We start from the raw sequence: 144179 nt of genomic DNA, 5'->3' as shown, positions 1-144179 counted from the left end.
ACACTCACACAGAACAGATGCATTCTCAGTGGAGATAAATTGGTAGTGATTAATTAACGTAACATGGTGTTGGATGGTAGCAACGTAACATGGTGTTGGGTGACAGCGTCGTAACATGGTGTAGGGTGGTAGCAACGTAACATGGTGTTGGGTGGTAGCAACGTAACATGGTGTTGGGTGGTAGCAACATAACATGGTGTTGGGTGGTAGCAACGTAACATGGTGTTGGGTGGTAGCAACGTAACATGGTGTTGGGTGACAGTGACGTAACATGGTGTTGGGTGACAGAGACGTAACATGGTGTTGGGTGACAGTGACGTAACATGGTGTTGGGTGACAGTGACGTAACATGGTGTTGGGTGGTAGCAACGTAACATGGTGTTGGGTGACAGTGACGTAACATGGTGTTGGGTGGTAGCAACGTAACATGGTGTTGGGTGGTAGCAACGTAACATGGTGTTGGGTGGTAGCAACGTAAAATGGTGTTGGGTGGTAGCAACGTAACATGGTGTTGGGTGGTAGCAATGTAACATGGTGTTGGGTGGTAGCAATGTAACATGGTGTTGGGTGACAGCAATGTAACATGGTGTTGGGTGGTAGCAACATAACATGGTGTTGGGTGGTAGCAACGTAACATGGTGTTGGGTGACAGTGATGTAACATGGTGTTGGGTGACAGCAACGTAACATGGTGTTGGGTGACAGTGACGTAACATGGTGTTGGGTGGTAGCAACATAACATGGTGTTGGGTGACAGTGACGTAACATGGTGTTGGGTGACAGCAACGTAACATGGTGTTGGGTGTTAGCAACGTAACATGGTGTTGGGTGACAGTGACGTAACATGGTGTTGGGTGACAGTGATGTAACATGGTGTTGGGTGGTAGCGACGTAACATGGTGTTGGGTGGTAGCGACGTAACATGGTGTTGGGTGACAGTGACGTAACATGGTGTTGGGTGGTAGCGACGTAACATGGTGTTGGGTGACAGTGACGTAACATGGTGTTGGGTGACAGTGACGTAACATGGTGTTGGGTGGTAGCAACGTAACATGGTGTTGGGTGACAGTGACGTAACATGGTGTTGGGTGGTAGCAACGTAACATGGTGTTGGGTGACAGTGACGTAACATGGTGTTGGGTGACAGAGACGTAACATGGTGTTGGGTGACAGTGACGTAACATGGTGTTGGGTGACAGTGACGTAACATGGTGTTGGGTGGTAGCAACGTAACATGGTGTTGGGTGACAGTGACGTAACATGGTGTTGGGTGACAGTGACGTAACATGGTGTTGGGTGGTAGCAACGTAACATGGTGTTGGGTGACAGTGACGTAACATGGTGTTGGGTGGTAGCAACGTAACATGGTGTTGGGTGACAGCGTCGTAACATGGTGTTGGGTGACAGTGACGTAACATGGTGTTGGGTGACAGTGACGTAACATGGTGTTGGGTGGTAGCAACGTAACATGGTGTTGGGTGACAGCGTCGTAACATGGTGTTGGGTGACAGCGACGTAACATGGTGTTGGGTGACAGTGACGTAACATGGTGTTGGGTGACAGTGATGTAACATGGTGTTGGGTGACAGTGACGTAACATGGTGTTGGGTGGTAGCAACGTAACATGGTGTTGGGTGACAGCGACGTGACATGGTGTTGGGTGACAGTGACGTGACATGGTGTTGGGTGACAGTGACGTGACATGGTGTTGGGTGACAGTGACGTAACATGGTGTTGGGTGGTAGCAACGTAACATGGTGTTGGGTGACAGTGACGTGACATGGTGTTGGGTGACAGCGACGTGACATGGTGTTGGGTGACAGTGACGTGACATGGTGTTGGGTGACAGTGACGTAACATGGTGTTGGGTGGTAGCAACGTAACATGGTGTTGGGTGACAGCGACGTAACATGGTGTTAGATGGTAGTGACGTGACATGGTGTTGGGTGACACCAACGTGACAGGGTGTTGGGTGACACCGACGTGACAGGGTTTTGTACCCAGTGAGTGTAACTTTGGTAGGAGCCAGAAAGCCCCTGTCTGAGCCCCTTGTCCTGTTTGATTGTAATTGAGCCCACTGCATATGTTACCGTAGTCTCGGGAGTGTGCTTCCCTTCCCATGCTGTCACAGCAAACGATTGAAATGGAGAATTGCTTTTCGTTTGAACAATGAGAAGCCCTCTTCAATTTACTCAGAAAGGTAAGGGGATAAGCAAGAGGAAGAACAAGAAAGAAAGAAAGAGGGAGCAGAGAGATTGAGTGAATGTGAGAGAGACAAAGGAAGATAGACAGGCAGACAAGCGGACATGCAGGAAGGCAGGCAGGCGGACAGGTGGACAGGCGGGCAGGCGGACAGGCGGACAGGCAGGCAGGCAGGCAGGACAGACAGACAGACAGACAGACAGACAGACAGACAGACAGACAGACAGACAGACAGACAGACAGACAGACAGGGTACTCTAATCTCTCTACTCGTGTTAACTTATCTGTGAACTCTAGCCAACAGCATGATGTGGAGTGGTATTCGTATGATATGTTACAAATTTGCAAAACAGATGATATGTTACAAATTCCAATTTGTTGTGGCTAACGTTAGCTAGGTGGTTAGGTGGCTATTGCTAACGCTAGCTAGGAGGCTAACATTAGCTAGGCTAGGGGTTAAGGTTAGGGTTAGCTAACATGCTAAGAAGTTGCAAAGTAGCTAAAAAGAAGTAAGTAGTTGAAATGTTGTTAATTAGCTAAAATGCTAAAGCTGCCCGAGATGTGATTCAAACATACAACCTTTGGGTTGTTAGACGTTTGCGATACTTTTGTTTTTGCCTTCAAAGCTGCAGCTAGTAGCGTGTAAAATTGTCTGTCCTCGGTTGCAACACTCACTACCAAGTTCCAAACTACCTCTGGAAGCAACGTCAGCACAATAACTGTTCATCGGGCGCTTCATGAAATGGGTTTCCATGGCCGAGCAGCAGCACACAAGCCTAAGATCACAATCTGGAGTGGTGTAAAGCTTGCCACCATTGGACTCTGGAGCAGTGGAAACACGTTCTCTGTAGTGATGAATCATGCTTCACCATCTGGTAGTCCGACTGATGAATCTTGGTTTGGCGGATGCCAGGAGAACGCTACCTGCCCGAATGCATAGTTTGGTGGAGGAGGAAAAATGTTCTGGGGCTGTTTACATAGTTCGGGCTAGGCCCCTTAGTTCAGTGAAGGGAAATCTCAACACTAAAGCATACAATGACATTCTAGATGATTCTGTGCTTCCAACTTTGTGGCAACAGTTAGGGGAAGGCCCTTTCCTGTTTCAGCATGACAATGCCTCCATGCAAAAGCGAGGTCCATACAGAAATAGTTTGTCGAGATCGGTGTGGAAGAACTTGACTGGCCTACACAGAGCCCTGACCTCAAACCCATCGAACACCTTTGGGATGAATTGAAATGCCGACTGCAAGACAGGCCTAATCACTCAATATCAGTTCCCGACATCACTAAGGCCCTTGTGACTGAATGGAAGCAAGTCCCACAGCAATGTTCCAACATTTAGTGGAAAGCCTTCCAAGAAGAGTGGAGGCTGTTATAGCAGCAAAGGGGGGACCAACTCCATATTAATGCTCAACATTTTGGAATGAGATGTTCGATGAGCAGGTGCCCACATACTTTTGGTCATGTGGTGTACGTTTATTTCATCACAAAACCCGTCAGCAACATATGTCCGGTGAAGTCCACAAAACAAATATTGCATGTAAAATTACCTACAGCATGGTCAAGTAAGATAATGTTTTCAACAGTTTACAAAAAAAATACTAATTTTGAACTACAGACTTACCCCAAATCAGCAGAAAGACAACAGCATTACGTCGTAAACAATATCCAAACCACAAGCTAGAATGAGCGCTTTTTCCATTTCACTGCTAGAATCAGAAGTTTTGACTTCCTGTTTATTGTCTGCTTATAGTGAACCACAAAGTCTGACATTTATAGTGAATGTCGATGCCACCCGCTAGGAACAGCTGGTGCTTTCATGCATGATTCAGTGTTGCTTGCCTCGAAGCGATCATAAAAGGCATTTAGCTCGTCTGGTAGGCTCACGTAACGAGGCAACTCACTGCTGGGTTTCTCTAAGTAGTCCGTAATAGTTTTCAGGCCCTGCCACATCCGACAAGCATCCGAGCCGGTGTAGTTGGATTTGATCTTAGTCCTGTATTGACACTTTGCCTGTTTGATGGTTCGTCTGAGGGCATAGCGGTATTTCTTATAAGCACCTGGATTAGTGTCCCGCTCCTGGATAGCGGCAGCTCTAGCCTTTGGCTTGGTGCGGATGTTGCCTGTAATCCATGGCTTCTGGTTGGGATATGTATGTATGGTCACTGTGGGCATGACATCATCAAAACACTTATTGATGAAGCCGGTGACTGAGGGGGTGTACTCCTCAGTGCCACTGGATGAATCCCGGAACATATTCCAATCTGTGCTAGCAAAACAGTCTTGTAGCGTAGCATCTGCGTTATCTGACCACTTCCGTATTGAGTGAGTCACTGGTACTTCCTGCTTTAGTTTTTGCTTGTAAGCATAAATCAGGAGGATAGAATCATGGTCAGATTTGCCAAATGGAGGGTAGGCTTTATATGCGTCTCTGTGTCTGGAGTAAAGGTGGTCTGGAGTGTTTTTTTCCTCTGGTTGCACATGTGACATGCTGGTAGAAATTAGATAAAATTGATTTAAGTTTGCCTGCATGAAAGTCCCCGGCCACTAGGAGTAATGCGTCTGGGTGAGCATTTTCCTGTTTGCTTTTGGCCTTATACAGGCGTTGAGTGTAGTTTTAGTGCCAACATCGGTTTTGGTGATAAATAGATGCCTACGAAAAATATAGATGAAAACTCTCTTAGTAGAGAGTGTAGTCTACAGTTTATCATGAGGTACTCTACCTCAGGCGAGCAATAGCTCGAGACCTCCTTAATATTAGACATTGCTCACCAGCTGTTATTGACAAATAGACACACACCTCCACCCCTCGTCTTAACAGATGTAGCTGTTCTGTCCTGCCGATGCACAGAAAACACAACTGAATATTATCTGTGTCGTCATTCAGCCAAGACTTGGTAGGATAGTCTCGAGCGAAGATCATCCAGTTTATTCTCCAGTGATTGCACGTTGGCCAATAGAATGGGTGATAGAGCCGGGTTACCCACTCGCCAACTAATTCTCAAAAGGCACCCCTATCTCCACCCCTTGTATATCTGTCTTTTCTTCAAGCGAATGATGGGGATTTGGGCCTGGTCTCGGTGAAGCAGTATATCCTTCTCGTCGGAATCCTTAAGGAAAAAATCTTCATCCAGTTTGAGGTGAGCGATCACTGTTCTGATGTCCAGAAGCTCTTTCCGGTCATAAGAGACGGTAGCAGCAACATTATGTACAAAACAAAATAGGACAGTTGGTTAGGAACCCGTAAAACGGCAGCCATCCTGGTATGTAGTCCTGGTATGTAGTCCTGGTATGCAGTCCTGGTATGCAGTCCTGGTATGTAGTCCTGGTATGCAGTCCTGGTATGTAGTCCTGGTATGCAGTCCTGGTATGCAGTCCTGGTATGTAGTTCTGGTATGTAGTTCTGGTATGTAGTCCTGGTATGTAGTTCTGGTATGTAGTTCTGGTATGTAGTTCTGGTAGCACACTGTTTTCTCCCATTAGATCAGGTCTGCGCACGCTGTACCAAGGACCCTATTCAGACTGGACAATAACATGGCCACACCAGATCCCCAAAATAACGCAAACACAAAATAGTCTGGTAACCATTTATTCCATCCTTGTCTGGAAAACACATAGTTACTAAAAATCTGTTTGTGTGTTGGTAGCAATGATGATCGTGTATAAATTGTCTATGGTAGGTTAGTTGGTTCTCAGCTGGCTAGCAATCTTGCTGGCAAATTTAATGACACTTTAATGACAATAATTAAATGTCCACGTTAGGTATGTTAAGCTACCCGGTCTAATATAGATCAATATATTTAGTGGGGTGATTAAATTGTGTGTTGTTGGGTGTTTTGTTGTAGGTGGTACATCATCTGATTCCACCAGCATGTGCTTCCAACACTTAAACCTTGCACAAGGTGAAGGTAAATTGGCAAAAATATTTACCAGCTGACAGCTAAAATAGCTACATTTAGCATTGCATAAACATGAATGTGGTAGTGTTTGTATGGGTTTGTGTTTGTGTTATGGGATTACATGTAGCCTGAGTACCACAGAGTATCTTCCTGACCATGTGATCGTTTTAGCCTATTAAATGTTTACCTTTCCTCTTTGTAAAACTCAGGTTATCTGGAGTCCTTCCACAGTTCCCTGCTGAAACATACCCCCAAGGCATTTTGGGTAAACAAGCGTGAGGAGCACAACAAGATTGCGGGACAAAAACCAGCAAGGGACACCGAAGGGTATAAAATCAATACTACAACAGTAATGACATAACCATCTCATTATTTTCTCTGCAGATTCTTAAAGCACAATACAAAGACATGTCTACAAAAAGCCCCTGCTACTATTGACACAAACGATCTGTCAAAGTCAATGGGCTGAGGGAGGTTTACAGACAGGTCTACAAAAAGCCCCTGCTACTATTGACACAAACGATCTGTCAAAGTCAATGGGCTGAGGGAGGTTTACAGACAGGTCTACAAAAAGCCCCTGCTACTATTGACACAAACGATCTGTCAAAGTCAATGGGCTGAGGGAGGTTTACAGACAGGTCTACAAAAAGCCCCTGCTACTATTGACACAAACGATTTGTCAAAGTCAATGGGCTGAGGGAGGTTTACAGACAGGTCTACAAAAAGCCCCTGCTACTATTGACACAAACGATCTGTCAAAGTCAATGGGCTGAGGGAGGTTTACAGACAGGTCTACAAAAAGCCCCTGCCAAGGGCCACTATTGACACAAACGATCTGTCAAAGTCAATGGGCTGAGGGAGGTTTACAGACAGGTCTACAAAAAGCCCCTGCCAAGGGCCACTATTGACACAAACGATCTGTCAAAGTCAATGGGCTGAGGGAGGTTTACAGACAGGTCTACAAAAAGCCCCTGCTACTATTGACACAAACGATCTGTCAAAGTCAATGGGCTGAGGGAGGTTTACAGACAGGTCTTTGAGATTAGGAAGGGGATTTGTCCAAGTCAATGGGCTGAGGGATGTTTACAGACAGGTCTTTGAGATTAGGAAGGGGATTTGTCCAAGTCAATGGGCTGAGGGAGGTTTACAGACAGGTCTTTGAGATTAGGAAGGGGATTTGTCCAAGTCAATGGGCTGAGGGAGGTTTACAGACAGGTCTTTGAGATTAGGAAGGGGATTTGTCCAAGTCAATGGGCTGAGGGAGGTTTACAGACAGGTCTTTGAGATTAGGAAGGGGATTTTGGTTGTGCTTAGAGACAATAAATGTACTGTTATGAATGAGAACGATTGAAAGGTGCCATTTCTCCTCAATCTTCCATACGCAACAATACATTCTGTTTAAGAACTGCCCTCCTATGACTTTCACACCTTCTGCAGCTCCCCCAGCCCATTCACTTTGTTGACTGATCTTTCCTCTCAAAAGCAGCTCCCAATGTCCTTCATTGTACCTAAACACTAAAGTCCCAATCAATTAGTCAATTTACCAACACAGGTGTGTTTCCCTACGTCCCTTCCACAACAAGTGTAAAATGGTAAAACACCATGACCACATCTTTCCAGGAGATGTGCAGTACCAGCAAATCAGCTGCAAGAGGTCGAACAAGTTGGTGGTGAAGGTCTACAAGCCTTACACTACTTCCGGCAGAGTCTTATCCAGCTGGCCGTACACCGAAGACAGGTCAATACCATTCACCACAAGCACAAAGAGTCTCAGCTTCCACAACCCAGGATGTCAAACACCATTGCCAGTTGTGTTTGACCAAACAGATCAGTTCTGAAAAAGATCAAATCAAATCAAATCTATTTGTCACATACACACGGTTAGCAGATGTGAATGCGAGTGTAGCGAAATGCTTGTGCTTCTAGTTCCGACAATGCAGTAATAACCAACGAGTAATCTAACCTAACAATTCCAAAACTACTACCTTATACACACAAGTGTAAAGGGATAAAGAATATGTACATACAGATATATGAATAGTGATGGTACAGAACGGCATAGGCAAGATGCAGTAGATGGTATCGAGTACAGTATATACATATGAGATGAGTAATGTGGGGTATGTAAACAAAGTGGCATAGTTTAAAGTGGCTAGTGATGCATGTATTACATAAAGATGCAGTAGATGGTATAGGGTACAGTATATACATATACATATGAGATGAGTAATGTAGGGTATGTAAACATTATATTAAGTGGCATTGTTTAGAGTAGCTAGTGATATATTTTCCATCAATTTCCATCAATTCCCATTATTAAAGTGGCTGGAGTTGAGTCAGTATGTTGGCAGGAGCCATTCTATATTAGTGATCGCTGTTTAACAGTCTGATGGCCTTGAGATAGAAGCTGTTTTTCAGTCTCTCGGCCCCTGCTTTGATGCACCTGTACTGACCTCGCCTTCTGGATGATAGCGGGGTGAACAGGCAGTGGCTCGGGTGGTTGTTGTCCTTGATGATCTTTATGGCCTTCCTGTGACATCGGGTGGTGTAGGTGTCCTGGAGGCAGGTAGTTTGCCCCCGGTGATGCGTTGTGCAGACCTCACTACCCTCTGGAGAGCCTTACGGTTGTGGGCGGAACAGTTGCCGTACCAGGCGGTGATACAGCCCGACAGGATGCTCTCGATTGTGCATCTGTAGAAGTTTGTGAGTGCTTTTGGTGACAAGCCGAATTTCTTCCGCCTCCTGAGGTTGAAGAGGCTGAAGAGGCTGATGTAATTAGTCAAAAGACCAATTAGTGGAAAAAATATCAGAATTGGGTTGTCTGTGTAAACGTAGCCATTGTGGCTCAGCATAAGACCACGTAGAACCACCATAAAACACTGTAAATATGGATATTTTATATCAATCTTCAAAAGTTGTCTGCCTTTATGTATTCACATAAAATATTTATAGAAGTTGTACAGGGCTCTGAAGCATCCAACATATGTTAGACATTCAGATATATCCGAAGAACGTTATTTGTCAAAATTTCAAATACAGGGGAGTGTACACTACTCAAAAAGAGAACAGGGTAGCCTAGTGGTTAGAGCATTGGACTAGTAACCAGAAGGTTGCAAGTTCAAACCCCCGAGCTGACAAGGTCTGTTGTTCTGCTCCTGAACAGGCAGTTAACCCACTGTTCCTAGGCCATCATTGAAAATAAGAATTTGTTCTTAACTGACTTGCCTGGTTAAATTAAGGTAAAATAAAAGAGAATGTTAAATGGTAAAAGCAACAAACCAAAAAATACAGTGTTGTTCAGTGTGTCTCAGGTGCAGAGAACTGCAGCTGCAGATTGTTATGCCAGATAATGTGATTTAACCAGTTTTTGGGTTTCAATTACTGGGAGTCACAGGATAGGTAGGTACTGTTTAGTCTACCACTGATCATTTTTTGACCAACCTTATCTTGACGATTATTGTCTTCATCCTCATGTTTCCTTGTGGAAACAGAAGTTTCATAAAATGTCTGTGTCTTGTAGCAGAGGGTCCGTTTGAATTTAGAAAATGCTTCGTGAAGTAATCCAACAATGTGTACGCTGCCATCTTGTTTATTTCAAGTCTTCTCTCATTGATCAAGACAGGTGGGTGTGGTGAGATTCTGCCACTTGCAAATTGAATAGAAATGATGAAAACAAAGAGAGACGAAAGACATACAGTGGGAAGAAACAGTATGTGAACCCTTTGGAATTACCTGGAGTTCTGCATAAATGGTCATCACATTTCATCTGATCTTCATCTAGGTCACAACAATAGACAAATACAGTCTGCTTCAACTGATAACACAAATTCTTGTATTTTTCTTGTCTATATTGAATACATCATTTAAACATTCACAGTGTAGGTTAGAAATGTGAACCCCCAAGGCTAATGACTTCTCCAAAAGCTTATTGGATTCAGGAGTCAGCTAACCTGGAGTCCAAATAATGAGACGAGATTGGAGATGGTGGTTAGAGCTGCATTGCCCTATAAAAAAACACTCGTAAAATTTGAGTTTGTTATTCACAAGAAGCATTGCCTGATGTGAACCATGCCTCGAGCAAAAGAGATCTCAGAAGACCTAAGATTAAGATTTGTTGACTTGCATAAAGCAGGAAATGGGTTACAAAAGTATCTCTAAAAGCCTTGATGTTCATTAGTCCACGGTAAGACAAATTGTCTATAAATTGAGATAGTTCAGCACTGTTGTTACTCTCCCTAGGAGTGGCCGTCCTACAAAGATGACTGTAAGAGCACAGTGCAGAATGCTCAATGAGGTTAAGAAGAATCCTAGAGTGTCAGCTAAAGACTTACAGAAATCTCTGGAACATGCTACCATCTCTGTTGACGAGTCTACGATACGTAAAGCACTAAACAAGAATAGTGTTCATGGGAGTACACCACGGAAGAAGCCACTGCTGTCCAAAAAAACCATTGCTGCACATCTGAAGTTTGCAAAAGTGCACCTGGATGTTCCACAGCGCTACTGGCAAAATATTCTGTGGACAGATGAAACTACAGTTGAGTTGTTTGGAAGGAACACTATGTGTGGAGAAAAAAAGGCACAGCACACCAACATCAAAACCTCATCTTAACTGGAAAGTACAGTGCAGGGAGCCTCATGGCTTTGCTGCCTCAGGGCCTGGACGGCTTGCTATCATCAACAGAAAAATGAATTCCCAAGTTTATCAAGACATTTTGCAGGAGAATGTTAGGCTGTATGTCGGAAAGATCGGAAAGATATCAGTTTGTCTCTGTGAATGGTTTGTCCTCTGACAAATCAACTGTAAATTTCGGTGTTCCTCAAAGTTCCGTTTTAGGACCACTATTGTTTTCACTATATATTTTACCTCTTGGTTAACTTTCACTGCTATGCGGATGACACACAGCTGTACATTTCAATGAAACATGGTGACGCCCCAAAATTGCCCTTGCTAGAAGCATGTGTTTCAGACATAAGGAAGTGGATGGCTGCAAACTTTCTACTTTTAAACTCGGACAAAACAGAGATGCTTGTTCTAGGTCCCAAGAAACAAAGAGATCTTCTGTTGAATATGACAATTACTCTTACAGTCGTCTCAAATAAAACTGTGAAAGACCTCGGCGTTACTCTGGACCCTGATCTCTCTTTTGAAGAACATATCAAGACCATTTCAAGGACAGCTTTTTTCCATCTACGTAACATTGCAAAAATCAGAAACTTTCTGTCCAAAAATGATGCAGAAAAATGTATCCATGCTTTTGTCACTTCTAGGTTAGACGACTGCAATGCTCTACTTTCCGGCTACCCGGATAAAGCACTAAATAAACTTCAGTTAGTGCTAAATGCGGCTGCTAGAATCCTGACTAGAACCCAACAATTTGATCATATTACTCCAGTGCTAGCCTCTCTACACTGGCTTCCTGTCAAAGCAAGGGCTGATTTCAAGGTTTTACTGCTAACCTACAAAGCATTACATGGGCTTGCTCCTACCTATCTCTCTGATTTGGTCCTGCCGTACATACCTACACGTACGCTACGGTCACAAGACGCAGGCCTCCTAATTGTCCCTAGAATGTCTTAGCAAACAGCTGGAGGCAGGGCTTTCTCCTATAGAGCTCCATTTTTATGGAACGGTCTGCCTACCCATGTCAGAGACGCAAACTCGGTCACAACCTTTAAGTCTTTACTGAAGACTCATCTCTTCAGTGGGTCATATGATTGAGTGTAGTCTGGCCCAGGAGTGGGAAGGTGAACGGAAAGGCTCTGGAGCAACGAACCGCCCTTGCTGTCTCTGCCTGGCCGGTTACCCTCTTTCCACTGGGATTCTCTGCCTCTAACCCTATTACAGGGGCTGAGTCACTGGCTTACTGGGGCTCTCTCATGCCGTCCCTGGAAGGGGTGCGTCACCTGAGTGGGTTGATTCACTGATGTGGTCATCCTGTCTGGGTTGGCGCCCCCCCTTGGGTTGTGCCATGGCGGAGATCTTTGTGGGCTATACTCAGCCTTGTCTCAGGATGGTAAGTTGGTGGTTGAAGATATCCCTCTAGTGGTGTGGGGGCTGTGCTTTGGCAAAGTGGGTGGGGTTATATCCTTTCTGTTTGGCCCTGTCCAGGGGTGTCGTTGGATGGGGCCACAGTGTCTTCTCCTGTCCTATTCGGTGTCCTGTGTGAATCTAAGTGTGCGTTCTCTAATTCTCTCCTTCTCTCTTTCTTTCTCTCTCTCTCTCTCGGAGGACCTGAGCCCTAGGACCATGCCCCAGGACTACCTGACATGATGACTCCTTGCTGTCCCCAGTCCACCTGGCCGTGCTGCTGCTCCAGTTTCAACTGTTCTGCCTTATTATTATTCGACCATGCTGGTCATTTATGAACATTTGAACATCTTGGCCATGTTCTGTTATAATCTCCACCCGGCACAGCCAGAAGAGGACTGGCCACCCCACATAGCCTGGTTCCTCCCTAGGTTTCTTCCTAGGTTATGGCCTTTCTAGGGAGTTTTTCATAGCCACCGTGCTTCTACACCTGCATTGCTTGTTGTTTGGGGTTTTAGGCTGGGTTTCTGTACAGCACTTTGAGATATCAGCTGATGTACGAAAGGCTATATAAATACATTTGATTTGATTTGATTTATGTCCGCCAATTGAAGTTGAGTGCTGCAACAGGATAATGAACCAAAACACAGAAGTAAATCAACAACAGAAGGGCTTGAACAGAAGAAAATACGCCTTCTGGAGTGACCCAATCAGAGTCCTGACCTTCTGGAGTGGCCCAGTCAGAGTCATGACCTTCTGGAGTGGCCCAGTCAGAGTCCTGACCTTCTGGAGTGGCCCAGTCAGAGTCCTGACCTTCTGGAGTGGCCCAGTCAGAGTCCTGACCTTCTGGAGTGGCCCAGTCAGAGTCCTGACCTCAACCTGAGTGGCCCAGTCAGTCCTGACCTTCTGGAGTGACCCAGTCAGAATCCTGACCTCAACCTGATTGAGATGCTGTGGCATGACCTCAAGAGAACAGTTCACACCAGACATCCCAAGAATATGGCTGAAATGAAACAGTTTTGTAAAGAGGAAAAGTCCAAAATTCCTCCTGAGCGTTGTGCAAGTCTGATCCGCAACTACAGAAAACGTTTGGTTGAGGTTATGGTTGCCAAAGGAAGGTCAACCAGTTACTAAATCCAAGGGTTCACATACTTTTCCCACCCTGCACGGTGAATATTTACACGGTGTGTTCAATAAAGACATGAAAACGTATAATTGTTTGTTTGTTATTGTTGTGACCTAGATGAAGATCAGATCAAATTTGATGACCAATTTATGCAGAAATACAGATATTCCTGAAGGGGGAAGCTTGGCTTCCATTGTCATCAATGAATGTAACATACTGATGTATCATACTGATTTGAGTGACTGGGATTTACATTTACTATGTTATATCTAGTCTATGAGACCAGGCTTTAGAAACCAGGATGCACTTTTCTTAACCCCTGCCATCTGTGTGCCGGCCGCGTCCAACCCTCCAGTATTGTGTGCCGGCCGCGTCCAACCCAGTTCACATAGTTCTGTGAGAGCAGCTTGAAATAAGAAATATATACATCATGATTTTTTTTAGCAGGTCATGTTGTTTCCACTGAAGGAGTGGGTGATAACAGATGAGAAACCAACATTAATGAGCCTCACATTGTGTTGTTGCTTGCTGAGCTAATTGGTTTAGTTGTGTGTTGTGTCCAAACACCAAACTGGATTCGTTTTGTCTGACCAGTGTAGGGGATGGGACACAAACATGGATTTGTGTTTCTATCTAGTAAAACTGTTACAACTTCTAACAATGGTGAGTGGAGGAGTCAAGCGCAGAGAGCAGGTATTTCTGTACGTGGAATTTTATTCCAAAGACTGTGGAGCCACGGACATGCGAAACACAAGGGCGCATGAAACAACCCGTCCAAAATACAAAGGACTAAAACTGTCCGGAAAAATATAGATAACACTCATATACCAGATAACAGAGAACAAGCCCGCACTAATACCCAGCGGGCCTAGTGCCCTTAAATAGCCTACAAACAAACTAACAAACTAACTCAAAACAGGTGTCCCCAATTAAACCCAATAAACAGACACAAATGGAAAGGGAATCGATGGCAGCTAATAGGCCGGTGACGAAGACCGCCCGAGCGCCGCCCGAACAGGAAGAGGCACCATCTTCGGCGAGATTCGTGACAAAAACCTGACACTGTTTGGATTTGTGTTTCTATCTAGTAAAACCTGACACTGTTTGGGATTTATTTAGCTGACATCATCAGTGAGTGACAATTACATGTCACACATAATCTCAATGAGTGCTGTGAGTTTTGGCTGGTGATCGAAGTATGTTCCTTAAAAGGTCACATATTCTCGTAGGGCAGCCTTTGGGGTAGCATGTTGAGCTCACACCAGGTATCTCTCTCTTTCTCTCTCTCTCTCTTACTGTTTGAGTCTCTGGCAACTCTCCATGACTCACAGAACTGCACTGATTACCATTCGACAAAGAGACAAGGAAAGAGTGATTGAGAGCAAGAGCAATAGATAAACAAAAGATAAACAAAAACAGAGAGAGAGAGAGAATGAGAGAGAGAGAGAAATAGGAGGCAATAAATAAACATGTCACTAGTGTCTGACTGGACATGTTGTGGTGAACACGGTGACTTCAGCAGCTGAAGAACTGAGTGTCCATCCTAATCATGGTGGATGTCGAGGAAAATGAAGCCTTCTGACAGAAACATCTATTACACCTCTCCATTCACATTACCGTAGGTGTTCAGGGTTTTAGGCATAGCCACTGCAGCACCACATTAAAAAAAGAGTGGTCCGATATAAATCAAATCAAATCAAATTTGATTTGTCGCATGTGCCAAATACAACAGTGAAATGCTTACTTACAAGCCCTTAACTTACAATGCTTGAAAAAGTTTTAAGAAATATAAGTGTTAAGTAAAAAATAGAAAATAAAAGTAACAAATAATTCAACAGCAGCAGTAAAATAACAATAGCGAGGTTATATACAGGGTATTACGGTACAGAGTCAATGTGGAGGTTATATACAGGGTATTACGGTACAGAGTCAATGTGGAGGTTATATACAGGGTATTACGGTACAGAGTCAATGTGGAGGCTATATACAGGGTATTACGGTACAGAGTCAATGTGGAGGTTATATACAGGGTATTACGGTACAGAGTCAATGTGGAGGTTATATACAGGGTATTACGGTACAGAGTCAATGTGGAGGCTATATACAGGGTATTACGGTACAGAGTCAATGTGGAGGTTATATACAGGGTATTACGGTACAGAGTCAATGTGGAGACTATATACAGGGTATTACGGTACAGAGTCAATGTGGAGGTTATATACAGGGTATTACGGTACAGAGTCAATGTGGAGGCTATATACAGGGTATTACGGTACAGAGTCAATGTGGAGGTTATATACAGGGTATTACGGTACAGAGTCAATGTGGAGGTTATATACAGGATATTACGGTACAGAGTCAATGTGGAGGTTATATACAGGGTATTACGGTACAGAGTCAATGTGGAGGTTATATACAGGGTATTACGGTACAGAGTCAATGTGGAGGTTATATACAGGGTATTACGGTACAGAGTCAATGTGGAGGTTATATACAGGGTATTACGGTACAGAGTCAATGTGGAGGTTATATACAGGATATTACGGTACAGAGTCAATGTGGAGGTTATATACAGGGTATTACGGTACAGAGTCAATGTGGAGGTTATATACAGGGTATTACGGTACAGAGTCAATGTGGAGGTTATATACAGGGTATTACGGTACAGAGTCAATGTGGAGGTTATATACAGGGTATTACGGTACATAGTCAATGTGGAGGTTATATACAGGGTATTACGGTACAGAGTCAATGTGGAGACTATATACAGGGTATTACGGTACAGAGTCAATGTGGAGACTATATACAGGGTATTACGGTACAGAGTCAATGTGGAGACTATATACAGGGTATTACGGTACAGAGTCAATGTGGAGGTTATATACAGGGTATTACGGTACAGAGTCAATGTGGAGACTATATACAGGGGGTACCTGTACAGAGTCAATGTGGAGGTTATATACAGGGGGCACCTGTACAGAGTCAATGTGGAGACTATATACAGGGGGTACCTGTACAGAGTCAATGTGGAGGTTATATACAGGGGGTACCTGTACAGAGTCAATGTGGAGGTTATATACAGGGGGTACCTGTACAGAGTCAATGTGGAGGTTATATACAGGGGGTACCTGTACAGAGTCAATGTGGAGACTATATACAGGGGGTACCTGTACAGAGTCAATGTGGAGACTATATACATGGGGTACCTGTACAGAGTCAATGTGGAGACTATATACAGGGGGTACCTGTACAGAGTCAATGTGGAGACTATATACATGGGGTACCTGTACAGAGTCAATGTGGAGACTATATACATGGGGTACCTGTACAGAGTCAATGTGGAGACTATATACAGGGGGTACCTGTACAGAGTCAATGTGGAGACTATATACAGGGGGTACCTGTACAGAGTCAATGTGGAGGTTATATACAGGGTATTACGGTACAGAGTCAATGTGGAGGTTATATACAGGGTATTACGGTACAGAGTCAATGTGGAGGTTATATACAGGGTATTATACAGAGTCAATGTGGAGGCTATATACAGGGTATTACGGTACAGAGTCAATGTGGAGACTATATACAGGGTATTACGGTACAGAGTCAATGTGGAGACTATATACAGGGTATTACGGTACAGAGTCAATGTGGAGACTATATACAGGGTATTACGGTACAGAGTCAATGTGGAGGTTATATACAGGGTATTACGGTACAGAGTCAATGTGGAGACTATATACAGGGTATTACGGTACAGAGTCAATGTGGAGACTATATACAGGGTATTACGGTACAGAGTCAATGTGGAGGTTATATACAGGGTATTACGGTACAGAGTCAATGTGGAGGTTATATACAGGGTATTACGGTACAGAGTCAATGTGGAGGTTATATACAGGGGGTACCGGTACAGAGTCAATGTGGAGGCTATATACAGGGGGTACCGGTACAGAGTCAATGTGGAGGTTATATACAGGGTATTACGGTACAGAGTCAATGTGGAGGTTATATACAGGGTATTACGGTACAGAGTCAATGTGGAGACTATATACAGGGTATTACGGTACAGAGTCAATGTGGAGGCTATATACAGGAGGTACCGGTACAGAGTCAATGTGGAGACTATATACAGGGTATTACGGTACAGAGTCAATGTGGAGGTTATATACAGGGTATTACGGTACAGAGTCAATGTGGAGACTATATACAGGGTATTACGGTACAGAGTCAATGTGGAGACTATATACAGGGTATTACGGTACAGAGTCAATGTGGAGGCTATATACAGGAGGTACCGGTACAGAGTCAATGTGGAGGCTATATACAGGGTATTACGGTACAGAGTCAATGTGGAGGTTATATACAGGGTATTACGGTACAGAGTCAATGTGGAGGTTATATACAGGGTATTACGGTACAGAGTCAATGTGGAGACTATATACAGGGTATTACGGTACAGAGTCAATGTGGAGACTATATACAGGGTATTACGGTACAGAGTCAATGTGGAGGCTATATACAGGAGGTACCGGTACAGAGTCAATGTGGAGGTTATATACAGGGTATTACGGTACAGAGTCAATGTGGAGGTTATATACAGGGTATTACGGTACAGAGTCAATGTGGAGGTTATATACAGGGTATTACGGTACAGAGTCAATGTGGAGGTTATATACAGGGTATTACGGTACAGAGTCAATGTGGAGGTTATATACAGGGTATTACGGTACAGAGTCAATGTGGAGGTTATATACAGGGTATTACGGTACAGAGTCAATGTGGAGGTTATATACAGGGTATTACGGTACAGAGTCAATGTGGAGGTTATATACAGGGTATTACGGTACAGAGTCAATGTGGAGGTTATATACAGGGTATTACGGTACAGAGTCAATGTGGAGGTTATATACAGGGTATTACGGTACAGAGTCAATGTGGAGGTTATATACAGGGTATTACGGTACAGAGTCAATGTGGAGGTTATATACAGGGTATTACGGTACAGAGTCAATGTGGAGGTTATATACAGGGTATTACGGTACAGAGTCAATGTGGAGGTTATATACAGGGTATTACGGTACAGAGTCAATGTGGAGGTTATATACAGGGTATTACGGTACAGAGTCAATGTGGAGGTTATATACAGGGTATTACGGTACAGAGTCAATGTGGAGGTTATATACAGGGTATTACGGTACAGAGTCAATGTGGAGGTTATATACAGGGTATTACGGTACAGAGTCAATGTGGAGGTTATATACAGGGTATTACGGTACAGAGTCAATGTGGAGGCTATATACAGGGTATTACGGTACAGAGTCAATGTGGAGGCTATATACAGGGTATTACGGTACAGAGTCAATGTGGAGGCTATATACAGGGTATTACGGTACAGAGTCAATGTGGAGGCTATATACAGGAGGTACCGGTACAGAGTCAATGTGTGGGGGTACCATTTAGTAATGAGGCTATATACAGGGGGTGCCGGTACAGAGTCAATGTGGAGGCTATATACAGGGGGTACCGGTACAGATTCAATGTGGAGGCTATATACAGGAGGCACCGGTACAGAGTCCATGTGTGGGGGTACCGGTTAGTAATGAGGCTATATACAGGGGGTGCCGGTACAGAGTACATGTGTGGGGGTACAGGTTAGTAATGAGGCTATATACAGGGGGTACCGATTAGTAATGAGGCTATATACAGGGGGTACCGGTTAGTAATGAGGCTATATACAGGGGGTACCGGTTAGTAATGAGGTTATATACAGGGGGTACCGGTACAGAGTCAATGTGGAGGCTATATACAGGGGGTGCCGGTTAGTAATGAGACTATATACAGGGGGTACAGGTTAGTAATGAGGCTATATACAGGGGGTGCCGGTTAGTAATGAGACTATATACAGGGGGTACCGGTTAGTAATGAGACTATATACAGGGGGTACCGGTTAGTAATGAGGCTATATACAGGGGTGCCGGTTAGTAATGAGTCTATATACAGGGGGTACCGGTTAGTAATGAGGCTATATACAGGGGGTACTGGTTAGTATTGAGGATATATACAGGGGGTACCGGTTAGTAATGAGGCTATATACAGGGGGTACCGGTTAGTAATGAGGCTATATACAGGGGGTACCGGTTAGTAATGAGGCTATATACAGGGGGTGCCGGTTAGTAATGAGGCTATATACAGGGGGTACCGGTTAGTAATGAGGCTATTTACAGGTGGTGCCGGTACAGAGTACATGTGGAGGCTATACACAGGTGGTGCCGGTTAGTAATGAGGCTATATACAGGTGGTGCCGGTTAGTAATGAGGCTAATTACAGGTGGTGCCGGTACAGAGTCAATGTGTGGGGGTACCAGTTAGTCGAGGTAATATAGGTAATATGTACATGTACAGTAGGTAGAGTTAAAGTGACTATGATATAGCCGTCTGCAGTGCGGGCAAAAATGTTTTTCCATTCTCCTCCAGTCTAAGAAAGACATCGCAGTAACCCCCACCCCCAAACTACTTCCTGCGGCTATGGCCTTAGGGTTTCAATTGCAGGATGATGGGAACTGGGTGGCACAGAAGGCTGGGGTTGTCATGGATACCTGTTGCCACCTAGTGGTTAAAACAGTCAGAAACATGTGAGGTCATAAAACAAACTGTAATTTTCCACTGAATTATCATATGAAAAGTAGTACACTCAATCGCATGACCTTTTACAACTTTTATTTGTTTAAACACAGCTCCATTCAAATTCTGCCCATAAAAACTATTTTCAGTCTTATAGTAAGATTGCATTGCTAAGCCATTTCTTCACAATGTGCTTGTTGTCCCCATCCAGAACCACTATCAGGAGGACCAAGGCAAGGTGCTTATGACAACAGATTCACATACACAGAAAATCCTCCACAACACCAACTATTAGAAGAAACAGAATACCCCCACACAGTAAGGGGTCACATTTGACTCAAATCCTATTAAAACGTACAGTTTTGTATGAAGGGGTTGTGTGCTCTGATATTTGTGTGGCTGAGTAATGGAGTTACTCACTGTTTTGATCTTGCTAGTGGTAAACAGGGGGGCCGGGGGTCAATTCCATTTAAATTTCAGTCACATAAGGATGTGCACTGAAATCCCAGTTATCTTCAATGTATTTCAATGAGGACCATTTGGAATTTGGTCTACTTTCTGAATTAACTGGAAATGAAATGGAATTGACCTCAAACCTGGTAATCGGGGGGGGGGGGGGGTCCTTCATATACGGCTACTGTTTTGTTAAATGGTATATTGATGCCGAAGGATTCTTAGGTATCAATCACACAGTAGACACATCATTCAGCGGTGTTGGTAAACTAGAGGGATAACAGCATGCCGTCATAATGGAGGATGCAATGGGGAAGGGTCAATGAATACTGTCTATTAAGGGGACGGGTCAATGAATACTGTCTATTAAGGGGACGGGTCAATGAATACTGTCTATTAAGGGGACGGGTCAATGAATACTGTCTATTAAGGGGAAGGGTCAATGAATACTGTCTTTAAAGGGGAAGGGTAGATTAATACTGTCTACTAAGGGGACGGGTCAATGAATACTGTCTATTAAGGGGACGGGTCAATGAATACTGTCTATTAAGGGGACGGGTCAATGAATACTGTCTATTCTATTAATGAATACTGTCTATTAAGGGGATGGGTCAATGAATACTGTCTTTAAAGGGGAAGGGTAGATTAATACTGTCTACTAAGGGGAAGGGTAGATTAATACTGTCTGTAAAGGGGAAGGGTCAATGAATACTGTCTTTAAAGGGGAAGGGTAGATTAATACTGTCTATTAAAGGGAAGGGTAGATTAATACTGTCTGTAAAGGGGAAGGGTCAATGAATACTGTCTATTAAGGGGAAGGGTAGATTAATACTGTCTACTAAGGGGAAGGGTAGATTAATACTGTCTGTAAAGGGGAAGGGTCAATGAATACTGTCTTTAAAAGGGAAGGGTAGATTAATGCTGTCTGTAAAGGGGAAGGGTCACTGAATACTGTCTATTAAGGGGAAGGGTAGATTAATACTGTCTATTAAGGGGAAGGGTCGATGACTACTGTCTTTAAAGGGGAAGGGTAGATGACTACTGTCTATTAAGGGGAAGGGTAGATTAATACTGTCTATTAAGGGGAAGGGTAGATTAATACTGTCTGTAAAGGGGAAGGGTCAATGAATACTGTCTATTAAGGGGAAGAGTAGATTAATACTGTCTATTAAGGGGAAGGGTCGATGACTACTGTCTTTAAAGGGGAAGGGTAGATGACTACTGTCTATTAAGGGGAAGGGTAGATTAATACTGTCTATTAAGGGGACGGGTCAATGAATACTGTCTATTAAGGGGACGGGTCAATGAATACTGTATATTAAGGGGAAGGGTCAATGAATACTGTCTTTAAAGGGGAAGGGTAGATTAATACTGTCTACTAAGGGGAAGGGTAGATTAATACTGTCTGTAAAGGGGAAGGGTCAATGAATACTGTCTTTAAAGGGGAAGGGTAGATTAATACTGTCTATTAAGGGGAAGGGTAGATTAATACTGTCTGTAAAGTGGAAGGGTCAATGAATACTGTCTATTAAGGGGAAGGGTAGATTAATACTGTCTACTAAGGGGAAGGGTAGATTAATACTGTCTGTAAAGGGGAAGGGTCAATGAATACTGTCTTTAAAGGGGAAGGGTAGATTAATACTGTCTGTAAAGGGGAATGGTCAATGAATACTGTCTATTAAGGGGAAGGGTAGATTAATACTGTCTATTAAGGGGAAGGGTCGATGACTACTGTCTTTAAAGGGGAAGGGTAGATGACTACTGTCTATTAAGGGGAAGGGTAGATTAATACTGTCTATTAAGGGGAAGGGTAGATTAATACTGTCTGTAAAGGGGAAGGGTCAATGAATACTGTCTATTAAGGGGAAGAGTAGATTAATACTGTCTATTAAGGGGAAGGGTCGATGACTACTGTCTTTAAAGGGGAAGGGTAGATGACTACTGTCTATTAAGGGGAAGGGTAGATTAATACTGTCTATTAAGGGGAAGGGTAGATTAATACTGTCTGTAATGGGGAAGGGTAGATGACTACTGTCTGTAAAGGGGAAGGGTCAATGACTACTGTCTATTAAGGGGAAGGGTAGATTAATACTGTCTGTAAAGGGGAAGGGTCAATGAATACTGTCTTTAAAGGGGAAGGGTAGATTAATACTGTCTATTAAGGGGAAGGGTAGATTAATACTGTCTGTATAGGGGAAGGGTCAATGAATACTATCTATTAAGGGGAAGGGTAGATTAATACTGTAGACTAAGAGGAAGGGTAGATTAATACTGTCTGTAAAGGGGAAGGGTCAATGAATACTGTCTTTAAAGGGGAAGGGTAGATTAATACTGTCTACTAAAGGGAAGGGTAGATTAATACTGTCTGTAAAGGGGAAGGGTCAATGAATACTGTCTTTAAAGGGGAAGGGTAGATGACTACTGTCTTTAAAGGGGAAGGGTAGATGACTACTGTCTGTTAAGGGGAAGGGTCAATGAATACTGTCTGTAAAGGGGAAGGGTATATTAATACTGTCTGCAATGGGGAAGGGTCAATGAATACTGTCTGTAAAGGGAAAGGGTAACTTACTACTGTCTTTAAAGGGGAAGGGTAGATTAATACTGTCTATAAAAGGGGAAGGGTAGATGACTACTGTCTTTAAAGGGGACAACACCAACTATTAGAAGAAACAGAATACCCCGACACAGTAACGGGTCACATTTGACTCAAATCCTATTAAAACGTACAGTTTTGTATGAAGGGGTTGTGTGCTCTGATGTTTGTGTGGCTGAGTAATGGAGTTACTCACTGTTTTGATCTTGCTAGTGGTAAACAGGGGGGCCGGGGGTCAATTCCATTTAAATTTCAGTCATATAAGGATGTGCACTGAAATCCCAGTTATCTTCAATGTATTTCAATGAGGACCATTTGGAATTTGGTCTACTTTCTGAATTAACTGGAAATGAAATGGAATTGACCTCAAACCTGGTAATCGGGGGGTCCTTCATATACGGCTACTGTTTTGTTAAATGGTATATTGATGCCGAAGGATTCTTAGGTATCAATCACATAGTAGACACATCATTCAGCGGTGTTGGTAAACTAGAGGGATAACAGCATACCGTCATAATGGAGGATGCAATGGGGAAGGGTCAATGAATACTGTCTATTAAGGGGACGGGTCAATGAATACTGTCTATTAAGGGGACGGGTCAATGAATACTGTCTATTAAGGGGAAGGGTCAATGAATACTGTCTTTAAAGGGGAAGGGTAGATGACTGCTGTCTGTAAAGGGGAAGGGTAGATGACTACTGTCTGTAAAGGGGAAGGGTCAATGAATACTGTCTATTAAGGGGAAGGGTAGATTAATACTGTCTGTAAAGGGGAAGGGTCAATGAATACTGTCTATTAAGGGGAAGGGTAGATTAATACTGTCTATTAAGGGGAAGGGTAGATTAATACTGTCTGTAAAGGGGAAGGGTCAATGAATACTGTCTATTAAGGGGAAGGGTAGATTAATATTGTCTATTAAGGGGAAGGGTAGATTAATACTGTCTATTAAGGGGAAGGGTATATTAATACTGTCTGTAAAGGGGAAGGGTCAATGAATACTGTCTATTAAGGGGAAGGGTAGATGAATACTGTCTGTAATGGGGAAGGGTAGATTACTACTGTCTATTAAGGGGAAGGGTAAATGACTACTGTCTATTAAGGGGAAGGGTAGATGACTACTGTCTGTAATGGGGAAGGGTAGATGACTAATGTCTTTAAAGGGGAAGGGTAAATGACTACTGTCTGTAATGGGGAAGGGTAGATGACTACTGTCTTTAAAGGGGAAGGGTAGATGACTACTGTCTTTAAAGGGGAAGGGTAGATGACTACTGTCTTTAAAGGGGAAGAGTAGATGACTACTGTCTTTTAAGGGGAAGGGTAGATGACTACTGTCTGTTAAGGGGAAGGGTCAAAGAATACTGTCTGTAAAGGGGAAGGGTCAATGAATACTGTCTTTAAAGGGGAAGGGTAGATGACTACTGTCTTTAAAGGGGAAGGGTAGATGACTACTGTCTGTTAAGGGGAAGGGTAGATGACTACTGTCTTTAAAGGGGAAGGGTCAATGAATACTGTCTGTAAAGGGGAAGGGTATATTAATACTGTCTGTTAAGGGGAAGGGTAGATTAATACTGTCTGTTAAGGGGAAGGGTCAATGAATACTGTCTTTAAAGGGGAAGGGTCAATGAATACTGTCTGTAAAGGGGAAGGGTCAATGAATACTGTCTTTAAAGGGGAAGGGTAGATGACTACTGTCTTTAAAGGGGAAGGGTAGATGACTACTGTCTGTTAAGGGGAAGGGTAGATGACTACTGTCTTTAAAGGGGAAGGGTCAATGACTACTGTCTTTAAAGGGGAAGGGTATATTAATACTGTCTGTTAAGGGGAAGGGTATATTAATACTGTCTGTTAAGGGGAAGGGTAGATTAATACTGTCTGTTAAGGGGAAGGGTCAATGAATACTGTCTATTAAGGGGAAGGGTAGATTAATACTGTCTGTAAAGGGGAAGGGTAGATTAATACTGTCTGAATAGGGGAAGGGTAGATGACTACTGTCTTTAAAGGGGAAGGGTAGATGACTACTGTCTTTAAAGGGGAAGGATAGATGACTACTGTCTTTAAAGGGGAAGGGTAGATGACTACTGTCTGTTAAGGGGAAGGGTAGATGACTACTGTCTGTAAAGGGGAAGGGTCAATGAATACTGTCTTTAAAGGGGAAGGGTAGATGACTACTGTCTTTAAAGGGGAAGGGTAGATGACTACTGTCTGTTAAGGGGAAGGGTAGATGACTACTGTCTGTTAAGGGGAAGGGTCAATGAATACTGTCTTTAAAGGGGAAGGGTCAATGAATACTGTCTGTAAATGGGAAGGGTCAATGAATACTGTCTTTAAAGGGGAAGGGTAGATGACTACTGTCTTTAAAGGGGAAGGGTAGATGACTACTGTCTGTTAAGGGGAAGGGTAGATGACTACTGTCTTTAAAGGGGAAGGGTCAATGAATACTGTCTGTAAAGGGGAAGGGTATATTAATACTGTCTGTTAAGGGGAAGGGTAGATTAATACTGTCTGTTAAGGGGAAGGGTAGATGACTACTGTCTTTAAAGGGGAAGGGTATATTAATACTGTCTGTTAAGGGGAAGGGTAGATTAATACTGTCTGTTAAGGGGAAGGGTCAATGAATACTGTCTATTAAGGGGAAGGGTAGATTAATACTGTCTGTAAAGGGGAAGGGTAGATTAATACTGTCTGTAAAGGGGAAGGGTCAATGAATACTGTCTGTTAAGGGGAAGGGTAGATTAATACTGTCTGTTAAGGGGAAGGGTCAATGAATACTGTCTATTAAGGGGAAGGGTAGATTAATACTGTCTGTAAAGGGGAAGGGTAGATTAATACTGTCTGTAAAGGGGAAGGGTAGATTAATACTGTCTGTTAAGGGGAAGGGTCAATGAATACTGTCTGTAAAGGGGAAGGGTAACTTACTACTGTCTTTAAAGGGGAAGGGTAGATTAATACTGTCTATAAAGGGGAAGGGTAGATGACTACTGTCTTTAAAGGGGAAGTGTAGATGACTACTGTCTGTGGAAAACCTTTAAAACTCAGTGTCTGGTCTCACAATAGTGCCACAATTATCTATCATTTAGGAAATGGTTGCCTTTGCTTTTGGGGTCAACTGTTGACCTAATGAATATTTTGTTATACGGGACATCTGTGTGTCTGGCTACTGTCAATAAGTACAGCTGAATGATGATTAAATACATTCCCTCTCAGCACTTAAAGGAAAATCACACCAAAATGCTTTTTGGAAATACAGACGTTGTGATGCATTTTGAATTACATGATGCAGCGTTTTGCAATATATAATTCAAATTGCATCATACCGGCTGTATTTCTGTATTTTGAAAGTTATATATCTTTAAAACTTGATTGCTGACGTGCAAAACATTTTGGGATTATATCAACAATGGACTAATTCAATAAATACCAAAATATGGTTTGTGTTTTTTGGAGTTTTACTTTAATGTCACTATGGGAAACAACTCACAACCATTGAGCCTGAGTTTGAAAAGTTTTCTTTCACATTGTCACAGGGTCTGCAAAATAATACTGACAGTTTTTCCCAATTGTTAACACACTAAAACTGGCCCATGAGGCACAATGACCCAAATATGTAACCCATTTAGCAGAACCAGACACCAAATCTGCAATACTACTGGCACAGATTGAAATTCTATAACAAACATTTGGCAAAACACAGCACACAATTCTCTACATTTTGGCAGAACCTTCACAACTAAAATCTCTTGTGTTCAAATAAAAAGCAACACTGTTCAACAAGCTAAGCTCAATTACCAATTGATCATTTTCACTCTCCACATATTCAAACACTATTTGCATAAATGTTCAACTTTGCACTCAAACCTTTGGTATGGACAACAATACCACAGGTGAGTCCTCCTGTGTTTGGAGAACAATGGAAACAAACTTAGCAGGGAGAGTTGGAGATAGAGGTGAGGAATAAGGAAGACCAAGAACAAGGAGAAGAGTCTCAGCGACTGTGGTGGACCATGTGGTCAACCATGGTTTGACCTTGAGAGAGGCTGGGCAGACCATGTGGTCAACCATGGTTTGACCTTGAGAGAGGCTGAGCAGACCATGTGGTCAACCATGGCTTGACCTTGAGAGAGGCTGGGCAGAGAGTGCAGCCCAATCTGAGCCACTTCACCGTAGCATCCATCATACGGACGTTCCAAAATGAGAAGAGGTTTGTACTGCAGACATCGGACCTCTGTACTACTTTTACTACTTGACAGTAGTACAACATAAAGCACAGTAAAGACTGTAGATTACAATACATACTGTAAAGGGAAACAAAGCAAATGGTTCATGTATTACTGTATGTATGAAATTGGGAGCTATACTACTTTGTAACATGTTTATCTTGTATACTGCATTACTGTAGTGTTTACTGTACTGTATGCTATTTAGTTGTTATAGAACTGAAAGACGACCACCACGTACGTACATGGTGGAAGAACATGTCAATTTACAGACAAACAGGAGCCCTGCCATCTTCCATAACATCAGAGTGAGTTTATCAACCACAGACCCCATCCTTAACAAACACCATCTCCGGATGAAGCACCACTAGGCAGGGTAGCCTAGTGGTTAGAGCGCTGGACTAGTAACCGGAAGGTTGCAAGTTCAAACCCCCGAGCCGACAAGGTACAAATCTGTCGTTCTACCCCAGAACAGGCAGTTAACCCTGTCATTGAAAATAAGAATTTGTTCTTAACTGACTTGCCTGGTTAAATAAAGGTACAGAAAAAAAAATCTACAGAGTCATATTGGAAAGGAATTCCCAAAGATTGAAGGATAAACAGTATGAATATGTGAGTAGTGTTCTAGTATTACACTCTAGAAACATTAGAGACTCATTGATGTTGCGAGTGAACTTTACTATACAGCAATTGTAGTATTTTCTGTCATTTTAGAGAATCATGGAGATGGACGCAAGTCCCATCCCTCAGGAACTCGTTCATAGATGAGGCTGGATGCCATTTAGTGAAGTCGGGGAGGAGAGGAAGGGACATCATTGGTCAACGCGCCATCATTAAGGTGCCTGGCCAGCACGGGGGAAATGTCACGACATGCCCAGCCATGAGCCATAATGGGGTCCTCCACCGCCATGCCACCCTTGAACCATACAACACTGCCCATCTCCTTCATTTCCTGAACACCTTACGTGACAATGTTTTTCAGCCAGAGCAGAGAGGGCCAGGTGATCCTGAGCAGAGAGGGCCAGGTGATCCTGAGCAGAGAGACACCAGGTGATCCTGAGCAGAGAGGGCCAGGTGATCCTGAGCAGAGAGACACCAGGTGATCCTGAACAGAGAGGGCCAGGTGATCCTGAGCAGAGAGACACCAGGTGATCCTGAGCAGAGAGACACCAGGTGATCCTGAGCAGAGAGACACCAGGTGATCCTGAGCAGCAAATGTATGTTCTGATTTGGGACAACGTGAGTTTCCATCGGGCTGCTCAGGTCCGCAACTGCTTCCATGACGATCCCAGGTTTACAATTCTCCCACCATATTCCCCATTTCTCAACCCCATTGATGAGTTGCTTTCAGCATGGCGGTGGAAGGTGTATGTTCACAAACCCCATGAACGTACGGCCCTTCTCCAGGCAATGGAGGTCTGTGGTGACATTCCATCAGAGTCTTGTCAGGGGTGGATGCGTCATGTCAGAAGATATTTCCTCCGCTGTCTGGCCAAGGAGAATATCCCCTGATGAAAATCTGTTGCTGGACCAAAACAACACACATTGTTTTTTGCAATGTGGTATTTGTTTCTTGACTTATGATTTTATACAGTTGATCTAATATATAGTAGATCTAATATATAGTAGAGTATAGACTTATTTTACACACACAGACAATATAAAATATAACATCTTAGTCTTTAAACTGAAATAGGTTCTGATACTGTCACCCCCCTGATCTGTTTCACCTGTCTCTGTGCTTGTCTCCACCCCCCCCCCCTGATCTGTTTCACCTGTCTCTGTGCTTGTCTCCACCCCCCTGATCTGTTTCACCTGTCTCTGTGCTTGTCTCCACCCCCTGATCTGTTTCACCTGTCTCTGTGCTTTTCTCCACCCCCCTGATCTGTTTCACCTGTCTCTGTGCTTGTCTCCACCCCCCTGATCTGTTTCACCTGTCTCTGTGCTTGTCTCCACCCCCTGATCTGTTTCACCTGTCTCTGTGCTTGTCTCCACCCCCCTGATCTGTTTCACCTGTCTCTGTGCTTGTCTCCACCCCCCCGCTGATCTGTTTCACCTGTCTCTGTGCTTGTCTCTACCCCCTGATCTGTTTCACCTGTCTCTGTGCTTGTCTCCACCCCCCTGATCTGTTTCACCTGTCTCTGTGCTTGTCTCCACCCCCCTGATCTGTTTCACCTGTCTCTGTGCTTGTCTCCACCCCCCTGATCTGTTTCACCTGTCTCTGTGCTTGTCTCCACCCCCTGATCTGTTTCACCTGTCTCTGTGCTTTTCTCCACCCCCTGATCTGTTTCACCTGTCTCTGTGCTTGTCTCCACCCCCCTGATCTGTTTCACCTGTCTCTGTGCTTGTCTCCACCCCCTGATCTGTTTCACCTGTCTCTGTGCTTGTCTCCACCCCCCTGATCTGTTTCACCTGTCTCTGTGCTTGTCTCCACCCCCCGCTGATCTGTTTCACCTGTCTCTGTGCTTGTCTCTACCCCCTGATCTGTTTCACCTGTCTCTGTGCTTGTCTCCACCCCCCTGATCTGTTTCACCTGTCTCTGTGCTTGTCTCCACCCCCCTGATCTGTTTCACCTGTCTCTGTGCTTGTCTCCACCCCCTGATCTGTTTCACCTGTCTCTGTGCTTGTCTCCACCCCCCTGATCTGTTTCACCTGTCTCTGTGCTTGTCTCCACCCCCCTGATCTGTTTCACCTGTCTCTGTGCTTGTCTCCACCCCCCTGATCTGTTTCACCTGTCTCTCTGCTTGTCTCCACCCCCCTGATCTGTTTCACCTGTCTCTGTGCTTGTCTCCACCCCCCTGATCTGTTTCACCTGTCTCTCTGCTTGTCTCCACCCCCTGATCTGTTTCACCTGTCTCTGTGCTTGTCTCCACCCCCTGATCTGTTTCACCTGTCTCTGTGCTTGTCTCCACCCCCCTCCAGGTGTCGCCCATCTTCCCCATTATCCCCTGTGTACTTAGAACTGTGTTTTCTGTTTGTCTGTTGCCAGTTCGTCTTGTTGGTCAAGCTTACTGTCCTGACCCTGAACCCACCTGATCACTCTGCCTGATCCTGAACCCACCTGATCACTCTGCCTGATCCTGAACCCACCTGATCACTCTGCCTGACCCTGAACCCACCTGATCACTCTGCCTGAGCCTGAAACCACCTGATCACTCTGCCTGACCCTGAACCCACCTGATCACTCTGCCTGACCCTGAACCCACCTGATCACTCTGCCTGATCCTGAACCCACCTGATCACTCTGCCTGACCCTGAACCCACCTGATCACTCTGCCTGAGCCTGAACCCACCTGATCACTCTGCCTGAGCCTGAACCCACCTGATCACTCTGCCTGATCCTGAACCCACCTGATCACTCTGCCTGACCCTGAACCCACCTGATCACTCTGCCTGAGCCTGAACCCACCTGATCACTCTGCCTGAGCCTGAACCCACCTGATCACTCTGCCTTAACCTGCCTGCCGTCCTGTACCTTTGCCTCCGTTGCTGTAATAAACATTGTTACTTCGACACGGTCTGCTTCTGGGTCTTACCTTTATCCCGATAGATAGTAGTGTATTGAACATGTCACTAAGTTAGATTCATTTGATGTATGTGTGTCTCCTTTTGTATTCAGCGTTTCGCTTTGAGCAGGGAGTACACGATCTTGATCGCTGTGTTTCATTTTGCAAGACGTCTGTGGGGTTTGGGGGAAATTGGCTGTTTTTGTGTTTATAATTTTGAGTACCTGGGTATCTGAGTACCTGAGTACCTAAGTACCTGAGTACCTGAGTACCTGAGATGTAGTTCCAGAGAACGTGTCTCAATAACAATTGGGAAAAACTGTAATACACGTGTGGTCGGAAAGTAATACATATCACAGTACACAGTACACGAGGACACACACAGTAAGCACGAAGCCGATTGAAGTTAACGTCCAACAAAATTGGATAAGGTAAATGGATTGGTAAATCACAAAGAAGGTGATGGTTGGTACATAATAGGTATTTACAGAAATGTACACGGTAATCTTGCAGTGAAAACTCAATCCATGTCAATGCAACAAAGCACCACTCTGCTGTTTAGCTTGTATGCTTCTTCTTCTTCATTCAACAGCAACAGTAGAGCGTAATATAACGGAGGCGCGTTAAAACACAGTCACATACCGAGCCTCCTCATGCATTCGTTTCATCTAAACACATCCACACTTACAACACACACACACACAGTAAACCTATCGGTCTTGACTCCCCCTCAGCTCTTGAAGGCACTGTGTTGTGGTCCGTCTCCATAGCAGCAGAGCAGCATATAGTCCACGGTGTTCAGATCAAAGTCTCCTTTGAAACCAATGAGAGGCATTGGCCAATGACTCTCACTGGCGCCTCGGCACACTTCAGCCCAACGACCTTCCTTCGCCATTAGGAGAGCGCTCCACGGTAATAACATTGTCAGACTGACGTTGGACAGTAGGCCTCACAGGCTGCAGGAGAAGAGGGCTACAGTTTGAACCATCCTTCCATCTCCTAGACCTGGAACTATTAAAAAAAAAAAAAAGTATCATTCTAACCGAACAGCAGACTCTGTGTGACAACTTAAGATGACAAGTTGTTAATTCCTGAGTCCAAGAAAGAGAGGAAAAAAGAGAGAGGAATACAAGTATCAAATGTATAGTTTGAATGTAGTGGGTAAAGTGATTTTCTTAATGTATCATTATGGTCACACCATCCATTGTTGTTTCTGTCTGGTCAATGATATTTATGTATGCAATCTCCACTCTGTCTATATGTGTGTATTTCATTTGCAAGGTCCTTGCCTCTGCTGTCTGTACAGTGTGATGGGTTTCCATACAGTACGTGTGAAATATCTATTGTTCCAATAAGTATGGTAATGTTTGAAATACTGTGTTTGATTCTCAGAACGTGTGTGTATTTGATCATCTAGGTGTATTTAATGTTCAGTAATGTGTCCCTGTGTGTATTTGATCATCTAGGTGTATTTAATGTTCACTAATCTGTCCCTGTGTGTATTTGATCATCTAGGTGTATTTAATGTTCATTAATGTGTCCCTGTGTGTATTTGCCAAGAGTCATAAATGTAATGTCTGCAAACAGACCCGACAAGAGAGCCATGACTCAACAGTATCCATGGAAACGGATCCTTTGTCCCACAATCCTATCTCCCACATAGTTTGTCTTTTACTTCCGTCTCTTCTTGCGTGACCTTGCTTTAGTACCGCTTGATGAAGAACGCGGTGGCTATAAAAATGCATCAATGTGTTTGGTCCAATGGTCTCTGTGTCAGTGTTTCTGTGATTTGAGTGAGTGAGGGAAAAATCCTTGTTTCAGTCACATGAATTCCATCCCCTGGAATTGAAAAAGCTTCAATATTTGATTTGAGGCTCTGAGTGAAGTGTCAGAAGGTTAATGGAGATAGTTATAGTATATTTGTTGTTTCTGCTGGGAGAGTAAGAGGATGAGAGTGTGTGTGTGTCTGTGTGTGTCTGTGTGTGTGTGTGTGTGTTTGTGTGTGTCTGTGTGTGTGTGTCTGTCTGTGTGTGTCTGTGTGTGTGTGTGTGTGTGTGTCTGTCTGTGTGTGTCTGTGTGTGTGTGTGTGTGTGTGTGTGCGCGTGTCTGTGTGTCTGTCTGTGTGTGTGTGTGTGTCTGTGTGTTTGAGGAAGAGAGAGATACAGGGAGTGAGAGAAGACATGTAATTTGCTTGGTTATGTGTGTGTACATGTGATACATGCAAGTGATTTTGAAGTGGGCAGACATGCAATGATTTTAAATGCTAATAAAAAAAATGAAACAAAACAAATGATAGCGTTGTTCACCTGTTGTTTAAAAAAAAACATCTTAAGAAACATTTCAATAAAAGTCATATACGTTTCTATTTCATTTACAAAAGTACCAAAACAAAACCCATAAGACTAGATTTACAGAAGGGCTAGTGAGTGAAGAGACACAACAGTAAGACTAGGAAGGTTTAAGGTTACACACACTATCACGTGGCGGTAAAGTCCATGGTGGGATCAGGTGGGAGAACGAAGGAGAGAAGATTTGGAGTTCATCAAAAATGAATACATATAAAACATAAAAAACATGAGGAATGTAAATTGCCAACACAAGTTCTAAAGTGTCATGTTATCAAAAAATATACTGTCAAGTGTTCTAGAACAGGGCAATTTGAGGGGGGATTGTTTGGTCAGGGAAAACTAATTCTGAATCATCAGCTACATCCTCTACTTCAGGGCTGTCCAACCCTCTTCCTGGAGATCTACTGTCCAGTAGGTTCAGTCCAACCCTCTTCCTGGAGATCTACTGTCCAGTAGGTTCAGTCCAACCCTCTTCCTGGAGATCTACTGTCCAGTAGGTTCAGTTCATCCCTCTTCCTGGAGATCTACTGTCCAGTAGGTTCAGTCCAACCCTCTTCCTGGAGATCTACTGTCCAGTAGGTTCAGTCCAACCCTCTTCCTGGAGATCTACTGTCCAGTAGGTTCAGTTCATCCCTCTTCCTGGAGATCTACTGTCCAGTAGGTTCAGTCCAACCCTCTTCCTGGAGATCTACTGTCCAGTAGGTTCAGTCCAACCCTCTTCCTGGAGATCTACTGTCCAGTAGGTTCAGTCCAACCCTCTTCCTGGAGATCTACTGTCCTGTAGGTTTTCAGTCCTACCCTAATTTAACATATCTGATTCAGCTAGTTAAGATCTTGTTGAGCAGCTAATAAGTAGAGATCTTGTTGAAAAGCAGCTCCAGGAAGAGGGATACAGGACAGAGATCTCCAGGAAGAGGGATGTTAAACCTACAGGACAGTAGTTGGACTGAAAACCCACAGGACGGTAGATCTCCAGGAAGAGGGATGAACTGAAAACCCACAGGACGGTAGATCTCCAGGAAGAGGGATGAACTGAAAACCTACAGGACAGTAGATCTCCAGGAAGAGGGTTGGACTGAAAACCCACAGGATGGTAGATCTCCAGGAAGAGGGTTGGGCAGCCCTGCTCTACTGCATATACAAAGATGTCTGGGACAATACCAAATCATGTGAAAACAATCAAATTAAATGAATACATGAACAAAAGTGCTGTTAATTTCTATCATAAATTATCTGGAAAAATAAGATCCCAAAACAGAAAACGGATTGGGGCAATGATACTTGGCACAGTTGGAGGTTTGGAGAAGAGGCCTGTTGTCTTATCTTTATACTACAACTCATTTATTTTGTGCATTATCCCTTGCTGTTAATTACAACCAGCATACACTGCCAGCATAACTCTTGTATAATACCATTGTCTACGTTATTGTGCTGATTAGGTCTTAAAGTGCAGTTATGTGTCTTGATATCGCTTTATGATATCTGACTAGTTGAAGGACACGTGAACAGGATGATATCACACCATGGATCTGTCTAGTCCAGGAGTGGACAACTCCAGTCCTCGAGGGCCTGATTGGCGTCACAATTATGCCCCAGCCCCAAGCTAACACACCTGACTCAATCACCTAATCACGATCTCCAGTTTAGAATGCGATGTGATTAATCAGCTGTGTTTGTTAGGGATGGAGAAGAAGTGTGACACCAATCAGGCCCTGGAGGACTGGAGTTGTCCACCCCTGGACATATATAGGTATAATAGGTATAAACCAGTAAGTACCTTTAAATACTTGTGGTCTATAGTGTATATTATGATATGAAAATGATGTGCTGTAACTGTGTTAGTGCAAGACAACAGGGTTGTTTTACGAGTGTTAAACGGCTCTTTCTTTCATCCCTCAATATAAGGAATGATTCATACTGATGGCATGACATTCACTATAGATACTGTCCCATACTATAGATAATGCTTCATACTGATGGCATGACATTCACTATAGATAATGCTTCATACTGATGGTATGACATTCACTATAGATACTGCTCCATGTCCCACACTATAGATACATGTCCCATACTATAAATACATGTCCCATACTATAGATACTGTCCCATACTATAGATACTGCTCCATGTCCCACACTATAGATACTGTCCCATACTATAGATACTGCTCCATGTCCCATACTATAGATACATGTCCCATGTCCCATACTATAGATACATGTCCCATACTATAGATACATGTCCCATACTATAGATACTGTCCCATACTATAAATACATGTCCCATACTATAGATACTGTCCCATACTATAGATACATGTCCCATACTATAAATACATGTCCCATACTATATATACTGTCCCATACTATAGATACTGTCCCATACTATAGATACATGTCCCATACTATAGATACATGTCCCATACTAAAGATACTGTCCCATACTATAAATACATGTCCCATACTATAGATATTGTCCGATACTATAGATACATGTCCCATACTATAGATACATGTCCCATACTATAGATACTGTCCCATACTATAAATACATGTCCCATACTATAAATACATGTCCCATACTATAGATACTGTCCCATACTATAGATACATGTCCCATACTATAGATACATGTCCCATACTATAGATACTGTCCCATACTAAGAATACATGTCCCATACTATAGATACTGTCCCATACTATAGATACATGTCCCATACTATAAATACATGTCCCATACTATAGATACTGTCCCATACTATAGATACATGTCCCATACTATAGATACTGCCCCATACTATAGATACTGCTCCATGTCCCATACCATAGATACTGCTCCATGTCCCATACTATAAATACTGCTCCATGTCCCATACTATAAATATATGTCCCATACTATAGATACTGTCCCATGTCCCATACTATAGATACTGTCCCATACTATAAATATATGTCCCATACTATAGATACTGCTCCATGTCCCATACTATAGATACTGTCCCATACCATACTGTCCCATACTATAGATACATGTCCCATACTACAGATACTGCCCCATACTATAGATACTGCTCCATGTCCCATACCATAGATACTGCTCCATGTCCCATACTATAAATACTGCTCCATGTCCCATACTATAAATATATGTCCCATACTATAGATACTGCTCCATGTCCCATACTATAGATACTGTCCCATACCATACTGTCCCATACTATAGATACATGTCCCATACTATAGATACTGCTCCAAGTCCCATACCATAGATACTGCTCCATGTCCCATACTATAGATACTGTCCCATACCATACTGTCCCATACTATAGATACTGTCGCGTGTCCCATACTATTGATACTGCTCCATGTCCCATACTATAGATACTGCTCCATGTCCCATACTATAGATACTGTCCCATGTCCCATACTATAAATACATGTCCCATACTATAGATACATGTCCCATACTATAGATACTGTCCCATACCATAGATACTGCTCCATGTCTCATACTATAAATACATGTCCCATACTATAAATACATGTCCCATACTATAGATACTGCTCCATGTCCCATAATAGAAATACATGTCCCATACTATAGATACTGTCCCATACTACAGATACTGCTCCATGTCCCATACTATAGATACTGCTCCATGTCCCATACTATAGATACATGTCCCATGTCCCATACTATAAATACATGTCCCATACTATAGATACATGTCCCATACTATAGATACATGTCCCATACTATAGATACTGCTCCATGTCCCATACTATAGATACTGCTCCATGTCCCATACTATAAATACATGTCCCATACTAACGATACATGTCCCATACTAAGATACATGTCCCATACTATAGATACTGTCCCATACTATAGATACTGTCCCATACTATAAATGCATGTCCCATACTATAGATACATGTCCCATACTATAGATACTGCTCCATGTCCCATACTATAGATACTGCTCCATGTCCCATACTATAGATACTGTCCCATGTCCCATACTATAGATACTGTCCCATGTCCCATACTATAGATACTGTCCCATACTATAGATACTGCTCCATGTCCCATACTATAGATACTGTCCCATGTCCCATACTATAGATACATGTTGTCAGGACCCGGTTACGAACCCGGGTCTCCGGAGTGAGAAACAGTCACTTAACCAACTGAGCCACGAATAGTTGGCAGAACCGAGAAGATGAGGCAGACACAGCAGTACTTGAGACGATGTATTTAATGAAGTAAAAAATGAAGTTCTTCAGGAAAACATGTAACTCCACAACCTCAAAAGGAATTCCACAAGAACAAAGGTAATCCTCCAAGACAAAAAGGTAAATCCACAAGGTGGAAGGTATAGCACAAAAAGCCTCAAAAAATACTCAAAAACAAACAAACAAGAACAAAAAACAGAATTCCACAAGAGAGTCCACCGGGATCAACAAGAGTTCACAGAGTACTAGGGCTGGGTGCTAACATACAAACACAGAGCAAAGGACTGAGGAAAACAAAGGGTTTAAATACAATCAGGGGAAACGAGGCACAGGTGCAAATAATAATGGGGATCAAGGGAAAACAAAAGGTCAAAAGGCACAATGGGGGCATCTAGTGACCAAAACCGGAACAACCCTGGCCAAATCCTGACAGAATCCCCCCTAGGAACGGCTCCTGACGTTCCTACCAGCTCTCTCAGGGTGGAGAGCCCTGAACTGACGAATGAGGTCAGGGTCCAGTATGTCTTTGGCAGGAACCCAGGAGTGCTCCTCGGGACCGTAGCCTTCCCAGTCCACCAGATACTGCCAGGACCGCTGCACCCGGCGGGAATCCAGTATCCGATGGACGGTATAAGCCGGCTGGCCTCCAATGACACGAGGCGGAGGGGGAGGTCTGTCTGCCGGGACAAGGGGAGAAAAAACAACAGGTTTTAATAAGGAAATGTGAAATGTGGGATTAATCTTAAGGGATCTGGGTAAGTGTAGGCGATAAGTAACTGGGTTAACTCTCCTGGCAACCTTAAAGGGACCGATGTATTTTTGGGACAGCTTGCGAGACTCCACCCGTAGTGGTAAGTCTCTTGTGGAGAGCCAGACTCTCTGGCCGGGGCGCAGGGTAGGCCCGGGACGGCGACGTCTGTTGGCTTGTTGTTGGTACCTCTGTGAGGAACGCATAAGATTAAGATGGGTCTTCCTCCACATAAGCCGACAGCGTCTGACGAACTTCAAGGCTGAAGGCACTCTGACTTCTGCCTCCTGGTCCGGGAACAATGGAGGGGCATAGCCAAACTGACACTCGTGCGGGGACATACCAGTGGAGGAGGAGCGCAAGGTGTTGTGCGCGTATTCGGCCCAAACAATGAAGGACGACCATGTGGACGGGTTGTTACGAGTCATACATCGGAGGGTGGCTTCCAGCTCTTGATTCATCCTCTCTGTTTGGCCGTTGGACTCCGGATGGTACCCTGAAGATAGACTGGCAGAAGCACCCATGAGTTGGCAGAAGGCCTTCCAAAACCTTGAGGCGAACTGGAGACCTCTGTCAGAAACCATATCTTGAGGAATGCCGAAGACTCGGAACACATGATTAATTACCAGCTCAGCCGTCTCCTTGGCAGAAGGTAACTTAGTCAGAGGGACGAACCTGGCCGCCTTTGAAAACCTGTCGATTATGACTAGGATAGTAGTATTGCCATGGGATGGAGGAAGGCCAGTAATAAAGTCCAACGAGATATGGGACCAGGGTCTGTGGGGAATAGGTAAAGGGTGAAGGAGTCCTTGAGGGCGGAGGTGAGAAGATTTGCCCTGGCAGCACACGGGGCAGGCATTGACGAAAGAGGCAACGTCTTCTCTTATGGTAGGCCACCAGAACTTACGCTGGATGAACTCCAAGGTGCGACCTACGCCCGGGTGACAGGTGAGGCGAGAGGAGTGCCCCCACAGAAGGACCTGAGTCCTCACTGCCTTGGGGACAAACAACCGATTGGCAGGACCCCCTTTCGGGTCCGGTTCGATAGCTTGAGCTCGTCTCACGGTATCCTCAACTTGCCACGAAATCGGAGCCACGATCTTAGCAGCAGGAAGGACAGGCATGTCCGTGTCATCTCGAATGGCAGGAGCGTAGACTCGGGACAGGGCATCCGGTTTGAGATTCTTCGACCCGGGCCGATAGGTGAGGATAAACTGGAATCGATTGAAGAAAAGAGACCATCTAGCTTGTCTAGAGTTCAACCGCTTCGCCTGCTGGATATACTCCAGATTTTTGTGGTCCGTAAGCACTTGAAACGGGTGAGAAGCCCCCTCGAGCCAGTGTCTCCATTCCTTCAATGCCATCTTAACCGCTAGGAGTTCACGATCCCCACATCGTAGTTCCTCTCAGCCGGGGTAAGCCGGTGTGAGAAGAAAGCGCACGGATGAAGCTTCTTGTCTTCACCCCTCTGAGACAGGACAGCTCCAACACCAACCTCTGAGGCGTCTACCTCCACCACAAACGGTTCATCCGTAGTCGGTAGTATCAGGATGGGAGCAGAGAGGACGCGCTGCTTGAGTCCTTGGAAGGCAGTCTCAGCTTCTCTTCCCACAAAACCTTGCATTGCCACCCTTGGTTAAAGCTGAGAGAGGGGCTGCCACCAAGCTGAAGTTCTTGATGAACTTGCGGTAAAAGTTTGTGAAGCCCAGGAAACGCTGAACTTCCTTAACGGATTTGGGGGTGGGCCAATCCGCTACCGCCCCTACCTTCCTGGGGTCCATTTGGACTCGACCGGGTTCCACTACAAATCCCAGGAATTGTACTCGGGATGAATGGAATTCACATTTTTCCGGCTTAACGTACAGATGGCTGTCTAGGAGGCGTTTGAGTACTTGTCTGACATGCTTTGTGTGTTCTTGAAGAGAGCTCGAAAAGATGAGGATGTCATCCAAGTAAACAAACACAAATATGTTAAGCATATCCCTAAGCACATCGTTTATGAGCGCTTGGAACACCGCTGGGGCGTTGGTCAGGCCGAAGGGCATCACCAAGTATTCATAGTGACCAGTAGGCGTGTTGAACGCGGTCTTCCACTTGTCACCAGGTCTGATCCGCACAAGATGGTATGCGTTCCGCAGGTCAAGCTTAGTGAAAACAACTGCTTCCTGGAGCAGCTCGAAGGCTGTGGCCATAAGGGGTAGCGGGTAACGGTTACGGACGGTTATGGCATTGAGTCCCCGGTAGTCGATGCAAGGACGTAATCCACCGTCTTTCTTGGCCACAAAGAAAAACCCTGCTCCCGCCGGGGAGGTGGATGGACGCATGAGGCCTGCTTCCAGAGCGTCCTTGATGTAGGTATCCATAGCAGCTCGTTCGGGTGGAGATAGGGAAAAGATCCGACCCCTGGGGGGGAAAGTGCCCGGAAACAGTTCGATGGGGCAATCATAAGGTCTATGGGGTGGTAGCATGGTGGCCCTCTGTTGGCTAAATACCAGTTTGAGGTCATGATAACACTCGGGAACTCGGGTCAGGTCGATGGATTCTAAAGACTCGGGAGTAGAACTCGGGGAATTCGGGAAAATACATGTAGCTTGGCACGTAGGACCCCACTGCTTGATAGTGCCCACAGACCAGTCGATGTGAGGGTTATGGCTGTGAAGCCAGGGGTATCCAAGGACGAGAGGGAACTCGGAACAGGAGATCAAATGAAAGTTCATCAATTCCTTGTGTTGTGAAACTGAAAGTCGCAAGGAGGTAGTGACATGAGTGACAAGTCCAGATCCCAAAGGGCTTCCATCCAATGTAGTAACCCTCATGGGGTCACTTAGAGGTTCAGAGGGAACGCCATTCTCCTTCGCCCAGACACCATCCATGAAGTTACCTGCGGCTCCAGAGTCTACCAAGGCTTGAAGGTGAAGCTTGTGGTTGTCCCAGGAAAGGGTGACTGGAATGAGCAGACGGGAGTTGGACGGATGGGAGGAGGTTATGTTTCCCGTTACAGTTCCCCCGGTCTGTACGGGACAGAGCGTTTCCCTGGAGCCCGGGACACGTGGGAACGGAAATGGCCCGGTTTGCCGCAATATAGACAGCGTCGCTCCTCATCCGGCGGTCTCTCTCAGCCTGGGTGATGCGTCCAATCTGCATGGGTTCCGGTGGAGCCAGCGAGGATAAAGGTGGGGACTCGGAGCTGGGACTGATAGGGGCTAGAGGTCTACGGTTGAGTTCTCTCTCTCTCAGACGCTGGTCAATGCGTGAGGCCAACTTGATCAGGGACTCGAGATTGTCCGGTGGTTCCCGAGTGGCCAGTTCATCTTGGATAGTGTCGGAAAGGCCTTTCAGAAAACACACAGTGAGCGCCTCGTTGTTCCAGCCACTCGCTGCTGCCACCGTGCGGAACTGGATGGCATAGTCAGTCACGCTGCGCCGACCTTGGTGGAGAGTCAGGAGCTGTTTGGCTGAGTCAGGACCACTGCTTGGGCCTTGAAACACTCGTTTGAATTCCTCTGCAAAGGCAGAGTAGCTGGCACAGCAGGAACTATAGCCCAGGCCAGGGCTTTTTCCGACAGCAGGGTGATGATATATGCGATCTTAGACCGGTCGGTGGGGAACGACGAGGGTTGCAGCTCGAAGGAGAGAGAACATTGGGTGAGAAACCCTTTACAAGCACTTGGATCACCTGAGAACCGTTGGGGAGGTGGAAGACGAGGTTCAGCCAGAGGGTTAACTGCCATGGGTACGTGAATCTGAGGTACTGGGACGGGAACTGTTGCCAAGGTAAGTCGATCAGATATCTGCTTTATGGAAGTCAGCATCTCCGACAGAAGATGAGAATGTCTAGCCATTAAGGCCTCTTGCTGAACCAGGGCAGCTTCGTGGCGTTGGACAGTCTCCTGGTGGTGGAACAGCCTGGCAACAAGGTCCTGGGAACTGGCTGCCTCTGGGTTCATTTTTGGCTCTGTGTTTCTGTCAGGACCCGGTTACGAACCCGGGTCTCCGGAGTGAGAAACAGTCACTTAACCAACTGAGCCACGAATAGTTGGCAGAACCCAGAAGATGAGGCAGACACAGCAGTACTTGAGACGATGTATTTAATGAAGTAAAAAATGAAGTTCTTCAGGAAAACATGTAACTCCACAACCTCAAAAGGAATTCCACAAGAACAAAGGTAATCCTCCAAGACAAAAAGGTAAATCCACAAGGTGGAAGGTATAGCACAAAAAGCCTCAAAAAATACTCAAAAACAAACAAACAAGAACAAAAAACAGAATTCCACAAGAGAGTCCACCGGGATCAACAAGAGTTCACAGAGTACTAGGGCTGGGTGCTAACATACAAACACAGAGCAAAGGACTGAGGAAAACAAAGGGTTTAAATACAATCAGGGGAAACGAGGCACAGGTGCAAATAATAATGGGGATCAAGGGAAAACAAAAGGTCAAAAGGCACAATGGGGGCATCTAGTGACCAAAAACCGGAACAACCCTGGCCAAATCCTGACACATGTCCCATACTATAGATACTGCTCCATGTCCCATACTATAAATACTGTCCCATGTCCCATACTATAGATACTGCCCCATACTATAGATACTGTCCCATACTATAGATACCGCTCCATGTCCCATACTATAAATACATGTCCCATACTATAGATACTGTCCCATACTATAGATACTGTCACATGTCCCATACTATAGATACCGCTCCATGTCCCATACTATAAATACATGTCCCATACTATAGATACTGTCCCATACTATAGATACTGTCCCATACTATAGATACTGCTCCATGTCCCATACTATAGATACTGCTCCATGTCCCATACTATAGATACTGTCCCATGTTCCATACTATAAATACTGTCCCATACCATACTGTCCCATAATATAGATACCGCTCCATGTCCCATACTATAGATACATGTCCCATACTATAGATACTGTCCCATACCATACTGTCCCATAATATAGATACTGCTCCATGTCCCATACTATAGATCCATGTCCCATACTATAGATACTGTCCAAAGTCCCATACTATAAATACATGTCCCATACTATAGATACTGTCCCATGTCCCATACTATAGATACTGTCCCATACTATAGATACTGCCCCATGTCCCATACTATAGATACTGTCCCATGTCCCATACTATAGATACTGCCCCATGTCCCATACTATAGATACTGTCCCATGTCCCATACTATAGATACTGCTCCATGTCCCATACTATAAATACATGTCCCATACTATAGATACTGTCCCATGTCCCATACTATAGATACTGTCCCATACTATAGATACTGCCCCATGTCCCATACTATAGATACTGTCCCATGTCCCATACTATAGATACTGCCCCATGTCCCATACTATAGATACTGTCCCATGTCCCATACTATAGATACTGCCCCATGTCCCATACTATAGATACTGTCCCATGTCCCATACTATAGATACTGCTCCATGTCCCATACTATAAATACATGTCCCATACTATAGATACTGTCCCATGTCCCATACTATAGATACTGTCCCATACTATAGATACTGCCCCATGTCCCATACTATAGATACTGTCCCATGTCCCATACTATAGATACTGCCCCATGTCCCATACTATAGATACTGTCCCATGTCCCATACTATAGATACTGCCCCATGTCCCATACTATAGATACTGTCCCATGTCCCATACTATAGATACTGCCCCATGTCCCATACTATAGATACTGTCCCATGTCCCATACTATAGATACTGCTCCATGTCCCATACTATAAATACATGTCCCATACTATAGATACTGTCCCATGTCCCATACTATAGATACTGTCCCATACTATAGATACTGCCCCATGTCCCATACTATAGATACTGTCCCATGTCCCATACTATAGATACTGCCCCATGTCCCATACTATAGATACTGTCCCATGTCCCATACTATAGATACTGTCCCATGTCCCATACTATAGATACTGCCCCATACTATAGATATTGTCCCATGTCCCATACTATAGATACTGCCCCATACTATAGATACGGTCGCATGTCCCATACTATAGATACTGTCCCATACTATAGATACTGTCCCATGTCCCATACTATAGATACTGCCCCATACTATAGATACTGTCCCATGTCCCATACTATAGATACTGTCCCATACTATAGATACTGTCCCATGTCCCATACTATAAATATATGTCCCATACTATAGATACTGTCGCATACTATAGATACTGTCCCATACTATAGATACTGTCCCATACTATAGATACTGTCTCATGCGAGCAGGCCTTTCTAATCGACCTGGCCCGGGTATCCTGGAAGGATATTGACCTCATCCCGTCAGTCGAGGATGCCTGGTCATTCTTTAAAAGTAACTTCCTCGCCATTTTAGATAAGCATGCTCTGTTCAAAAAATGCAGAACTAAGAACAGATATAGCCCTTGGTTCACTCCAGACCTAACTGCCCTCGACCAGCACAAAAACATCCTGTGGCGGACTGCAATAGCATTGAATAGTCCCCGCGATATGCAACTGTTCAGGGAAGTCAGGAACCAATACACACAGTCAGTCAGGAAAGCAAAGGCCAGCTTCTTCAGGCAGACATTTGCATCCTGTAGCTCTAACTCCAAAAAGTTCTGGGACACTGTAAAGTCCATGGAGAACAAGAGCACCTCCTCCCAGCTGCCCACTGCACTGAGGCTAGGTAACACGGTCACCACTGATAAATCCATGATTATTGAAAACTTCAACAAGCATTTCTCAACGGCTGGCCATGCCTTCCTCCTGGCTACTCCAACCTCAGCCAACAGCTCCGCCCCCCCGCAGCTACTCGCCTAAGCCTCTCCAGCTTCTCCTTTACCCAAATCCAGATAGCAGATGTTCTGAAAGAGCTGCAAAACCTGGACCTGTACAAATCAGCTGGGCTTGACAATCTGGACCCTCTATTTCTGAAACTATCCGCCGCCATTGTCGCAACCCCTATTACCAGCCTGTTCAACCTCTCTTTCATATCGTCTGAGATCCCCAAGGATTGGAAAGCTGCTGTAGTCATCCCCCTTTTCATCCTGCCCTGCCTATCTAAGGTCTTCGAAAGCCAAGTCAACAAACAGGTCACTGACCATCTCGAATCCCACCGTACCTTCTCCGCTGTGCAATCTGGTTTCCGAGCCGGTCACGGGTGCACCTCAGCCACACTCAAGGTACTAAACGATATCATAACCGCCATCGATAAAAGACAGTACTGTGCAGCCGTCTTCATTGACCTGGCCAAGGCTTTCGAATATTCTTATCGGCAGACTCAGTAGCCTCGGTTTTTCTAATGACTGCCTTGCCTGGTTCACCAACTACTTTGACAGAGTTCAGTGTGTCAAATTGGAGGGCATGTTGTCCGGTCCTCTATGGGGGTGCCACAGGGTTCAATTCTCGGGCCGACTCTTTCCTCTGTATATATCAATGATGTTGCTCTTGCTGCGGGCGATTCCCTGATCCACCTCTACGCAGACGACACCATTCTGTATACTTCTGGCCCTTCCTTGGACACTGTGCTATCTGACCTCCAAACGAGCTTCAATGCCATACAACACTCCTTCCGTGGCCTCCAACTGCTCTTAAACGCTAGTAAAACCAAATGCATGCTTTTCAACCGTTCGCTGCCTGCACCCGCACGCCCGACTAGCATCACCACCCTGGATGGTTCCGACCTAGAATATGTAGACATCTATAAGTACCTAGGTGTCTGGCTAGACTGTAAACTCTCCTTCCAGACTCATATCAAACATCTCCAATCTAAAATCAAATCTAGAGTCGGCTTTCTATTCCGCAACAAAGCCTCCTTCACTCACGCCGCCAAACTTACCCTAGTAAAACTGATTATCCTACCGATCCTCGACTTCGGCGATGTCATCTACAAAATAGCTTCCAATACTCTACTCAGCAAACTGGATGCAGTTTATCACAGTGCCATCCGTTTTGTTACTAAAGCACCTTATACCACCCACCACTGCGACCTGTATGCTCTAGTCGGCTGGCCCTCGCTACATATTCGTCGCCAAACCCACTGGCTCCAGGTCATCTACAAGTCCATGCTAGGTAAAGCTCCGCCTTATCTCAGTTCACTGGTCACGATGGCAACACCCACCCGTAGCACGCATTCCAGCAGGTGAATCTCACTGATCATCCCTAAAGCCAACACCTAATTTGGCCACCTTTCCTTCCAGTTCTCTGCTGCCTGTGACTGGAACGAATTGCAAAAATCGCTGAAGTTGGAGACTTTTATCTCCCTCACCAACTTTAAACATCTGCTATCTGAGCAGCTAACCGATCGCTGCAGCTGTACATAGTCCATCGGTAAATAGCCCACCCAATTTACCTACCTCATCCCCATACTGTTTATATTTATTTACTTTTCTGCTCTTTTGCACACCAGTATCTCTACCTGCACATGACCATCTGATCATTTATCACTCCAGTGTTAATCTGCTAAATTGTAATTATTCGCCTACCTCCTCTTGCCTTTTGCACACAATGTATATAGACTCTTTTTTTTCTACTGTGTCATTGACTTGTTTATTGTTTACTCCATGTGTAACTCTGTGTTGTTGTCTGTTCACGCTGCTATGCTTTATCTTGGCCAGGTCGCAGTTGTAAATGAGAACTTGTTCTCAACTAGCCTACCTGGTTAAATAAAGGTGTTCTCAACTAGCCTACCTGGTTAAATAAAGGTGTTCTCAACTAGCCTACCTGGTTAAATAAAGGTGTTCTCAACTAGCCTACCTGGTTAAATAAAGGTGTTCTCAACTAGCCTACCTGGTTAAATAAAGGTGGAAAAAAAAAAAAAAAAAAAATGTCCCATATCATACTCATTTAAAGCTTCTTTTCAATCCGTTTTGTAGAAGTTTATTGTTACAGCGTGATTTAAATGTAAAGGCAATGTTCCCGTGTTAGTGGAGATGGCGTTCACGGTAAACTCTGTGTCGTCTCTGTGGGAAATGACCTTTACATTTCTATCGTCTGTAACGTTTCCATGATCCACATTTACTAGATCCCTTCAAGTGTGTCTTTTCAGTGGTTTATATCCCAAAAGCCATCAGGAGATGTTTCCTACTTCTCAGAATAACCTCTGACCCTATCTGTGACCCTAGTCTTTCATCACATCACACAAACCCCAAGTTCAGTGGGCTGGCAGGGAGGTGATGGAGGGCAAGCCCATGGGATGAAGTTGGGCTCAGTGGGTGGATCAGATATGACTTGCCCTGGAGTGATGTGTCTGTGCGATGGGAGTGGCCATGAGACGGGTGTGGGCTGGCAGTGATTGAGGATGCAGTGGCACGACACACACACACACGCGCGGTGAGATGTGGGTGGGGTCTGAAGTCATCATAACCTGGCGTGTACATTGGTGAGGATTTTTGGTGGAAGGTCCTTGATGGAGAGGTCCCCCGTCTCTCCCCCGCTATCCCCTGCCCCGTGGTCGGTGCTCTCACAGCTGCTCTGGGGCGACTCTGGAGGGGGCTTGTACAGAACACTGGCCAGCAGGAAGAACATCATGCCGAGAACCTGACGGAGAGAGGGACGGATGAAAAGAGAGAGAGAGAGAGAGAATAAGACATGCACTATGGTTAGAGGGAGAATATCATTCTCTCTCAGTTAAACAAACATTTGATATGGTCGTGAGAATGAAGAAAGTCCTTGAACACAATCCTATAACAGAATGAAATAACAGACATGTACGCCTTGACTTACCTTGTAGATGATGCCAGCGATGAGTGTATAGCGGCTCATGGCAGAGTTCTGGTAGAGGTAACAGGAGCCCTGCTCTCCACACTGGTCCTGCCACAGCAGGCATGAGATGTCGATCACAGAGCCAAACGCTATCGGGCCTGGGATCCCACCTTCAGGAACAACATCACATTATTTACTTTTTATTAGATTTTAAATGTAAACTGTATTTAACTAGGCAAGTCAGTTAAGAACAAATTCTTATTTGTTGGCCTAAACCGGCCAACGCTGAGCCAATTGTGCGCCGTCCTATGGGACTCCCAATCACGGCTGGTTGTGATACAGCCTGGATTCAAACCAGGGTTTGTATTGACGCCTCTAACACTGAGATGCAGTGTCCTAGACCCCTTGCACCACTCGGGAGCTTGTTGTCGGGACTCTCAAGTTACAAGGACACATTTATCAAATCAAAGCAAATTCAACAAGAGAAATTAAATACCTAGACTTCTCACCACGATCCACTGGATTCCCAGTCCAAAGGACCTCTGACTGTCTGGGACACACCTGTAGGGGTCGACAGAGAGCACTTCAGATTCACAGTTCACACACTGAGGATACTATCAGACTGTATAACAGAAATATACCACAGTTCACACACTCTTCTTTTGTCTGTCTGCTCCGTACCCACCTGAGGGTAGCAGTGAGGGTTAGGGTATGTACCCACCTGAGGGTAGCAGTGAGGGTTAGGGTCTGTACCCACCTGAGGGTAGCAGTGAGGGTTAGGGTATGTACCCACCTGAGAGTAGCAATGAGGGTTAGGGTCTGTACCCACCTGAGGGTAGCAGTGAGGGTTAGGGTATGTACCCACCTGAGGGTAGCAGTGAGGGTTAGGGTATGTACCCACCTGAGAGTAGCAGTGAGGGTTAGGGTATGTACCCACCTGAGGGTAGCAGTGAGGGTTAGGGTATGTACCCACCTGAGAGTAGCAGTGAGGGTTAGGGTATGTACCCACCTGAGGGTAGCAGTTAGGGTATGTACCCACCTGAGGGTAGCAGTGAGGGTTAGGGTATGTACCCACCTGAGGGTAGCAGTGAGGGTTAGGGTATGTACCCACCTGAGAGTAGCAGTGAGGGTTAGGGTATGTACCCACCTGAGGGTAGCAGTGAGGGTTAGGGTATGTACCCACCTGAGGGTAGCAATGAGGGTTAGGGTCTGTACCCACCTGAGAGTAGCAGTGAGGGTTAGGGTATGTACCCACCTGAGAGTAGCAGTGAGGGTTAGGGTCTGTACCCACCTGAGAGTAGCAGTGAGGGTTAGGGTATGTACCCACCTGAGGGTAGCAGTGAGGGTTAGGGTATGTACCTACCTGAGGGTAGCAGTGAGATTTAGAGTTAGGGTCTGTACCCACCTGAGGGTAGCAGTGAGGGCGGGGATACTACACAGGAAGGTAAAGAAGATGACGATGAAGAGGAAGGTGAGGAAGGCTGGCATGTGACTACAGGAGCTGGTGCATTTCCCATCCAGAGCCAGACCCTCCTGCCCCGACGTGACGTTCCCCCCCACCACACAGCTGCAGCCCGAGTACACCTAACCAGGGGCACCAGACAGAAGGGACAGTCAGACAGAGTCAACATACACAGCTGTAGCCTGAGTACAACAGACAGAAGGACAATCAGACAGAAGGGACAGTCAGACAGAAGGGACAGTCAGACAGAAGGGACAGTCAGACAGAAGGGACAGTCAGACAGAAGGACAGTAGGGGAGAAAGAAGGGACAGTCAGACAGAAGGGACAGTAGGGGAGAAAGAAGGGACAGTCAGACAGAAAGGACAGTAGGGGAGAGAGAAGGGACAATCAGACAGAAGGGACAGTCAGACAGAAGGGACAGTCAGACAGAAGGGACAGTCAGACAGAAGGGACAGTAGGGGATAGAGAAGGGACAATCAGACAGAAGGGACAGTCAGACAGAAGGGACAGTAGGGGATAGAGAAGGGACAGTCAGACAGAAGGGACTGTCAGACAGAAGGGACAGTAGGGGAGAGAAGGAACAGTCAGACAGAGGGGACAGTCAGACAGAAGGGAAAGTAGGTGATAGAGAAGGGACAGTCAGACAGAAGGGACAGTAGGGGAGAGAAGGAACAGTCAGACAGAAGGGACAGTAGGGGATAGAGAAGAGACAGTCAGACAGAAGGGACAGTAGGGGAGAGAGAATGGTCAGTCAGACAGAAGGGACAGTAGGGGATAGAGAAGGGTCAGTCAGACAGAAGGGACAGTAGGGGATAGAGAAGGGACAGTCAGACAGAAGGGACAGTAGGGGAGAGAGAAGGGTCAGTCAGACAGAAGGGACAGTCAGACAGAAGGGACAGTAGGGGAGAAAGAAGGGACAGTCAGACAGAAGGGTCAGTCAGACAGAAGGAACAGTCAGACAAAAGGGACAGTCAGACAGAAGGGAGAGTCAGACAGAAGGGACAGTAGGGGAGAAAGAAGGGACAGTCAGACAGAAGGGTCAGTCAGACAGAAGGGACAGTAGGGGAGAAAGAAGGAACAGTCAGACAGAAGGGACAGTCAGACAGAATGGACAGTAGGGGAGAAAGAAGGGACAGTCAGACAGAAGGGAGAGTCAGACAGAAGGGACAGTAGGGGATAGAGAAGGGACAGTCAGACAGAAGGGACAGTAGGGGAGAGAGAAGGGTCAGTCAGACAGAAGGGACAGTAGGGGATAGAGAAGGGACAGTCAGACAGAAGGGACAGTAGGGGATAGAGAAGGGTCAGTCAGACAGAAGGGACAGTAGGGGATAGAGAAGGGACAGTCAGACAGAAGGGACAGTAGGGGAGAGAGAAGGGTCAGTCAGACAGAAGGGACAGTAGGGGATAGAGAAAGGACAGTCAGACAGAAGGGTCAGTCAGATAGAAGGAACAGTCAGACAGAAGGGAGAGTCAGACAGAAGGGACAGTAGGGGAGAAAGAAGGGACAGTCAGACAGAAGGGAGAGTCAGACAGAAGGGACAGTAGGGGAGAAAGAAGGGTCAGTCAGACAGAAGGGAGAGTCAGACAGAAGGGAGAGTCAGACAGAAGGAACAGTCAGACAGAGAGGGCTGCCTCGCATCTAGTCCTTTGCAGGATTTAGTTTTTGGGGATTATGGCTGAATACAAACAGTGTAGTTATTTCCTCCGCAAGGCAATCAAACAAGTGAAATGTTAGTATAGAGACAAAGTGGATTCGCAATTCAACGGCTCAGACGTATCTGGCAGGGTCTACAGACAATCATGGATTACAGAAAGAAAACCAGCCACTTCGACGGACACCGACGTCTTGCTTCCAGACAAAAATAAACACCTTCTTTGTCTGCTTTGAGGATAACACAGTGCCACCGACACGGCCCACTACCAAGGACTGTGTGCTCTCCTTCTCTGGTGGCGGCGTGAGTAAGACGTTTAAACGTGTTAACCATCGCACCTGCTGCCAGCCCAGACGGCATCCCTAGCCACATCCTCAGAGCATGCGCAGACCAGCTGGCTTGTGTGTTTACGGACATATTCAATCTCTCCCTATCCCAGTCTGCTGTCCCCACACGCTTCAAGATGGCCACCATTGTTTCTGAACCCAAGAAGGCAACGGTAACTGAACTAAATGACTATTGCCCCGTAGCACTTACTTCTGTCATCATGAAGTGCTTTGAGAGGCTAGTCAAGGATCATATCACTTCTACCTCACCTGACACCCTAGACTCACTCCAATTTGCTTACGGACAGATCCACATATGATGCAATCACCATCACACTCCACTATCCCATCTGGACAAGAGGAATACCTACAGTTGAAGTTGGAAGTTTACATACACCTTAGCCAAATACTTTTAAACTCAGTTTGTCACAATTCCTGACATTTAATTCCCTGTTTTAGGTCAGTTAGGATCACCACTTTATTTTAAGAATGTGAAATGTTAGAATAATATTAGAGATAATGATTTATTTCAGCTTTTATTTATTTCATCACATTCCCAGTGGGTCAGAAGTTTACATACACTCAATTAGCATTTGGTAGCATTGCCTTGAAATTGTTTAACTTGTGTCAAACGTTTCAGGTAGCCTTCCACAAGCTTCCCACAATAAGTTGGGTGAATTTTGGCCCATTCCTCCTGACAGAGAGTATGCTTGGGGTCATTGTCCATTTGGAAGACGCATTTGCAACCAAGCTTTAACTTCCTGAGTGTTTCAAATACTTGTGTTTCAAATACTTGTTCTCTCCACTGTATATATTATTCTTCCATTCCTTTACTTAGATTTGTGTGTATTAGATAGTTGTTGTGGAATTGTTCGATTACTTGTTAGATATTACTGCACTGTCAGAACTAGAAGCACAAGCATTTCGCTACACTCGCAATACATTTTTCTTCATTAACAAACTGCTAACCATGTGTATGTGACCAATAAAATTTGATTTGATTTGACAGAAGGGACAGTCACACAGAAGGGACAGTCACACAGAGTGAACATGTATACTGACAGACTACCGTACATCTTCATTAACTAATTTAAGTGAGATCTTTGCTGAACAGTTGGTTGGTTACCTGTCTACCTGTGGAGACCTCCGTGTGGTTGACTGTGCTGCAGCCTGCATGACAAGGGGAGTAATACATCACACCATCGGATCCACAGACTGGGTTATAGAGCTCTCGTAAACAGTGACAGTCTGCATTACAGCCCACCATCAGGTTGTCCCCCAACCAAGAACTGAGAAAGATAGAGAGAGATGAGACAGAGAGAGAGGAGACAGAGAGAGAGGAGACAGAGAGAGAGAGAGAGAGAGAGGAGACAGAGAGAGAATGAGAGAAATTACCGTACAACAGTCCATGTATTCACCCTGCACACCCTAATTGACAACCAAACAAACCAAAACAAAGGCAAAGTCTTCTCATGCTTTGTTGATTTCAAAAAAGCCTTCGACTCAATCTGGCATGAGGGTCTGCTATACAAACTGATGGAAAATGGTGTTGGGGGTAAAACGTACGACATTATAAAATCCATGTACACAAACAACAAGTGTGTGGTTAAAATTGGCAAAAAACACACATTTCTTCCCACAGGCCCGTGGGGTGAGACAGGGATGCAGCTTAAGCCCCACCCTCTTCAACATATACATCAACGAGTTGGCGGGGGGACTAGAAAAGTCTGCAGCACCCAGCCTCACCCTACTAGAATCTGAAGTGAAATGTCTACTGTTTGCTGATGATCCTGTCACCAACCAAGGAGGGCCTACAGCAGCACCTAGATATTCTGCACAGATTCTGCCAGACCTGGCCCGTGACAGTAAATCTGAGTAAGACCAAAATAATGGTGTTCCAAAAAAGGTCCAGTTGCCAGGACCACAAATACAAATTCCATCTAGACACCATTAACCTAGAGCACACAAAAAACTATACATACCTTGGCCTAAACATCAGCGCCACAGGTTACTTTCACAAAGCTATGAACGATCTGAGAGTCAAGGCAAGAAGGGCATTCTATGCCATCAAAAGGAACATAAAATTCAACTTACCAATTAGGATCTGGTTAAAAATACTTGAATCAGTCATAGAGCCCATTGCCCTTTTATGGTTGTGAGGTCTGGGGTCCGCTCACCAACCAAGACTTCACAAAATGGGACAAACACCAAATTGAGACTCTGCATGCAGAATTCTGACAAAATATCCCCCGTGTACAACGTAGAACACCAAATAATGCACGCAGAGCAGAATTAAGCCGATACACACTAATTATCAAAATCCAGAAAAGAGCCGTTAAATTCTATAACCACCTAAAAGGAAGCGATTCCCAAACCTTCCATAACAAAGCCATCACCTACAGAAAGATGAACCTGGAGAAGAGTCCCCTAAGCAAGCTGGTCCTGGACAGCAGCACAATTAGACCCAACCAAATCATGAGAAAACAAAAAACTTGACACATTGGAAAGAATTAACAACAAAACAGAGCAAACTAGAATGCTATTTGGCCCTACACAGAGAGTACACAGCGGCAGAATACCTGACCACTGTGACTGACCCAAAATTAAGGAAAGCTTTGATGATGTACAGACTCAGTGAGCATAGCCTTGCTATTGAGAAAGGCCGCCGTAGGCAGACATGGCTCTCAAGAGAAGACAGGCTATGTGCTCACTGCCCACAAAATGAGGTGGAAACTGAGCTGCACTTCCTAACCTCCTGCCCAATGTATGACCATATTAGAGAGACATATTTCCCTCAAATTACACAGATCCACAAAGAATTCTAAAACAAATCCAATTTTGATAAACTCCCATATGTACTGGGTGAAATTCCACAGTGTGCCATCACAGCAGCAAGATTTGTGACCTGTTTCCACAAGAAAAGGGCAACCAGTGAAGAACAAACACCATTGTAAATACAACCCATTATTTCACTTTATCTCAAATATAAAGTATATTTTGATTTGTTCAACATTTTTTTGGTTACTAAATTAATCCATATGTATTATTTCATAGTTTTGATGTCTTCACTATTATTCTACAATGTATAAAATAGTCAAAATAAAGAAAAATCATTGAATGAGTAGGTGGGTCCAAACTTTTGACTGGTACAGTATATATGTAATTAGGATTTTTTTGTGCAATTTTTTTTTAAATGTAACTTTTATTTAACTAGGCAAGTCAGTTTAGAACACATGTTTATTTACAATGAGTGAACAGTGGGTTAACTGCCTTGTTCAGGGATAGAAAGAAACATTTTAACCTTGTCAGCTCAGGGATTCGATCTTGCAATCATTTGGTTACTAGCCCAACCTTCCTAAACACTAGGCTATCTGCCGTCCCAAAGGTTCTCACGGAGACCTTGGCCAATTGGATTGCCAATTACCCCTCATGCACAATTTCATGACGGTCTCAACCCTACCAGTCTGTTTAGCTAACATTCCACTTATTTGTACTCAAAATAATGATTATACTGTATAATGGGTAAGACAAAATAATGATTGTGCTGTGTAATGGGTAAGACAAAATAATGATTATGCTGTATAATGGGTAAGACAAAATAATGATTATGCTGTATAATGGGTAAGACAAAATAATGATTATGCTGTATAATGGGTAAGACAAAATAATGATTATGCTGTATAATGGGTAAGACAAAATAATGATTATGCTGTATAATGGGTAAGACAAAATAATGATTATGCTGTATAATGGGTAAGACAAAATAATGATTATGCTGTATAATGGGGTAAGACAAAATAATTATTATGCTGTATAATGGGTAAGACAAAATCATGATTATGCTGTATAATGGGTAAGACAAAATAATGATTATGCTGTATAATGGGTAAGACAAAATAATGATTATGCTGTATAATGGGTAAGACAAAATAATGATTATGCTGTATAATGGGTAAGACAAAATAATGATTATGCTGTATAATGGGGTAAGACAAAATAATGTCAAATATTCCACTGGGCCTGGTCTGGGCTTACCTGTTGTGGAGGTTGTGGGCTGGCTCATAGTACTGTTCATTGTACTGATGACCCGGTGGCAGGTTGCTGCGGTAGGGGGAAGTCACCCCGGCCATGGGGACGTTGGGACAGTGGATGAGGAAGATGAAGATGGCAAGAAGACTGACGACGGCACACACCATGCAGAACCTAATGATGTCACGGCAACGGAGGTTCAGCTTCTTCACGATGTAGCCACCCAGGAAAGTGCCCCCTCCACCAGCGGGTACCACCATGTAGCCTGGTGGGAGGAGAGGGAAGGTTAGTACCATATAGCCTGGTAGGAGGAGAGGGAAGGTTAATACCATGTAGCCTGGTGGGAGGAGAGGGAAGGTTAATACCATGTGGCCTGGTGGGAGGAGAGGGAAGGTTAATACCATGTAGCCTGGTAGGAGGAGAGGGAAGGTTAGTACCATGTAGCCTGGTGGGAGGAGAGGGAAGGTTAATACCATGTAGCCTGGTGGGAGGAGAGGGAATGTTAATACCATGTAGCCTGGTGGGAGGAGAGGGAAGGTTAGTACCATGTAGCCTGGTGGGAGGAGAGGGAAGGTTAATACCATGTAGCCTGGTGGGAGGAGAGGGAAGGTTAATACCATGTAGCCTGGTGGGAGGAGAGGGAAGGTTAATACCATGTAGCCTGGTGGGAGGAGAGGGAAGGTTAATACCATGTAGCCTGGTGGGAGGAGAGGAAAGGTTAATACCATGTAGCCTGGTGAGAGGAGAGGGAAGGTTAATACCATGTAGCCTGGTGGGAGGAGAGGGAAGGTTAATACCATGTAGCCTGGTGGGAGGAGAGGGAAGGTTAATACCAAGGGAAGGTTAGTACCATGTGTATGTGAGGGATGAGGAGGGAAGGTTAGTACCATGTGTATGTGAGGAATGAGGAGGGAAGGTTAGTACCATGTGTATGTGAGGGATGAGGAGGGAAGGTTAGTACCATGTGTATGTGAGGGATGAGGAGGGAAGGTTAGTACCATGTGTATGTGAGGAATGAGGAGGGAAGGTTAGTACCATGTGTATGTGAGGAATGAGGAGGGAAGGTTAGTACCATGTGTATGTGAGGAATGAGGAGGGAAGGTTAGTATTGTATAGCAGCACGTATTGTGACGTGGCAGAGCACTAAGTATAGTGACGTGGCAGAGCGCCAAGTATAGTGACGTGGCAGAGCACCAAGTATAGTGACGTGGCAGAGCACCAAGTATAGTGACGTGGCAGAGCACCAAGTATAGTGACGTGGCAGAGCGCCACATATTGTGACGTGGCAGAGCGCCAAGTATAGTGACGTGGCAGAGCGCCAAGTATAGTGACGTGGCAGAGCACCAAGTATAGTGACGTGGCAGAGCACCAAGTATAGTGACGTGGCAGAGCACCAAGTATAGTGACGTGGCAGAGCACCAAGTATAGTGACGTGGCAGAGCGCCAAGTATAGTGACGTGGCAGAGCACCAAGTATAGTGACGTGGCAGAGCACCACGTATTGTGACGTGGCAGAGCGCCACATATTGTGACGTGGCAGAGCACCACGTACCGTGACGTGGCAGAGCGCAACTTATTGTGACGTGGCAGAGCGCCAAGTATAGTGACGTGGCAGAGCACCAAGTATTGTGACGTGGCAGAGCATGATGTATAGTGACGTGGCAGAGCACCAAGTATTGTGACGTGGCAGAGCACCAAGTATAGTGACGTGGCAGAGCACCAAGTATTGTGACGTGGCAGAGCACCAAGTATAGTGACGTGGCAGAGCACCAAGTATTGTGACGTGGCAGAGCACCAAGTATTGTGACGTGGCAGAGCGCCAAGTATAGTGACGTGGCAGAGCGCCAAGTATAGTGACGTGGCAGAGCGCAACATATTGTGACATGGCAGAGCGCCAAGTATAGTGACGTGGCAGAGCACCAAGTATAGTGACGTGGCAGAGCGCCAAGTATAGTGACGTGGCAGAGCGCAACATATTGTGACGTGGCAGAGCACCAAGTATTGTGACGTGGCAGAGCACCAAGTATAGTGACGTGGCAGAGCGCCGAGTATAGTGACGTGGCAGAGCACCAAGTATTGTGACGTGGCAGAGCACCAAGTATTGTGACGTGGCAGAGCACCAAGTATTGTGATGTGGCAGAGCATGATGTATTGTGACGTGGCAGAGCGCCAAGTATTGTGACGTGGCAGAGCGCCAAGTATAGTGACGTGGCAGAGCACCAAGTATTGTGACGTGGCAGAGCGCCAAGTATTGTGACGTGGCAGAGCATGATGTATAGTGATGTGGCAGAGCACCAAGTATTGTGACGTGGCAGAGCACCAAGTATTGTGACAGAGCACCACGTATCGTGGCAGAGCACCACATATCGTGGCAGAGCACCACGTATCGTGACGTGGCAGAGCACCACGTATCGTGGCACCAAGTATTGTGACGTGGCAGAGCGCCAAGTATAGTGACGTGGCAGAGCACCAAGTATAGTGACGTGGCAGAGCGCCAAGTATAGTGACGTGGCAGAGCACCAAGTATAGTGACGTGGCAGAGCGCCAAGTATTGTGACGTGGCAGAGCACCAAGTATAGTGACGTGGCAGAGCGCCAAGTATAGTGACGTGGCAGAGCGCAACATATAGTGACGTGGCAGAGCACCAAGTATAGTGACGTGGCAGAGCGCCAAGTATAGTGATGTGGCAGAGCGCAACGTATTGTGACGTGGCAGAGCGCCAAGTATAGTGACGTGGCAGAGCGCAACGTATTGTGACGTGGCAGAGCGCCAAGTATAGTGACGTGGCAGAGCACCAAGTATTGTGACGTGGCAGAGCACCAAGTATTGTGACGTGGCAGAGCGCCAAGTATTGTGTCGTGGCAGAGCATGATGTATAGTGACGTGGCAGAGCACCAAGTATTGTGACGTGGCAGAGCACCAAGTATTGTGACGTGGCAGAGCACCAAGTATTGTGACGTGGCAGAGCACCAAGTATTGTGACGTGGCAGAGCACCAAGTATTGTGACAGCACCACGTATCGTGACCTGGCAGAGCAGCACGTATCGTGACGTGGCAGAGCACCAAGTATCGTGATGTGGCAGAGCACCATGCATCGTGACGTGGCAGAGCAGCACGTATTGTGACGTGGCAGAGCACGACGTACCGTGACGTGGTAGAGCACTACGTATCGTGACAGAGCAGCACGTATCGTGACAGAGCAGCACGTATCGTGACGTGGCAGAGCACCACGTATAGTGACGTGGCAGAGCACCAAGTATTGTGACGTGGCAGAGCACCAAGTATTGTGACAGAGCACTACGTATCGTGGCAGAGCACCACGTATCGTGTCAGAGCACCACGCATCGTGACAGAGCACCACGTATCGTGACGTGGCACCACGCATCGTGTCAGAGCACCACGCATAGTGACGTGGCAGAGCACCACGTATTGTGACGTGGCAGAGCACCAAGTATTGTGACAGAGCACCACGTATCGTGTCAGAGCACCACATATCGTGACGTGGCAGAGCACCACGCATCGTGACAGAGCACCACGTATCGTGACGTGGCAGAGCACCACGTACCGTGACGTGGCAGAGCACCACGTATCGTGACCTGGCAGAGCAGCACGTATCGTGACGTGGCAGAGCACCAAGTATCGTGACGTGGCAGAGCACCATGCATCGTGACGTGGCAGAGCAGCACGTATTGTGACGTGGCAGAGCACGACGTACCGTGACGTGGTAGAGCACTACGTATCGTGACAGAGCAGCACGTATCGTGACAGAGCAGCACGAATCGTGACGTGGCAGAGCACCACGTATAGTGACGTGGCAGAGCACCAAGTATTGTGACGTGGCAGAGCACCAAGTATTGTGACAGAGCACTACGTATCGTGGCAGAGCACCACGTATCGTGTCAGAGCACCACGCATCGTGACAGAGCACCACGTATCGTGACGTGGCACCACGCATCGTGTCAGAGCACCACGCATAGTGACGTGGCAGAGCACCACGTATTGTGACGTGGCAGAGCACCAAGTATTGTGACAGAGCACCACGTATCGTGTCAGAGCACCACATATCGTGACGTGGCAGAGCACCACGCATCGTGACAGAGCACCACGTATCGTGACGTGGCAGAGCACCACGTACCGTGACGTGGCAGAGCACCACGTATCGTGACGTGGCAGAGCAGCACGTATCGTGACGTGGCAAAGCACCATGTACCGTGACGTGGCAGAGCACCACGTATCGTGACGTGGCAGAGCACCACGTATCGTGACGTGGCAGAGCACCACGTATTGTGACGTGGCAGAGCACCACGTATCGTGACGTGGCAGAGCAGCACGTATTGTGACGTGGCAGAGCAGCACGTATTGTGACGTGGCAGAGCACCACGCATCGTGACAGAGCACCACGTATTGTGACGTGGCAGAGCACCACGTATCGTGACGTGGCAGAGCAGCACGTATTGTGACGTGGCAGAGCACCACGTATTGTGACGTGGCAGAGCACCACGTATTGTGACGTGGCAAAGCACCATGTACCGTGACGTGGCAGAGCACCACGTATCGTGACGTGGCAGAGCACCACGTATCGTGACGTGGCAGAGCAGCACGTATCGTGACAGAGCACCACGTATCGTGACGTGGCAGAGCACCATGCATCGTGACGTGGCAGAGCACCACGTATCGAGACGTGGTAGAACACTACGTATCGTGACAGAGCAGCACGTATCGTGACGTGGCAGAGCACCACATATCGTGACGTGACAGAGCACCACGCACCGTGACGTGGCACCACGTACTGTGACGTGGTAGAGCACCATGCATCGTGACGTGGCAGAGCACCACGTATCGAGACGTGGTAGAACACTACGTATCGTGACAGCACCACGTATCGTGACGTGGCAGAGCACCATGCATCGTGACGTGGCAGAGCACCACGTATCGAGACGTGGTAGAACACTACGTATCGTGACAGAGCACCACGTATCGTGACGTGGCAGAGCACCATGCATCGTGACGTGGTAGAACACTACGTATCGTGACAGAGCAGCACGTATCGTGACGTGGCAGAGCACCACGTATCGTGACGTGGCAGAGCACCACGTACCGTGACGTGGCAGAGCACCACGTACCGTGACGTGGCAGAGCACCACGTACCGTGACGTGGCAGAGCACCACGTACCGTGACGTGGCAGAGCACCACGTATCGTGACGTGGCAGAGCACCACGTACCGTGACGTGGCAGAGCACCACGTATCGTGACGTGGCAGAGCACCACGTACCGTGACGTGGCAGAGCACCACGTATCGTGACGTGGCAGAGCACCACGTACCGTGACGTGGCAGAGCACCACGTACCGTGACGTGGCAGAGCACCACGTACCGTGACGTGGCAGAGCACCACGTGCCGTGACGTGGCAGAGCACCACGCACCGTGACGTGGCAGAGCACCACGTATCGTGACGTGGCAGAGCACCACGTACCGTGACGTGGCAGAGCACAACGTATCGTGACGTGGCAGAGCACCACGTACCGTGACGTGGCAGAGCACCACGTACCGTGACGTGGCAGCGCGTGTCCCATTGTAAACAAGCTTGCTAACGTCATGTAGAACGTGTGTCTCACATCACAGTTTGTGTGGGGTGGAGTTAGTGTTCTGATGCTCTCTCACCAAACCAGGTGGCTGCCTCAGATGCACTCAGACTGAACTGAGACTCTAGGAACTTGGGGCCGAAGGTGGACATGCCAGCGATGAGGGTAGCCTCTGTGGCCCCCGCCAGACACAGGAAGAGGAAGGGAGGGTTCTTCAGCAGGAGCAACACTGACCTAGAGAGAGAGTGAAAGAGAGAGAGAAAGAGAGAGTGAAAGAGAGAGTCAAAGAGAGAGTGGAAGAGAGAGTGAAAGAGAGAGTGAAAGAGAGAGTGAAAGAGAGAGAGAGAAGAGAGAGTGAAAGAGAGAGAGAGAGAAGAGAGTGTGAAAGAGAGAGTGAAAGAGAGCGTGAAAGAGAGAGTGAAAGAGAGAGAGAGAAGAGAGAGTGAAAGAGAGAGTGAAAGAGAGAGTGAAAGAGAGAGTGAAAGAGAGAGAGAGAAGAGAGAGTGAAAGAGAGAGTGAAAGAGAGAGTGAAAGAGAGAGTGAAAGAGAGAGAGAAGAGAGAGTGAAAGAGAGAGTGAAAGAGAGAGTGAGAAGAGAGTGAAAGAGAGAGAGAGAAGAGAGAGTGAAGAGAGAGAGAGAAGAGAGAGTGAAAGAGAGAGAGAAGAGAGAGTGAAAGAGAGAGAGAAAGAGAGAGTGAAAGAGAGAGAGAGAAGAGAGAGTGAAAGAGAGAGTGAAAGAGAGAGAGAGAGTGAAAGAGAGAGTGAAAGAGAGAGTGAAAGAGAGAGAGAAGAGAGAGTGAAAGAGAGAGTGAAAGAGAGAGTGAGAAGAGAGTGAAAGAGAGAGAGAGAAGAGAGAGTGAAAGAGAGAGAGAAGAGAGAGTGAAAGAGAGAGAGAAGAGAGAGTGAAAGAGAGAGAGAAAGAGAGAGTGAAAGAGAGAGTGAAAGAGAGAGTGAAAGAGAGAGAGAAGAGAGAGTGAAAGAGAGAGAGAAGAGAGAGTGAAAGAGAGAGAGAAAGAGAGAGTGAAAGAGAGAGTGAAAGAGAGAGTGAAAGAGAGAGAAGAGAGAGTGAAAGAGAGAAGAGAAAGTGAAAGAGAGAGTGAAAGAGAGTGAAAGAGAGAGTGAAAGAGAGAGAGAGAGAAGAGAGAGTGAAAGAGAGAGAGAGGGGAGAGTGAAAGAGAGAGAGAGAGAGAGAGAGAGAGAGAGAAGGGAGAGTGAAAGAGAGAGAGAGAGAGAGAGAGAGAGAAAGAGAGAGAGAGAGAGAGAGAGAGAGAGAGAGCGAGAGAGAGAGAGAAGAGAGTGGGGTTATTTCCTTAGTAAGATCTTCAGTTCTTAATTAAAGTAAAGCTCCTCCATAATCTCTAACACTGAGACCTGGGCCCGTATCCACAACATCTCAGAGAGCTGATCCACAATAACTTTCGCCTTTAAAATATACTGTACATGAATACACTCTTAGAAAATAATTTTCTTTCTAGAACCAAAAAGGGTTATTTGGCTGTCCCCATAGGAGAACCCTTTGAAGAAACCCTTTTGGTTCCAGGTAGAACCCAACAGAGTTATACCTGGCAACAAAAAGGGTTGTACCTGGAACTAAAAAGGGTTCTCCTATGGGGACAGCCACAGAAACCTTTTGGAACAATTTTTGTAGTACTGTAAGCTGATTCAGACAGATCCTAGACCAGCCCTCCTACTCCGAGACACTTTACTACCATGTTATGTAACACAATGTAGTCTTTGTCCTGTTTCCTCTCACTAATCCCCTGTTGCCATGGAGAATCAGTCTGCTTTCTGAGCCCAAGTTATGTTGGAAACGGGGAGAAATTGTGCTTTACAACGGTATTGATATTACAGTTGATCTGGAAGTATTACGTTTTTTGGGGGGTCGCTAAAATAAGGTCAATTGTACGAATCCAGCGCGATGTACAAACGTGAGTTAGTTAACATTAGCTGATCAGATTGAATCCATCTGTCAGTGTTATAGTGTGAGTTAATAAATAGAGAAGGAGAGTGGAAGGCCTGGTTCCTTCTGTACCGTAGAGGGTAGGGTCACCTACTGTACCTGGGCATGTCTTTCACTGACTTCCCAAACTGAGGGTCTGATGCACTGGCCTGACTGCCATCTTTCAGCTGGTGGGTCTCAGACACACGCATGGCCACATACTTCTGAGAGCCTGGGCAGAGAAAGGGGGGAAAAATACAGATATATATGTTGATGTCAAAGACTGATCTCATTGGGATGTGTTGGGTTCTGTGGTGTTGGTGAAGTGACATTAAGTTGGTCAGTAACCTGGTAGTTGGCGTGGGTAACCCAGGATGGGCAGGGCGACGACCAGCCCTGCTGCGCCTCCCGCCAGGAAGCCAATCCACCAGGCCCCCACCCACAGAGGGTTCTCTGGAGTCAGCTCCGTCCTACACACAGGGAAGGGGCACAGAAGAAGACATGACGAAGAGGACAAAAAGTTGCGATATGGACAATAATGAAGTCGAGAGCTTTGGCTTATTTATTGAGAATTATGAGTAAATGTTACACTGCAAAGGACCACTAGAGGGCATTATTGTGTATCTGTAGAATGGCCACTAGAGGGTAGTATTGTATATCTGTAGAATGGCCACTAGAGGGTAGTATTGTATATCTGTAGAATGGCCACTAGAGGGTAGTATTGTATATCTGTAGAATAGCCACTAGAGGGTAGTATTGTATATTTGTAGAATGGCTACTAGAGGGTAGTATTGTATATTTGTAGAATGGCCATTAGAGGGTAGTATTGAATATCTGTAGAATGGCCACTAGAGGGCAGTATTGTCTATTTGTATAAATGGCCACTAGAGGGTAGTATTGCATATCTGTAGAATGGCCACTAGAGGGAGGTATTGTATATTTGTAGAATGGCCACTAGAGGGTAGTATTGTATATCTGTAGAATGGCCACTAGAGGGTAGTATTGTATATCTGTAGAATGGCCACTAGAGGGTAGTATTGTATATCTGTAGAATGGCCACTAGAGGGTAGTATTGTATATCTGTAGAATGGCCACTAGAGGGAGGTACTGTATATCTGTAGAATGGCCACTAGAGGGTAGTATTGTATATCTGTAGAATGGCCACTAGAGGGTAGTATTGTATATCTGTAGAATGGCCACTAGAGGGTATTATTGTATATCTGTAGAATGGCCACTAGAGGGTAGTATTGTATATCTGTAGAATGGCCACTAGAGGGTAGTATTGTATATCTGTAGAATGGCCACTAGAGGGTAGTATTGTATATCTGTAGAATGGCCACTAGAGGGTAGTATTGTATATCTGTAGAATGGCCACTAGAGGGTAGTATTGTATATCTGTAGAATGGCCACTAGAGGGTATTATTGTATATCTGTAGAATGGCCACTAGAGGGTAGTATTGTATATCTGTAGAATTGCCACTCAAATCAAATCAAATGTTATTTGTCACATGCGCCCAATACAACAGTCTGTGACTAGGGTGGCTGGAGTCTACTGTATATCTGTAGGTGAAATAATTGTTATAGTCTACGGGTCCAGCTGAATCAGATACGGTAAATACAGACGCATTAAGAAGCTGTTCCCCTGAGCTGAGTCAAGAGGTATGGTAGGTGGAGGCAGACAGACCGAGGTACTCACGTCATGTGGATCTCTGTGTAGATGTTGAGGAAGTATCCTCCTAGAAGATACCCTGCAGCTGGGCCCACGATGGCTGCTGTGTAGAAGATCCCTGAGGAGCCAGACAGACAGAGACCAGAAAAGAGCTTCAGTTAGGGTCTTCCTACATCCCCTCATTGTTACTAAACGCATTGTAATTGGGAGAAATCATTCACTAAACCCTTAACCTCAACTAAATCTGGTAATAAATCATGTGGTGACTAAACTGCTTGTGGCTAAGATGGGGAGAAGTCTGTCCATAATAAAGTCCTCTACATTGTTTTGTTTGTGTAATTGTACAGTACTACATAGAGACATGACTACATGGAACTCTGTTCCACATCAGGTAACTGATGCAAGCAGTAGAATCAGATAAAAAACAGCTAATATCTAGAAAACAAAATCCATGTGTACATGTGTGTAGAGATGTGGTCTGAGGGAACAGACTTAATGTGTTGTAGATATGTGGTAGTAGAGTAGTGGCCTGAGGGAACACACTTAATGTGTTGTAGATATGTGGTAGTAGAGTAGTGGTCTGAGGGAACACAATGTGTTGTAGATATGTGGTAGTAGAGTAGTGGTCTGAGGGAACACACTGTGTTGTAGATATGTGGTAGTAGAGTAGTGGTCTGAGGGAACAGACTTAATGCATTGTAGATATGTGGTAGTAGAGTAGTGGTCTGAGGGAACACACTGTGTTGTAGATATGTGGTAGTAGAGTAGTGGTCTGAGGGAACACAATGTATTGTAGGTATGTGGTAGTAGAGTAGTGGTCTGAGGGAACACACTTAATGTGTTGTAGATATGTGGTAGTAGAGTAGTGGTCTGAGGGAACACAATGTGTTGTAGATATGTGGTAGTAGAGTAGTGGTCTGAGGGAACACACTTAATGTATTGTAGATATGTGGTAGTAGAGTAGTGGCCTGAGGGAACACACTTAATGCATTGTAGATATGTGGTAGTAGAGTAGTGGTCTGAGGGAACACACTGTGTTGTAGATATGTGGTAGTAGAGTAGTGGTCTGAGGGAACACACTGTGTTGTAGATATGTGGTAGTAGAGTAGTGGTCTGAGGGAACACACTTAATGTATTGTAGATATGTGGTAGTAGAGTAGTGGCCTGAGGGAACACACTGTGTTGTAGATATGTGGTAGTAGAGTAGTGGTCTGAGGGAACACACTGTGTTGTAGATATGTGGTAGTAGAGTAGTGGTCTGAGGGAACACAATGTGTTGTAGATATCTGGTAGTAGAGTAGTGGTCTGAGGGAACACACTGTGTTGTAGATATGTGGTAGTAGAGTAGTGGTCTGAGGGAACACACTGTGTTGTAGATATGTGGTAGTAGAGTAGTGGTCTGAGGGAACACACTGTGTTGTAGATATGTGGTAGTAGAGTAGTGGTCTGAGGGAACACACTGTGTTGTAGATATGTGGTAGTAGAGTAGTGGTCTGAGGGAACACACTGTGTTGTAGATATGTGGTAGTAGAGTAGTGGTCTGAGGGAACACACTTAATGTGTTGTAGATATGTGGTAGTAGAGTAGTGGTCTGAGGGAACACACTTAATGTATTGTAGATATGTGGTAGTAGAGTAGTGGTCTGAGGGAACACAATGTGTTGTAGATATGTGGTAGTAGAGTAGTGGTCTGAGGGAACACACTTAATGTATTGTAGATATGTGGTAGTAGAGTAGTGGTCTGAGGGAACACACTTAATGCATTGTAGATATGTGGTAGTAGAGTAGTGGTCTGAGGGAACACACTGTGTTGTAGATATGTGGTAGTAGAGTAGTGGTCTGAGGGAACACACTGTGTTGTAGATATGTGGTAGTAGAGTAGTGGTCTGAGGGAACACACTGTGTTGTAGATATGTGGTAGTAGAGTAGTGGTCTGAGGGAAGTGGTGAGGGAACACACTGTGTTGTAGATATGTGGTAGTAGAGTAGTGGTCTGAGGGAACACAATGTGTTGTAGATATGTGGTAGTAGAGTAGTGGTCTGAGGGAACACACTGTGTTGTAGATATGTGGTAATAGAGTAGTGGTCTGAGGGAACACACTGTGTTGTAGATATGTGGTAGTAGAGTAGTGGTCTGAGGGAACACACTTAATGTGTTGTAGATATGTGGTAGTAGAGTAGTGGTCTGAGGGAACACACTTAATGTATTGTAGATATGTGGTAGTAGAGTAGTGGTCTGAGGGAACACAATGTGTTGTAGATATGTGGTAGTAGAGTAGTGGTCTGAGGGAACACACTTAATGTATTGTAGATATGTGGTAGTAGAGTAGTGGTCTGAGGGAACACACTTAATGCATTGTAGATATGTGGTAGTAGAGTAGTGGTCTGAGGGAACACACTGTGTTGTAGATATGTGGTAGTAGAGTAGTGGTCTGAGGGAACACACTTAATGTATTGTAGATATGTGGTAGTAGAGTAGTGGTCTGAGGGAACACACTTAATGTATTGTAGATATGTGGTAGTAGAGTAGTGGTCTGAGGGAACACACTTAATGTATTGTAGATATGTGGTAGTAGAGTAGTGGTCTGAGGGAACACACTTAATGTATTGTAGATATGTGGTAGTAGAGTAGTGGGCTGAGGGAACACAATGTATTGTAGATATGTGGTAGTAGAGTAGTGGTCTGAGGGAACACACTGTGTTGTAGATATGTGGTAGTAGAGTAGTGGTCTGAGGGAACACACTGTGTTGTAGATATGTGGTAGTAGAGTAGTGGTCTGAGGGAACACACTGTGTTGTAGATATGTGGTAGTAGAGTAGTGGTCTGAGGGAACACAATGTGTTGTAGATATGTGGTAGTAGAGTAGTGGTCTGAGGGAACACACTGTGTTGTAGATATGTGGTAGTAGAGTAGTGGTCTGAGGGAACACACTGTGTTGTAGATATGTGGTAGTAGAGTAGTGGTCTGAGGGAACACACTTAATGTGTTGTAGATATGTGGTAGTAGAGTAGTGGTCTGAGGGAACACACTTAATGTGTTGTAGATATGTGGTAGTAGGGTAGTGGTCTGAGGGCAGACACTTAATGTGTTGTAGATATGTGGTAGTAGAGTAGTGGTCTGAGGGAACACACTGTGTTGTAGATATGTGGTAGTAGAGTAGTGGTCTGAGGGAACACACTGTGTTGTAGATATGTGGTAGTAGAGTAGTGGTCTGAAACATTTTAAACGGTCTATAAATGTGTTCTATAAATGTGGTCTATAAACGGTCTATAAACGGTCTATAAATGTGGTCTATAAATGTGGTCTATAAATGTGGTCTATAAACGGTCTATAAATGTGGTCTATAAATGTGGTCTATAAACGGTCTATAAATGTGGTCTATAAATGTGGTCTATAAATGTGGTCTATAAATGTGGTCTATAAACGGTCTATAAATGTGGTCTATAAACATGGTCTATAAATGTGGTCTATAAATGTGGTCTATAAATGTGGTCTATAAACGGTCTATAAATGTGGTCTATAAACGGTCTATAAACGGTCTATAAACGGTCTATAACTGCCTGAATGTTGCTGGGCCCCAGGAGTAGCTGCTGCCTTGGCAACAGGTAATAGCGATCCTTAATACATAAAATACAATTGTTCCTGCCTCAACCGGGTTAAAAGACCTCATTGTTCCTACTTTGATAAGTTTGGTTTTCATATGAGTTGTTTATTTTTGATCAATAAGCTCACAGAGACAGACTGAGTCCTTTCACTGAGTTCTCACTGAGGTCATTGAAATGGTGATTGTGTTCTATTGCCTCTGAAAGGAAAATAGCGGGGGGAGAGGCACAATTCAAAGGCATATTATTGACGTCTGTGGGGAAACTGCTGATTGGAAGACAGGGAAGATCTAAGGGATGGTCAAATTGCCTGATTCAATAGAGAACAGATGTAGCAGGGGTTTCTGGGACTTGTCTGTTGGAGTTCAGTTGGAGACATAATGACATAATGTTACCCACAATCCAATTTGAACAACTGTATTCAACAACCAATCGACAGGGGTGTAAACAGTCTGTCACTGTTATAGAGTTAAAAATTGCCATTCCGATCCATTAGATTACAATCCTCTCTACACGCATGATTTCACATCTAAAGCGTGTGTTTAGCGAGTCAACCTAATGACCCTCATACCAATGAATCAGACTCTGCTCTCATCTGCACATCCTGTTTCCTGTCATTCTACCCTTGTCTGACAGTCTCACAGCATTCTGGTGGCTGCTGTGTCAGTCTGTGGTCTCTGACCACCCACACACACCTAATGCAGATGAAACCACATGGATATAATTCACACACAGTATCAGTTAGCCGCCACAAACACCACCAGGACACGGTATCAGTTAGCCGCCACAAACACCACCAGGACACGGTATCAGTCAGCCGCCACAAACACTGCCAGGACACGGTATCAGTCAGCCGCCACAAACACTGCCAGGACACGGTATCAGTCAGCCGCCACAAACACTGCCAGGACACGGTATCAGTCAGCCGCCACAAACACTGCCAGGACACGGTATCAGTCAGCCGCCACAAACACTGCCAGGACACGGTATCAGTCAGCCGCCACAAACACTGCCAGGACACGGTATCAGTCAGCCGCCACAAACACTGCCAGGACACGGTATCAGTCAAACGCAACAAACACCACCAGGACACGGTATCAGTCAGCCGCCACAAACACTACCAGGACACGGTATCAGTCAGCCGCCACAAACACCACCAGGACACGGTATCAGTCAGCCGCCACAAACACTGCCAGGACACGGTATCAGTCAGCCGCCACAAACACTGCCAGGACACGGTATCAGTCAGCCACCACAAACACCACCAGGACACGGTATCAGTCAGCCGCCACAAACACTGCCAGGACACGGTATCAGTCAGCCACCACAAACACCACCAGGACACGGTATCAGTCAGCCGCCACAAACACCGCCAGGACACGGAATCAGTCAGCCACCACAAACATTGCCAGGACACGGTATCAGTCAGCCACCACAAACACTGCCAGGACACGGTATCAGTCAGCCACCACAAACACCACCAGGACACGGTATCAGTCAGCCACCAACTAACACCACCAGGATACGGTATCAGTCAGCCGCCACTAACACCACCAGGACACGGTATCAGTCAGTCGCCACAAACACCACCAGGACACGGTATCAGTCAGCCACCACAAACACTGCCAGGACACGGTATCAGTCAGTCGCCACAAACACCACCAGGACACGGTATCAGTCAGTCGCCACAAACACCACCATGACACGGTATCAGTCAGCAGCCACAAACACCATCAGGACACGGTATCAGTCAGCCACCACAAACGCTACCAGGACACGGTATCAGTCAGCCGCCACAAACACTGCCAGGACACGGTATCAGTCAGCCGCCACAAACACCACCAGGACACGGTATCAGTCAGCCGCCACAAACACCACCAGGACACGGTATCAGTCAGCCGCCACAAACACTGCCAGGACACGGTATCAGTCAGCCACCACAAACACTGCCAGGACACGGTATCAGTCAGCCACCACAAACACCACCAGGACACGGTATCAGTCAGCCGCCACAAACACTGCCAGGACACGGTATCAGTCAGCCGCCACAAACACCACCAGGACACGGTATCAGTCAGCCGCCACAAACACCACCAGGACACGGTATCAGTCAGCCGCCACAAACACTGCCAGGACACGGTATCAGTCAGCCACCACAAACACTGCCAGGACACGGTATCAGTCAGCCACCACAAACACCACCAGGACACGGTATCAGTCAGCCGCCACAAACACCACCAGGATACGGTATCAGTCAGCCGCCACAAACACCACCAGGACACGGTATCAGTCAGTCGCCACAAACACCACCATGACACGGTATCAGTCAGCCGCCACAAACACCACCAGGACACGGTATCAGTCAGCCACCACAAACACTGCCAGGACACGGTATCAGTCAGTCGCCACAAACACCACCAGGACATGGTATCAGTCAGTCGCCACAAACACCACCATGACACGGTATCAGTCAGCCACCACAAACACCACCAGGACACGGTATCAGTCAGCCGCCACAAACACTGCCAGGACACGGTATCAGTCAGCCGCCACAAACACCACCAGGACACGGTATCAGTCAGCCGCCACAAACACTGCCAGGACACGGTATCATTCAGCCACCACAAACACCACCAGGACACGGTATGAGTCAGCCCCCACAAACACCACCAGGACACGGTATCAGTCAGCCACCACAAACACTGCCAGGACACGGTATCAGTCAGCCACCACAAACACTGCCAGGACACGGTATCAGTCAGCCACCACAACACGGTATCAGTCAGCCACCACAACACGGTATCAGTCAGCCACCACAACACGGTATCAGTCAGCCGCCACAACACGGTATCAGTCAGCCGCCACAACACGGTATCAGTCAGCCACCACAACACGGTATCAGTCAGCCACCACAACACGGTATCAGTCAGCCGCCACAACACGGTATCAGTCTGCCGCCACAACACGGTATCAGTCAGCCGCCACAACACGGTATCAGTCAGCCGCCACAACACGGTATCAGTCAGCCGCCACAACACGGTATCAGTCAGCCACCACAAATACCGGCAGCACAGAGAGAAGGGTAGCCTAGAGGTTAGAGTGTTGGGATAGTAACCGGAAGGTTGCAAGTTCAAACCCCTGAGCTGACAAGGTACAAATCTGTCATTCTGCCCCTGAACAGGCAGTTAACCCACTGTTCCTAGGCCGTCATTGAAAATAAGAATTTGTTCTTAACTGACTTGCCTAGTTAAATAAAGGTAAAATAAATAAAATAAAAAATAAAAAAGAAGAGTAGTAAAGACTATAGTCTACACCATATGAGAATCAAGTAAGCTATGCTCTGCAGTTTACAGGTCCTTGGACACAGTACACTTGTTTTTTTGTTTTTACGTTTAAATGAAACATTGTATCATTATTAAAAACAATGGAAACTTTTCTCTAGTGGCTGATAAAGACATGCACCAGATGGATGAATATGAACAGGAAATACAAAACCATCTCATTAAGAGATCAGAACCACGCTCACGGTGTTGTGCTCAGTGACTCACCGATGTACACCGGGGCGTAGCTGGATTTGACGTTCTCGTCCAGGTAGGTGACGCCCAGAGTGTAGAGGGGCGTGGCTCCCACCCCATGCAGGAACTGGCCCAGCATGAAGACAAAGCGGTAGCTGGACAGGCCCCCACCCTCGTTATCATGGCAACGTCTGGTACGGTTCCCCGTACACACCCCTGTCTGCTCGGGCATGCTTACCTGGTACGGGGGAGTGGTGAAGTGAGGCAGGGCGAACACCAGAGATCCTAGCGCCATGACCAGCACCCCCCAGCCTAGCCAGCGAGGCTTGTGCCCCGTCCCACCAAAGTAACTGACGAAGGCCAGGCACACACAGGCAGCGATGTCGTAGGAGCTGGCGATGAGACCGGTCTGGTAGCTGCGCAGGTCAAAACGTCTCTCTATGGAGGTCACCACGGTGTTGATGAAGCCGTTAATGATCATGCCCTGGAGGAAGGAGGCCACACACAGGAAGAACAGTACCCAGCGAGGGGTGTTGAAGGTCTGGATGACTCGGGGCGTCAGAGCCCCCCAGCCACACAGGCCTTCTGAGTGTGTGGGGATGAATGTGAGGCCCAGTGGGGTCTCCGCGGGTGCTTGGCCCGTGTAAAGCTGTCCAGGCAGTGGGGTAGCAGCCCGGGTGAGGATGATGTGGCGAGCGGGGCTGTTTCCAGCGGCGCTGCCGGGGCCTGAACCCACTGGGCTGTCCTCCTGAGAGTCTACAGGGCTGGGTGTCTCTAGGGAGGGGCACATAGGGCCGTCCTGGGGGTCCAGCAGCTCCTGCTTGGAGCTGAAGGAGACGTCGGCAGTGAGTAGGATAGGCATGACCCCAGGGAGGGGCTCTTTGAGAGGGATAAAAGGCCTGGGAGAGTGAGTGCGTTGTAAGAAAGGGTTGACTTTCTCCTGTGGGCTAGTGTCTATACTCTATCTCACCCAGGGTATGGATATGCCACTGAGCAGTGAAAGTGTCTGCAAGTAGAAAGCAATCCTGCCAGAGGGGACCACTACACAGGGAAATGGACAGGTTGTGCTTTACTGGGGCCTCTGGGAAACGTCCTCCTAAAAAAGGAGAGAGGAGAAGATTGTCAGACATTATCACAAGGTGTTCTTTTGAAAATATGAAAACGTGGAGATTTAAAAAATTATGATTCTAATAAAACACGTGAACTTTAAATCTGAGCCAATTCCTTTCGGTCTAGTGCCTGCTGACAGACAGAGAGCATGTGTCTCTGGTCTGGCCTGGTTTAGCCCGGTCTCATGGTACTGTACTGCCTATTACCCTCCTGTGATGATGCCAGGGCGATGGAGAGGTCCAGAGGACCAGAACAAAACACTAAAGGGATTAGCTCTGCATGGGGGGAGCTGGTCCAAGGACAGGCCAAGACACTAACACAACTACATTGTCCAGACCCACAGGTTCACCCCCAGACAAACACAGCAGTCATCTCACCATTTTACATAAAGACATACTGTATCTACTCAGTGAATGTTCCCTATATAGTTTACTGGCTCTCAAGAGCATTGTCCTCCATGAATGACCGTTGAAATACTTTGAATAACATCTCTGATAGATGTCTGCAAATGAACCCAGTGACCGCACATGGTGCTGTGGAACAGAAGGTAGAACACAGGCTAACAGGTGAACCAAAGGTCATTCATATGGTGATCAGCTGACCCCTGGATCTCTCACACCACCTCACCCCTCTTCACCCCACACCGCCTCACCTCTCTTCACCCCACACCACCTCACCTCTCTTCACTCCACACCACCTCATCCCTCTTCACTCCACACCACCTCACCTCTCTTCACCCCACACCACCTCACCCCTCTTCACCCCACACCACCTCACCCCTCTTCACCCCACACCACCTCACCCCTCTTCACCCCACACCACCTCAACCCTCTTCACTCCACACCACCTCACCCCTCTTCACTCCACACCACCTCACCCCTCTTCACCCCACACCACCTCACCCCTCTTCACCCCACACCACCTCACCCCTCTTCACCCCACACCACCTCACCCCTCTTCACCCCACACCACCTCACCCCTCTTCACCCCACACCACCTCACCTCTCTTCACTCCACACCACCTCACCCCTCTTCACCCCACACCACCTCACCCCTCTTCACCCCGCACCTCACCCCTCTTCACCCCACACCACCTCACCCCTCTTCACCCCACACAACCTCACCCCACTTCACCCCACACCACCTCACCCCTCTTCACCCCACACCCCCTCACCTCTCTTCACCCCACACCACCTCACCCCTCTTCACCCCACACCACCTCACCCCTCTTCACCCCACACCACCTCACCCCTCTTCACCCCCACACCACCTCACCTCTCTTCACTCCACACCACCTCACCCCTCTTCACCCCACACCACCTCACCCCTCTTCACCCCGCACCTCACCCCTCTTCACCCCACACCACCTCACCCCTCTTCACTCCACACCTCTTCACCCCACACCACCTCACCCCTCTTCACCCCCACACCACCTCACCTCTCTTCACCCCACACCACCTCACCCCTCTTCACCCCACACCACCTCACCCCTCTTCTCCCCACACCACCTCACCCCTCTTCACCCCACACCACCTCCCACACCACCTCTTCACCCACACCACCTCACCCCTCTTCACTCCACACCACCTCACCCCTCTTCACCCCACACCACCTCACCCCTCTTCACCCCACACCACCTCACCCCTCTTCACCCCACACCACCTCACCCCTCTTCACCCCACACCACCTCACCCCTCTTCACCCCACACCACCTCACCTCTCTTCACTCCACACCACCTCACCCCACACCACCTCACCCCTCTTCACCCCACACCACCTCACCCCTCTTCACCCCGCACCTCACCCCTCTTCACCCCACACCACCTCACCCCTCTTCACCCCACACAACCTCACCCCACTTCACCCCACACCACCTCACCCCTCTTCACCCCACACCCCCTCACCTCTCTTCACCCCACACCACCTCACCCCTCTTCACCCCACACCACCTCACCCCTCTTCACCCCACACCACCTCACCCCTCTTCACCCCACACCACCTCACCTCTCTTCACTCCACACCACCTCACCCCTCTTCACCCCACACCACCTCACCCCTCTTCACCCCGCACCTCACCCCTCTTCACCCCACACCACCTCACCCCTCTTCACTCCACACCTCTTCATCCCACACCACCTCACCCCTCTTCACCCCACACCACCTCACCTCTCTTCACCCCTCTTCACCCCACACCACCTCACCCCTCTTCACTCCACACCACCTCACCCCTCTTCACCCCACACCACCTCACCCCTCTTCACCCCACACCACCTCACCCCTCTTCACCCCACACCACCTCACCCCTCTTCACCCCACACCACCTCACCCCTCTTCACCCCTCACCACCTCACCCCTCTTCACTCCACACCACCTCACCCCTCTTCACCCCACACCACCTCACCTCCACTTCTCATTCCCCAAAATGAAGAAATAAATGAAAACGGATGGTAAGGCAGGGGTACTGAGGTGATTGGCTAACTCTGTAAATGGCTTTGCTTGTGTGTGTGTGTGTGTGTGTGTGTGTGTGTGTGTGGTTCAGACAGACAGCTGGCCACAGTTGAAATAGAAGCACAGGGGCCTTATACAATAGGCATAGCAGGGATTGACATGAAGGGTTGCCCGACTACCTGGGGCAAGTGAACTGAGTAGTCATGCTAGTTGAGTGTGCTGGGAGGTTGCCCCATTGGGCAGTTGATTTAAATAAGCAAGCTTGGAACACCTGTATTTGGGGAGTTTCCCCCATTCTTCTCTGCAGATCCTCTCAACCTCTGTCAGGTTGGATGAGGAGCGTTGCTGCACAGCTATTTTCAGGTCTCTCCAGAGATGTTAGATTGGGTCTAAGTCCGGGCTCTGGGCCACTCAAGAACATTCAGAGACTTGTCCCGAAGCCACTCCTGCGTTGTCTTGGCTGTGTGCTTAGGGTCATTGTCCTGTTGGGAGGTGAACATTTGCCCCAGTTTGAGGTCCTGAGCGCTCTGGAGCAGGTTTTCATCAAGAATCTCTCTGTACTTTGCTACGTTAATCTTTCCCCTGATCTTGACTAGTCTCCCAATCCCGACCACTGAAAAACATCCCCACAGCATGATGCTGCCACCACCAGGTTTCCTCTAGAAGTGATGCTTGGCATTCAGGCCAAAGTTCTATCTTGGTTTCATTAGACCAGAGAATCTTGTTTCTCATGGTCTTAGAGTCCTTTAGGTGCCTTTTGGCAAACTCCAAGAGGGCTGTCATGTGCCTTTTACTGAGGAGTGGCTTCTTCCGATTGGTGAAGTGCTGCAGAGATAGTCGTCCTTCTGGAAGGTTCTCCCATCTCCACAGAGGAACTCTGGAGCTCTGTCAGAGTGACCATCGGAGTCCAACGCTCTAACCACTAGGCTACCTGCCGCCCCAGTGGTCTTGGGGACCTTCAATGATGCAGACATTCTTTGGTACCCTTCCCCAGATCTGTGCCTCAACACAATCCTGTCTCGGAGTCCTACGGACAAGTCCTTCGACCTCATGGCTTGGTTTTTGCTCTGATATGCACTGTCAACTGTGGGATCTTATATAGACAGGTGTGTGCCTTTCCAAATCATGTTTAATCAATTGAATTTACCACAAGTGGACTGCAATCAAGTTGTAGAAACATCTCAAGGATGATCAATGGAAACAGGATGCACCGGAGCTCCATTTCGAGTCTCATAGAGAAGGGTCTGATTACTTATGTAAATAAGTGATATATTTTTTGTTTGTTTGTTTTTTTGCAAACATTTCTAAAAGCCTGTATTCACGTTGTCATTAGGGGCTATTGTGTGTAGATTGATGAGGAAAAACACGTATTAAATCCATTTTAAAATAAGGCTGTAACGTAACAGAATGTGGAAAAGGGTCTGAATACTTTCTGAATGTACTGTACATGGCAGTTGGGCAAGTTGAATCTGCTCTGAGAATTGTTTTGCTGATAACCAAATGAAAAATAATTCCAGTACTGATGTTTCTGATTCCTCCCCTGTGTGTAGGTGAAAGGCAGACAATACACAGTAAGGCACTTCTACGTGTAAATAGCTCATTTACATGTTTTCGGTCAAGTGATCATAATCTTAGGGCAACCAACTAATACTCCCGATTTTCCCAATGGGCAAGTGCCTTTCAGACGTTATGTCAATCGCTGAAATACTTGCTTTCAGACTTTATGTCAATCGCTGGCAAAGTACACAGTAGCCAACATTGCCTTTGCTTTCATTCTCCCTTGAAGAGTTCACCAGCTAATCAAATTCTACCGTTCAGACTCCATCTCATCAAACCTATCCCAACACGAAAACAGCAATCAAAAAGAAGTGAAAGCATTTAGTCAGATAACACTTGAATATTTCTATGAAGGACACCAGTCTTACCTTATCAAACACACTCCTTGTTGCTTGGTTTGTAGAGACCATTTTCTGTTTTGATTTTTGAAACCATTCTATTGAATATAATGTAACTGCTCAAAGAACTTCCAGGACACCTGTAGAAACAGTTTCTTCTTCAGAACTACAAACATGTGATGTCTTGTTCAATGGTCGCTCAACCCATTTCATTTTATTGGTTCCTCTTCTTAATGTTTGGTTGAGCAAGTATTACGAAAGAAAAGCTAACAACCGTTTTAAACATATAATTAAAGTGAGCACAGTGCTGTTATCTTTTATTCTGAGGGAGTCGTTTTAAGAAACTCCTCTTCTCTTGCTTAGTTTTGGGAGCTACGCAGAATCCCCCCCCTTCTTTCACATAACCTATTAGCCTAATAATCCTCTCCTCGGTACAACATCATTTACTTAATTTAGTTAACAATATAATCAGATTGAGGAAATTAATTCCTTAGATTCACCATACTGTTTTTTGTTCAATGTTTTCTCAATTACTCTTCAATACCAATCATGAAGCATGACAGCAAACACTAAGTCAATATTAAGCACGATTAACATCCTACCTCCACTCCTCCTCATGGTAATCCCAAATATATCCTACAGAAGAGAGAGCGAGAGAGCCAGGCTGATGATAGAAACAGAGGAGAGAGATAAAGACTGAAGGTATCCCAGGTGCTAAGCCTGTCTCTCCAAGCCTCTTAAGTAAAGACTCACGCTGAGACGGCACAAAGCCCAACTCTAACGGTTGGATCCTTCTGATGACGGCCAAAGTGGAACGGCCCACCACTACAGTAGCTAATCCTGTGTAACTAGCTAGAGCTTACTACCACCTCCCATTGACCACCTTACTGGACCCCCCCACTGTACTATACAGTATAATATAAAATCATATATCAATAACCGATGAATAATATCATATAATATCATATATAATAACCACTGTATTATACAGTAATATACTATTTTCGGTTAACACATCTCAGGGATCAGAGGTCAAAAGGTGAATTGCAAACAATGGTAACTAGTGTAAATGCAACCTCATTACCTGAACAGATATTCACTAGAGCAGAACAGTTATGTTGTAATGTGAATGTTGTGTGTGAATAGAGAACTGAATAGCACTACAGCTGTTCTGAAGTGATTTATCACCATTGTAACCTGGGATAGTGTGTGTGTGTGTGTCTTCAGACATGATAGACTACCGCTATACATGACCTTTGACCTCTGTTAACCCTGAGGCCCTGTGGAGAATCCTCCTGATGTGGCTGCCCTACACAATGTGTTAACATCCTCCACTTCCTGCATGACGGTGTGTCATTCTGTCTGGTAGTGAAACCACAGAGCCAATCGAGATAAAGACCGAAGTAAAGCGAGGCTGGGTCATCGCAACAACCCTCTTCTGGCTGGAATGGGTCACCTTACAGAGAGCAGACTATCCATAGGCATAAACATCACCTACAGGACAGATGGGAACATATTCAATATGATCAGTTTTAGAGCCAAGTCAAGAACCACAACCACTTCTGTGAGTGCCTGCTCAGAAGCTGGCCATCATAATGAGGCATCAACTCCTCCGGGATAGAAGCCATCATAATGAGGCATCAAGTCCTCCGCTATAGAAGCCATCGTAATGAGGCATCAACTCCTCAAGTATAGAAGCCATCGTAATGAGGCATCAACTCCTCCGGTATAGAAGCCATCGTAATGAGGCATCAACTCCTCAAGTATAGAAGCCATCGTAATCAGGCATCAACTCCTCAAGTATAGAAGCCATCGTAATCAGGCATCAACTCCTCAAGTATAGAAGCCATCGTATTGAGACATCAACTCCTCCGGTATAGAAGCCATCATAATGAGGCATCAACTCCTCCGGTATAGAAGCCATCGTAATGAGGCATCAACTCCTCCGGTATAGAAGCCATCGTAATGAGGCATCAACTCCTCAAGTATAGAAGCCATCGTAATCAGGCATCAACTCCTCAAGTATAGAAGCCATCGTAATCAGGCATCAACTCCTCAAGTATAGAAGCCATCGTATTGAGACATCAACTCCTCCGGTATAGAAGCCATCATAATGAGGCATCAACTCCTCCGGTATAGAAGCCATCGTATTGAGACATCAACTCCTCCTGTATAGAAGCCATCGTATTGAGACATCAACTCCTCCGGTATAGAAGCCATCGTAATGAGGCATCAACTCCTCAAGTATAGAAGCCATCGTAATGAGGCATCAACTCCTCAAGTATAGAAGCCATCGTAATGAGGCATCAACTCCTCCGGTATAGAAGCCATCATAATGAGGCATCAACTCCTCCGGTATAGAAGCCATCGTATTGAGACATCAACTCCTCCGGTATAGAAGCCATCATAATGAGGCATCAACTCCTCCGGTATAGAAGCCATCGTAATGAGGCATCAACTCCTCCGGTATAGAAGCCATCGTAGTAAGGCATCAACTCCTCCAGAACCATGTCCAGCCAGCCACCTCCAGAACCATGTCCAGCCAGCCACCTTCCATGCCTTTGATTTCATCCGGGTTGGAGCGAGCGGTCGCATCTGCACTCAACAACCCGGTCGCATTTCGCTTCACAGGTAGTATCACATTTTTCATTTCATTTCATTACAGTACAACGGCTTGATTTGTTTGATCGTAGCTAGCTACATAGCTAGCTACATAGCCGTCTTTGTATCAAAGATAATTGTGTAGTCTTGAGCGATTTCCTAGGTTAGCTAGCCAGCTATTGTCGTTCTTTTAACGCAACGTAACGTAATCAACACTGCTAGCTAGCCAGCTAGCCCCGAATAGCAGCACAGTAGCACAGTAGAAACTATTACACTCAACGGAACGACTTGATTAGTGTAGTGTCAACAACGCAGACACTGCCAGCTAGCCTACATAGTCAACAACGCAGCCTCTGCCAGCTAGCCTACTTCAGCAGTACTGTATCATTTTAATCATTTTAGTCAATAAGATTCTTGCTACGTAAGCTTAACTTTCTGAACACTCGAGACGTGTAGTCCACTTGTCATTCCAATCTCCTTTGCATTAGCGTAGCCTCTTGTGTAGCCTGTCAACTATGTGTCTGTCTATCCCTGTTCTCTCCTCTCTGCACAGACCATACAAACGCTCCACACTGCGTGGCCGCGGCCACCCTAATCTGGTGGTCCCAGCGCACGACCCACGTGGAGTTCCAGGTCTCCGGTAGCCTCTGGAACTGCCGATCTGCGGCCAACAAGGCAGAGTTCATCTCAGCCTATGCCTCCCTCCAGTCCCTCGACTTCTTGGCACTGACGGAAACATGGATCACCACAGACAACACTGCTACTCCTACTGCTCTCTCTTCGTCTGCCCACGTGTTCTCGCACACCCGAGAGCTTCTGGTCAGCGGGGTGGTGGCACCGGGATCCTCATCTCTCCCAAGTGGTCATTCTCTCTTTCTCCCCTTACCCATCTGTCTATCGCCTCCTTTGAATTCCATGCTGTCACAGTTACCAGCCCTTTCAAGCTTAACATCCTTATCATTTATCGCCCTCCAGGTTCCCTCGGAGAGTTCATCAATGAGCTTGATGCCTTGATAAGCTCCTTTCCTGAGGACGGCTCACCTCTCACAGTTCTGGGCGACTTTAACCTCCCCACGTCTACCTTTGACTCATTCCTCTCTGCCTCCTTCTTTCCACTCATCTCCTCGTTTGACCTCACCCTCTCACCTTCCCCCCCTACTCACAAGGCAGGAAATACGCTCGACCTCATCTTTACTAGATGCTGTTCTTCCACTAACCTCATTGCAACTCCCCTCCAAGTCTCCGACCACTACCTTGTATCCTTTTCCCTCTCGCTCTCATCCAACACTTCCCACACTGCCCCTACTCGGATGGTATCGCGCCGTCCCAACCTTCGCTCTCTCTCCCCCGCTACTCTCTCCTCTTCCATCCTATCATCTCTTCCCTCTGCTCAAACCTTCTCCAACCTATCTCCTGATTCTGACCTCCTCAACCCTCCTCTCCTCCCTTTCTGCATCCTTTGACTCTCTATGTCCCCTATCCTCCAGGCCGGCTCGGTCCTCCCCTCCCGCTCCGTGGCTCGACGACTCATTGCGAGCTCACAGAACAGGGCTCCGGGCAGCCGAGCGGAAATGGAGGAAAACTCGCCTCCCTGCGGACCTGACATCCTTTCACTCCCTCCTCTCTACATTTTCCTCTTCTCTCTCTGCTGCTAAAGCCACTTTCTACCACTCTAAATTCCAAGCATCTGCCTCTAACCCTAGGAAGCTCTTTGCAACCTTCTCCTCCCTCCTGAATCCTCCTCCCCCCCCTCCTCCCTCTCTGCAGATGACTTCGTCAACCATTTTGAAAAGAAGGTCGACGACATCCGATCCTCGTTTGCTAAGTCAAACGACACCGCTGGTTCTGCTCACACTGCCCTACCCTGTGCTCTGACCTCTTTCTCCCCTCTCTCTCCAGATGAAATCTCGCGTCTTGTGACGGCCGGCCGCCCAACAACCTGCCCGCTTGACCCTATCCCCTCCTCTCTTCTCCAGACCATTTCCGGAGACCTTCTCCCTTACCTCACCTCGCTCATCAACTCATCCCTGACCGCTGGCTACGTCCCTTCCGTCTTCAAGAGAGCGAGAGTTGCACCCCTTCTGAAAAAACCTACACTCGATCCCTCCGATGTCAACAACTACAGACCAGTATCCCTTCTTTCTTTTCTCTCCAAAACTCTTGAACGTGCCGTCCTTGGCCAGCTCTCCCGCTATCTCTCTCAGAATGACCTTCTTGATCCAAATCAGTCAGGTTTCAAGACTAGTCATTCAACTGACACTGCTCTTCTCTGTATCACGGAGGCGCTCCGCACTGCTAAAGCTAACTCTCTCTCCTCTGCTCTCATCCTTCTAGACCTATCGGCTGCCTTCGATACTGTGAACCATCAGATCCTCCTCTCCACCCTCTCCGAGTTGGACATCTCCGGCGCGGCCCACGCTTGGATTGCGTCCTACCTGCCAGGTCGCTCCTACCAGGTGGCGTGGCGAGAATCCGTCTCCACACCACGTGCTCTCACCACTGGTGTCCCCCAGGGCTCTGTTCTATGCCCTCTCCTATTCTCGCTATACACCAAGTCACTTGGCTCTGTCATAACCTCACATGGTCTCTCCTATCATTGCTATGCAGACGACACACAATTAATCTTCTCCTTTCCCCCTTCTGATGACCAGGTGGCGAATCGCATCTCTGCATGTCTGGCAGACATATCAGTGTGGATGACGGATCACCACCTCAAGCTGAACCTCGGCAAGACGGAGCTGCTCTTCCTCCCGGGGAAGGACTGCCCGTTCCATGATCTCGCCATCACGGTTGACAACTCCATTGTGTCCTCCTCCCAGAGCGCTAAGAACCTTGGCGTGATCCTGGACAACACCCTGTCGTTCTCAACTAACATCAAGGCGGTGGCCCGTTCCTGTAGGTTCATGCTCTACAACATCCGCAGAGTACGACCCTGCCTCACACAGGAAGCGGCGCAGGTCCTAATCCAGGCACTTGTCATCTCCCGTCTGGATTACTGCAACTCGCTGTTGGCTGGGCTCCCTGCCTGTGCCATTAAACCCCTACAACTCATCCAGAACGCCGCAGCCCGTCTGGTGTTCAACCTTCCCAAGTTCTCTCACGTCACCCCGCTCCTCCGCTCTCTCCACTGGCTTCCAGTTGAAGCTCGCATCCGCTACAAGACCATGGTGCTTGCCTACGGAGCTGTGAGGGGAACGGCACCTCAGTACCTCCAGGCTCTGATCAGGCCCTACACCCAAACAAGGGCACTGCGTTCATCCACCTCTGGCCTGCTCGCCTCCCTACCACTGAGGAAGTACAGTTCCCGCTCAGCCCAGTCAAAACTGTTCGCTGCTCTGGCCCCCCAATGGTGGAACAAACTCCCTCACAACGCCAGGACAGCGGAGTCAATCACCACCTTCCGGAGACACCTGAAACCCCACCTCTTTAAGGAATACCTAGGATAGGATAAAGTAATCCCTCTCACCCCCCCCCCTTAAAAGATTTAGATGCACTACTGTTCCACTGGATGTCATAAGGTGAATGCACCAATTTGTAAGTCGCTCTGGATAAGAGCGTCTGCTAAATGACTTAAATGTAATGTAAATGTCCAGCCAGCCACCTCCAGAACCATGTCCAGCCAGCCACCTCCAGAACCATGTCCAGCCAGCCACCTCCAGAACCATGTCCAGCCAGCCATCTCCAGAACCATGTCCAGCCAGCCACCTCCAGAACCATGTCCAGCCAGCCACCTCCAGAACCATGTCCAGCCAGCCATCTCCAGAACCATGTCCAGCCAGCCACCTCCAGAACCATGTCCAGCCAGCCACCTCCAGAACCATGTCCAGCCAGCCATCTCCAGAACCATGTCCAGCCAGCCATCTCCAGAACCATGTCCAGCCAGACCCAAACAACAATGCTGAACCATGATAACTGGAGGGAAACGATACCGGACTACGAAGGATCCCAAAGGATGGTCTCTCTCCATCTCTAAAACACACACTATCAGAGGTTATGTACACCAGTAGTTTTAATAAGTGCCTCGACTTCCCTCTCCCTAACCAGCTGAAACATACAGGCGTTCCCCGAGTGTCACTTTACAGGTTAAATCAAAGCTGCTGCTTTCAGGATCAGGAGCCTCTGCCCAGAGTCCACATAGATAATACCACAAAGCTGATATCCACAGCCGTGATGACATCAGAGTTCACTACAGGTCAAAAGTTTTAGAACACCTACTCATTCAAGGGTTTTTCTTTATTTTTACTATTTTCTACATTGTACAATACTAGTGAAGACATCAAAACTATGAAATAACACATATGGAATCATGTAGTAACCAAAAAAGTGATAAACAAATCAAAATATATTTTACATTTGAGATTCTTCAAATAGCCACCATTTGCCTTGATGACAGCTTTGCACACTCTTGGCATTCTGGTAACTCTAAACTTAAAACCACACCTAATGTCCTAGCAATACTGTATGAAGTGATGGCATTGTTAAGGTGTGGTACTGTTCAAATGAAATCAAACTTTATTTGCCACATGCACCGAATACAACAAGTGTAGACTTTACTTTCTTACAAGCCCTTAAACAACAGTGCAGTTCAAGAAGAAGAAAATATTTACCAAGGAGACTAAAATACAAAGTTATAATAAAAAGTAACACAATAAGAATAACAAGGCTATATACAGGGGGCACCAGTACAGAGTCAGTGTGCAGGGGTACAGGCTATAGAGTCAATGTGGAGGTTATATACAGGGGGTACTGGTATAGAGTCAATGTGGAGGTTATATACAGGGGGCACCAGTACAGAGTCAGTGTGCAGGGGTACAGGCTATAGAGTCAATGTGGAGGTTATATACAGGGGGTACTGGTATAGAGTCAATGTGGAGGTTATATACAGGGGGCACCAGTACAGAGTCAGTGTGGAGGTTATATACAGGGGGCACCAGTACAGAGTCAATGTGGAGGTTATATACAGGGGGTACTGGTATAGAGTCAATGTGGAGGTTATATACAGGGGGCACCAGTACAGAGTCAATGTGGAGGTTATATACAGGGGGCACCAGTACAGAGTCAGTGTGCAGGGGTACAGGCTATAGAGTCAATGTGGAGGTTATATACAGGGGGCACCAGTACAGAGTCAGTGTGGAGGTTATATACAGGGGGCACCGGTACAGAGTCAATGTGGAGGTTATATACAGGGGGTACTGGTATAGAGTCAATGTGGAGGTTATATACAGGGGGCACCAGTACAGAGTCAATGTGGAGGTTATATACAGGGGGCACCGGTACAGAGTCAATGTGGAGGTTATATACAGGGGGTACCAGTACAGAGTCAATGTGGAGGTTATATACATGGGGTACTGGTATAGAGTCAATGTGGAGGTTATATACAGGGGGTACCGGTACAGAGTCAATGTGGAGGTTATATACAGGGGGTACCGGTACAGAGTCAATGTGGAGGTTATATACAGGGGGTACCGGTACAGAGTCAATGTGGAGGTTATATACAGGGGGCACCGGTACAGAGTCAATGTGGAGGTTATATACAGGGGGCACCGGTACCGAGTCAATGTGGAGACTATATACAGGGGGTACCGGTACAGAGTCAATGTGGAGGTTATATACAGGGGTACCGGTACAGAGTCAATGTGGAGGTTATATACAGGGGGTACCGGTACAGAGTCAATGTGGAGGTTATATACAGGGGGCACCGGTACAGAGTCAATGTGGAGGTTATATACAGGGGGCACCGGTACCGAGTCAATGTGGAGACTATATACAGGGGGTACCGGTACAGAGTCAATGTGGAGGTTATATACAGGGGGTACCGGTACAGAGTCAATGTGGAGGTTATATACAGGGGGTACCGGTACAGAGTCAATGTGGAGGTTATATACAGGGGGTACTGGTATAGAGTCAATGTGGAGGTTATATACAGGGGGTACCGGTACAGAGTCAATGTGGAGACTATATACAGGGGGTACTGGTATAGAGTCAATGTGGAGGTTATATACAGGGGGTACCGGTACAGAGTCAATGTGGAGGTTATATACAGGGGGCACCGGTACAGAGTCAATGTGGAGGTTATATACAGGGGGCACCGGTACCGAGTCAATGTGGAGACTATATACAGGGGGTACCGGTACAGAGTCAATGTGGAGGTTATATACAGGGGGTACCGGTACAGAGTCAATGTGGAGGTTATATACAGGGGGTACCGGTACAGAGTCAATGTGGAGGTTATATACAGGGGGCACCGGTACAGAGTCAATGTGGAGGTTATATACAGGGGGCACCGGTACCGAGTCAATGTGGAGACTATATACAGGGGGTACCGGTACAGAGTCAATGTGGAGGTTATATACAGGGGGTACCGGTACAGAGTCAATGTGGAGGTTATATACAGGGGGTACCGGTACAGAGTCAATGTGGAGGTTATATACAGGGGTACTGGTATAGAGTCAATGTGGAGGTTATATACAGGGGTACTGGTACAGAGTCAATGTGGAGGTTATATACAGGGGGTACCGGTACAGAGTCAATGTGGAGGTTATATACAGGGGTACCGGTACAGAGTCAATGTGGAGGTTATATACATGGGGTACCGGTACAGAGTCAATGTGGAGGTTATATACAGGGGGTACTGGTATAGAGTCAATGTGGAGGTTATATACAGGGGGTACCGGTACAGAGTCAATGTGGAGGTTATATACATGGGGTACCGGTACAGAGTCAATGTGGAGGTTATATACAGGGGGTACCGGTACAGAGTCAACGTGGAGACTATATACAGGGGGTACTGGTATAGAGTCAATGTGGAGGTTATATACAGGGGGTACCGGTACAGAGTCAATGTGGAGGTTATATACAGGGGGTACCGGTACAGAGTCAATGTGGAGGTTATATACAGGGGGTACTGGTATAGAGTCAATGTGGAGGTTATATACAGGGGGTACTGGTACAGAGTCAATGTGGAGGTTATATACAGGGGGTACCGGTACAGAGTCAATGTGGAGGTTATATACAGGGGGTACCGGTACAGAGTCAATGTGGAGGTTATATACATGGGGTACCGGTACAGAGTCAATGTGGAGGTTATATACAGGGGGTACTGGTATAGAGTCAATGTGGAGGTTATATACAGGGGGTACCGGTACAGAGTCAATGTGGAGGTTATATACATGGGGTACCGGTACAGAGTCAATGTGGAGGTTATATACAGGGGGTACCGGTACAGAGTCAACGTGGAGACTATATACAGGGGGTACTGGTATAGAGTCAATGTGGAGGTTATATACAGGGGGTACCGGTACAGAGTCAATGTGGAGGTTATATACAGGGGCACCGGTACAGAGTCAATGTGGAGGTTATATACAGGGGGCACCGGTACAGAGTCAATGTGGAGACTATATACAGGGGGTACTGGTACAGAGTCAATGTGGAGGTTATATACAGGGGGTACCGGTACAGAGTCAATGTGGAGGTTATATACAGGGGGCACCGGTACAGAGTCAATGTGGAGGTTATATACAGGGGGCACCGGTACAGAGTCAATGTGGAGGTTATATACAGGGGGCACCGGTACAGAGTCAATGTGGAGACTATATACAGGGGGGTACCGGTACAGAGTCAATGTGGAGGTTATATACAGGGGGTACCGGTACAGAGTCAATGTGGAGGTTATATACAGGGGGCACCGGTACAGAGTCAATGTGGAGGTTATATACAGGGGGTACCGGTACAGAGTCAATGTGGAGGTTATATACAGGGGGCACCGGTACAGAGTCAATGTGGAGACTATATACAGGGGTACCGGTACAGAGTCAATGTGGAGGTTATATACGGGGGGTACTGGTATAGAGTCAGTGTGGAGGTTATATACAGGGGGTACTGGTATAGAGTCAATGTGGAGGTTATATACAGGGGGCACCGGTACAGAGTCAATGTGGAGGTTATATACAGGGGGTACTGGTACAGAGTCAATGTGGAGGTTATATACAGGGGGTACTGGTATAGAGTCAATGTGGAGGTTATATACAGGGGTACCGGTACAGAGTCAATGTGGAGGTTATATACAGGGGGTACTGGTATAGAGTCAATGTGGAGGTTATATACAGGGGCACGGTAGTCCGAGTCAATGTGGAGACTATATACAGGGGTACCGGTACAGAGTCAATGTGGAGGTTATATACATGGGGTACTGGTATAGAGTCAATGTGGAGGTTATATACAGGGGGTACCGGTACAGAGTCAATGTGGAGGTTATATACAGGGGGTACCGGTACAGAGTCAATGTGGAGGTTATATACAGGGAGTACTGGTATAGAGTCAATGTGGAGGTTATATACAGGGGGTACTGGTATAGAGTCAATGTGGAGGTTATATACAGGGGGTACTGGTATAGAGTCAATGTGGAGGTTATATACAGGGGGTACTGGTACAGAGTCAATGTGGAGGTTATATACAGGGGGTACCGGTACAGAGTCAATGTGGAGGTTATATACAGGGGGTACTGGTATAGAGTCAATGTGGAGGTTATATACAGGGGGCACCGGTACAGAGTCAATGTGGAGACTATATACAGGGGGTACCGGTACAGAGTCAGTGTGGAGGTTATATACAGGGGGCACCGGTACAGAGTCAATGTGGAGACTATATACAGGGGGTACCGGTACAGAGTCAGTGTGGAGGTTATATACTGGGGGTACTGGTACAGAGTCAATGTGGAGGCTATATACTGGGGGTACCGGTACAGAGTCAGTGTGGAGGTTATATACTGGGGGTACTGGTACAGAGTCAGTGTGGAGGCTATATACAGGGGGTACCGGTACAGAGTCAATGTGGAGGCTATATACTGGGGGTACTGGTACAGAGTCAATGTGGAGGCTATATACTGGGGGTACTGGTACAGAGTCAATGTGGAGGTTATATACAGGTGGTACCGGTACAGAGTCAATGTGGAGGTTATATACAGGGGCACCGGTACAGAGTCAATGTGGAGACTATATACAGGGGTACCGGTACAGAGTCAGTGTGGAGGTTATATACTGGGGGTACTGGTACAGAGTCAATGTGGAGGTTATATACAGGGGGTACTGGTATAGAGTCAATGTGGAGGTTATATACAGGGGGCACCGGTACAGAGTCAATGTGGAGACTATATACAGGGGGTACCGGTACAGAGTCAGTGTGGAGGTTATATACAGGGGGCACCGGTACAGAGTCAATGTGGAGACTATATACAGGGGGTACCGGTACAGAGTCAGTGTGGAGGTTATATACTGGGGGTACTGGTACAGAGTCAATGTGGAGGTTATATACAGGGGGTACTGGTACAGAGTCAATGTGGAGGTTATATACAGGGGGTACTGGTACAGAGTCAATGTGGAGGCTATATACAGGGAGTACTGGTACAGAGTCAATGTGGAGGCTATATACTGGGGGTACTGGTACAGAGTCAATGTGGAGACTATATACAGGGGGTACTGGTACAGAGTCAATGTGGAGGCTATATACTGGGGGTACTGGTACAGAGTCAATGTGGAGGCTATATACTGGGGGTACTGGTACAGAGTCAATGTGGAGGCTATATACTGGGGGTACTGGTACAGAGTCAATGTGGAGGCTATATACTGGGGGTACTGGTACAGAGTCAATGTGGAGGCTATATACTGGGGGTACTGGTACAGAGTCAATGTGGAGGCTATATACTGGGGTACTGGTACAGAGTCAATGTGGAGGCTATATACTGGGGTACCAGTACAGAGTCAATGTGGAGGCTATATACTGGGGGTACTGGTACAGAGTCAATGTGGAGGCTATATACTGGGGGTACTGGTACAGAGTCAATGTGGAGGCTATATACTGGGGGTACCGGTACAGAGTCAATGTGGAGGCTATATACTGGGGGTACTGGTACAGAGTCAATGTGGAGGCTATATACAGGGAGTACTGGTACAGAGTCAATGTGGAGGTTATATACAGGGGGTACCGGTACAGAGTCAATGTGGAGGCTATATACTGGGGGTACCAGTACAGAGTCAATGTGGAGGCTATATACTGGGGGTACTGGTACAGAGTCAATGTGGAGGCTATATACTGGGGGTACCAGTACAGAGTCAATGTGGAGGCTATATACTGGGGGTACTGGTACAGAGTCAATGTGGAGGCTATATACTGGGGGTACCAGTACAGAGTCAATGTGGAGGCTATATACAGGGAGTACTGGTACAGAGTCAATGTGGAGGTTATATACAGGTGGTACCGGTACAGAGTCAATGTGGAGGTTATATACAGGGGGTACTGGTACAGAGTCAATGTGGAGGCTATATACTGGGGGTACTGGTACAGAGTCAATGTGGAGGCTATATACTGGGGGTACTGGTACAGAGTCAATGTGGAGGCTATATACTGGGGGTACTGGTACAGAGTCAATGTGGAGGCTATATACTGGGGGTACTGGTACAGAGTCAATGTGGAGGCTATATACAGGGGGTACTGGTACAGAGTCAATGTGGAGGCTATATACAGGTGGTACCGGTACAGAGTTAATGTGGAGGTTATATACAGGGGGTACCGGTACAGAGTCAATGTGGAGGTTATATACAGGGGGTACCGGTACAGAGTCAATGTGGAGGTTATATACAGGGGGCACCGGTACAGAGTCAATGTGGAGGTTATATACAGGGGGCACCGGTACCGAGTCAATGTGGAGACTATATACAGGGGGTACCGGTACAGAGTCAATGTGGAGGTTATATACAGGGGGTACCGGTACAGAGTCAATGTGGAGGTTATATACAGGGGGTACCGGTACAGAGTCAATGTGGAGGTTATATACAGGTCAATGTGGAGGTTATATACAGGGGGTACTGGTATAGAGTCAATGTGGAGGTTATATACAGGGGGTAATGGTACAGAGTCAATGTGGAGGTTATATACAGGGGGTACCGGTACAGAGTCAATGTGGAGGTTATATACAGGGGGTACCGGTACAGAGTCAATGTGGAGGTTATATACATGGGGTACCGGTACAGAGTCAATGTGGAGGTTATATACAGGGGGTACTGGTATAGAGTCAATGTGGAGGTTATATACAGGGGGTACCGGTACAGAGTCAATGTGGAGGTTATATACATGGGGTACCGGTACAGAGTCAATGTGGAGGTTATATACAGGGGGTACTGGTATAGAGTCAATGTGGAGGTTATATACAGGGGGTACCGGTACAGAGTCAATGTGGAGACTATATACAGGGGGTACTGGTATAGAGTCAATGTGGAGGTTATATACAGGGGGTACCGGTACAGAGTCAATGTGGAGGTTATATACAGGGGGCACCGGTACAGAGTCAATGTGGAGGTTATATACAGGGGGCACCGGTACGAGTCAATGTGGAGACTATATATACAGGGGGTACCGGTACAGAGTCAATGTGGAGGTTATATACAGGGGGTACCGGTACAGAGTCAATGTGGAGGTTATATACAGGGGGTACCGGTACAGAGTCAATGTGGAGGTTATATACAGGGGGCACCGGTACAGAGTCAATGTGGAGGTTATATACAGGGGGCACCGGTACCGAGTCAATGTGGAGACTATATACAGGGGGTACCGGTACAGAGTCAATGTGGAGGTTATATACAGGGGGTACCGGTACAGAGTCAATGTGGAGGTTATATACAGGGGGTACCGGTACAGAGTCAATGTGGAGGTTATATACAGGGGGTACCGGTACAGAGTCAATGTGGAGGTTATATACAGGGGGTACTGGTACAGAGTCAATGTGGAGGTTATATACAGGGGGTACTGGTATAGAGTCAATGTGGAGGTTATATACAGGGGGCACCGGTACCGAGTCAATGTGGAGACTATATACAGGGGGTACCGGTACAGAGTCAATGTGGAGGTTATATACATGGGGTACTGGTATAGAGTCAGTGTGGAGGTTATATACAGGGGGTACTGGTATAGAGTCAATGTGGAGGTTATATACAGGGGGCACCGGTACCGAGTCAATGTGGAGACTATATACAGGGGGTACTGGTATAGAGTCAATGTGGAGGTTATATACAGGGGGTACTGGTATAGAGTCAATGTGGAGGTTATATACAGGGGGCACCGGTACCGAGTCAATGTGGAGACTATATACAGGGGGTACCGGTACAGAGTCAATGTGGAGGTTATATACATGGGGTACTGGTATAGAGTCAATGTGGAGGTTATATACAGGGGGTACCGGTACAGAGTCAATGTGGAGGTTATATACAGGGGGTACCGGTACAGAGTCAATGTGGAGGTTATATACAGGGAGTACTGGTATAGAGTCAATGTGGAGGTTATATACAGGGGGTACTGGTACAGAGTCAATGTGGAGGTTATATACAGGGGGTATTGGTATAGAGTCAATGTGGAGGTTATATACAGGGGGTACTGGTATAGAGTCAATGTGGAGGTTATATACAGGGGGTACTGGTATAGAGTCAATGTGGAGGTTATATACAGGGGGTACTGGTACAGAGTCAATGTGGAGGTTATATACAGGGGGTACCGGTACAGAGTCAATGTGGAGGTTATATACAGGCGGTACTGGTATAGAGTCAATGTGGAGGTTATATACAGGGGGCACCAGTACAGAGTCAATGTGGAGACTATATACAGGGGGTACCGGTACAGAGTCAGTGTGGAGGTTATATACAGGGGGCACCGGTACAGAGTCAATGTGGAGACTATATACAGGGGGTACCGGTACAGAGTCAGTGTGGAGGTTATATACTGGGGGTACTGGTACAGAGTCAATGTGGAGGCTATATACTGGGGGTACCGGTACAGAGTCAGTGTGGAGGTTATATACTGGGGGTACTGGTACAGAGTCAGTGTGGAGGCTATATACAGGGGGTACCGGTACAGAGTCAATGTGGAGGCTATATACTGGGGGTACTGGTACAGAGTCAATGTGGAGGCTATATACTGGGGGTACTGGTACAGAGTCAATGTGGAGGTTATATACAGGTGGTACCGGTACAGAGTCAATGTGGAGGTTATATACAGGGGGCACCGGTACAGAGTCAATGTGGAGACTATATACAGGGGGTACCGGTACAGAGTCAGTGTGGAGGTTATATACTGGGGATACTGGTACAGAGTCAATGTGGAGGTTATATACAGGGGGTACTGGTATAGAGTCAATGTGGAGGTTATATACAGGGGGCACCGGTACAGAGTCAATGTGGAGACTATATACAGGGGGTACCGGTACAGAGTCAGTGTGGAGGTTATATACAGGGGGCACCGGTACAGAGTCAATGTGGAGACTATATACAGGGGGTACCGGTACAGAGTCAGTGTGGAGGTTATATACTGGGGGTACTGGTACAGAGTCAATGTGGAGGTTATATACAGGGGGTACTGGTACAGAGTCAATGTGGAGGTTATATACAGGGGGTACTGGTACAGAGTCAATGTGGATGCTATATACAGGGAGTACTGGTACAGAGTCAATGTGGAGGCTATATACTGGGGGTACTGGTACAGAGTCAATGTGGAGACTATATACAGGGGGTACTGGTACAGAGTCAATGTGGAGGCTATATACTGGGGGTACTGGTACAGAGTCAATGTGGAGGCTATATACTGGGGGTACTGGTACAGAGTCAATGTGGAGGCTATATACTGGGGGTACTGGTACAGAGTCAATGTGGAGGCTATATACTGGGGGTACTGGTACAGAGTCAATGTGGAGGCTATATACTGGGGGTACTGGTACAGAGTCAATGTGGAGGCTATATACTGGGGGTACTGGTACAGAGTCAATGTGGAGGCTATATACTGGGGGTACTGGTACAGAGTCAATGTGGAGGCTATATACTGGGGGTACTGGTACAGAGTCAATGTGGAGGCTATATACTGGGGGTACTGGGGGTACTGGTACAGAGTCAATGTGGAGGCTATATACTGGGGGTACTGGTACAGAGTCAATGTGGAGGCTATATACAGGGGGTACTGGTACAGAGTCAATGTGGAGGTTATATACAGGGGGTACTGGTACAGAGTCAATGTGGAGGCTATATACTGGGGGTACCAGTACAGAGTCAATGTGGAGGCTATATACTGGGGGTACTGGTACAGAGTCAATGTGGAGGCTATATACTGGGGGTACCAGTACAGAGTCAATGTGGAGGCTATATACTGGGGGTACTGGTACAGAGTCAATGTGGAGGCTATATACTGGGGGTACCAGTACAGAGTCAATGTGGAGGCTATATACAGGGGTACTGGTACAGAGTCAATGTGGAGGCTATATACAGGGGTACTGGTACAGAGTCAATGTGGAGGTTATATACAGGGGGTACTGGTACAGAGTCAATGTGGAGGCTATATACAGGGGGTACTGGTACAGAGTCAATGTGGAGGCTATATACTGGGGGTACTGGTACAGAGTCAATGTGGAGGCTATATACAGGGGGTACTGGTACAGAGTCAATGTGGAGGCTATATACTGGGGGTACTGGTACAGAGTCAATGTGGAGGCTATATACTGGGGGTACTGGTACAGAGTCAATGTGGAGGCTATATACTGGGGGTACTGGTACAGAGTCAATGTGGAGGCTATATACTGGGGGTACCAGTACAGAGTCAATGTGGAGGCTATATACTGGGGGTACTGGTACAGAGTCAATGTGGAGGCTATATACTGGGGGTACTGGTACAGAGTCAATGTGGAGGCTATATACTGGGGGTACCAGTACAGAGTCAATGTGGAGGCTATATACTGGGGGTACTGGTACAGAGTCAATGTGGAGGCTATATACAGGGAGTACTGGTACAGAGTCAATGTGGAGGTTATATACAGGGGGTACCGGTACAGAGTCAATGTGGAGGCTATATACTGGGGGTACCAGTACAGAGTCAATGTGGAGGCTATATACTGGGGGTACTGGTACAGAGTCAATGTGGAGGCTATATACTGGGGGTACCAGTACAGAGTCAATGTGGAGGCTATATACTGGGGGTACTGGTACAGAGTCAATGTGGAGGCTATATACTGGGGGTACCAGTACAGAGTCAATGTGGAGGCTATATACAGGGAGTACTGGTACAGAGTCAATGTGGAGGTTATATACAGGTGGTACCGGTACAGAGTCAATGTGGAGGTTATATACAGGGGGTACTGGTACAGAGTCAATGTGGAGGCTATATACTGGGGGTACTGGTACAGAGTCAATGTGGAGGCTATATACTGGGGGTACTGGTACAGAGTCAATGTGGAGGCTATATACTGGGGGTACTGGTACAGAGTCAATGTGGAGGCTATATACAGGTGGTACCGGTACAGAGTCAATGTGGAGGCTATATACTGGGGGTACTGGTACAGAGTCAATGTGGAGGCTATATACAGGTGGTACCGGTACAGAGTTAATGTGGAGGCTATATACAGGTGGTACCGGTACAGAGTTAATGTGGAGGCTATATACTGGGGGTACTGGTACAGAGTCAATGTGGAGGTTATATACAGGGGGTACTGGTACAGAGTCAATGTGGAGGCTATATACTGGGGGTACTGGTACAGAGTCAATGTGGAGGCTATATACTGGGGGTACTGGTACAGAGTCAATGTGGAGGTTATATACAGGGGGTACTGGTACAGAGTCAATGTGGAGGTTATATACAGGGGGTACTGGTACAGAGTCAATGTGGAGGTTATATACTGGGGGTACTGGTACAGAGTCAATGTGGAGGTTATATACAGGGGGTACTGGTACAGAGTCAATGTGGAGGCTATATACAGGGGGTACTGGTACAGAGTCAATGTGGAGGCTATATACAGGGGGTACCGGTACAGAGTCAATGTGGAGGCTATATACAGGGTATTACGGTACAGAGTCAATGTGGAGACTATATACAGGGTATTACGGTACAGAGTCAATGTGGAGGCTATATACAGGGTATTACGGTAGAGAGTCAATGTGGAGACTATATACAGGGTATTACGGTACAGAGTCAATGTGGAGGCTATATACAGGGTATTACGGTACAGAGTCAATGTGGAGGCTATATACAGGGTATTACGGTACAGAGTCAATGTGGAGGCTATATACAGGGGGTACTGGTACAGAGTCAGTGTGGAGGCTATATACAGGGGGTACTGGTACAGAGTCAATGTGGAGGCTATATACAGGGGGTACCAGTACAGAGTCAATGTGGAGGCTATATACAGGGGGTACTGGTACAGAGTCAATGTGGAGGCTATATACTGGGGGTACTGGTACAGAGTCAATGTGGAGGCTATATACTGGGGGTACTGGTACAGAGTCAATGTGGAGGCTATATACTGGGGGTACCAGTACAGAGTCAATGTGGAGGCTATATACTGGGGGTACTGGTACAGAGTCAATGTGGAGGCTATATACTGGGGGTACTGGTACAGAGTCAATGTGGAGGCTATATACTGGGGGTACCAGTACAGAGTCAATGTGGAGGCTATATACAGGGAGTACCGGTACAGAGTCAATGTGGAGGCTATATACAGGGGGTACCAGTACAGAGTCAATGTGGAGGTTATATACAGGGGGTACTGGTACAGAGTCAATGTGGAGGTTATATACAGGGTGTACCGGTACAGAGTCAATGTGGAGGCTATATACAGGGGGTACTGGTACAGAGTCAATGTGGAGGTTATATACAGGGAGTACCGGTACAGAGTCAATGTGGAGGCTATATACAGGGGGTACTGGTACAGAGTCAATGTGGAGGCTATATACAGGGAGTACCGGTACAGAGTCAATGTGGAGGCTATATACAGGGGGTACTGGTACAGAGTCAATGTGGAGGTTATATACAGGGAGTACCGGTACAGAGTCAATGTGGAGGCTATATACAGGGGGTACTGGTACAGAGTCAATGTGGAGGCTATATACAGGGTGTACCGGTACAGAGTCAATGTGGAGGCTATATACAGGGGGTACCAGTACAGAGTCAATGTGGAGACTATATACAGGGGGTACTGGTACAGAGTCAATGTGGAGACTATATACAGGGGGTACCAGTACAGAGTCAATGTGGAGACTATATACAGGGGGTACTAGTACAGAGTCAATGTGGAGACTATATACAGGGGGTACCAGTACAGAGTCAATGTGGAGGCTATATACAGGGTATTACGGTACAGAGTCAATGTGGAGGCTATATACTGGGGGTACTGGTACAGAGTCAATGTGGAGGTTATATACAGGGTATTACGGTACAGAGTCAATGTGGAGGCTATATACAGGGTATTACGGTACAGAGTCAATGTGGAGGTTATATACAGGGTATTACGGTACAGAGTCAATGTGGAGGCTATATACAGGGTATTACGGTACAGAGTCAATGTGGAGGCTATATACAGGGTATTACGGTACAGAGTCAATGTGGAGGTTATATACAGGGGGTACTGGTACAGAGTCAATGTGGAGGTTATATACAGGGGGTACTGGTACAGAGTCAATGTGGAGACTATATACAGGGTATTACGGTACAGAGTCAATGTGGAGGCTATATACAGGGTATTACGGTACAGAGTCAATGTGGAGGTTATATACAGGGGGTACTGGTACAGAGTCAATGTGGAGGCTATATACAGGGTATTACGGTACAGAGTCAATGTGGAGGTTATATACAGGGTATTACGGTACAGAGTCAATGTGGAGGTTATATACAGGGTATTACGGTACAGAGTCAATGTGGAGGTTATATACAGGGTATTACGGTACAGAGTCAATGTGGAGGTTATATACAGGGTATTACGGTACAGAGTCAATGTGGAGGTTATATACAGGGTATTACGGTACAGAGTCAATGTGGAGGTTATATACAGGGTATTACGGTACAGAGTCAATGTGGAGGTTATATACAGGGTATTACGGTACAGAGTCAATGTGGAGGTTATATACAGGGTATTACGGTACAGAGTCAATGTGGAGGTTATATACAGGGTATTACGGTACAGAGTCAATGTGGAGGTTATATACAGGGTATTACGGTACAGAGTCAATGTGGAGGTTATATACAGGGTATTACGGTACAGAGTCAATGTGGAGGTTATATAAAGGGTATTACGGTACAGAGTCAATGTGGAGGTTATATACAGGGTATTACGGTACAGAGTCAATGTGGAGGTTATATACAGGGTATTACGGTACAGAGTCAATGTGGAGGTTATATACAGGAGGTACCGGTACAGAGTCAATGTGGAGGTTATATACAGGGTATTACGGTACAGAGTCAATGTGGAGGTTATATACAGGGTATTACGGTACAGAGTCAATGTGGAGGTTATATACAGGGTATTACGGTACAGAGTCAATGTGGAGGTTATATACAGGGTATTACGGTACAGAGTCAATGTGGAGGTTATATACAGGGTATTACGGTACAGAGTCAATGTGGAGGTTATATACAGGGTATTACGGTACAGAGTCAATGTGGAGGTTATATACAGGGTATTACGGTACAGAGTCAATGTGGAGGTTATATAAAGGGTATTACGGTACAGAGTCAATGTGGAGGTTATATACAGGGTATTACGGTACAGAGTCAATGTGGAGGTTATAGAGTCAATGTGGAGGGGTATTACGGTACAGAGTCAATGTGGAGGTTATATACAGGAGGTACCGGTACAGAGTCAATGTGGAGGTTATATACAGGGTATTACGGTACAGAGTCAATGTGGAGGTTATATACAGGGTATTACGGTACAGAGTCAATGTGGAGGTTATATACAGGGTATTACGGTACAGAGTCAATGTGGAGGTTATATACAGGGTATTACGGTACAGAGTCAATGTGGAGGTTATATACAGGGTATTACGGTACAGAGTCAATGTGGAGGTTATATACAGGGTATTACGGTACAGAGTCAATGTGGAGACTATATACAGGATATTACGGTACAGAGTCAATGTGGAGGTTATATACAGGGTATTACGGTACAGAGTCAATGTGGAGGTTATATACAGGGTATTACGGTACAGAGTCAATGTGGAGGTTATACAGAGTCAAGGGTATTACGGTACAGAGTCAATGTGGAGGTTATATACAGGGTATTACGGTACAGAGTCAATGTGGAGGTTATATACAGGGTATTACAGGGGGTACTGGTACAGAGTCAATGTGGAGGTTATATACAGGGGGTACGGTACAGAGTCAATGTGGAGGCTATATACAGGGTATTACTGGTACAGAGTCAATGTGGAGGTTATATACAGGGTATTACGGTACAGAGTCAATGTGGAGGTTATATACAGGGTATTACGGTACAGAGTCAATGTGGAGGTTATATACAGGGTATTACGGTACAGAGTCAATGTGGAGGTTATATACAGGGTATTACGGTACAGAGTCAATGTGGAGGCTATATACAGGGTATTACGGTACAGAGTCAATGTGGAGGTTATATACAGGGGGTACTGGTACAGAGTCAATGTGGAGGTTATATACAGGGTATTACGGTACAGAGTCAATGTGGAGGCTATATACAGGGTATTACGGTACAGAGTCAATGTGGAGGCTATATACAGGGTATTACGGTACAGAGTCAATGTGGAGGTTATATACAGGGTATTACGGTACAGAGTCAATGTGGAGGCTATATACAGGGTATTACGGTACAGAGTCAATGTGGAGGTTATATACAGGGTATTACGGTACAGAGTCAATGTGGAGGTTATATACAGGATATATACTATTGTTATTTTACTGCTGCTGTTTAATTATTTGTTACTTTAATTTTCTATTTTTAACTTAGCTATTTTTTACACAACACTTATTTTTCTTAAAACTGTGTTGTTGGTTAAGGGCTTGTAAGTCAGCATTTCACTTGTAAGGTAAAATACCTGTTGTAATTCAGCATTTCACTGTAAGGTCAACACCTGTTGTATTTGGCGCATGTGACAAATACAATTTGATTTAAATTTGATTTTAAATGAAGATCTCAAAAGCAAATCATATCTCAGGTAAATAAGCAACGGGACTAGAGGTCCTCATCCTGAAGAGGTAGAGTCACGGAGAACAGGTTCCTGCTCCTGGAAGAGTAGCACTTTCAATAATAACAGTACACACAACCTCCGTTCCTCAGATAAAACAGAGTAGGAGGTATCAATGTCCAATGTTGGGGAAGCTACTCTGAACATATCATCTAACTACCAATTACATTACATTGCAAGAAGATGAGCCACAGTAAACCTATCATTAAGAGATTAAAGGGTATCATTTGTTTAACTTAAGTTACTTAGAAAAAGTAGTTCACTACATCAAAACTACTTGGTAAAAAAAAGAATGATATCTAAATCCAAATGTCATATAATACAAAGTAGCAGATAAAAGAAATGCCAGAGAGCACTTTCTCTCTTTCTGGTCCCGATGAGAAGATAAAAACAGTCAGAGGATGTTCTCTTCTTCACCGTTCAACCAATCAGATGTGTAGGAGGAGTTAAGATTAACGTGCGAAAGAGGAAGACAGCATCACAGGCTCTCTGTTCATTTACCCTGAAAACCAGATGCATCCGGTTTCTGAACGACCCGGTGAGGGTGACAGTGTAGGGACATCTGTGTGACAGACAGAGAGTAATTACGTCGCACAATGGTCAGATATACAACAATAAATAAGGGCTACGTTTTCTTGTGAAAGATGTAGTGGGCAGTTCCATTAGTTAGACTCCACCAGTAGTTAGCTACACCAGTAGTTACATACACCAGTAGTTACATACACCAGTAGTTAGACTCCACCAGTAGTTACATACACCAGTAGTTAGACTCCACCAGTAGTTACATACACCAGTAGTTAGACTCCACCAGTAGTTACATACACCAGTAGTTAGACTCCACCAGTAGTTAGACTACACCAGTAGTTAGACTCCACCAGTAGTTAGACTACACCAGTAGTTACATACACCAGTAGTTACATACACCAGTAGTTAGACTCCACCAGTAGTTAGACTACACCAGTAGTTACATACACCAGTAGTTACATACACCAGTAGTTAGACTCCACCAGTAGTTACATACACCAGTAGTTACATACACCAGTAGTTAGCTACACCAGTAATTAGCTTCACCAGTAGTAAAATACACCAGTAGTTAGACTACACCAGTAATTAGCTACACCAGTAGTTACATACACCAGTAGTTACATACACCAGTAGTTACATACACCAGTAATTAGCTACACCAGTAGTTAGCTACACCAGTAGTTACCTACACCAGTAGTTACCTACACCAGTAGCGCTACACCAGTAGTTAGCTACACCAGTAGTTACATACACCAGTAGTTACCTATACCAGTAGTTAGACTCCACCAGTAGTTAGACTACACCAGTAGTTAGCTACACCAGTAGTTACCTACACCAGTAGTTACCTACAACAGTAGTTAGACTACACCAGTAGTAAAATACACCAGCAGTTAGACTACACTAGTAGTTACCTACACCAGCAGTTAGACTACACCAGTAGTAAAATACACCAGTAGTTAGACTACACCAGTAGTTACCTACACCAGTAGTTAGACTACACCAGTAGTAAAATACACCAGTAGTTAGACTACACCAGTAGTTACCTACACCAGTAGTTAGACTACACCAGTAGTAAAATACACCAGTAGTTAGACTACACCAGTAGTTACCTACACCAGTAGTTAGACTACACCAGTAGTAAAATACACCAGTAGTTAGACTACACCAGTAATTACCTACGCCAGTAGTTAGACTACACCAGTAGTTTGCCTACACCAGTAGTTACCTACACCAGTGGTAAAATACACTAGTAGTTACCTACACCAGTAGTTGGACTACACCAGTAGTTAGACTACACCAGTATACCAGTAATTACCTACACCAGTAGTTACCTACATCAGTAGATACCTACACCAGTACACCAGTAGTTACCTACACCAGCAGTTAGACTACACCAGTAGTTACCTACATCAGTAGATACCTACACCAGTACACCAGCAGTTACCGACACCAGCAGTTACCTACACCAGTAGTTACCTACACCAGTAGTTAGACTACACCAGTACATCAGTAGTTATCTACACCAGTAGTTAGCTACACCATTAGTTAACTATACCAGTAGTTAGCTACACCAGAAGTTAGCTACACAAGTAGTTACCTACACCAGTACACCAGTAGTTATCTACATCAGTAGTTAGCTACACCAGTAGTTATTTTCACCAGTAGTTAGCTGCACCAGTAGTTAGCTACACCAGTAGTTAGCTACACCAGTAGTTAGCTACACAAGTACACCAGAAGTTAGCTACACCAGTAGTTAGCTACACCAGTAGTTACCTACACCAGTACACCAGTAGTTAGCTACACCAGTAGTTAGCTATGCCATTAGTTAACTAGACCAGTAGTTAGCTACACCAGTAGTTAGCTATGCCATTAGTTAACTAGACCAGTAGTTAGCTACACCAGTAGTTACCTACACCAGTACACCAGTAGTTAGCTACACCAGTAGTTAGCTATGCCATTAGTTAACTAGACCAGTAGTTAGGTACACCAGTAGTTAGCTACACCATTCATTAACTACACCATTCGTTAGCTACACCATTAGTTAACTAGACCATTAGTTAACTAGATGATTAGTTAGCTACACCGCTACATGGCTAAAAACTACTTTCCTGCACTGTCGGTGACATCGCCATTTTTAGGTTTAAGTTTGGTAATATGGTACAGGAACTTGACGCTGACCCTGGACAGACTTTGAGGGGAAAATATCAAACTAAACATATTTTAAAATCAATAATTTGGGAAAGTACTGTATGATTTTAAAAAAACAGTGTATTGTGAAAGACTGTCCCGAGCATGTGCTATGTTTGATTCTGGGAGAAGAGTATGGTCCAATGGTAACGTCATAGGAGGAAAAAAAGAAAAATCAACCAATCAAAACTAACTAGGGTACAGCCCTCTAAGACTGTTGTCTTTCAGCCCCAGTTGACTCAAATGCTTCCTGGGAGATTAAGGCAGCGAACAGCAAACCTACTATTTCCACGAGATCAAGCCTTGATAGTGATCTCCCCATTGTGTGTTGTCTACAAAGTACGCTATTCATACCCCGGGATTCCTTCATCTCTGTGTGGCCCCAGAGGAAGTGTTCTTCTTCTCACAGTTTATCTATATACAGTTACATCCTTACTGTACGCACAAGAAACACTAGTACAAGGATGGTTTACGAGGATGACATCCATTGTGTATACTGCCACCCAGATTGAGCACTTAAGAGTCAATTCTGACTGACCTCATCACAAACAGTAGGTTCTGACTGACAATCCTCACTGTGTTTACATATAGTTGAAGTCGGAAGTTTACATACACCTTAGCTAAATACATTTAAACTCAGTTTTTCCACATTTCCTGACATATAATCCCAGTAAGAAATCCCTGTTTTAGGTCAGTTAGGATCACCACTTTATTTTAAGAATGTGAAATGTCAGAATAATAGTAGAGATAATGATTTATTTCAGCTTTTATTTCTTTCTTCACACGTTTTACATTCACTCAACTAGTATTTGGTAGCATTGCCTTTAAATTGTTTAACTTGTGTCAAACGAGCATCCCACAATAAGTTGGGTGTGGTTTGGCTCATTCCTCCTGACAGAGCTGGTGTAACTGAGTCAGGTTTGTAAGATCCTTGCTCACACACACTTTTTCAGTTCTGCCCACAAAGAGCACTGTGTTTGAAGGTAGGCCTTGAAATCATCCACAGGTACACTTCCAATTAACTCAAATGATGTAAATTAGCCTATCAGAAGCTTCTAAAGCCATGACTTCATTTTCTGGAATTTTCCAAGCTGTTTAAAGGCACAGTCAACTTAGTGTATGTAAACTTCTGACCCACTGGAATTGTGATACAGTGAATGATAAGTGAAATAATCTGTGTGTAAACAATTGTATGTATCTCATAGAGGAGCAGCACCAGTATGTATCTCATAGAGGAGCAGCACCAGTATGTATCTCATAGAGGAGCAGCACCAGTATGTATCTCATAGAGGAGCAGTACCAGTATGTAACTCATAGAGGAGCAGTACCAGTATGTAACTCATAGAGGAGCAGCAGTACCAGTATGTATCTCATAGAGGAGCAGCACCAGTATGTATCTCATAGAGGAGCAGCACCAGTATGTATCTCATAGAGGAGCAGCACCAGTATGTAACTCATAGAGGAGCAGTACCAGTATGTAACTCATAGAGCAGCAGTACCAGTATGTATCTCATAGAGGAGCAGCGCCAGTATGTATCTCATAGAGGAGCAGCACCAGTATGTATCTCATAGAGGAGCAGCACCAGTATGTAACTCATAGAGGAGCAGTACCAGTATGTAACTCATAGAGGAGCAGTACCAGTATGTAACTCATAGAGGAGCAGCAGTACCAGTATGTATCTCATAGAGGAGCAGCACCAGTATGTATCTCATAGAGGAGCAGCACCAGTATGTATCTCATAGAGGAGCAGCGCCAGTATGTATCTCATAGAGGAGCAGTACCAGTATGTAACTCATAGAGGAGCAGTATGTATCTCATAGAGGAGCAGCACCAGTATGTAACTCATAGAGGAGCAGCACCAGTATGTAACTCATAGAGGAGCAGTACCAGTATGTAACTCATAGAGGAGCAGTACCAGTATGTAACTCATAGAGGAGCAGCACCAGTATGTAACTCATAGAGGAGCAGTACCAGTATGTATCTCATAGAGGAGCAGTACCAGTATGTAACTCATAGAGGAGCAGTACCAGTATGTATCTCATAGAGGAGCAGTACCAGTATGTAACTCATAGAGGAGCAGTACCAGTATGTAACTCATAGAGGAGCAGTACCAGTATGTATCTCATAGAGGAGCAGTACCAGTATGTAACTCATAGAGGAGCAGTACCAGTATGTAACTCATAGAGGAGCAGTACCAGTATGTATCTCATAGAGGAGCAGCACCAGTATGTAACTCATAGAGGAGCAGCAGTACCAGTATGTATCTCATAGAGGAGCAGTATGTATCTCATAGAGGAGCAGTATGTATCTCATAGAGGAGCAGCACCAGTATGTATCTCATAGAGGAGCAGTACCAGTATGTATCTCATAGAGGAGCAGTACCAGTATGTATCTCATAGAGGAGCAGCACCAGTATGTATCTCATAGAGGAGCAGCACCAGTATGTAACTCATAGAGGAGCAGCACCAGTATGTAACTCATAGAGGAGCAGTACCAGTATGTAACTCATAGAGGAGCAGTACCAGTATGTAACTCATAGAGGAGCAGTACCAGTATGTAACTCATAGAGGAGCAGTACCAGTATGTAACTCATAGAGGAGCAGCACCAGTATGTAACTCATAGAGGAGCAGTACCAGTATGTAACTCATAGAGGAGCAGTACCAGTATGTAACTCATAGAGCAGCAGTATGTATCTCATAGAGGAGCAGTACCAGTATGTAACTCATAGAGGAGCAGTACCAGTATGTAACTCATAGAGGAGCAGTACCAGTATGTATCTCATAGAGGAGCAGCACCAGTATGTAACTCATAGAGGAGCAGCAGTACCAGTATGTAACTCATAGAGGAGCAGTACCAGTATGTATCTCATAGAGGAGCAGTACCAGTATGTATCTCATAGAGGAGCAGCAGTACCAGTATGTAACTCATAGAGGAGCAGTACCAGTATGTAACTCATAGAGCAGCAGTATGTATCTCATAGAGGAGCAGTACCAGTATGTAACTCATAGAGGAGCAGTACCAGTATGTAACTCATAGAGGAGCAGTACCAGTATGTAACTCATAGAGGAGCAGCACCAGTATGTAACTCATAGAGGAGCAGCACCAGTATGTAACTCATAGAGGAGCAGTACCAGTATGTAACTCATAGAGGAGCAGTACCAGTATGTAACTCATAGAGGAGCAGTACCAGTATGTATCTCATAGAGGAGCAGCAGTACCAGTATGTATCTCATAGAGGAGCAGTACCAGTATGTAACTCATAGAGGAGCAGTACCAGTATGTAACTCATAGAGGAGCAGCACCAGTATGTAACTCATAGAGGAGCAGCACCAGTATGTAACTCATAGAGGAGCAGTACCAGTATGTAACTCATAGAGGAGCAGTACCAGTATGTAACTCATAGAGGAGCAGTACCAGTATGTATCTCATAGAGGAGCAGTACCAGTATGTAACTCATAGAGGAGCAGCACCAGTATGTATCTCATAGAGGAGCAGCAGTACCAGTATGTATCTCATAGAGGAGCAGCACCAGTATGTAACTCATAGAGGAGCAGCACCAGTATGTAACTCATAGAGGAGCAGTACCAGTATGTATCTCATAGAGGAGCAGCAGCACCAGTATGTATCTCATAGAGGAGCAGTACCAGTATGTAACTCATAGAGGAGCAGTACCAGTATGTATCTCATAGAGGAGCAGCACCAGTATGTAACTCATAGAGGAGCAGCACCAGTATGTAACTCATAGAGGAGCAGCAGTACCAGTATGTATCTCATAGAGGAGCAGTACCAGTATGTAACTCATAGAGGAGCAGCAGTACCAGTATGTATCTCATAGAGGAGCAGTACCAGTATGTAACTCATAGAGGAGCAGTACCAGTATGTATCTCATAGAGGAGCAGCGCCAGTATGTATCTCATAGAGGAGCAGAGCCAGTATGTATCTCATAGAGGAGCAGCACCAGTATGTATCTCATAGAGGAGCAGCAGTACCAGTATGTAACTCATAGAGGAGCAGTACCAGTATGTAACTCATAGAGCAGCAGTATGTATCTCATAGAGGAGCAGTACCAGTATGTAACTCATAGAGGAGCAGTACCAGTATGTAACTCATAGAGGAGCAGTACCAGTATGTAACTCATAGAGGAGCAGTACCAGTATGTATCTCATAGAGGAGCAGCACCAGTATGTATCTCATAGATGAGCAGCACCAGTATGTATCTCATAGAGGAGCAGTACCAGTATGTATATCATAGAGGAGCAGTACCAGTATGTAACTCATAGAGGAGCAGCATCCTGACTAGAGCATGATAACGAATCAGAAGTTGACAGAGCAATCTGACGCACACACCACACAGTCACACAGTCACATATAACACAGTCACACACCACACAGTCACACAGTCGCACACACCACACAGTTACACAGTCACACATAACACAGTCACACAACACACAGTCACACACCACACAGTCACACAGTCACACAGGCACAGTCACACACCACACAATCACACAGTCACACACCACACAATCACACACCACACACCACACAGTCACACAGTCACACACCACACAGTTACACAGTCACACCACACAGTCACACACCACAGTCATACACAACACAGTCACACACCACACAGTCACACATCAAATGTCACACAGTCACACACCACACAGTCACACATCAAATCACACAGTCACACACACTGGAGGGACAGATGGATAAACACTACAAAATAAGTCACAACAAAATAAGTTACGTACAGTAGACAGACAGACAGACAGACAGACAGACAGACAGACAGACATGGCACAGCAGGTATACAACTACCAGAAATGCATGATTTAACAGCCTGGTCTCATAGACCGGACGTAACATAGTAAACGGAAATCCGGACAACTTAAATTAGTATGATATGTTACGTTTGGTATGGTTACATGAGACAGGAGGTTACTTAAGACAAAATCTAAAGTAGAGTGGTTGGGTCGGGATGGATGGGTGAAGGCATAACGGGAACATCTAGCAACCCAAAGATTGCATGTTCGAATCACGAATTCACGGACAACTTTAGCATTTAGGCTATTTTGCAACTACTTAGCATGTTAGCTAACCCTTCCCTTAACCCCAACCCAAACCTTAACCCCTATCCTAGCTAATGTTACCGTTAGCCACCTAGCTAACGTTAGCCACAATAAATTGTAATTCATAACATATCAACATAAAATGGATAATGGACATCCACAGATGAATTACATACCATACAAAATGTAACATCTGATACTAATTGGAGGGCCCCGGACATAGGATTACTATGTTACGTCTACCCATGATTACAGGTTGGATTTAATGAAATATCAACATGGCCAGAAAAATTCAGATTAAGTTTTTCACGAGTTAGGAAATAGTCCCCAGCCCCACATTTCCAAATTTGTCGTGCATCTCCTTAGCTACAATTTACACAAATGTCCTCTTGTTATACACGTTACATTGTAAACACGCGAAAGCCGTGTGGCTTAACAGTGACAGTAGCAGTAGTGACACTGTGTTCAGGGAGCCCTCTGGAATCCTACTTCCAGTAAATTGATGTTAAACACTTCACTGCTTCGTTCTGAAATATACACCATTACAACTGTGTGCCATAAAACCAGATGCCCTACATATTTGTGCTCGGGTAAATCTACCACAGTTGATTCAGTCAAGTGACACTGTATTCAGAGATGTTGTATGTGAGTAAGAGCTATTTAAAAAAAAAATGACAGACCGAGTCAGAGTAAGTGACCTCCAGTTGTACTTTCCTTCTCCTCTAGATTATTTTCCTCCTTTTCCTTTCCTCTTTGTGTTTTTATGTTCCCAACACAGCAGACGAGATTAGGTTTCAGGTGAGTCGTTGGGTGCATCCACATTCAGGTAAAATACATTCCCTTTAGTAGGGAAATCCTCAAAGTAGCGCGACCAAAGTGCTCCCCAAACAGCATCAGTAGTTTCAGAAGCCGTAGGGTTAAAACATTCAGTATCCTTTTGAAAAAAAGTTGACCTTTGAACTTCCTGGTACTTCCTCAGAAGTGCAGATGAGTCAGACAGGTGTGGCTGGGCTGTGTCAGGAGGCTCCAGGTACATATAGTCCCAGTGGGGTTAAAGTTACTCTATACTATCCTTAATAGACGGATTTCATTGAATCCTATTGACACCCATATATGCCAGCCAGTGTAGGATGTCGTCCTGTACAAACAGGTGTCAGTGGGATACGCCCTGTCCCAGCATCCCAGCCAGCTCAGCGCAGTAACAGTACACCCCACAGGGGTCATCTCACTCTATGGGAGCTAATGGAACTGGGCAAGGCAGGAACTAACCCAATACTGGCTTTCTGCTTCTGCTTCACAGGGCAAACATCACCCCGCAGGCACGCTCTGTCAACCCTCACCTCCCCTGTCTGCTCCCCTGTGCTATTCGTCTTTTGGGGGCTGAGAGTCAGAAATGGGGACACACCAATTAATCCTTCCTCAGATATAGAGACTGTAATAGAGTTCATCGTGTACACATGCGACTCCTCTACTGTGTGTGTGTGTGTGCGTGTGTATGTATGTGTGTGTGTGTGCGTATGTGCGCGTGCATATATATGTGTGTGTGTGTGTGCATATATGTGTGTGTGTGTGTGTGCGTGCATATATGTGTGTGTGTGTGTGTGTGCGTGCGTGCGTATGTGCATGTGTGTGTGTGCGTGCGTAAGACAAAGGCTATTAATATGATGCACGCACGCACGCACACACATACATACACATACACACACACACACACACACACACACACACAAACACACACATACATACACATACACACAAACACACACACAAATGAAACTCTCCTGCCCTACAGACAGACAGGCTTGCCAGAGCTCTCTGCCTCCTGTTGGTCTGTCGGATTGCAGGTGAAACCGACTGGAAGAAGACCTAGAGAGTCAGCCAATCAGACGTCTCCAAGCCAGACTTGCCCTTATATGAGCTTTGTGAGGGGGTAGGAGAGGTCACCATGACGATGATGCTAATTAAGAGCCCTTGCCTGCTGACCTCGAGGAGCGTGCCTCAACCACAGACAGCATGAAAAGAAAGGCAGAGAAAACAAACAAGACGGCTCAGTGAAGTACCGTCAGAGACAGCAGGATGTAGGTCAACCATCTCAACGATCATGGAGGGAGGCGGAGACAATGAACCTGTCACTCGAGGGCCTTTCCAAGAACTACATATCAGAAGAAGACATTTGTTCCATCATCTGAAACGGCACTTCGCTTTTTCTAAACGGTTCTGTGAATTAGTCATCTCTCAGACAACACTTCTGGGAAAATCTGCAAATGTAAGAACGGGAAGCATGTGACGACATCTTTATGTCATTCACCTTGTTGTCACATGTCCTAATGTGTTCACCTTGTTACGTGTCCTAATGTGTTCATCTTGTTGTAACATGTCCTAATGTGTTCATCTTGTTGTAACATGTCCTAATGTGTTCATCTTGTTGTCACATGTCCTAATGTGTTCATCTTGTTATCACGTGTCCTAATGTGTTCATTTTGTTGTAACGTGTCCTAATGTGTTCATCTTGTTGTAACATGTCCTAATGTGTTCATCTTGTTGTCACATGTCCTAATGTGTTCATCTTGTTGTGACGTGTCCTAATGTGTTCATCTTGTTGTCACATGTCCTAATGTGTTAATCTTGTTGTGACGTGTCCTAATGTGTTCATCTTGTTGTAACATGTCCTAATGTGTTCATCTTGTTGTCACATGTCCTAATGTGTTCATCTTGTTATCACGTGTCCTAATGTGTTCATCTTGTTGTAACATGTCCTAATGTGTTCATCTTGTTGTAACATGTCCTAATGTGTTCATCTTGTTGTAACATGTCCTAATGTGTTAATCTTGTTGTGACGTGTCCTAATGTGTTCATCTTGTTGTAACATGTCCTAATGTGTTAATTTTGTTGTAACATGTCCTAATCTTGTTGTAACATGTCCTAATGTGTACATCTTGTTGTAACGTGTCCTAATGTGTTCATCTTGTTGTAACATGTCCTAATGTGTTAATCTTGTTGTAACATGTCCTAATGTGTTCATCTTGTTGTAACGTGTCCTAATGTGTTCATCTTGTTGGAACATGTCCTAATGTGTTCATCTTGTTGTAACATGTCCTAATGTGTTCATCTTGTTGTGACGTGTCCTAATGTGTTCATCTTGTTGTAACGTGTCCTAATGTGTTCATCTTGTTGTTCCTATCAAACAAATACACATCTTAACGCGCTAACAAGTCTCACCTCAGCTAAGTACTGTAAAATGAATCTAACATAATGAAAAAACCTTTTAGTTGCACTTGTATGGGGCCACTCAATAACCAGACTTTGATTTTCCTGCTGTAGTTATGTGAAAGGACAAGAACTGTCCAGTGAAAATGGATTTGAAAAAAGTCAAATAGCAGACAGTGGGACATTGTGAGTTCTCAAACGAAGGCCATTGCCAAGATATTCCACTAGGCCTCACATACACCCACTTGGTCAAGTTATGTGGGACAGGCCTTTCTTCAGAAAATTCTTCTGAATGAATTGTGCAGTGTAGAAATTGTGTCAGTTCTCTTAAAGTTCTGTGCAACAGAGTCAGTGTATATGCAGCAGTTTGGGCCGTCTGGCTCGTTGCGAACTGTGTGAAGACTATTTCTTCCTAACAAAGACAGCCAACTTCGCCATACAGGGGATGATTTAACAAAAGCGCATTTGCGGAAAAAGCACAATCGTTGCACGAATGTACCTAACCATAAACATCAATGCCTTTCTTAAAATCAATGCACAGAAGTAAAAAAATGTAAACCTGCATATTTAGCTAAAAGAAATTCATGCTAGCAGGCAATATTAAACTAGGGAAATGGTGTCACTTCTCTTGCGTTCATTGCACGCAGATTCAGGGTATATGCAACAGTTTGGGCAACCTGGCTCGTTGCGAACTAATTTGCCAGAATTTTATGTAATTATGACATAACATTGAAGGTTGTGCAGTGTAACAGTAATATTTAGACTTATGGATGCCACCCGTTAGATAAAATACGGAACGGTTCCGTATTTCACTAAAATAATAATAGTTTTGTTTTTGAAATGATAGTATCTGGAGTTGACCATATTAATGACCTAAGGCTCGTATTTCTGTATGTTATTATGTTATAATTAAGTGTATGATTTGATAGAGCAGTCTGACCGAGTGGTGGTAGGCACCAGCAAGGTCGTAAGCATTCATTCAAACAGCGTTTGCCAGCAGCTCTTCGCAATGCGTCAAGCATTGCACTGTTTATGACTTCAAGCCTATCAACTCCCGAGATTAGGCTGGCAATACTAAAGTACCTGTTAGAACATCCAATAGTCAAAGGTATATGAAATACAAATGGTATAGAGAGATATAGTCATATAATAACTACAACTTAAAATTTCCTACCTGGGAATTTTCAAGACTCATGTTAAAAGGAACCACCAGCTTTCATATGTTCTGAGCAAGGAACTTAAACATTAGCTTTTTTACATGGCACATATTGCACATTTACTTTCTTCTCCAACACTTTGTTTTTGCATTATTTAAACCAAACTGAACATGTTTCATTATTTATTTGAGGCTAAATTGATTTTATTGATGTATTATATTAAGTTAAAATAAAAGTGTTAATTGTTCATTCAGTATTGTAGAAATGGTCAATTTTACAAATATACACATAAAAATCGTCCGATTAATCGGCATCGGCCTTTTAATCGGTATCGGTATTGGCGTTGAAAAATCATAATCGGTCGACCTCTAGTGCAGTGTCCTTTAGACAACAACATGAAAATAGGCCTCAGTGAATATCACGGTACTATTGCAGATGTCATTAAAATAGCTACAGTAGCCTACATGAGGAAATGAACGAGGTCGACAGGAAGTTGATTTGAAATAAAGGTTGTTAATGTCAATGATTTAAAAACAGACAAGAGATGCTGGGTCACTACAGCACACTCCCACACACACTCCCACACACTCATACACACACTCATACACACACACACACTCATATACACACACACACACACTCATATACACACACACACACTCATATACACACACACACTCATATACACACACACACACTCATATACACACACACACTCATATACACACACACACACTCATATATACACACACACACACACACACACACACACACACACACACACACACACACACACACACACACACACACACACACACACACAGTTGCCATTACCAGCAGCTTAACATACACCACACAGTGAGAGAGGTTGTATGGTTGTATGGTACGACCTTCAAGGGAATAAACACAGACAAAACAAGTGAACATGCAAACACACAAAAGCTAGTACAGTATCTGACATACCACATGTGACCTACTTGTTGTGAGCATCTACTGACATGTAAGTGTTACTGACAGATACACAGACACACATACTGCATGTTAATGTTTTTAAATGGATCTACGTATTTTGTCTGTAATGTGTTGTTGGTTATGTGTCGGGACCCCAGTAAGACTAGCTGTCATCACAATACCGACAGGTGAATCCTGATCAAATGTAAAAATATGTTATACTGTTTGCACATTGACAGCTGACTTTTTTTTAAAGTCAGTTATTTCCATTTTATTTCATGCAGATGAAGATATGGAACTAGGGTGGTGTCGACAGTAGAGTATTTGACAAAGCGTTGCAGGTACCTGTAAAGTTATAAAAGGTGACATGTCAACAAAGAATGTATGCACAACTTCTTGTCTGATAACCAAACTAGACACTCTATTCTTGTAGAGTTCACTCAGTCAGGTAGAGTTCACCCAGTCAGGTAGAGTTCACCCAGTCAGGTAGAGTTCACTCAGTCAGGTAGAGTTCACCCAGTCAGGTAGAGTTCACCCAGTCAGGTAGAGTTCACCCAGTCATGTAGAGTTCACTCAGTCAGGTAGAGTTCACCCAGTCAGGTAGAGTTCACCCAGTCAGGTAGAGTTCACCCAGTCATGTAGAGTTCACTCAGTTAGGTAGAGTTCACCCAGTCAGGTAGAGTTCACCCAGTCAGGTAGAGTTCACCCAGTCATGTAGTTCACCCAGTCAGGTAGAGTTCACTCAGTCAGGTAGAGTTCACTCAGTCAGGTAGAGTTCACTCAGTCAGGTAGAGTTCACCCAGTCAGGTAGAGTTCACCCAGTCAGGTAGAGTTCACCCAGTCAGGTAGAGTTCACCCAGTCATGTAGAGTTCACCCAGTCAGGTAGAGTTCACTCAGTCAGGTAGAGTTCACCCAGTCAGGTAGAGTTCACCCAGTCATGTAGAGTTCACCCAGTCAGGTAGAGTTCACCCAGTCATGTAGTTCACCCAGTCATGTAGAGTTCACCCAGTCAGGTAGAGTTCACCCAGTCATGTAGAGTTCACCCAGTCAGGTAGAGTTCACCCAGTCATGTAGTTCACCCAGTCAGGTAGAGTTCACTCAGTCAGGTAGAGTTCACCCAGTCAGTTAGAGTTCACCCAGTCAGGTAGAGTTCACTCAGTCAGGTAGAGTTCACCCAGTCAGGTAGAGTTCACCCAGTCATGTAGAGTTCACCCAGTCAGGTAGAGTTCACTCAGTCAGGTAGAGTTCACCCAGTCAGGTAGAGTTCACCCAGTCATGTAGTTCACCCAGTCAGGTAGAGTTCACCCAGTCAGGTAGAGTTCACCCAGTCAGGTAGAGTTCACCCAGAGTTCACCCAGTCAGGTAGAGTTCACTCAGTCAGGTAGAGTTCACCCAGTCAGGTAGAGTTCACCCAGTCAGGTAAATTTCACCCAGTCATGTAGTTCACCCAGTCAGGTAGAGTTCACCCAGTCAGGTAGAGTTCACCCAGTCAGGTAGAGTTCACCCAGTCAGGTAGAGTTCACTCAGTCAGGTAGAGTTCACTCAGTCAGGTAGAGTTCACCCAGTCAGGTAGAGTTCACCCAGTCAGGTAAATTTCACCCAGTCATGTAGTTCACCCAGTCATGTAGTTCACCCAGTCATGTAGAGTTCACCCAGTCAGGTAGAGTTCACCCAGTCATATAGTTCACCCAGTCATGTAGTTCACCCAGTCATGTAGAGTTCACCCAGTCATGTAGAGTTCACCCAGTCATGTAGAGTTCACCCAGTCATGTAGTTCACCCAGTCATGTAGAGTTCACCCAGTCATATAGTTCACCCAGTCATGTAGAGTTCACCCAGTCATGTAGTTCACCCAGTCATATAGTTCACCCAGTCATGTAGTTCACCCAGTCATGTAGAGTTCACCCAGTCATGTAGTTCACCCAGTCATATAGTTCACCCAGTCATATAGTTCACCCAGTCATATAGTTCACCCAGTCATGTAGTTCACCCATTCATGTAGTTCACCCATTCATGTAGAGTTCACCCAGTCATGTAGAGTTCACCCAGTCATGTAGTTCACCCAGTCATGTAGTTCACCCAGTCATATAATTCACCCAGTCATGTAGTTCACCCAGTCATGTAGTTCACCCAGTCATGTAGTTCACCCAGTCATGTAGTTCACCCAGTCATATAGTTCACCCAGTCATGTAGTTCACCCAGTCATGTACTTCTATTTTAATTTAGATTTGATGTACATATTACACACATAACTCTCTCTTTCTCTCTCGCACACATTTATGATGTCCGGGTCGACTCATAACTACAGTCCTCGTGGTTATTGCCCGCGGGGCTGGCGTGTTTAGGGTAATGAAATATTGTGTGTATGAAGGGCGGGTTCTTGGCGGGTGGATTGAATGAAGAGAAAACAATGCCTTAAACAGTCTAGCAATGTATCTTTCCAGTGCAATTTCTATCTATGAGCTACACTGAGGTTTTCTTTCATTATTTGAGGCTCTCTGGTATTAGTCAGTAAGCCTAAGCTTCGGGGCCTAACTAACTGTAGGCACGCCAAACAGCAAACACACCAATCGCCAAATGCTTTTGGGGAAACGGGCAGAGAAAGTTGCGGTTGAACCACAGAGGCAAAAAAAATGAGTTGAATTGAACAAGAGGAAAGCTGTGAAATGGAGAGTTAAAAATAAAGAGAAGGGAGGGACAGAAAGGTCATGTTTGGGAAAGATGTGGTGAAGTGGTTAAAGAGGATGATAGCAGTGTTATGTTGTTCCCCTGAACAAGGCAGTTAACCCACTGTTCCCCTGAACAAGGCAGTTAACCCACTGTTCCCCTGAACAAGGCAGTTAACCCACTGTTCCCCTGAGTAAGGCAGTTAACCCACTGTTCCCCTGAGCAAGGCAGTTAACCCACTGTTCTCATGAACAAGGCAGTTAACCCACTGTACCCCTGAGCAATGCAGTTAACCCACTGTACCCCTGAACAAGGCAGTTAACCCACTGTACCCCTGAACAAGGCAGTTAACCCACTGTTCCCCTGAACAAGGCAGTTAACCCACTGTTCTCCTGAACAAGGCAGTTAACCCACTGTTCCCCTGAGCAAGGCAGTTAACCCACTGTTCTCATGAACAAGGCAGTTAACCCACTGTTCTCCTGAACAAGGCAGTTAACCCACTGTTCCCCCAAACAAGGCAGTTAACCCACTGTTCCCCCAAACAAGGCAGTTAACCCACTATTCCCCCGAGCAAGGCAGTTAACCCACTGTTCCCCTGAGCAAGGTACTTAACCCACTGTTCCCCTAAGCAAGGCAGTTAACCCACTGTTCCCCTGAACAAGGCAGTTAACCCACTGTTCACCCGAACAAGGCAGTTAACCCACTGTTCCCCTGAACAAGGCAGTTAACCCACTCTTCCCCTGAGCAAGGCAGTTAACCCACTGTTCCCCCGAGCAAGGCAGTTAACCCACTGTTCCCCTGAGCAAGGCAGTTAACCCACTGTTCCCCAGAACAAGGCAGTTAACCCACTGTTCCCCTGAACAAGGCAGTTAACCCACTGTTCCCCAGAACAAGGCAGTTAACCCACTGTTCCCCTGAACAAGGCAGTTAACCCACTGTTCCTCTGAGCAAGGCAGTTAACCCACTGTTCCCCTGAACAAGGCAGTTAACCCACTGTTCCCCGGACACCGATATGGATGTCGATTTTTTTTTACTTAGCGTTTTTTAACATTTTCATAAATGCATAGAATGTTTGAGAATGACATATAGTAAGGAATTTGTGAAAATTTTATAGCAATATAGAGTGGGACAAATAATACTGCAGGAAGTAAAACTGAATAAAAACCTCTGTCCTGTCCAGGACCGGAGTCTACACAAAACGGTGCGCCATAGCCAATCAGAGTTACAGTAGGCCTATATGTAAAAAATACATTTGCCACACGAGCCTGCCATCATTGACTTTGAACTGGACTGTGTGTTTACAGGCAGTAGGGCCTGCCATCATTGACTTTGAACTGGACTGTGTGTTTACAGGCAGTAGGCCCTGCCATCATTCACTATGAACTGGACTGTGTGTTTACAGGCAGTAGGGCCTGCCATCATTGACTTTGAACTGGACTGTGTGTTTACAGGCAGTAGGCCCTGCCATCATTGACTTTGAACTGGACTGTGTGTTTACAGGCAGTAGGCCCTGCCATCATTGACTTTGAACTGGACTGTGTGTTTACAGGCAGTAGGCCCTGCCATCATTGACTTTGAACTGGACTGTGTGTTTACAGGCAGTAGGCCCTGCCATCATTGACTATGAACTGGACTGTGTGTTTACAGGCAGTAGGCCCTGCCATCATTGACTTTGAACTGGACTGTGTGTTTACAGGCAGTAGGGCCTGCCATCATTGACTTTGAACTGGACTGTGTGTTTACAGGCAGTAGGCCCTGCCATCATTGATTTTGAACTGGACTGTGTGTTTACAGGCAGTAGGGCCTGACATCATTCATTTTGAGTTGGACTGTGTGTCTACAGGCAGTAGGGCCTGTCATCATTCACTTTGAACTGGACTGTGTGTTTACAGGCAGTAGGGCCTGCCATCATTGATTTTGAACTGGACTGTGTGTTTACAGGCAGTAGGCCCTGCCATCATTCACTATGAACTGGACTGTGTGTTTACAGGCAGTAGGGCCTGCCATCATTGATTTTGAACTGGACTGTGTGTTTACAGGCAGTAGGGCCTGTCATCATTCACTATGAACTGGACTGTGTGTTTACAGGCAGTAGGGCCTGTCATCATTCACTATGAACTGGACTGTGTGTTTACAGGCAGTAGGGCCTGCCATCATTGATTTTGAACTGGACTGTGTGTTTACAGGCAGTAGGCCCTGCCATCATTCACTATGAACTGGACTGTGTGTTTACAGGCAGTAGGCCCTGCCATCATTGATTTTGAACTGGACTGTGTGTTTACAGGCAGTAGGGCCTGCCATCATTGACTTTGAACTGGACTGTGTGTTTACAGGCAGTAGGCCCTGCCATCATTGATTTTGAACTGGACTGTGTGTTTACAGGCAGTAGGCCCTGCCATCATTCACTATGAACTGGACTGTGTGTTTACAAGCAGTAGGCCCTGCCATCATTGATTTTGAACTGGACTGTGTGTTTATAGGCAGTAGCAACAGCGTGACTTTAGATTATTTGAACACATTCACCAAAAGCCACAAAACTGAAAAACTAAATGAGGGGAAAAAGTAGATCATTCATTCACCTACTCCTCCAATCACATGCCATTCTCCCAGCAGCTAGCCTCGCTAATGTCAGGCTCCATGTTTTTACCTTATAATAATTAGCTCCTCCAATGACATGCCATTCTCCCAGCAGCTAGCCTCGCTAATGTCAGGCTCCATGTTTTTACCTTATAATAATTAGCTAGCTACATAAATAGATACGCTAGCCCAGGGGTGTCAAACTCAATCAGCGCACGAACCATATCGGGAAAAAAACTACGAAATTGCGTTTTAACATATTAAGACAAAATATATATATAATACTTGTCATTTGCTGCTATGCTTGCAGATGTGCATAATATGTTGCGACCACCCTCATCAAAGAGTATTTAATAACTACGAATAACAACAACAACAAAAACAGAGCTATAGGTTGTTGTAACGTTGAAACTTTATAGTTTGTCTGAATTGGCGAGTTTTACACACCAGCCAATTTTCTGGGAGAACGCGATGGTTCCCCCTTTCGTTTGCATGTCAACTTAAACCATGCTTCTGGGAGAACGCCATGGTTCCCCTTTTCGTTAGCATGTCAACTTAAACCATGCTTCTGGGAGAACGCGATGGTTCCCCCTTTCGTTTGCATGTCAACTTAAACCATGCTTCTGGGAGAACGCGATGGTCCCCTTTTCGTTAGCATGTCAACTTAAACCATGCTTCTGGGAGAACGCGATGGTTCCCCTTTTCGTTAGCATGTCAACTTAAACCATGCTTCTGGGAGAACGCGATGGTTCCCCTTTTCGTTAGCATGTCAACTTAAACCAAGCTTCTGGGAGAACGCGATGGTTCCCCTTTTCGTTAGCATGTCAACTTAAACCATGCTTCTGGGAGAACGCGATGGTCCCCTTTTCGTTAGCATGTCAACTTAAACCATGCTTCTGGGAGAACGCGATGGTTCCCCTTTTCGTTAGCATGTCAACTTAAACCATGCTTCTGGGAGAACGCGATGGTTCCCCTTTTCGTTAGCATGTCAACTTAAACCATGCTTCTGGGAGAACGCGATGGTTCCCCTTTTCGTTAGCATGTCAACTTAAACCATGCTTCTGGGAGAACGCGATGGTTCCCCTTTTCGTTAGCATGTCAACTTAAACCAAGCTTCTGGGAGAACGCGATGGTTCCCCTTTTCATTAGCATGTAAACTTAAACCATGCTTCTGGGAGAATGCGATGGTTCCCCTTTTCGTTAGCATGTCAACTTAAACCATGCTTCTGGGAGAACGTGATGGTTCCCCCTTTCGTTAGCATGTCAACTTAAACCATGTTTTCACGGTTGAATGGTGCATTGTTGTATGGTCCACTCTATTGTAGTTGAGTCGCCATCTTAGGCTCCAGCTCAAATGGTGCTGTAATTGGTCCACATGTTTCTATTTTGTTGCAGGTTTTGTGTTTTTTTGGGGTTAGTAATTGTCAAGCTTTAAAGAAAATTAAGCCAGACTGCAACATTTTAGTAGCATAACTAGGACCTTTGGCACCTGTGTCTGTACACTTTCTATCTTTTATTATTTTTATTACCTTTATTTAACCAGGCAAGTCAGTTAAGAACACATTCTTATTTTCAATGACGGCCTGGGAACAGTGGGTTAACTGCCTGTTCAGGGGCAGAACAACAGATTTGTACCTTGTCAGCTCGGGGGTTTGAACTCGCAACCTTCCGGTTACTAGTCCAACGCTCTAACCACTAGGCTACGCTGTCGCCCCTATCTGCTGCAAACTGTTAACGGGACACACGAAAGCAGCACAATTGAAGTTTTCACTTTATCACATATAGTCAGGCAGGTGCTGATGGGTTATTAACAATTGCCAGCGGGTGTGGGTGAACAAACAGCTGACCTGCGATCCACAAACACACAGCATATGACTGATAAGTGGTCAGTTTTGGTGGCTACTTCTCCTTATTGTGAAAGAATTCTGCTCACTCAGGCAATATCCGCTTGCCAGGCCCAAATAGGGAGCAGGTGGCAGGAAGAGGAAGGAGGCTGAACGTCCCTAACCAGAAACAGCGTGTCGGCGGCTGCGGTATCTATTGCCTGGGCTTATAGCAGGGACCTGCAGACCGTAGGCATTATCCTGTCCTGTCAATTCCTCAACCAGGCCTTCTGGAGACCTTGCGCAGAAGGGATAAAGCACACACACACACACAATCATGCAATCGTAGCATATGCACACACACACACAAACACACATATATTAAATAAAACATTACACTGTATGACTGTTGATACCCACAATTTCTCTAAAATAGATGATCTTTGGATAATATGATTAACATCTATCTAATTTATTGCAACCACATCCTGACATAACCACCTGACATAACCACCTGACATTACACCCTGACATTACACCCTGACATAACCACCTGACATTACACCCAGACATTACACCCTGACATAACCACCTGACATAACCCCCTGACATAACCCCCTGACATAACCACCTGACATAACCACCTGACATTACACCCTGACATAACCCCCTGACATTACACCCTGACATAACCACCTGACATAACCCCCTGACATAACCCCCTGACATAACCACCTGACATTACACCCTGACATAACACCCTGACATAACACCCTGACACAGAGGATACCACCTGACATTACCCATGACATAACCACCGGACATTACACCCTGACACAGAGGATACCCTCTCCATTACACCCTGACACATAGAGGATACCCTCTCCATTACACCCTGACACATAGAGGATACCCTCTCCATTACACCCTGACACAGAGGATACCCTCTCCATTACACCCTGACACATAGAGGATACCCTCTCCATTACACCCCATTACACCCTGACACAGAGGATACCCTCTCCATTACACCTTCACACAGAGGATACCCTCTCCATTACACCCTGACACACAGAGGATACCCTCTCCATAACACCCTGACACATAGAGGATACCCTCTCCATTACACCCTGACACATAGAGGATACCCTCTCCATTACACCCTGACACACAGAGGATACCCTCTCCATTACACCCTGACACAGAGGATACCCTCTCCATTACACCCTGACACATAGAGGATACCCTCTCCATTACACCCTGACACAGAGGATACCCTCTCCATTACACCCTGACACATAGAGGATACCCTCTCCATTACACCCTGACACACAGAGGATACCCTCTCCATTACACCCTGACACATAGATGATACCCTCTCCATTACACCCTGACATATAGAGGATACCCTCTCCATTACGCCCTGACACAGAGGATACCCTCTCCATTACACCCTGACACAGAGGATACCCTCTCCATTACACCCTGACACAGAGGATACCCTCTCCATTACACCCCGACACACAGAGGATACCCTCTCCATAACACCCTGACACATAGAGGATACCCTCTCCATTACACCCTGACACAGAGGATACCCTCTCCATTACACCCTGACACAGAGGATACCCTCTCCATTACACCCTGACACACAGAGGATACCCTCTCCATTACACCCTGACACATAGAGGATACCCTCTCCATTACACCCTGACACATAGAGGATACCCTCTCCATTACACCCTGACACAGAGGATACCCTCTCCATTACACCCTGACACAGAGGATACCCTCTCCATTACACCCTGACACACAGGGGATACCCTCTCCATTACACCCTGACACATAGAGGATACCCTCTCCATTACACCCTGACACAGAGGATACCCTCTCCATTACACCCTGACACATAGAGGATACCCTCTCCATTACACCCCATTATACCCTGACACAGAGGATACCCTCTCCATTACACCCTGACACAGAGGATACCCTCTCCATTACACCCTGACACAGAGGATACCCTCTCCATTACACCCTGACACATAGAGGATACCCTCTCCATTACACCCCATTATACCCTGACACAGAGGATACCCTCTCCATTACACCCTGACACAGAGGATACCCTCTCCATTACACCCTGACACAGAGGATACCCTCTCCATTACACCCTGACACACAGAGGATACCCTCTCCATTACACCCTGACACATAGATGATACCCTCTCCATTACACCCTGACACAGAGGATACCCTCTCCATTACACCCTGACACACAGAGGATACCCTCTCCATTATACCCTGACACATAGAGGATACCCTCTCCATTACACCCCATTACCCCCTGACACAGAGGATACCCTCTCCATTACACCCTGACACAGAGGATACCCTCTCCATTACACCCTGACACAGAGGATACCCTCTCCATTACACCCTGACACATAGAGGATACCCTCTCCATTACACCCTGACACAGAGGATACCCTCTCCATTACACCCTGACACAGAGGATACCCTCTCCATTACACCCTGACACACAGAGTATACCCTCTCCATTACACCCTGACACACAGAGGATACCCTCTCCATTACACCCTGACACAGAGGATACCCTCTCCATTACACCCTGACACACAGAGGATACCCTCTCCATTACACCCTGACACAGAGGATACCCTCTCCATTACACCCTGACACAGAGGATACCCTCTCCATTACACCCTGACACAGAGGATACCCTCTCCATAGCACCCTGACACAGAGGATACCCTCTCCATTACACCCTGACACACAGAGGATACCCTCTCCATTACACCCTGACACAGAGGATACCCTCTCCATTACACCCTGACACACAGAGGATACCCTCTCCATTACACCCTGACACAGAGGATACCCTCTCCATTACACCCTGACACAGAGGATACCCTCTCCATTACACCCTGACACAGAGGATACCCTCTCCATTACACCCTGACACAGAGGATACCCTCTCCATAACACCCTGACACAGAGCATACCCTCTCCATAACACCCTGACACAGAGGATACCCTCTCCATTACACCCTGACACAGAGGATACCCTCTCCATTACACCCTGACACACAGAGGATACCCTCTCCATTACACCCTGACACAGAGGATACCCTCTCCATTACACCCTGACACAGAGGATACCCTCTCCATTACACCCTGACACACAGAGGATACCCTCTCCATTACACCCTGACACATAGAGGATAACCTCTCCATTACACCCTGACACAGAGGATACCCTCTCCATTACACCCTGACACATAGAGGATACCCTCTCCATTACACCCCATTATACCCTGACACAGAGGATACCCTCTCCATTACACCCTGACACAGAGGATACCCTCTCCATTACACCCTGACACACAGAGGATACCCTCTCCATTACACCCTGACACATAGAGGATACCCTCTCCATTACACCCTGACACAGAGGATACCCTATCCATTACACCCTGACACACAGAGGATACCCTCTCCATTATACCCTGACACATAGAGGATACCCTCTCCATTACACCCCATTACACCCTGACACAGAGGATACCCTCTCCATTACACCCTGACACAGAGGATACCCTCTCCATTACACCCTGACACAGAGGATACCCTCTCCATTACACCCTGACACAGAGGATACCCTCTCCATTACACCCTGACACACAGAGTATACCCTCTCCATTACACCCTGACACACAGAGGATACCCTCTCCATTACACCCTGACACAGAGGATACCCTCTCCATTACACCCTGACACACAGAGGATACCCTCTCCATTACACCCTGACACAGAGGATACCCTCTCCATTACACCCTGACACAGAGGATACCCTCTCCATTACACCCTGACACAGAGGATACCCACTCCATAACACCCTGACACAGAGGATACCCTCTCCATTACACCCTGACACACAGAGGATACCCTCTCCATTACACCCTGACACAGAGGATACCCTCTCCATTACACCCTGACACACAGAGGATACCCTCTCCATTACACCCTGACACAGAGGATACCCTCTCCATTACACCCTGACACAGAGGATACCCTCTCCATTACACCCTGACACACAGAGGATACCCTCTCCATTACACCATGACACATAGAGGATACCCTCTCCATTACACCCTGACACAGAGGATACCCTCTCCATTACACCCTGACACATAGAGGATACCCTCTCCATTACACCCCATTATACCCTGACACAGAGGATACCCTCTCCATAACACCCTGACACAGAACATACCCTCTCCATAACACCCTGACACAGAGGATACCCTCTCCATTACACCCTGACACAGAGGATACCCTCTCCATTACACCCTGACACACAGAGGATACCCTCTCCATTACACCCTGACACATAGAGGATACCCTCTCCATTACACCCTGACACAGAGGATACCCTCTCCATTACACCCTGACACATAGAGGATACCCTCTCCATTACACCCCATTATACCCTGACACAGAGGATACCCTCTCCATTACACCCTGACACAGAGCATACCCTCTCCATTACACCCTGACACACAGAGGATACCCTCTCCATTACACCCTGACACATAGAGGATACCCTCTCCATTACACCCCATTACACCCTGACACAGAGGATACCCTCTCCATTACACCCTGACACATAGAGGATACCCTCTCCATTACACCCTGACACATAGAGGATACCCTCTCCATTACACCCTGACACAGAGGATACCCTCTCCATTACACCCTGACACAGAGGATACCCTCTCCGTTACACCCTGACACACAGAGTATACCCTCTCCATTACACCCTGACACACAGAGGATACCCTCTCCATTACACCCTGACACAGAGGATACCCTCTCCATTACACCCTGACACAGAGGATACCCTCTCCATTACACCCTGACACAGAGGATACCCTCTCCATTACACCCTGACACAGAGGATACCCTCTCCATAACACCCTGACACAGAGGATACCCTCTCCATAACACCCTGACACAGAGGATACCCTCTCCATTACACCCTGACACAGAGGATACCCTCTCTATTACACCCTGACACATAGAGGATACCCTCTCCATTACAAACGCTGGGTTGCAGACTGAGTAGATTAATTGAAGTTTATGAACATTGATAACAAAATTCTCAAAACAGTATGCCAGGCACAGGCGCTCACTTCGGCCAACCGGAGTTCTGCTGGGAGAAAACCAAACCTAGTATGAGTGACATGGGAGGTCCTGGGGGGGGGGTCTGGGGATGTGATTGGTTTGACTGCTTCAACACACTACGCTTACAACCCATGCAGTCATTCGGTCAACAGAATGAATGATTCATGTGGTTTTTACAGTGAGTAGTGGTCTCCTGTGGGATGGGGGGTTTAAACCACGGTCAATGGGAACGTAACAGTGGACAAGCTCACATGGGAGACCCCTGTCAATTAGGCCTATGTATAAGGGACAAGGGACCAAGTGTTGCTAGGAATCACTCTTAAAACAGCTGTGTGTCAAACCAGGTCTGGCAGGTATAGTGTAATATGTGACAATATATCCCCAGGTATACTTTCAAGGTATAGGGACATTTTAGTTTATTTCAGTATGCTGTATAGGCTATTATACACTGGGTGGTTCGATGCCTGAATGCTGATTGGCTGGCAGCCGGTATATCAGACCGTATACCACGGGTATGGCAAAACATTTATTTTTACTGTTCTAATTACATTGGTAACCAGTTCATAATAGTAATAAGGCCCCTTGGGGGTTTGTGGTATATTGCCACGGCTAAGGGCTGTGTCCAGACACTCTGCGTTGAGTCGTGACTAAGAACAGCCATTAGCCATGATATATTGGCAATATACCACAAACCCCCAAGGTGCCTTATTGCTTAAATATACAAATGATGGGAACCATAGGCTACAGACCATAGGATACAGACTAGAGGTCGACTGATTAATCGGAATGGCCGATTAAGGTATTTTTGGGTGCCGATTTCTGAATATTTTTTTATTTAAACAAACAAACATTATTTTTTTAATACCTTTTATTTAACTAGGCAAGTCAGTTAAGAACACATTCTTATTTTCAATGACTGCCTAGGAACTGTGGGTTAACTGCCTTGTTCAGGGGCAGAACGACAGATTTGTACCTTGTCAGCTCAGGGGTTCCAATCTTGCAACCGCACAGTTAACTAGTCCAACGCTCTAACCATTGCACTCCACGAGTAGCCTGCCTGTTACGCGAATGTAGTAGAAGCCAAGGTAAATTGCTAGCTAGCATTAAACTTATCTTATAAAAAACAATCAATCATAATCACTAGTTATAACTACTGATCCAGTTTAGCAGGCAATATTAACCAGGTGAAATTGTGTCATTTCTCTTGCGTTCATTGCACGCAGAGTCAGGGTATATGCAACAGTTTGGGCTGCCTGGCTCATTGCGAACTAATTTGCCAGAATTTTATATAATTATGACATAACATTGAAGGTTGTGCAATGTAACAAGAATATTTAGACTTATGGATGCCACCAGTTAGATAAAATACCGAACTGTTCCGTATTTCACTGAAATAATAAACGTTTTGTTTTCGAAATGATAGTTTCCGGATTCGATCATATTAATGACCAACGGCTCGTATTTCTGTGTGTTATTATGTTATAATTAAATCTGATTGGATAGAGCAGTCTGACTGAGCAGCAGCAGGCCCGTAATCATTCATTCAAACAGCACTTTTGTGCGTTTTGCCAGCAGCTCTTCGCAAGCACAGCGCTGTTTATGACTTCTAGCCTATCAGCCTAATGGCTGGTGGAACCAATGTGAAATGACTAGCTAGTTAGCTGGGTATGCGCTAATACTGTTTCAAACGTCACTCGCTTTTAGATTTGGAGTAGTTACTCCCCTTGCTCTGGAAGGGCCGCGGCTTTTTTGGAGCGATGGGTAACGATGCTTCGAGTGTGGCTGTTGTCTATGTGTTCCTGGTTCGAGCCCAGGTAGGGGCAAGGAGAGGTACGGAAGCCATACTGTTACACTGGCAAATACTATAGTGCCTATAAGAACATCCAATAGTCAAAGGTATATGAAATACAAATGGTATAGAGATAAATAGTCCTATAAATACTATATTAACTACAACCTAAAACCTCTTACCTTGGAATGTTGAAGTCTCATGTTAAAAGGAACCACCAACTTTCATATGTTCTCATGTTCTGAGCAAGGAACTTAAACGTTAGCTTTCTTACATGGCACATATTACTTTCTTCTCCAACACTTTGTTTTTGCATTATTTAAACCAAATTGAACACGTTTCATTATTTATTTGAGGCTAAATTGATTTTATTGATGTTTTATATTACGTTAAAATAAGTGTTAATTCAGTATTGTTGTAATTGTCATTATTACAAAGAAAAAATAAAATACAAATCGGCTGATTAATCGGTATCGGCTTTTTTGGTCCTCCAATAATCGGTATCGGTATTGAAAAATCATAATCGGTTGACCTCTAATACAGACCCTAGGCTACAGACCCTAGGATACAGACCCTAGGATACAGACCATAGGATACAGAACATAGGATACAGACCATAGGATACAGACCCTAGGCTACAGAACATAGGATACAGACCATAGGATACAGACCCTAGGATACAGACCCTAGGCTACAGAACATAGGATACAGACCCTAGGATACAGACCCTAGGATACAGACCATAGGATACAGACCCTAGGCTACAGACCCTAGGATACAGACCCTAGGCTACAGACCCTAGGATACAGACCATAGGATACAGACCCTAGGCTACAGAACATAGGATACAGACCATAGGATACAGACCCTAGGATACAGACCCTAGGCTACAGAACATAGGATACAGACCATAGGATACAGACCCTAGGCTACAGAACCTAGGCTACAGACCATAGGATACAGACCCTAGGCTACAGACCATAGGCTACAGAACCTAGGCTACAGACCCTAGGCTACAGACCCTAGGCTACAGACCATAGGATACAGACCCTAGGCTACAGACCCTAGGATACAGACCCTAGGATACAGACCATAGGATACAGACCATAGGATACCGACCATAGGCTACAGAACCTAGGCTACAGACCATAGGATACAGACCCTAGGCTACAGACCATAGGATACAGACCCTAGGCTACAGACCCTAGGATACAGACCCTAGGATACAGACCATAGGATACAGACCATAGGATACAGACCATAGGATACAGACCATAGGATACAGACCATAGGATACCGACCATAGGATACCGACCATAGGCTACAGACCATAGGATACAGACCCTAGGATACAGAACCTAGGCTACAGACCATAGGATACAGACCCTAGGCTACAGACCATAGGATACAGACCCTAGGCTACAGACCCTAGGCTACAGAACCTAGGCTACAGACCATAGGATACAGACCATAGGATACAGACCCTAGGCTACAGACCCTAGGCTACAGAACCTAGGCTACAGACCATAGGATACAGACCCTAGGCTACAGACCATAGGATACAGAACCTAGGCTACAGACCATAGGATACAGACCATAGGATACCGACCATAGGATAGACCATAGGATACAGACCCTAGGCTACAGACCCTAGGATACAGACCATAGGATACAGACCCTAGGCTACAGAACATAGGATACAGATCCTAGTCTACAGACCCTAGGCTACAGACCCTAGGCTACAGAACCTAGGCTACAGACCCTAGGCTACAGACCCTAGGCTACAGACCCTAGGATACAGACCCTAGGCTATAGACCATAGGATACAGACCCTAGGCTACAGACCATAGGATACAGACCCTAGGCTACAGACCCTAGGATACAGACCCTAGGCTACAGACCCTAGGCTACAGAACCTAGGCTACAGACCATAGGATACAGACCCTAGGATACAGACCATAGGATACAGACCCTAGGCTACAGACCATAGGATACAGACCCTAGGCTACAGAACCTAGGCTACAGACCATAGGATAGAGACCCTAGGCTACAGACCATAGGATACAGACCCTAGGATACAGACCATAGGATACAGACCCTAGGCTACAGACCATAGGATACAGACCCTAGGCTACAGAACCTAGGCTACAGAACCTAGGCCACAGAACCTAGGCTACAACTTTGTATCACAGATATGTGTTGAGTTAGATAGTGGTGCATGGTGTATGACTCACCTTCCACGAGTAAGTATGAGGTTGATATTTTAAGAGGGTTGGTATATAGGCTATTATTCATTGAGCCCGCCTTATAGAGCCCCACAGTGAAGGTGCCATAACACCCATAAAACCTAGTGGTCAAACTGGGAAATGGTTGCAATCATTTTCCTGCTATGTAAATACGGGGGAATATGTTGATAAAAAGTCACCTTGTCCGAGAGAGATTTACATGATTATCAAAACGTCATGCCAGGGTAAACCTACACGAAACACAGCCCTTATTTTAAGTGTTTCTAAAGTCCCCTATGGGAAAAAATGAATGGTGGAAAAACGATTGGAAAACCATTTCCTTATAAGTACTTATAGGTATTGTGACTCATAGTCTATCTAGGCCTATATCATATGTTTTTGGAATAGCTTAGAACAGGTGCACAGTGCCTCCACAGTGCCTCCACACACAGTGACGTTTAGCGACTGCATGCATGTATTGTTGTAATACTTTCATGTTGATCTACATAAAAATGAAGCCACACAAGAGACGCAGGTGTCAGTCACTACTTCACCGTGTTTAACCGGAGTTAATGCAATAACATTAAACTGTTGCGCCCTTGAAATAGGTTCTTTGCGCGAATGCGTAGACAAATGAGGCGAACAGAACCGAAAATACAGTAGCCTATGTATCAAAAACGTCTAGCCATATATATATATATATATATATATAAATAGCCTACATATTGCGCGCTCAAATAGCAGATATGTAGCCTACTATAAACTGACAGTGAGACCAAATAATCGCCGCGGCAGTGGCACTATTATAACGGACTAATAATAACCTACACGTTCGTTTGTAAAACGAGGTAGATAAATTAAGCCATCGGGTTGTTTAGTGTTGTCCTATATACATTTCCGTTTCGTTTTCCTCCATTGTATTCCTCAGTGTGACGCCTCAACACACCCTCACGATGGGCAAATCCATGCGCTGATAACCAAGACATCATGAGAGTAAATCCTCTCATACATAGTAACAGTGTTACATGTCAGTGTTCCCAGCAAAGACTGGTTGAACACCCAGCTGGCCAGACCCATCTAATGGTATAACGGTCAATAACATTAATAATAATAATGATCAAACCGTTGTTTAAATGTTTTTTTATTAGGATTATTGACATAAAAACACCAGGAAATCAACTCAAAGTGATTTTAATTTAGGAAATCTGTTCCCAAGTATTCCCACGCATAGAGAGACGTATAGTATGTGATTTTATCCGCATGTAATCAAGGTTCGAAATTATTCTCTGGTTTAACTATGTTCCAGTCCCCCGACCATCCTTTCAAGGAAACATAGTCCAAAGGTTGTAATGTAATTGGGGAACCCTGCTGTAATAACTAACTATACACATAATGCCTTTATATTGCAGCCGATGGATTAAAGAGAGCAAGTTTGTAAGGGATTAAATAGACTACAGACAGATGTTGATGCAGCACAACGACCCTTTTGTCTATTTATCAACCGTCATTGAGCCAGATGTGACTGATTACCAACAGTGATTTAAGGAGTTTATCATTCGTGATAAAGATGTAAGCTGTGTAGAGCTGAGAGTGAATATTTAATTCATGTGTAGGCGTAAAACATGTGCTCGACTGGGTAACGCCACGGCATCCACGTTGCCATTAGGCTACAGTAGTGACAGCCATAGACCGCGAGCATGCTAGTGATGCTGGCCATCGGGATACAGAACTCCCTGAGAGCATCCATAAACCATAAATACAGAGCATCCATATACGGAACTGGAAACACTGATGTGTCAGATACAAAATGTAAGATACTTACATGTTAATGTTCTTTTAGGCACCCAACCGTTGTCTCTCGACCTTGATGCCTTCGGGTGGATGAAGTCATGATTCAAATTTCTACGGAAATGTACAATGATATGGAACGTCGTTCGTAATTTGTTGGTCCTCGCAGCTTTTCTAGGTCTATGGCCGCAGCGTCCTGTGGCCGCTAAACGCTGCTTGATCCGCACATTCAAAGAGGCTGATGTCGCCCAATGATATTCGCCCCCCTATGGCGCTATCGCGTCTGGACCAATTGGCGTGATGCAAGATTTCGCGAATGAGAGGTGTCGATATGAGTGAGTTGTGGCTTCACGGTGATTTTTTTTTTTTTTACAATATTATGTGGAATTATGAGTCTAGGCAACATGGAGATATCGTTCATTTCAACAGTGTACATGATGCAATGTTAAATGGGAGAACGTGTAGACTAGAAGAATGAGAATGATTTTGGAGAAGCTTCTACTGTAGCCTACCAATATGTTTATGGTTTTCCATATTTACATTTTTCTTTCACTGCTGTTGTGTTGTAGGCTAGTCTGCAATCCTGTCTGGGTGTAATTAAATCCATGTCACGTTTGGGTTGTCATGTTGAGGCCATCTGAGGGTTGCAGTTTGCAGTAGCACCTTCTTCTTCAGGAAGTGATGTTCCCCCGGATGTTAGGCTCTCCTTAGTGGCTGTAGGGTGCATGTCAGAGGCAGAGCAAGTGCATCCCAGTCTCATACCGCTCGCGTCGCGTGCGCGAGCATTGCAAAATAAATTTAGAATTCCATGTTATTCAATTCTTGCACCCACACTGCTCGTGTACGCCAAGGAGCGTCTGCGTTGCCAGGGGCTAAAAAATAGAAGTCATTCCTATTTCTGACAGATTGCGCTTTAAGTCCTGCCTCTCCCATGTCCTCATTGGTTTATAGAAGCAGGTACCCACGTGCCATCTCCTCATTGGTTATACCCACATTGTTGATTGAAAGACGAATGCCGGTTGTCATGGTAATACTATGAAAGTTTAGATGCCAATCACCATATAAGCTAAAAGATGAAAAAGCCTGGAAGGATAGATGACTACAAACGAGTCGGTTGACCGTTTTTATGTGTGGATTTATTGTCGGAGTAGAGGACCTTGTGCATTTCAAAATAACATCCTAATGTTTATATCTCAGGACAAATGAGCTAGCAACAGCAAGCTAGCTAAATAGTGCAAATTAGCTAGCAAGTGTAAGCTAACTAGCTAAATTGTCCCCAAATTAATGTCATTGGTTCAGAGTTTGTTTTGATATTTTAACCTGCGTGTCGTGATCGCGTTTGGTGTAGGGGGACAAAATACATCTATGCACGATGTTGCACCCGCGCAGCCGGTTTGGGTTCCGTGTCAGAGGTTTGTCTGTTTTTGTGGTCAGATGAGAAGTTTTGTTTTCTGCTATAGTTGAGTTCACAAGCAATGCATTTAAAGGTTCTGTTGTTGATGCAATTAAAATATGTGTGCAGTTAGTGTGCAGAGTCTCTCTCTCACTGTCATGTTATTTATCTCTCCCTTATCAGTCATGTTACTTATTGTAACGCTCGTCTGATGAAGAGTGAGGAGTGGACCAAAGCGCAGCGTGGTATGCGTTCATGATTTTTTATTAACTCAGAACACTTTGAACAAAAATAACAAAGAGACAAACCAACAGTTCTGTAAGGTAAACAAACTAAACAGAAAACTACCCACAAAACACAGGTGGGAAAAGGCTACCTAAGTATGGATCCCAATCAGAGACAACGATAGACACCTGTCCCTGATTGAGAACCATACCCGGCCAAAACAAAGAAATACAAAACATAGAAATAAAGAAACTAGAATGCCCACCCAAGTCACACCCTGGCCTAACCAAAATAGAGAATAAAAACCTCTATGGCCAGGGCGTGACACTTCTCTACTTTTATCACTGTCATGTAAATGGTCTCTCTTCCCTTATCTTCCCTTCCCCGTTCGTCATAACGAGGAGACGAAGGCGCAGCGTGATAAGAATGCATACTTATTTTAATGAAGAATAAACACTGAACAAACTATACAAAACAAAACGAACGTGAAGCTATGAGACACGAGTACTGACAGGCAACTACACATAGACAATAACCCACGAAATACCCAAGGAATATGGCTACCGAAATATGGTCCCCAATCAGAGACAACGATAAACAGCTGCCTCTGATTGGGAACCAATCTAGTCAACCATAGATATATAAACACCTAGACAAGACAAAAACTACACAAACCACCCCCGTCACACCCTGACCGAACCAAAATAATAAAGAAAACAAAGATCACTGCCTCATTGCCTGCATCCGTAATGGGTCAGCGGTCAAACGACCTCCACTCATCACTGTAAAACGCTCCCTGAAACACTTCAGCGAGCAGGCCTTTCTAATCGACCTGGCCGGGGTGTCCTGGAAGGATATTGGTCTCATCCCGTCAGTAGAGGATGCCTGGATATTTTTTAAAAATGCCTTCCTAACAATCTTAAATAAACATGCCCCATTCAAGAAAATTAGAACCAGGAACAGATATAGCCCTTGGTTCTCCCCAGACCTGACTGCCCTTAACCAACACAAAAACATCCTATGGCATTCTGCATTAGCATCGAACAGCCCCCGTGATATGCAGCTGTTCAGGGAAGCTAGAAACCGTTATACACAGGCAGTTAGAAAAGCCAAGGCTAGCTTTTTCAAGCAGAAATTTGCTTCCTGCAACACTAACTCTAAAAAGTTCTGGGACACTGTAAAGTCCATGGAGAATAAGAACACCTCCTCCCAGCTGCCCACTGCACTGAAGATAGGAAACACTGTCACCACTGATAAATCCACCATAATTGAGAATTTCAATAAGCATTTTTCTACGGCTGGCCATGCTTTCCACCTGGCAACTCCTACCCCGGTCAACAGCACTGCACCCCCAACAGCAACTCGCCCAAGCCTTCCCCATTTCTCCTTCTCCCAAATCCATTCAGCTGAAGTTCTGAAAGAGCTGAAAAATCTGGACCCCTACAAATCAGCCGGGCTAGACAATCTGGACCCTTTCTTTCTAAAATTATCTGCCGAAATTGTTGCCACCCCTATTACTAGCCTGTTCAACCTCTCTTTCGTGTCATCTGAGATTCCCAAAGATTGGAAAGCAGCTGCGGTCATCCCCCTCTTCAAAGGGGGACACTCTTGACCCAAACTGCTACAGACCTATATCTATCCTACCATGCCTTTCTAAGGTCTTGAAAGCCAAGTCAACAAACAGATTACCGACCATTTCGAATCTCACCATACCTTCTCTGCTATGCAATCTGGTTTCAGAGCTGGTCATGGGTGCACCTCAGCCACGCTCAAGGTCCTAAACGATATCTTAACCGCCATCGATAAGAAACATTACTGTGCAGCCGTATTCATTGATCTGGCCAAGGCTTTCGACTCTGTCAACCACCACATCCTCATCGGCAGACTCGACAGCCTTGGTTTCTCAAATGATTGCCTCGCCTGGTTCACCAACTACTTCTCTGATAGAGTTCAGTGTGTCAAATCGGAGGGTCTGCTGTCCGGACCTCTGGCAGTCTCTATGGGGGTGCCACAGGGTTCAATTCTTGGACCGACTCTCTTCTCTGTATACATCAATGAGGTCGCTCTTGCTGCTGGTGAGTCTCTGATCCACCTCTACGCAGACGACACCATTCTGTATACTTCCGGCCCTTCTTTGGACACTGTGTTAACAACCCTCCAGGCAAGCTTCAATGCCATACAACTCTCCTTCCATGGCCTCCAATTGCTCTTAAATACAAGTAAAACTAAATGCATGCTCTTCAACCGATCGCTACCTGTACCTACCCGCCTGTCCAACATCACTACTCTGGACGGCTCTGACTTAGAATACGTGGACAACTACAAATACTTAGGTGTCTGGTTAGACTGTAAACTCTCCTTCCAGACCCATATCAAACATCTCCAATCCAAAGTTAAATCTAGAATTGGCTTCCTATTTCGCAACAAAGCATCCTTCACTCATGCTGCCAAACATACCCTTGTAAAATTGACCATCCTACCCATCCTCGACTTTGGCGATGCCATTTACAAAATAGCCTCCAATACCCTACTCAACAAATTGGATGCAGTCTATCACAGTGCTATCCGTTTTGTCACCAAAGCCCCATATACTACCCACCATTGCGACCTGTACGCTCTCGTTGGCTGGCCCTCGCTTCATACTCGTCGCCAAACCCACTGGCTCCATGTCATCTACAAGACCCTGCTAGGTAAAGTCCCCCCTTATCTCAGCTCGCTGGTCACCATAGCATCTCCCACCTGTAGCACACGCTCCAGCAGGTATATCTCTCTAGTCACCCCCAAAACCAATTCTTTCTTTGGCCGCCTCTCCTTCCAGTTCTCTGCTGCCAATGACTGGAACGAACTACAAAAATCTCTTAAATTGGAAACACTTATCTCCCTCACTAGCTTTAAGCACCAACTGTCAGAGCATCTTACAGATTACTGCACCTGTACATAGCCCACCTATAATTTAGCCCAAACAACTACCTCTTTCCCAACTGTATTTAATTTATTTATTTATTTTGCTCCTTTGCACCCCATTATTTTTATTTCTACTTTGCACATTCTTCCATTGCAATACTACCATTCCAGTGTTTTACTTGCTATATTGTATTTACTTTGCCACCATGGCCTTTTTTGCCTTTACCTCCCTTCTCACCTAATTTGCTCACATTGTATATAGACTTGTTTTTTTTTTTTTTTTTTTTTTTACTGTATTATTGACTGTATGTTTGTTTTACTCCATGTGTAACTCTGTGTCGTTGTATGTGTCGAACTGCTTTGCTTTATCTTGGCCAGGTCGCAATTGTAAATGAGAACTTGTTCTCAACTTGCTTACCTGGTTAAATAAAGGTGAAAAAAAAAAAGATAGCTAAGGTCAGGGCATGACATCATGTAAATTATCTCTCCCTTATCACTGTCATGTTAGTTATCCCTCCCTTACCACTGTCATGTTAGTTATCTCTCCCTTACCACTGTCATGTTAGTTATCTCTCCCATATCACTGTCATGTTAGTTATCTCTCCCTTACCACTGTCATGTTAGTTATCTCTCCCTTACCACTGTCATGTTAGTTATCTCTCCCTTACCACTGTCATGTTAGTTACCTCTCCCATATCACTGTCATGTTAGTTATCTCTCCCATATCACTGTCATGTTAGTTAGGTCGGTTAACACATGAAAGGAACACAGTGGTATAAAGGATATTGGGGCCAAAACAACATCTTAGCTTGTCCTCCTGTACGTGTGCTGTGTAACACAGCCTCTGTTTGAAGTGTAGACATTAACCCCAAAGTCTGAAGCCTAGACATTAACCCCAAGGTCTGAAGCCTAGATATTAACACCAAGGTCTGAAGCCTAGACATTAACCCCAAGGTCTGAAGCCTAGACATTAACACCAAGGTCTGAAGCCTAGACATTAACCCCAAGGTCTGAAGCCTAGACATTAACCCCAAGGTCTGAAGCCTAGACATTAACACCAAGGTCTGAAGCCTAGACATTAACCCCAAGGTCTGAAGCCTAGACATTAACGCCAAGGTCTGAAGCCTAGACATTAACCCCAAGGTCTGAAGCCTAGACATTAACGCCAAGGTCTGAAGCCTAGACATTAACCCCAAGTTCTGAAGCCTAGACATTAACCCCAAGGTCTGAAACCTAGACATTAACACCAAGGTCTGAAGCCTAGACATTAACCCCAAGGTCTGAAGCCTAGACATTAACACCAAGGTCTGAAGCCTAGACATTAACCCCAAGGTCTGAAGCCTAGACATTAACACCAAGGTCTGAAGCCTAGACATTAACCCCAAGGTCTGAAGCCTAGACATTAACACCAAGGTCTGAAGCCTAGACATTAACCCCAAGGTCTGAAGCCTAGACATTAACACCAAGGTCTGAAGCCTAGACATTAACCCCAAGGTCTGAAGCCTAGACATTAACCCCAAGGTCTGAAGCCTAGACATTAACACCAAGGTCTGAAGCCTAGACATTAACACCAAGGTCTGAAGCCTAGACATTAACCCCAAGGTCTGAAGCCTAGACATTAACCCCAAGGTCTGAAGCCTAGACATTAACACCAAGGTCTGAAGCCTAGACATTAACCCCAAGGTCTGAAGCCTAGACATTAACACAAAGGTCTGAAGCCTAGACATTAACCCCAAGGCCTGAAGCCTAGACATTAACACCAAGGTCTGAAGCCTAGACATTAACCCCAAGGTCTGAAGCCTAGACATTAACACCAAGGTCTGAAGCCTAGACATTAACCCCAAGGTCTGAAGCCTAGACATTAACACCAAGGTCTGAAGCCTAGACATTAACCCCAAGGTCTGAAGCCTAGACATTAACCCCAAGGTCTGAAGCCTAGACATTAACACCAAGGTGTGAAGCCTAGACATTAACCCCAAGGTCTGAAGCCTAGACATTAACACCAAGGTCTGAAGCCTAGACATTAACCCCAAGGTCTGAAGACAATCTCATATCTCTGCACTGATTAACCAGTAGGGTGTGATGTTGGACTTCTTTACTTCGTTGCTACTTTCAGGTACCTGAAGAATTTCTGGCTGTGCATCAAAGCCGTGATGTACCATGGGTAAATTGTGACCGACTGACTGATCTACAAATAATATTGAGTAGTTATTTATGATGCAAGGTGATTTGTAGATTAGTCAGTCTCTGTGTCTGTAGAGCTGAATGTACACATAGAGAGGGTGTGGTTAAAGTGTTTCACAACCACGATGAATAGATGTGAAACTAAAAGCTGTTTCCTCATTTTTACACAGGATTAGGTAAGGATCGGGTGTGAGAGATGGCGTCTACAACGTACGTAGAGGAACTAACCTGTTCTGTGTGTCTCTCTCTCTTCACTGATCCAGTCAGCCTCTCCTGTGGTCACTCATTTTGTCGACAATGTTTTACAAACTTTCGGAGAACACAGAATCTGTGTCCTTATTGCCGGGCTAGAATCTCAACAGCTGAGGGAAATCTCTCAACCAATCACATTCTGAAGAGCTTGGCCGACAAAGCTAAAGAGGAAGCAGTACGCGACGAGAAGACACGGGTGAGTTTTTAACATTTCACATTTTAGCAGATGCTTTTATCCAAAGACACTTACAGGAGCAATTAGGGTTAAAGGCCTTGCTTAAGGGCACATGGACATACTTTTCACCTAGTCGGCCCGAGGATTCGAACCAGCAACCTGAAAATATATTACAAGTCAGCATTTTTGCACATTTCATTCACTACCTGTGTTTTGTATGCTTTATCCGGGATGTTATGGAGAAAATAATAATAATAATACATTCCGCTTATTTTTTCTAAGGGGACTGAGTGGTTGTGTCCAGACCATGACGAGAAACTGAAACTATTCTGTGAGACAGACCAACAGTTGGTTTGCGTTATATGCCGGGACGGGGAGAAGCATGACGGGCATAAGTTTAAACCTATCAAAGAGGCAGCCTCAGCTAGGAGGAGGGAATTAGATGAGGCCATTCAGTTCCACACTAGTGACAACAGCTCTGTGGAGCACCTGGCCAAACAACAGGAAAAAGAGATGACAAAAACCAAGACTAAGTCCTGTCAGCTGAGGACTCAAATCAGCAGCCAGTTTGAAGAGATGCACCAGTTTCTGAAGAAGAGGGAAGATCAGATAAAGAATGAGTTGCAGGAGAAAGAAGAGAAGACCTTGACGAAGATGAGAGGGAATTTAGAGAGTATAGAGTTGATACTGTCAGAGAGGAAAGAGAAGGAGGTGATGATGAAATCTGCTCAGGACATCCCAGACAGTGAGGGTTTCCTGCAGTGGTGGAATGAACGGAGCTTGTCTGAGGTGGAGGCACTAAAGAACAGGGACATGCCACCACCAGAACGTCATGGGGAGGACACGACTGAGACGCAAGGAGCCACCAAGGAGCGTCCATACAAGTCCAGGGTGGATGACCTAAAGGTGACACCTGTCTCCCTCTCTCTGGGGCCCTATGAGTCTCACCTGCAGTTCTTTGTGTGGAAGGAGATGCTGCAGGTAATCAATCCTCTACCAGAGAGACTAACACTACAAACAGTGAGTCAGAAACTGACTATCTCCAATGACAGACGCAGTGTGTTTTGTACTCCCAGAAATGTGGAATCAGCTCATTCAGCTCGACATCAATCACAACAATCACAATTACTGAGTAACAGTAAGTTCAGCACTGGACAACACTGCTGGGAAATAGAAGTTGGAAGTGGGGCTTTCTGGGAACTGGGAGTTAAAACATTTTGGGGAGGTTTTTGGTTGAAACTTTTTGGTTCAAAAACAATGTGTCTCAGGTATAGAAATCAAAAATATACTGTTCACGGTATGGATACCGAAAAACAAATCCTTTTAAGAGAAAGACCTCGAAAGATAGCTCTATACCTAAGTTGTGCAACCAAGGAACTATCTTTCTACAATGCAGATGACATGTCGCTTATCTATACTCTAGTCTGTAATTGGGAAGACGTGTCAGCCTATTTAAACATTGGTGAATGTGATGGAGTAGATTCTGACCCCCTGACAGTCTGCTGGTATTGATCTGCTTATCATAGACCCCCTGACAGTCTGCTGGTATTGATCTGCTTATCATAGACCCCCTGACAGTCTGCTGGTATTGATCTGCTTATCATAGACCCCCTGACAGTCTGGTATTGATCTGCTTATCATAGACCCCCTGACAGTCTGGTATTGACCTGCTTATCATAGACCCCCTGACAGTCTGCTGGTATTGATCTGCTTATCATAGACCCCCTGACAGTCTGCTGGTATTGATCTGCTTATCATAGACCCCCTGACAGTCTGCTGGTATTGATCTGCTTATCATAGGCCCCCTGACAGTCTGCTGGTATTGATCTGCTTATCATAGACTCCCTGACAGTATGCTGGTATTGATCTGCTTATCATAGACCCCCTGGCAATCTGCTGGTATTGATCTGCTTATCATAGACCCCCTGACAGTCTGCTGGTATTGATCTGCTTATCATAGACCCCCTGACAGTATGCTGGTATTGATCTGCTTATCATAGACCCCCTGGCAATCTGCTGGTATTGATCTGCTTATCATAGACCCCCTGGCAATCTGCTGGTATTGATCTGCTTATCATAGACCCCCTGACAGTCTGCTGGTATTGATCTGCTTATCATAGACCCCCTGACAGTCTGGTATTGATCTGCTTATCATAGACCCCCTGGCAATCTGCTGGTATTGATCTGCTTATCATAGACCCCCTGACAGTCTGGTATTGATCTGCTTATCATAGACCCCCTGGCAATCTGCTGGTAATGATCTGCTTATCATAGACCTCCTGACAGTCTGGTATTGATCTGCTTATCATAGACCCCCTGGCAATCTGCTGGTAATGATCTGCTTATCATAGACCCCCTGACAGTCTGGTATTGATCTGCTTATCATAGACCCCCTGACAGTCTGGTATGGATCTGGTTATCATAGATCCAGTCACATCAAAGTAAAACAATCTACAAGTAATTTTGACACACAAAGTGGCAGAAATGTGATATTGGTCATGGATTGATCAGAATCAAAGGGAGTTTTGACATGCTTCTCTAAATGCTTTCGTTAAACACACATCATAGTGTCTCACATTTTATTTGACATGCCACCTGTACATTTACTTTTAAACCTTTAACTTTTCATAACTGCATTAAGGGAATTACTGAATGACACTAGGGGGCAGACGTTTTGATTAGGATTCAGATTTTACATTGAGTTAATGAGATTTTACATCACCACAACCCTGTGATATAAACAGTGTGTTTTTTGGGTTTAATGCTTTACTATCTTGTAAATATGCATTTTTGTACATACATCAAATGATTTCATACTTGTTGACTTGTGTTTTTATAATGAACAATGTCTATTTTAGATTAGGGTGAGGCTTTTCATAACGTTTATCATCTTCCTCACCTTCACATATTTATTATAGCTTGTGTGCAGAGAACTTGACAAATAAATTTAAATTTGGTCTATTATTTAACCCTGATTTTGCATAATTGGTGTATGTGCCTTTAAGCCAATTTGATGTACTGTGAACTAGTTGCAGTAGCCCGGTTGGACACTGTTAATAACACAGTCTCGAAATGTTTTGCATGTCAGCAGTCAAGCTGTCAAGATTTTGGACTTTCAAGAAGCAACATGTCTCCAGCCACATGTAACTCGCAATATAATATAATAACCAGCCACTATCCTAGCTAGGGGGTGTAACTCGTAATATAATATAATAACCAGCCACTATCCTAGCTAGGGGGTGTAACTCGTAATATAATATAATAACCAGCCACTATCCTAGCTAGGGGGTGTAACTCGTAATATAATATAATAACCAGCCACTATCCTAGCTAAGGGGTGTAACTCATAATATAATATAATAACCAGCCACTATCCTAGCTAGGGGGTGTAACTCGTAATATAATAACCAGCCACTATCCTAGCTAGGGGGTGTAACTCATAATATAATATAATAACCAGCCACTATCATAGCTAGGGGGTGTAACTCATAATATAATATAATAACCAGCCACTATCCTAGCTAGGGGGTGTAACTCATAATATAATATAATAACCAGCCACTATCCTAGCTAGGGGGTGTAACTCATAATATAATATAATAACCAGCCACTATCCTAGCTAGGGGGTGTAACTCGTAATATAATATAATAACCAGCCACTATCCTAGCTAGGGGGTGTAACTCGTAATATAATAACCAGCCACTATCCTAGCCCTAGTATAGTATGCAGACTACTATTACTGATACCAGCTTCTATCCTCTCACCATGCAGACTACTATTACTGATACCAGCTTCTATCCTCTCACCATGCAGACTACTATTACTGATACCAGCTTCTATCCTCTCACCATGCAGACTACTATTACTGATACCAGCTTCTATCCTCTCACCATGCAGACTACTATTACTGATACCAGCTTCTATCCTCTCACCATGCAGACTACTATTACTGATACCAGCTTCTATCCTCTCACCATGCAGACTACTATTACTGATACCAGCTTCTATCCTCTCACCATGCAGACTACTATTACTGATACCAGCTTCTATCCTCTCACCATGCAGACTACTATTACTGATACCAGCTTCTATCCTCTCACCATGCAGACTACTATTACTGATACCAGCTTCTATCCTCTCACCATGCAGACTACTATTACTGATACCAGCTTCTATCCTCTCACCATGCAGACTACTATTACTATTACTGATACCAGCTTCTATCCTCTCATCATGCAGACTACTACTACTATTACTGATACCAGCTTCTATCTTCTCACCATGCAGACTACTCTTACTGATACCAGCTTCTATCCTCTCACCATGCAGACTACTATTACTGATACCAGCTTCTATCCTCTCACCATACAGACTACTATTACTGATACCAGCTTCTATCCTCTCACCATGCAGACTACTATTACTGATACCAGCTTCTATCTTCTCACCATGCAGACTACTACTACAATTACTGATACCAGCTTCTATCCTCTCACCATGCAGACTACTATTACTGATACCAGCTTCTATCCTCTCACCATGCAGACTACTACTACTATTACTGATACCAGCTTCTATCTTCTCACCATGCAGACTACAATTACTGATACCAGCTTCTATCCTCTCACCATGCAGACTACTACTACTATTACTGATACCAGCTTCTATCTTCTCACCATGCAGACTACAATTACTGATACCAGCTTCTATCCTCTCACCATGCAGACTACTACTACTATTACTGATACCAGCTTCTATCTTCTCACCATGCAGACTACAATTACTGATACCAGCTTCTATCCTCTCACCATGCAGACTACTATTACTGGTACCAGCTTCTATCCTCTCACCATACAGACTACTATTACTGATACCAGCTTCTATCTTCTCACCATGCAGACTACTATTACTGATACCAGCTGCTATCCTCTCACCATGCAGACTACTACTACTGATACCAGCTTCTATCCTCTCACCATGCAGACTACTATTACTTATACCAGCTTCTATCCTCTCACCATGCAGACTACTATTACTGATACCAGCTGCTATCCTCTCACCATGCAGACTACTACTACTGATACCAGCTTCTATCCTCTCACCATGCATACTACTATTACTGATACCAGCTTCTATCTTCTCACCATGCAGACTACTATTACTGATACCAGCTTCTATCCTCTCACCATGCAGACTACTATTACTATTACTGATACCAGCTTCTATCTTCTCACCATGCAGACTACTCTTACTATTACTGATACCAGCTTCTATCTTCTCACCATGCAGACTACTATTACTGATACCAGCTTCTATCCTCTCACCATGCAGACTAGTATTACTGATACCAGCTTCTATCTTCTCACCATGCAGACTACAATTACTGATACCAGCTTCTATCTTCTCACCATGCAGACTACAATTACTGATACCAGCTTCTATCCTCTCACCATGCAGACTACTATTACTGATACCAGCTTCTATCTTCTCACCATGCAGACTACTATTACTTATACCAGCTTCTATCCTCTCACCATGCAGACTACTATTACTGATACCAGCTGCTATCCTCTCACCATGCAGACTACTACTACTGATACCAGCTTCTATCCTCTCACCATGCAGACTACTATTACTGATACCAGCTTCTATCTTCTCACCATGCAGACTACTATTACTGATACCAGCTTCTATCCTCTCACCATGCAGACTACTATTACTATTACTGATACCAGCTTCTATCTTCTCACCATGCAGACTACTCTTACTATTACTGATACCAGCTTCTATCTTCTCACCATGCAGACTACTATTACTGATACCAGCTTCTATCCTCTCACCATGCAGACTAGTATTACTGATACCAGCTTCTATCTTCTCACCATGCAGACTACAATTACTGATACCAGCTTCTATCTTCTCACCATGCAGACTACAATTACTGATACCAGCTTCTATCCTCTCACCATGCAGACTACTATTACTGATACCAGCTTCTATCTTCTCACCATGCAGACTACTATTACTGATACCAGCTTCTATCCTCTCACCATGCAGACTAGTATTACTGATACCAGCTTCTATCTTCTCACCATGCAGACTACTACTACTATTACTGATACCAGCTTCTATCCTCTCACCATGCAGACTACTATTACTGATACCAGCTTATATCCTCTCACCATGCAGACTACTACTACTATTACTGATACCAGCTTCTATCCTCTCACCATGCAGACTAGTATTACTGATACCAGCTTCTATCCTCTCACCATGCAGACTACTACTACTATTACTGATACCAG

The 144179-nt window shown here is 45.5% G+C and overlaps 2 protein-coding genes across 2 annotated transcripts; one reads left to right on the top strand and one right to left on the bottom strand.

Moving 5' to 3' along the window:
* Positions 1 to 42049: 42049 nt before the first annotated feature.
* Positions 42050 to 130975, bottom strand: LOC115121267 (solute carrier organic anion transporter family member 4A1-like). The gene is made up of 12 exons (XM_065005202.1): positions 130775 to 130975; positions 71524 to 72586; positions 64402 to 64492; positions 63054 to 63175; positions 62826 to 62937; positions 60847 to 61001; positions 55193 to 55451; positions 52284 to 52446; positions 49122 to 49300; positions 48213 to 48277; positions 47738 to 47886; positions 42050 to 47551 (listed from the first exon to the last, which is right to left on the bottom strand). The coding sequence occupies exons 2-12, from the start codon at positions 72350 to 72352 to the stop codon at positions 47372 to 47374; spliced, it is 2304 nt and encodes a 767-aa protein (XP_064861274.1). The 5' UTR covers positions 72353 to 72586; positions 130775 to 130975; the 3' UTR covers positions 42050 to 47371.
* A 6525-nt stretch (positions 130976 to 137500) lies between these two features.
* Positions 137501 to 140842, top strand: LOC115125772 (nuclear factor 7, brain-like). The gene is made up of 2 exons (XM_065005201.1): positions 137501 to 137894; positions 138156 to 140842. Exons 1-2 carry the CDS (start codon positions 137643 to 137645, stop codon positions 139383 to 139385), a joined length of 1482 nt encoding a protein of 493 aa, XP_064861273.1. The 5' UTR covers positions 137501 to 137642; the 3' UTR covers positions 139386 to 140842.
* Positions 140843 to 144179: the final 3337 nt, after the last annotated feature.

Source organism: Oncorhynchus nerka, linkage group LG20, assembly GCF_034236695.1.
Source record: "Oncorhynchus nerka isolate Pitt River linkage group LG20, Oner_Uvic_2.0, whole genome shotgun sequence".
Taxonomy (NCBI): Eukaryota; Metazoa; Chordata; class Actinopteri; order Salmoniformes; family Salmonidae; genus Oncorhynchus; species Oncorhynchus nerka.
This window is presented reverse-complemented; position numbering and strand designations above follow the sequence as displayed.

Coding starts and splice junctions, on each gene's coding strand:
- LOC115121267 (XM_065005202.1), bottom strand. CDS start 72,352: ATGCCTATCCTACTCACTGCCGACGTCTCCTTCAGCTCCAAGCAGGAG. Junction 61,002..62,825: donor TCAGTGAAAGACATGCCCAG/GTACAGTAGGTG, acceptor CTCTCTCTCTAG/GTCAGTGTTGCTCCTGCTGA. Junction 48,278..49,121: donor GCCCTCACTGCTACCCTCAG/GTGGGTACAGAC, acceptor CGACCCCTACAG/GTGTGTCCCAGACAGTCAGA.
- LOC115125772 (XM_065005201.1), top strand. CDS start 137,643: ATGGCGTCTACAACGTACGTAGAGGAACTAACCTGTTCTGTGTGTCTC. Junction 137,895..138,155: donor TACGCGACGAGAAGACACGG/GTGAGTTTTTAA, acceptor ATTTTTTCTAAG/GGGACTGAGTGGTTGTGTCC.